General features: G+C 50.6%; 1 protein-coding gene across 8 annotated transcripts; it reads right to left on the reverse strand.

Annotated features, from left to right (window-relative positions):
- Positions 1-11,521: 11,521 nt before the first annotated feature.
- STARD8 (StAR related lipid transfer domain containing 8) lies at positions 11,522-75,219 on the reverse strand. Of its 8 annotated transcripts, none has more exons than XM_081041924.1 (15): positions 75,087-75,219; positions 67,193-67,226; positions 23,915-23,986; positions 21,818-21,899; positions 20,776-20,839; positions 18,283-19,664; positions 17,453-17,626; positions 16,476-16,635; positions 15,822-16,020; positions 15,207-15,417; positions 14,781-14,895; positions 14,295-14,519; positions 13,274-13,491; positions 12,996-13,172; positions 11,522-12,881 (listed from the first exon to the last, which is right to left on the reverse strand). In XM_081041924.1, exons 1-15 carry the CDS (start codon positions 75,120-75,122, stop codon positions 12,764-12,766), a joined length of 3,267 nt encoding a protein of 1,088 aa, XP_080898050.1. In that variant the 5' UTR covers positions 75,123-75,219; the 3' UTR covers positions 11,522-12,763. The 8 variants fall into 8 exon arrangements, with proteins under 8 accessions (XP_080898050.1, XP_080898048.1, XP_080898049.1 ...); XM_081041922.1 differs by having other exon boundaries at positions 17,453-17,707; XM_081041923.1 differs by lacking the exons at positions 67,193-67,226; positions 75,087-75,219 and adding an exon at positions 49,083-49,285.
- Positions 75,220-104,787: the final 29,568 nt, after the last annotated feature.

Raw genomic sequence — 104,787 nt, forward strand, 5'->3', positions numbered from 1 at the left:
TCAGTAGCTGGGCCCAAGCCCGGGTAGCTGATGCTCCTTCAGCTCCTCCAGTTCCTGGACAAGCGGTTCATCCAGTGCCCACATTTTGAAGGGCTGGAAGTGCCTGCGTGTCTCTGCCCTGACCCTGTGTCTGTGAGCCTGTGGTGTGACCACCACACAGCCCGGTGCCAGCAGAAGCTGGGTCACCTGGACACCCCATGCACAACCAATTAATGAGAAGGGGCCAGGATATGTGTAGACACTCCTGTGTGTCTTTGTGCCTGGCTTGTCTGTACCACAGTGTGGGCATGTGCCCTGCGTCTCCATGCACGAGCATAATCAGCACATGTTACCAGAACATTCTGAGGACACTGTGCTGAAGCCATTGCACATGCTATACCCAGATGGCTGTGTCACCACACCACGGCAGCACATTTTTATTGTTAGGTAATGAACGGGCTCCTCCGACCTCCCTCACTCCTTCACCAGTCAGGTCAAGTGGTGAGGTGAACATGTCCTTTCCAGACAACACTTCATAATAGTCTTTTTATTTTTAAGCTGAAAGGTTAATGGCTTAATTTCAGGCCTTGTAAACTTTCCTTTGTGTCCAACCCACCCCATTAAAGCATCAGAACAAAATGTTCCCGGTGTCCAAATTGATGCATCAAAGCTCCCGTAGCAAAATGTCATGCAGCCGTGTGTGTGTGTGGGTGTGCGTCTGTGAGTACACAAGGGTCACCCACTATGTGTTTCCTTTTATGAACATTTGGACCAGCCCAGGAAGCTGTTCCTGGGCCAGGAACAGGCCCAGCTACCTGTAGGCCCAGGGGCCTTGTTCTGTATCCATGTGGGAAAGGTGCCCATCAGCATTGCCCACAGAAATAGCCTGTCAGGCTGTTTCCACCTGTGCCCTTGACGCCACACTTGGCCAGGATGAGGAGGTGAGGCTGGTGCATGGGGAGAAGAGCTCCTATTTGCATCTCCCTTCTCTCTCTGTGCGCTCTCTGGGACTTTGTCCCCACAGGTGTCCTTATTGCTAACATGCAGCTCCTTTACCCCATCTTTCTCATGGGACATAATGTTCAGCAGAACCCAGTTTGGGAAACACTGGCCCGATGTGGCATGTGTGACTCTCTGAAACTGGGCAGCTAAATGCACGTCCTGCACCCCTCTCTTTCCTCATGCTCTTCGCTTTCTTGGCCCTTCCCATTGCCTGTATAATTCCTACTTACCTTTCAAGACTTTTAGACTGTGCCTCCTCCAGGAAGCCTACCCTGGCTTCTCCCACCCGCTGCCCATCATCCGTCACTCTCCAGGCTGTGCCTATCTCTGACTTGGCAGTTAGCATGTATTGAAACGATTTTCATATTTGCAGCCCACATGAGATTTTGAGCTCCTTATAGGCAAGGCCTGGGCCTTATTCAACTCTGGGTGCAGAGCCCAGCACGGGGCATGTCAGTTCTCAGTGACTGCTGGTTGGAGAGAAGGGACACAAAGACCAGCAAAGAAAGAAATGGAGAGAGTTTAACAAAGAGAGGGATAGAAAGAAAGAGGGAATGAGAGAGCAAACGCAAGTATATGGACGCTTTTGTCAAGAAGCCCTCAGAATGCCCCAAGTTCTGTGTCAAGCTAATGGACTTGAAATTGAACAGCTGCACATTATATAAGCTACTCTATGCCGCTTCCGTACAAACGGCAAATCGTTCTTGGCTTATTGGCATCCAGTGAGGCTGCAACCCACACACAGCAGCACGTTGGGCCAGTCCAGCCTACTAATTCAGCAGGACTCACTAATTTGAATTAAAAATGTCTGCTAAAAAGCTCAGGTGGGCCGTCCCCAGGTCAGCTGGACCCCATTTGGTCCTCAGGCAGCATGAGTCAGTGTCAGGTTCTGCCTCCATGGAGGTGAACTGAGGAAAGGCCTGAGAATTCACCCAGGTCCACAGGGGGGCGCTGGTGTGCCCTGGCACCTGTCTACCTGCAGCCAGATGATGGATGATGTACCTCTCCTCTCTGGGTCTGTTTCCCTCTCCTTCCCTCTGACGCTCAGACTTAGGAAGTGGACAAAAGAAAGAAGCCTGGAAGGAAGGCCCACATTAGGGATTGGATGGGCTTCCTTGAGGGCGGAACCCTGGTATTCTGCCCAGAACCTGGCATAAAATACTTGTTGAATACATGAGCTTGGGGGCTGGAGTGCAACTGAAGGGGTGCTCCCAGCCCCACTTGTTCCAAAAGAGTGGCTCTTTGGACCAGCCTCAGACCTGGCGTTTCCACCACTGCAGGGTCATCCTTGGGGTTACCAGGGGACCCCTTTGAAATATCAACATTTTACCAGGGAGGAGAAACCAGTATTTGATCACCTCATATGTGCCTACCAATTTGCCCTAGTGTCTGTTCATTGAACAAACACTGGGCATCCAGGAAGTGCCAGACCCTGTATCAGGTGGGCACAGACCCTGCCCTGTTGGACTCACAGCCCCATGTTGAAGATGCTCTCACCTGGGCACCAGCCAGAATGAAGAGGGCCACGACAGCGTGGGACACACTGAGGCACCCCAGCCCCTTTCTCTGCTCACAGCTTCCTTTTCACACCTCACTTCACTCCATCACTCCCAAGGCTTTCAAAGGCTGTCTCAAATGAGAAAGTGGTGCGTGCCAGGTTTCCTGGATGGAACCTGGGATGGGTGGTTAGGGACAAAGGATGGCGCTGAGGCCTTGAGGGCTAAAGAAAGTTGGGAGTGCTCAGCTTTTCAACTGGGGAGGACATACATATCGGGCCATTTACCAAAGAACCAACAGATGTTGGTAGAAGAGGCAGCCAACTCAGAGAAAACTTGGGTTTTAGGTGACCTTGGTATTTTCTTTGGAGCCCATGCCTGCTGGTCACTGGCCATCAGCCTGGCTGGGGCGAGAAGGGGGCATATTCAGCCCCGAGTTGTAAATGACCCTGTGTCCTAGAGTTACACTTGTCTCTGATCCCAGGGATCACTGGTCAGGCCTGGAGAGACATCTGTCACCTCTCCCTGCCCCAGATCTTACCAAGTCCTTCCTTAACAAAGATCACCAAGACTTTAGTCTCCCCTTTTGATCGAAGGACCAGGACCATGAGTTGTGTGTCCAGCAAGTGTTTGTGCTGCACAGAACCATCACCACTCTGTCACCTGCTCCCATGGCAACCCTGGGCCTTGGTGAGCTGGCTGGCCACTTTGGAGAAGCTGTTCTTATAAGGAGGGGATAGGACAAGGCAAAAGGAACCTTTAGAAACATGAATCTTCTACAGAAGAAGTCACCAGAGAAAGAGGTCTGTGCCTTTCACAGCTAACTAGGAGTTTACCATATATTTCACTTTTAAATCAGAGTCACTCTTCAGGGCTTGCTTTCCCACTCAAGCCAGCCCTCCTGGGCCCTTTAGCACACCCACTGTCCAGGTAAGCCCCTGCTCAGCCCTGCCCAGCCCTGCCCTTGCCCCCGACTCTGCTCTGTCATTTGAGGGGTCTCTCCCCAGCTCTTTCAGGACTTTTCGCCAGAATATCTGAGTGGTTTCTTTCCTTTTGGGGATGGGAGGAAGATGGAGGGCAGTCAGGAAAAGCTCTGTGAGTGATGGGAAGGGCACTGTCCTGCAGTCTTCCCCCTCCCACTCTTCCCCCACCCCCGCAGGGTCATGGACTTGGGACTTGTGCTGGCCTTATGGCCTTGTGAGGGACTGTCTCTCCCTGTTCTTTGACTTCATGCGTGCTTTGTTCTGCTTAAGCTTGTATATCAATGGCCCTCAGGAATGCCTCCAGCTTTCTGTATTTCAGACCCTACGGGGGAGGGGGTGGGGTCCTTCTACTGCAGCACCGAGTAGGGAGCCTGCAGTCATGCGGGGAGCTGACTGTGGAATACATGTGCTGGCCATGGGGGACTGACACACCGTAGGGGCCGGAGATGGTTATCGTCTTTGTCCTGTCTTGCTATAAGTAAGCACTGTAGCTCTTGAATGTGGCATGCGTGTTCTTTGTCCTCAGTAACCTGGAATCCTACACTGGTCCCTTTCCTGAGTGGCACTCTCTACCTTTTCACCTAGGCCACACAGCTTGACTACCCTTGTGAGCAGTGAAACAGGGAACCGGTTCAGTCAGCGGTGGCTGTGTCTCCCCTTGTGTTTGCACAAACAGGGACAATGTGAGGCTGAGGGCCTGGCAAGACCCACCCTCAGAAGGAGGGTTCACCTCAACTGTTCACCAATGTCTTGGCCCCATTGTGGGGGCAACTCTGAGAAACTTTCCTGGAGGCTGGCCACAATGAGGTAAATAGGGGTGGGGGATAGGCAAAGTGGAAACCCCGCCTCTGGCCTCCTGCCTGGGCAGCAGCCATGTGCTGCAGCCCCTTGCTGAGGTTCCCCCCCTGTCCGGATGCTGGACAACAATAACCTCATCCCGCTGCTCCTGGGCACCTTCCTGGGACCGAGATCCTTGTATTTTCTAAAAGTTCTTGATTCTGTCCTCCCTGCTCCCCACATTTGCTCCAGCCAGGGAGCAAAGAATCTTGTGTGTGTGTGTGTGTGTGTGTGTGTGTGTGTGTGAGAGAGAGAGAGAGAGAGAGAGAGAGAGAGAGAGAGAGAGAGAGAGGGAGAGAGATGTTGCATGTGCAACAGGGGCTTTTTCCTAGAGAACAGGGGCCCGGAAGACCCCAAGTCCATCCCCTGGGACTGGTGGTGGATGTGGAGCACTGAGCCTGATTCGGCTCCCTAGACCATGCCTCCCCTTTACGTGGTGGTCTTGGAGGAAGAGCTGGGTTTAGAGGTCTTGCTCAGGGTCACATAATTGAGAAGCAGCAGAGCTGAGAAGAGACCCCACACACCTGATTCTCAGAGCAGTGTGTTTTCTACTGCCCAGAGCAGAGAGAAGAATTTTCGTTCTGCCAATCCCGTGCAGCATTTGTGGGGCCCACAGGAGCCAAAGGACAGAGCACTGCTGACGGACTGTGACAGGTGACTCTTAAGCATTGTGTCCCCCTGGAGTGTCTGGTAGAGTACAGAGCCCCTGAAGGACACTCAGTCCTGTGCACTTGCATGCCACCTAGGCACCTGCTGAAGAATTCTGTCAGCTACATGCCCACCCATCTATCTGTGACCCAGACACCTATGCTGAGCTCCTTCAGAGCTCATGGAATCGGTTCCCTATAGCCTTCCTTGTCTTCTGCCAAGTGCATTTTATTGGAGGCAGTGCAGAGACTGACTGGCTCCCCAGACAAGGGAAACCACAAGAAAAGGCTCTCGTGCCTTACTCACCCACTACCTCTCCGCTGCCACCTGACTGACTTACACCCCACCCACCCAACACTGAGTCACATCGATCCAATTTGTTCCAATCTAGCTGTCTAGCTGAGTATAGTTGGGCAAGTACCTTCCTTCACCTTTCTGAGCCTCAGTTTCTGCACCTCTAAAATGGGGCTAACAGTTGTACCTACTGTTAGGGTTTTCTGAGTATCTAATGAGAAACCAGGTGGGTGAGATGTGTCAACCACGTTGGGAAGGGGTTGGTTTTTCATTTTCGTGGGTCCTCTTCCTTTCTCTGGGCCCTGGGCACTGCTTCCCTTGTTAGTACCCTGCCCCCTCACCCCTCCATCTCACTTTCCCCCATGTCCTCGACTTTACCTCCTCATAAAGCTGTCACAGGCCAGGACATGGCCATTTCCTTGGCCTACACAAGCAGTATACTTGTTTATGTTGGCCTTTTTCGGTGACCTGGACAACATGTCCCAGTTCATGCACAAGCTGGAGCCACTGATTCAGCTGCCCCCTCAGGCCGGGCCCAGCTCTTCCCCGCCCCTCAGAGGAAAGGAGGCTGGCAACAAGCAAGGAGCTTGTCCATAAGAGGCCATAAGAGCCAAGGGGAGGCCTTGAGAGGAACCTGCTTACCTCTCTGCCCTAGGAGGCATAGCTGGACTGAGCTAGGTGCAGAGAAGATGTGTGTGCACCCCAACAAGGGTACACCCGAAGTGTACAGACAGGCGTCCAACTGCCCAGGCCTCAGTCGGTACCTCTCCCCCCGGGCCAGCAATGTTTTCACTGTTTTCTAGACTCTGTGCTGCCCTCTGCCAGGGCCAACTCACTGTTAGGCACAGTAGGCCCAGCACTGAGGGTCCATGAAAATATTTTTATTTTAATTTATTCTAACATCAGAAGACGAAAATGCACATAATAGCAATGAGTATAAAGTTATTAGTCCAGCCTGGATAATAGTTGTCTTTATACCAATGCATTCATAAAAATATATATTTTAATATTGTTTATGAAGGAAGTGTTCACGAAGGTGAAAGGAGCCCATCAAAGCCCAGATGTGGCCCTGCTCTCTGCTCAATCCTAGGCCCTCTCCCTCAGCTTGAGGCACCATCTGCCTGTCTTAGAGACCGCGGCATCCCAGGGCCACCCGAGGGCCCTTCCTTACCACAGCCAGAATCCTGGAGGCAGGCCAACTCCCAGCAAGCTGTGGGGGTGCGCTGGAAGCAGAGGAGGGCAGCGTCTACACCACTATGAATGCCTGTATCCCTGCCCCTCTTTCCTCCCTCCTGGTGTCACTTCTCTTCAGCCAGCTTTCCTCAAACGCATTTCCTGCTTTGTTCAAATAGGTCTTACACCTACCACTTCCGATTTCCTCCCCACTGTCCCCCTCCTCCCCACACACACTGAAGCCACCAGTGGGAGGTAGGAGTGTCCTCTTCCTTTGCACAGGGCTATAGTGGAAAGAAGGCAGGCTTGGGAGTCTGGGCGGGAAGTCCCAGTTCAGCTGCTTACTTGCTCTGTACACCAGGGCAAGTCTTATTGCCTCTCAGACTCTCAGATCTCCATCCCACAAAAAGGGATGCTAGCACGTCACAGAGGACTTTGGAGGTTGAAAGAATATCCGTGTGGGAAAATGCATGGCATGGTGCCTCATATACAGTAGGAGCTCATTACCCATGAGTTCCCTCCTGGGCAGTGGAACAGTTTGATGCTGTCGTCACCTACCCTTCCCCTGGTTCCTTCAAGCTCCAGTGTCTCCTCCCATCGCACATTCCCTCCTGCCTCCCTGCTTTCACACACAAATATTTAACTGCATTCAACACACACTCCCTGAGCTCCCTGCACACTGGCTCTTCTAGACCAAACCCTGTGCTGGACATAAGGCCACAGAGGTGACTCTCACCTGGTCCCTGTCCTTGATGTGCTGGCCTAGGCAAGGAGACTGGTTTGCCCATTTGAGCTTAGTTTTATGTGACAAAAGTCCACTCAAAAAGGGGTGGGTTGGTTAGGAAAGGCTGGCTGAGTCTGGAAGGCCGTGAACAGCTAGAGAGGATAAAGGGGGGGGGGCGAGGCCAGTGGAGAGGGACCTTGTAGAGCAATGGCTTGGCATGAACAATACAGGGACACCTTGGAAATATTGTAGATTTGGTACTAAACCACTGTAATAAAGCAAATATCACAAGTTAGTCACACGAAATTTTTGGTTTCCCAATGCATATAAAAGTTATGTCTACACTACACTGTACTCTATAAAGTGTGCAATGGCATTATGTCTCGAAAAAAGCAATATATAGACCTCACTTAAAAATACTTTATTGGTAAAATATCCTAACCATTATCTGAGCCTTCAGTGAGTCATAATCTTTTTGGTGGTAGATGGTCTGGTCTGGATGTTGATGAAAATACAGCATCTGTATCACACCTGGAAACACTGATGAATCACTCCCTTTGTGCCCATGACTCTATTGGGCACTGTGCTTGGTACAAGGGCTCCTCTCAACACCCTAGCAAGATAGGCATTCTTGTACCCATTTTACAGATGACAGAACTGAGGCTCAGATAGCAAAGTGGTTTGCTCAAGGTCACACTGCTAAGAAGTGGCAGAGCCAGGACTTGAATCCTCCTCTGTGTGTCTCCAGATGTCTTTCACTGGGCCTCCCTACCTACCTACCAGAGCAGGGCACTGTGAAGCACTCAGAGTTGAACCCCACGGGATGCTCCCAGGCTAATAGGGAGACTGATAATATGACTGGTGCCCAAACAACCCTAGAAGGAGGGCAGATGCAAATGGCAACGATGACTCAGAGGGGGGAAGAGCAAACCTTGCTGGAAACTTCGTAGACATATTAGAGTTGCAAGACTGGTGAGGTTTCAGGGTGATAGCATTTTGTGATAATCAACCTACATTACTAAGAAATCCACACATCTCTCTGAGCGTCATTTTATGAATGGGAAAACTGGGACCCCAAAGGGTTAAATAACTTGCCCATAGCCCCACACCTAAGAACTGGCAGAGGTGACACTTGAAGCTGGGTCCTTTGTGTCCAGTACAGTCCTATATCCACTCCTGGTAGAGGCAACTAAAGGAGCGTGCCCGGGACATGGCTGGAGAAGGGAGCTAAAAGAGAAGAGAAACTTGGGGGACAGGATGAGGCTGCATTGTGGGGTCCTGACTGCCAGTTTGGAAGTCAACTGTAGAGGAGGTGGAGGAATTAACTGTTTTTGAGCCAGAAAAACATAGGATGATACTTGGCTTTAGAAAGATTCACCTGGTACCAGGCATAGGTGGAAATGGGCAGGAGGAGAGAAAGGACGTGAGAGACCGTTCCCTAACATACAGGTGGAAAGGAATGCAATATGACCTGGGGTGCCCTGGACACTGGGGCGGGATACAGGAGACGTTGTGGAGGTAGGCTAGACAGGACACAGTTAGTTCCCTTTCAGGCCCACGTGACCTAGCCCCTATGACCCAATCTCTTCCCACTATCACTTGGCTTCCTACACCCCAGCAACTCTGACCAGCTGCTCACCCTGGAAAACACCAACTTTGTCCACACACCAGGGCTGTTGTACTTGCTAGTTCCTCTGCTGAGAACTCTTCACCCTAGATCTCTGCGTGGTTCATTCCTTCTCCTCCCTCAGGTCTTGGCTTCAATGTCACCTCCCCAGAGACACTCTCCCTGAGCACCCTATCGAAGTAACTGCCCAATCACTACCACCTCATCCTGCTTTATTGCCTGCATCACCCTCATCATAGCTGGTTAGCTTGTGTATTTGTCTACCGCCTACCTCCTTCCACTCACCCACCTATCAGAATGTGTGCTGAAGGCAGGTGGGAACCTTGGTGGTTTTGTTCATGCTGTATTCTTTGTGCCTCAACAGTCTGGCATGTAGTAGAGTCTACAACTACTTATTGAATGGCAGAATGAATGAGTGGATGGGTGGATGAATGGATGGATGGAAGGATGGATGGATGGAAGGATGGATGGATGAATGGATGGATGATGGATGGATGGATGGATGCATGGGTTATGGAGGAAGGTCAGGTGAAGGGAGGGGTTATGCTTGATTTGGGGAACTGAGCTGGGCAGCCAAGATGATAAGAGTGCCACCAATAGAGACAGAACAGGCAGCAGGAAACTGTGTGTATGGGAAGATGATGAGTGTGACTATGGCCTGTTGAGTTTGATATGCACGTGAGGCCTCTAGGTAAGAAAGTCCACTCATGAAGTAGGAAATAATGGCCTGAGTTCAAGGATGGGGGCCCTGGGTAATGATGAGGGTATAAACTGAAATAATGGATGTCAACGTGGTCCCTAAAGAGCAAGGTGAGGCAAGGAAGAGAAGGATAAGGAAGAACTTGGAGGAATGCTTGAGGTTGGGTGGGGAAGACAGAGGAGAGAGTGGGAGGGGTAAGGAAAGGCCAGGAGCTGTGGTCAAAGAAGTGGGAAGACATCTCCTTGCCTAGAGGAAGGAGGGCTCAAGAAGGAAGATATGGCCATGGAGCCACATTTTCAAGGAGGAGTGGAATGAAAGCCAATCAATCAGTAGTTAAGATGCAAAGAGCTCACTGGGATGTTTTGAGTCTGATAAGGAGGTAGGTGTGCCCAGAATGGTGGGAGCTGAGGCTGCGGGGATCTGGGAACCAAGCAGAAAATAATACGCATGCACCCAACCACTCACCCTAGCCCTTCCCACAGAGCCTGACTGGTAGGAAGGAGGAGACTACCATTTACTCATGTCCGCTATCTGCTAGCCACTTCAGAGCCACATTCACATTCACTGGCTCATTTAACCTTGATGACAACCTTGCAAGATACAAAGACTTATTATCTTCGTGAGAAAAAAGGAATCAGAAAGGTCACACAGCCAGGCAATGATGCAGCTATATCTGAACCTGGCTCTGTCTACCAACTACCCTCAAGCCACTCCAGCAACAGGGCACTGGAGACTAGAAAATAACAGATCAAAACTTGCAGATAGATTGTTCAGTTCCAATGTGGGATTCACCACAGCACAATTTCTTTGAGGTACCAGGTCAGTGGGAGCACAAGAGGAGAAAAAAGAGGTGACGGGCTTGGGAATTTGAGGATGAGAGTTCTCCCACACCAGGGAAAGGAAAAGGCCAACTCAGGGTGGGTGGAGGTATGACTGGGGCTAGAAGTGGCCGTGGGCCCTGCCCACTATGTTTGTGGGAGTGAGGGCTGGGCCTCTCTCCCATGTCCACTGGCCATGGCGGTGCATTCATGGAATGCACGGTGGGCAAAGCAGAGAGGCAGGCTTTATGGGAGCCACTGTTTTACACAGGGGCCTGACACTAAGGCTTGCAGAAGCTCCCCTGCTTGGACCACCTCTCCCAGAATGCCAGATACAGGGGAGCCACACAGGGCAGCTGGCGTGGAGCAGCCGAGTCCAGAGCCGAAAGGCTGAAGGGATCCTCTGGCCCTTCCAAGAGTCCCCCTCATACGTCTCCTAGCGACCGTCACCTGGGTGGTCATTTTCATACCACCCATTAACAGCTCGCTCAACCCCATCCTCTGTGCTATCAGGCAGAAGGCCCCGTGGCTGCTTGCCTCAAAAACTGCTGGCCCAAGCTTCACGCTGCCATCCCTAACACCAGTGCTATTTGAGCTATCTCCAGCCTACTCGACAGCACTGAAAAAAATGCAAACACAGACTCGATCGCAAAGCCTGTACTCTCTCTAGCTGCCCCTCAGAGGTTGGGAATTTTCTGACTATAGTAACAGGGAGAGGCAACCCCCTTCCACCAGGAAGTCAAAATGAGGGGGCCCCTTGAGTCGCCTGGGCTTTGCTGGCCACAGGAGCTGCCATAAGGCACGCAGACCTTTCATAAGCTGACTTATGGGTGCAACAGCTTCTGCAAGCCTCTTGGGGCTGGGTCTCCATTGTTTGTCCTTCAGCTTGGGCTATGTGTATTGTAGCAGGGGAAGAAACGGCAGCGTAGCCAGGGGCACCTCCCCTAAGGCTGTGGTCAGGATGCCTGAGGTCATGCTTGTGGGCCACTCAGATGGGGGACCCTGGCCAAGTCAGGCGATGGGGTCTGCAGCTTCTGCCCAAGCCCTGGCTTCTTGGAATCCCACCTTCCCCATCACCAGATCACCTCCCAAAGAGCTGAGGCCTTGCCCCATTCCTCCTGTGACTTCCAAGTGCTGGGCCAGTAATGCTCACAACCTCTGATCCCAACACCGAGCCTATGTCGTAACCTACACCCAGTCCCTAGCCCATTACCTCAGCAAAGACAGCCACACAGCATCTCTAGCAATGAACGCTTTATTGTTCTGCCGATGGGGTCACGTGGCTCCTGCTCACCACCTCCCCCATCTCATGTTCAGTGCCCTGCCCACCACCCCACTCCCACCCACAGATTACAGTACACTCATGATAGGACATATCTGTGTGTATATAGATGTGTGTACGTATATATATCTATATATACACAAATACATATACATATTTGGACTGTACAGTATTTATAGGTACAAACAAAATAGGCTTAAAAATTACAATGTTGACTAGGACCCATCCCACGGTCCAGTTTATTTGGCCAACAGAAAGAAGCATGAATTGGCATTTGAATGGAATGGGAACTTCCATAGGACCCAAGATGGCCGACGGATGGGGTAGAGCACGTTTGGATCCACACCCTGGCCGGCTGGCCGTCGGAGGCGGGCTCTCTGCTTGAGGAAGGGGCTGTGGTGCCGGCCTGCTACAGCAGGTATGGAAAGTAGGAGAAGGGACACGGACACAGACACGTGTCTCCTCATCACCATCTGCTTCTGCTTGGCCTGTGTGGTGGAAGCAAGCCTGTTTACTCTCCAGACGTGGCAGTGTATGGCCAAAAGCTGCAAAGGACCCCAGGGAGTGGCAGATCAAGTGTGGGGCCAAAGCCAGGGGAGACTGGTTCATTGGTCTCTTGAGACCTGAGAAAGAAAGGTTCCCCCCACTCTCATGTCTCAAGCTATCCCAAATCGTCATGTCACCGACTAGGGGCTCGTCAGTGCCCAGTCTTTAAATCAGCCTTATAAAAAGCAGCATCATATTTACACAAATAAAACAGCTCATGGTGGTTGGGACTGCCCTGGTCTCTGCCCCTGTGTCCATCTACTCCAGTCCAATTTATCCGGAAAAGCCAGTGTAGGGCCAATGTTGGGCCCAAAGGCAGGACCAGAACCTCCTGTCCAACCTCAGAGGGACCCTAGCAGCAAACAGGATGGCTTGGAGTCTGAGAAGGGCACTGAGCTGGGAGCACACACTGCTCTCTCTCCTTCCCCCACAGGTTGGGGGGCCTGGAGGGTAGCAGTGATCTTGCTCCTAAAATGGGGGTGAGGGAAGGGGTGTAGTGGAGACGGGACACCGAAATTCTCTTTTCCTCCCGTGCATGTGTAGAGGAGGTGCAGGTGGTAAGAGGGACAGGCAGGGGCTGCTCCGCTCTCATTCTCCCTTATTCCTTTGGTGCCAAGGGGGCTGGGTGGTGCCACCCTGGAACCAGACTGAGGTTCACAACTTTGTCTCAGGACCAGCTGCCCACAGGGTGGGGAAAGAGTCCCGGATCTTTGCCACTTCCATGGCACACAGGTGCCCGAAGACTTTGTTGTACCAGTCAGGAGAACGGCCCCTGGGGAGGAGAAGAAGGCTGGCATGAGCTGTGGCTTTTTCCCAGGAGCCCTTCCTAGGGAAAGGAAGAAAGGACTTGCCCCCACGGAGGGTGCCAGGGTGCAGGGGCTGGTACCTTAGGTCAGCACGGCAGATGTGGGTGAGCCGGGATCGGCCCAGGCCGCAAGGCTCCATGAGGTACTGGGAAGTGAGCATCAGGGCCCGTACCCCCGACTCTGGAACGGGCTGCTCAGGGTCCAGGGACTGGGACACAAGCAGGCAACCCCCGCGGGGCAGGTCAGAGCGCCACATCCTGTGTGGAGGGGACACACACCACATTCAGGTTTCTGATGCTACTTCCCACCCCCTCCCCAGTGCCCTAGGCACAGCAGGGTGACAGCTGGAGCCCCTCACCGAAGTACCACGAAGTCACGGCAGGGATGGGGTGCCATGCTGTCGGTGACATAGTGGTACAGCTCCACACCCGGCATCAGGGCCTCCAGCACCTGGGCCCGCAGCAGGTCCTCATCCCAGAGGGCCCTCTCCCGCAGAATACGGTGTAGCACCACAGCTGGGGGGGCTGCCACCTCCGTGGATGCCTTCCACACACGCAGGGGGTGCCCATCTGGTGCCTGCAAACCATGGCAGTGGGGACAGGAGGCAGCTGTCAGGGCTGGAGAACGCCCACTCACCCTCCACCCTGTGTCCCCTGGACGCTCTCTCCTTGCAGATGTCTGCTTCTGCACCTGCTCAGGAGCACAAGATGACAGACACATATTATCTGGGGCCTCCTATGCTCTACCAGGAAATCGGCACAGTGCTTGGAATTTCTGGAAGTGAACGGGAAGACAAGATGGTGATGGTCCTTTTGTACTTCCCAGGCGCTGTGCCGGCTTCTCACCCCGACCCTATAAGGGAGGTTTCGCTGTGACCGGTTTATACATGGCAAACCTCAGGGGGTACAGTCTTACTCATAATAAGAATCCAAGGAAGGACATGCCTAGTGCCAAGACAAGGACAGAAAGAAGTCACCTCCAGCCTGCAGCATGACAGCAGGCTCTGAATGGAGGACGGGCATATCCAGTTAGGGCTTACAGTGGCCTGGGCAATGTAGTGCTTGGGGCAGGTCAGTCAGGTAGCGGGACAGCAGGGGCGGAAACACAGCATGACCGTGTTGCAGGGAGAGATGGGATGTGAGGCTCTAAAAGCAGTGACATGTCTGGAGTCGGGCTCTGAGAAGGTAATTCTGGCAGATGATGCCCAGGAGAGATCCTTGGTCTCATGTGGCTGTTCTGTGCTGGCTGACATTCTCCAAGTATCAGGCTGACACAAAGCGACACTGGATGTGCAGCTCCTTCCTTTGGGATCCCTGAGCCCCTGCCTGTACTATGCCCTCTCCCAGACCCGTGGCAAGCATGGGCAGTGCAGTAGTCACCTTCCTGCATGCCAGCTCCGTGTGCTGGGGCCCCGGCACAGTCATCCAGCCCTTGAAGCGCTCAGCAGCATCGCGCAGCAGCTCCTGCACGCTCTCCTCCATGTAGAGACTCAGGCTCACTCCAGCAGCTCGGGCCTGCCGCAACTCAGCCAGGGCTGGGCCAGGAGGGCTGAGCTCAGCGGCACTGTAGGAGCCACACAGTTGCACCACCATGTCCTGGGGCACCTGGGACGGCACACATACACACCTGGCTGGGGCAGACCCTCAGTCCCAGAGCCCACGGGGTGTGTCAAGTTCACGTTAAGCAGGTACAGATGCCTGGCTACTGGGGTGGGGTACAGGAGAAAACTTGCCGGGAACAGTTGGAAGTAGGAAGTTGACACATATGCATCAAGTTGGGTCCTATTCCTGACTTGGGGTACAAAGGTCAGGCCTGATGGTTCCCTGAGGTCTGCGAAGTGGGCACCATGGCCTGGAGTTACTCACCTGGAAAAGTTTCTTGCAGTCACTGATCATATGTGATAAGCCCTGGGTAGCGGCCATGTTGTCACTCAGGTCCCTAGGGCCTGGCCGGCCAACCAGGCTGCGTTTGCTCTTGATCCTGGAGGGAGGGGCCAAGAGGAGAGGATGGCACAAGGGCATGAGACAAGATGGCTGACAGGCTCCCTAGAAGTCAGCTTGCCAGTCCTGAACACAAAACAACCTGCTGTCCTTCAAAAGGCTGGGCTTCACAGCATCCAACCACTCCCCTGGCCCCTGAGGACTCAGGCTGACCCCTTGTGGTGATACCTGGGAACTGCAGGGCCAGCCATCAAGGGCCAAAAGTTCATGGGGGGGGCTGGGGGGGGAGGGGGGGAGGCCAAACCTTCCCTGCCTGGCCCAGCCACACGCTACCCTGTTACCCTGTTTCACCTGGGTGAGGAGCTATCCTTCTTGGAGACGTTGAGGTGGAAGATGGAGGGCGCCAGGCACACTGCCAGGTTGCCAGCTGTCATCTGGTTTTCCTCGGCAGAGGCAATGTCACTTAAGAAATAGAGGAGGGTCTGCAGCACCTCTCGGTTCTCATCAGGGAGCAGCAAGGTGGCAGCTTGTGCTGCTGCCAACCACTGATCCTTGGGGAGGACTGTGGGGAAGGAATGGCAGAAGGGCTTCCTTATTCCCCTAGAGCCTCCGGCAGCAAGCCTCCTGCTTGCAGGAACACAGAAGAAATGGGTCCCAAAAAAAGCCAGGGAGATAGAAGGGCAAAAGTGGGCTGAGGGAGGTCTCTGAGTGCTAGATCAAGCTGTGCTCACATGCGCAGTGGAACCTTAGGTAAGGGCCTGGCTTTCCTCGGAGCCTGAGTACATCCTTCCATAGAGTGGGTTTGGGGGACTCAGACATGGTTTCTCCCAACTCTACATAGTAACTCTTCTAATGAACACTTGGGTGTGGCTCCATTTGCCCGCACTATGTTTAGCATTCACAAGCCCTAGGACCTGGGGTGGTGGAGAACGGGGCGGTTGTGAGGAGCAGGTAAAGGCAACTCACGCTGGTAGATCTGCAGGAAAGTGGTGGTGAGCTTGCTGGTGAAGATTGGCTCAGGCAGGTCTCGGAAGTACTGCTTCAGCAGGTCAGCCACATCGTAGGCTGACTGGCCCTCATAGCAGACATTGTCAGGGGAGGTCTCGTTCATTTGGCGCAGGTTCTGGATCCTAGACTTCACCCCAGACTTGCGGAAGATGCCCACCTGGTCAGGTCAGGGAGGGACGGAGACATGGAGGGAAGAAACCGTGAGGCCAGGCCTGGGCTGGGAGTCATGAGTGTAGGCCACCCCAGGGACTTCCCAGCCTGGCAGGATTCTTGCTGGGCAGGATTGGAGAGAAATGGCAAAAACGAAAGGAAAGGGATTTTACAGCCTCAGGCAAAGGAGGAAGATGGCTTTACTGGAAATGAGTAGCAAAAGGGGGATCTAGGCTAAGAGAGGCTTCTGGAAAATGGGGACTATCGCACCTCAGCCAGAAAGAAGCAGAAGGGAGCTTCGAGCCCATCCTTGCCGGGCCTTCCTGAGGCTAGGGAAGGTCTCTGGTGGGTCAGCCTGACCCAAGGGGAAGGAGCAGAGCAGAGCGGCTCCCCATCCCAGTTTCTCAGCGTTGGAGTTCCTCCCCAGGGCCATCTCTCCGCAGGCACCCCGGGAGGGCTCACCTGGTCCAGGCATTGGCTACGTAAGTAACGCATGGCTTGCTGAATGCTCTGGGGCAGTGGCTGGCCTGTGCGCTGCACGTGGATGAGGGGCGGCACCCCAAACACGTGCTGGCCCCGGTAGTCTGGGGTCTTGTTCCTTTTCATGAACTTGGGCACTGACCTGTTCAGAGGAGTGATAAGGAATCAGGAAGGGGTGCGGGGTAGGTCAGGACACAGCTTGAAGACTCTGTCAGCAGTCTTGGGGGCTCAGGCAGGGGTGAGCAGGGGTACGAAACACACCATATCCTCAAAGCCAACATTCACTAAAAACCTGCTCTGGCCAGGGAGTCACAGGAACACAGGGAGCTCTCCGTCTGGTTAAGGAGATAATTGTGTCAAGAGGCAGTGACAATACATGTGACCAGGAGTGGGCCAAGAACTTAGGGGAAGACCCATGAGGGAGGGGAGATCTACCCAGGAGCTCAGGAAAGGCTTCAGACAGGAGGTGAAAATTCAGCAGGCTCTTGAAGGATAAGTAGGCATTGTCCCAGCAGAGAAGTGGGGAAAGGCCTTCCAGGACAAAAGAACAGCATGGACAAAGGCAAAGAAGCAGGAAAAAGAGCATGGCACATTCAGGGAAGGGCACATTCAGGTCCACTGCCTGTACATGAAAGGATCATGATGCAAGAAAAGCGGACCTCGTACTTCAGCAATGGGGAGCCACGGAAGGCTGCTTATCAGGAGGGTGAGCACCGGAGGGTGAGCACCAGAGCTGCATTTTAGGACAGGCCTGCTGGTGTAGCACGGAGGTGAGGGTGGAAAAGGACCTTGGGTCCCCTCATCACACGCAGGATCCATACTCCCATGCATGCCATGTACAGCCCCTGCAGACATACGCAAGCCCCCCAGAGCCACGCTGGCCTCTCAGGCCACAGCCCACCAGCCTCCGGTCCGTCCCAGGTTCCGGAGCCCGCACGGGGAGGGGCCCAAGCACTCACCAAGCCCAGCCCTGTTTGTGCGGCACAGTATACTTCTCCATGAAGGCCGTGAGCCGCAGCAGGGAGCCCTTGTGCAGCAGGTGGATCTGGCTGGCAAACTGCCGGTTGATCTCCAGGGACTCGGAGTTGAGGCTGGGCCTGTGGGAATTCTGGAAACTGTGCCAACGAAGCTTCCTGACGAGGGGGGAGGGGTGGAGAAGGCCAGAGGAGCAGGTTTGGGTCAACGTTAGAAAGGGCCGTGTTCTCCTGGTCCCGCTTTTGTCCCAAAAGAAAGAAAATGCAGGGAGATAGGATCATTGTCCACATTACTGCTGGGCCCAAGGGGGAGAAAACAGCCTCTCAGCTTCCAGGGCTTTCCAGTGGCCCAGACGCTGTGAGGGAGGTAGGTGGCACAGACCTCAGGCCCATCTAGTGCCAGCAAGTAGCACCAGCCCCTACCCTTCCAGGCTGCAGTGGAAGGGCTCCTCTGAAAAACCCAGAATGGCAAAAGTGGGCTCAGAGACAATTTCCTCTAATGCCCTCAATTGACCCATGGGGAAAGTAAGGCCCAAAGAGGAGCTAGGACTTGCTCAAGGCCGTGGCACAGGCAGGTCCAGAAGCAAACATTCTGGATTGTTGAGTCCTACACTCGTGCTATTTCCCTCCTGTGATGGGCTGCCTAAAGTCAACCACCCAGTCCCCCGAGAACCTGCTCCTGGGCCTCATAACTAAGAAACTGGCTTGGGGTGGGGGCCGAAGATGGAGGGAGGACGGAGAGGGGAAGAAAGGGGGGAGGGGACACGACAGAGACAACAGAGCCCCCTGCCCCCACCCCTACCCTGAAGTCCCACCTGCAGGGTCTGGTAAGTGAGGCCCCAACGCCTGAATCTCGTCGTTCACGGGGTGCTGATGCCTGGAGAGCAGCCAGGGAGCCTGCCGCCTCAGCCTCGTTCATGGAGTTCCCGCTACTGTCCAGTTCGCTGGAGGACGCTACAGTGTCAGAAATGGACTGCCCTTCTTCCACAGACAGGCTGGACGCACAGGTGGGTGCGCCGCCTGAAGTCGCCTCCTGCTCGTCACCCTGGGCCGGGCCCGGGGCCGTGACCTCAGCTTGTCCCTGGGGCTCAGCTGTGGCCGGGGCCGGGCTCTCTGCCTGGACATGAGCCTGGCCCGGGACTGGGGACTCTCTGTGGGCCGGAGCCTCAGACTGACTTTCGACCTCAATTGTCGCTATTTCTACTGATGAAGCAGCTTCCTCCTCTTCTTCCTCATCTTCTTCCTCTTGCTTATCTCCAGGCCCCAGGTCTGGGTACATGGCCTGAGACCAAAGCTCTACCCTTTGCTGCAAGCCCCAGACGTGCTGCAGGATGTCGTCTAGGTGAGCATAGCTGCCCCCAGCCTCCTCCTCCTCTTCAGCCTCGGCCCGAGCCAGTACAGGCTCAGCTGAGTACAGCTCAGGCATGTTGTCATAGGTGCTGGCATGGCTGCCCGTGGAGCCACAGGAGCCCCGGCGCCCTTCGCAGCCCCAGCGCCTGCCTGGGTGCCAATCGGCCAGTCGGTGTCCATCCTGAGGACACAGGCTCTCAATGGACAGGGAGCGAGGGAATGTGCCTGGTTTGTGGTCCCTGGGCACATGCACCAGGCAGTCACCCCTGTGTGCCCGTGGAGGATGCCGGAATGTGGCCACAGGCCAGGCCTCCCAGGCCCGCCGAGTCTCAGTGCCACCACCACTGGCTGAGGTGTCTGCCCGGTTCTTGGCCCTGTAGAATCCAGCTGAGAAGAAGGGACGGCGGCTGCGGAAAGACGAGGCTTTGGTGGCCTTCTCCAAACTGGCTGAGCTATGCTCCGGCTCGGCTTGCCGGCTGCCACCCTTTTCCTTCCGCCTCAGAGACTCAAGGTGCTTGAGGAAACTACGGGAACGGTGCTTCTTGGCTTTGTCCTGGGGACCCTCTAGGCCCTGGGTGGGTCTGAGGAGGGACCGGTCACATGGGCTGGGAGTACGGCTTAGCAAGGGTAGGTCCGCTGGCTCGGGTGGTAGGCTCACTGTGATGGCTGGCAGGGAGGTGGCACTAAGCTCAGTTAGGACGCTCTCACAACTGGAGGTCACTGGCAGTCCAGGGGTCGGCGGAGCCAGCAGGTCAGAGGAGCCCACGCGAGACCAGTGCTGACTTTCTCGCTGCAAGGCCCAGGGGTTGCTGATGGTACACTGCTCCTCCTCGTCGGAGTCATCATTCTGGGAAGGAGGCCACACAGACGGGTCAGAGAAGTCCACCCACAGCCCTCGCTTGTGCTCCACTCTCTGCCTCCAAACTCTTGTGGGGCTTGGAGGCAAAGAACCCTGCTTTCTGGTTGAGGACATGTCCTAGAGGAGGGAGCTGGCTCTGGGAGTGTCGGAGGAAGAACCCCAGATGGATGGTAACGATCATCTGATTCATCTAATCCCTCCCCATTTACAGACAGGGAAACCCTGACCCACAAGTGAGAAGCTACTTGCCCAAGATCATACGATGTCACTCAGCAGCCTCTCAAGTCTAGACTACAGTCTTAGATCAGAATCACAGCATGCCAGAGCTGGCAGCAGGACATTTTAGATTTTCTCATTTTCTAATTGGCAAGGTGGGAAAACTGAGGTCTAGAGAGGGCAAGAGGCTTGCCCAAGGTCACTGAGCAGTCAGTGGCAGAGCTGTGACCAGGTCCCCATGGTCCTCTGCTTCTCAGGCCAGGTTTCTGGCAACTTGACTGATGCACCCAGCTGCAGGCCTCTGGGGGAGAAAGCCCCAGAGGAAACCCACAAAGCCTGACCCCGGGGAGGGATGGGCTAATCAGGTTCACATTCCAGGGCTACATGAAGACCGACAGTCCTCGTGGCTTCTGCAATCCCAGATTGGGAGAGGCAGAAAGAACTTTGGAGGCTTTTAATGCCCCCTCGCCCCCGCCGCACCATTCATTGTAGAAATGAGGATAATGAGGCTCAGAGGGAAAGGACTTTATGTGGTTGGGGTTCTTCTGTCTCTACCCCCTACTCAAGGAATTTTTGCCATCACAGAGCAGGGAGGAGAGGCAGATGGATTTCCCTGAGGAGGGGCCATCTCTAGGTCAAGTTGTTAGCAAACTCAGGAGGGAGATGTGGGCTGAGGCGGGTGTGTGAGGCCACGGGCCAGGGTACTTATCACACTTCAGCAACTAGATCAGGCCAAAACCCAGAGGCATCATACAGCCCCCTACACCCAATTCCCAGGCTGGAACAAGGCACTGCTCTGGATGCCGCAGACTCCCAGGACACTGGAGCTACTTTCCAAGTGGTTTGTGCATGTCTTGGGTTCCCCACTGTTGCCATGCCTCACCTGCTTGCATTGAAAATGAACCTCCAGTTTCATCGAGGCACAATTGTTCAAGGTCATGAGCCTCCTGCAAGAAAATGAGGCAGTGTTCACCCAAGCATCCTACCCCCCAAAGCCTGCAGGGCATAGCCTACCAAGACACTCCAAAGGTGTCATCCACTACTTCGCACGCGCAGCCATCGAAACTTTTCCCAAGCCCCAGTGTTCATGAAGGTTTCAGTGCCAGACATGATATCGGGGAGACTGTGGCCACTGGACTCTGCGAGCTTTTACATGTGGAAAGCAACCACTCCAGAGATGGGCCAGGAAGCAAGCCACCACACAGCAGGCACACAGAGGGTGGGACAAGGCGGTTCCATGACCAGAGGGGGGTGTGGTCAGAGAAGGCTTCCTGGAAGACAGAAATGGGATGCTGAGGGAGACACACACAGGGACTCAGATGCCAGGCTTCAAGAGGAGCCTGGGACAAGGTAGAGAGGGAAACAGCCAATAAACAGACCGGTGTGAGTATGAGACCGCGGACTGAGGCAGATAAGGTCAGTCCAAACAAGACTGCAAAGGGCCTCAGCTGTCACGCTAAAAACACTTTGCATTTTGCCCTTCAGGCACTAACACAGTTTAAGCGGAGGCGTGCCCGCCTGGAAACTGACTCTAGTGGCCGTTGGGAGGCTGGCCCAGCACAAGGTGGAGGATGCAGAGATGGAAGGCAGGAAGGCTAGTTAGGAGGCAGGAATGGATCCAAGAAGTCGTGATTAGGCCTCCAACAAGGGCTGAGCTGGTGTACGCACAGAGGGAACAGATCAGAGGATGGTCTGGGGGATGTAACTGAAGGGAGAAAAGAACCAAGGCCAGATCCAGCTCGAGTGCCTGGGGGGGTGAGGGCGTCACAGACCCAGAAGACACAGTGAGTGGGGTGACTGCCGTAGATGAGCTTTGTTAATAGGCGGGGCCTCTCCTCTGTTAGGGTGAACGGGATTGCTTGTTTTCCACGAGGAAGCCCCAAGCCAGGCCCCGACCTCCCAGACCTGGCCCTCAGCCCCCCTACCTGCAAAGGGCCCCCAAAGAGTCCTCGTCCAGAAAACCGTGGTCCTTCTTCACAGAGCCAAGATCCAGGGGAAACGAACCTTCTGTATGGCAGAGAAGGCAAGATGAGTTGAGGGCGGTAGGTCAGAATCTCTGCCAGCGGCCCTTGGGCTGGAAGGGGGAGGCTGGGGAAGCAGGGAGGCAGGCCAGGACAAACAGAGCAGAGGAGGCCTGGAGGAAAGAAGGGCTCAGGGAGCTCCAGTAGGCCGTCAGGGGAAAGGTGGATGAGAGGCCCCATAAGTCACTAAAGCAGGTCCATGGGCAACTGCAGACCTGAGGCCCTCGGTGGCTGCAGAGCCAACATACCCCCATCCCCGTCCCTTTTGAAACCTGGGCTGCTCAGACAGGGAACTTCCTCTCTGGTGCAAAGTGAGCTGGGGGAGCAGAGAAAGAGTGAGGACAGAAGAAACACTTCCCATTGCTACCCAGAGCAGGGGGGCCCAGTCCCTGGGATTTAGGGAGGGGAGGGGAGAGAGGAAGGAGCAGGGGAGGAGAAGAGAGCAGCCAGGAAGTCCCACATCTCTCTGCCTTATTGGTAAAAAGAGCCTATTTATTTGTTTGCTAATGTTCATTGAGCACCTCCTTTGTGCCAGACATGGCACACAACAGTGAATGAAACAGAAATGGTCCCAGCCTTCTGGACTTTTCAGTCTCCTGGAGATAACAAACAATAAACAATATGTGACACAAACAAGAGAATGCAGGAATTATCACCCCAATAAATTTAGTAAAAAATAAATAAATAAATAAATAAAGAGAATGCAGGAATAAATGCTCCAAAAGACATCAGCCGAGGTGATGGGGTAAAGAGAGGCTGGGCGGGGGCTACTCTTAGGGAGGTGGTCAGCAGAGGCCTTTGGGGGCCGTGACCTCTGCGCTGACTCCTGAAGAATGAAAAGGGGCCCGCTGTGCAAAGAACCTGGAAAGAGCTCGTGGCAGCAGTCACATGAAGTGTCTGAAGATGGAAAGGGTCGGGGCTGGGGCATGGTGAGCACAGGGGAGAGGAGTAAAGGGGCATCTTTCTAAGTGTGATGGAAGCCAGCGAAGTGCCACAGTCAGAGCACAGGAGGGACACAGTGAGGTGCTCCAGCTTCTGTGCATTCACACCAAGGAGGTGGTGCTCTAGGCCAGGCGACGGGTGACGCACGTCACACTGATGTGGCAGTGAAGGTGGTAGGAGGGAGAAGGAACCTGCTGAAAGGTTAGCTACGGGGGCAAAGGAAAAGAGGAATTGTGGATGATTTCCGGATGTGGGGCTTGCGTGGATGGTGATGCCACCAGGGGTTCAGGTTTAGAGCCATCTGACATCCGAGTCGAGATACTTAATTGGCAGTTGAATAGATAAACCTGGACAAACAGACATTTGGGAGTCACCAGAATATAGATGGGGCCTGGACAAGGATCTCCTGGGAAAGAAATGTTGAGAGAGCAGAGGGGCCAGGATGTAGCCCTGGGACACCTCAACGTTTAGCTATCATTTAGAGGAATGGCAGTCAACTAAGGAGACTGAGAGCAGCGCCCAGAGAGACACACGGAAGGTTTCTAGAAGCGGAAGTGAGCGGCCAAGTACACTGAACGCTTTTGAGAGATGAAGTAAGGACTGGGAAGTGACCATTGAATTTTATGACATGGAGGTCACCGGTGAGCTGGAAGAGGACTGTGTGGCTGGCAAGGTGGGGGTGAAGCCAGCGTGCAGTGGGGATGTGGGAAGAAGAGGGCAAGTGGAGACAGCAAGTATGCACGATGCTAAAGCAAAACAGGAAGATGAAGAAGGCCTGCGGAGAAATGAGGCCATGGGGAAGGTGAGGTGAGGGCAGGGCCACATCCATGCAACTGGCACCTGCAGAACCAGTACCAAGCAGTGGCCGTGGTCAAGACCAGGCGTTTTAACACCTGGGCGACGCGAGAGCTTGTGAGAGCGGATGAGAGCCAGCTGGTAGGCACGGTGATGTAGGTGGAACTACAAGCAGGGCAGTCAGAGAATGTGATGTGCCCCATCGCACAGGTGGGAAAAAGGAGGGACGAGGAAAGTTTGGGGCTGGGGGAAGAGAAGCCTTACCCTCAAAAAGCTGAGCATACTGAGAGAATCCTGTTGCTCGAAGCCACTCGCATGCTTTTTTGGCCTCAGCTTCTAAAACAGAACAGGGGGGAGAATGAGGTGGAGAAGTGGGGTTAGCGGGGTGATGGGTGCATGTGGTGTCACCTCCAACAGGCAGGCACCTCTAGTTCTCATGATCCGGAAATGACAAGAGAAGCTCAGAAGGGCTGGTGTATTGCCTTCATGCTCCAGCCAGGCAGGATTTACCCTCAGCTCCCCAAGACCCACTTTCCGTCCGTGCTGAGCGCCCTTTCTTGAGCCTCAGTCCTTGCTATCCCAAGCCTCTCCCACTCTTCCACCCCTGCCCAAGAACTGAACGCACCAACAGCAGCAACTGCCAGGACCCTCTGGGGTCAAGGAGTGCTGCTGGGGAAGAAACACACAACTGTGTCTTCATCCCTCTTCCTCGGGGAGCCATCGCCTTCTGTGATCTGCATAGACTGACTAGTCCAGCTAGGGACACAAAATGTTCACCAGTTATGGCTCTCTTTCACCCTCATCATACCTAACATTCTCCAGCACTTTGACAACCAAATCGCATTTAATGCACACAACAAGCTCTGAAGAAGGCTTTACTTTCCCCGTTTCACGGATCTCCAAACTGGCTCAAAAAGGAAGGGCTGTTCTATGGTGTCACAGTTGACAGGGTAGCAGTGCTGGGGCCAGTCTGACTCCCGCTCAGAGTTCCTACCCTTCTGACATGGTGGCTGCCCCAGGGCTCTTCCTCCCCTCCCAGTCATCAAGTTCCAAGCTTCCTTGCCCTGGGAAGCTCCCAGGATGGCCTCAGCTCTCCTCAGTGGCTGGCCTATTTGCAGCATTACCCAGTGCTGCCTGTCATGCCGACACACTGCTGACCTGTGGGCGTCTTGGAGGGTGATGGCTGGGTAGGCCTCCCGCCTCTGCTCTGGGAGTGCCTGCCAGCGGGACATCCCTGCCAGCCTCAGTGGAGACACGTAGCTGGGCTGAAGCACAGAGGAGGCCCTCCTGGCCCAGCGTAAGCTGAGTACCAGCAGCGAAGCCCTGAGACTGCCCAGGCAGCTATTTGTTCCCTACCCAGGTGGTGCCTGGGAGCAGTGGGGCTGGGACCCTGAGGCCTGGCATGGGGGCGGGGCAGCTGCTGGCTCAGCAGAGCTGCTTTGGTCACACAGTCTGGGCCCCATTTCCTTCATTTTCTCAGCACATGTGACCAGGCCACTCCAAGGAGACTGGTGGGGTTTTTCCAAGACAGGAAGTGCTGTCTCTTCCCAGTGCTCTCCCACAGAGAAATTCAGGATGAGATCCTGGCAGCCGGAACTGATAACTTAAAGGACAAATCAGTATTTCAGACATGCTGCGTGGGTAGAGCAGGAAGAAAAGCATGTGGGAACGTGGAAGTTGGTCAGAAAAAGTAATAGGCTCGCTCGCTCCTTAAGGGTCACACACTAATGAGGATTTGACAGGGACAAGGGAAGGCTCTGCAGCCGCGGGAGCTCATGAGGGATTTGGGGGCAAACAGGAATGGGGCGGGGATGAACACCCGTTATGTCCACGATCCACATGGATTGGCATGGGCTCATACACTTGCCTCTCGTCTGTGCATGCACCTGCATCTGTGTGTGTGCGTGTTTTTTGTTACTGCAACCCTCTAACCTATGATCGAGATTTAGGACTTATTAGGACCTCCAAGAGATCCCAGAAAGCGTTTGTTCTCACAGGGCCCAGCTAGCACTACCTCCGCCCCTCTGGCAGGGGGCAATGCAGGCCTGGGAAAGGATCCAGGTCTCTAGGCAGGTTGTGGCCTGGCAGATGCGATAAGAGCAGTGTGAAGGGACTTCACGCCCACCCAGGGAGCATTTGAGGGACATGGTTTCGCTGGCAGGGCAACTGAGCCGGCTGCTACGACCATACCCCAGTCTCCTACTCCTGCCACACACCTGGGAGAAGGCCCTTCCCCATCCTCAGAGCTCTTCCCAACAGTCAGCTCTGCTTTCCTATCATTAGGGCAACATGGAGCTGCCAAAGGAGGGGCCAGATCGAACCTGCCAAAAAGAGGGCACAGAAGGGAACAGTGACAGCTAAAGAGACGTGAGCCTGGTATGGCCACCCCAGGCAGGGGAGCCCCAGGACGAACAAAGAGAAGAAGGAAGGTGAGAGGAGGCACCTGCCTGTCCATCACTCCCAAGCTCCTTCCTAAGCCTGAAAGGGCTGGGAGAGCACCGTGATGAAGTCCTGTATCTTGCACCATGTGCCCAAGCCACGTAGCCCATGGGAGAGAGGCGGGCTGCCTGCTCCCCTAATGCTAGGCGTGAAGGAGACTAGCTCACTCAGGTGGGTGCCACTTTGTTTCATTCCTACCTACCTACTTGGAATAGCAGGGGCTTGTAGGGCCCTAGGTAGGAATGCAACAAAGACCACCTACCTACCCTGGACCAGCAGCAGCAGCGTCACCTGGGAGCTTGTTAGACACACAGAGGCCCAGGCCTACTGATCTGAACCACCATTGAACCTGATATGCAGGCGATTTGCATGCGAATGAAAGTTTGAGGAGCGCTGGCCTAAATCACTCAGCTCAGGGATTCTCACCAGTGGAAGCCCGTTACAATCAGCTAAGAACTTTGTACACCACCAATTCCCCAGGGCCCCATCCCCAGAGGCTGGTTTAGTTGGTCTGTGGTGGGACACTCCAAATGAGTATTTTTAAAACGCTACAGTAGGGGCATACTGAGGCCCAGGGGACTTTTCCAAGCCACAAATTAAGTTTCACAACTGAGACTGAGACCCTGATCTCAAAATTCCATGTCCAGCACTCTTTTCCATCACATTATGCCCACCCACCCTCAGATGCCAGGTACACAAGGCCTTAGACTCAAAGGAATCAACTGCAGGTCCCCATACATTTCTTTCTGCCCTTCTGGTCTAGTGGAGTGACAAGCCTGGGTTCAAATCCTGAGGCCAGCACTCACTCACTCTCTGACTTTGGGCAAGTTGTTTGAGCTCTCTAAGACTCAGTTTCCTTCTCTGTAAAATGAGGGTGACGGAATCCACTTCTAATGGCTACTGAGAGCATTCAGTAAAAAACTGGAGAGACAGAAAGACCCTGACACATACTACCAAGCACTCACCAGACGAGGCCCCTGCCCCCTCTGCCCAAAGCCTCCCAAAAGAAAAAGAGGAAATGGGAGAAAGAAGCCCAGCTAGCGTCCCCTTCTTGGTCTGGTAAGTGGCCACATCCAAATTCCTGTCACAATTGGAGCCAAATGGCTCAGGGAAGTGGGTTAGGAGGCAGAAGTCTTGGAGGCCACAACAGCTCCAAAAGACAAAGGAGCGGAGGAGCTTACGGCAGGGCTCCAGACTGAATCCCCAGCAGCCCTCGTGGCAGGAATCTGGAGAATGTAATAGGTTATTGCCCAACAGGATGTCAGGGACATTGGCTCCGGACAACACACCACCCCATGGAGAGCTGGGAGGCCCCGAGGCTACCTCCCAGATGAAGCAGTCCGGGACATATGTCTTAGTGATTAAGGGCTAAGCTACGGCAAAATGGCATTTTGCCTTCGTCCCTCCCACCCGTCCCAGCCTGCCCAGGCTGGGGCCAGGAGTGACCACCCACCCCCAGAAGAATCAACTCCCCTGGGGCTGGGGCCCAGGCGGCCTGATGAGAATTGCCTTATGTGCCTGGCGGGGAGAGTGACACCGGGCAGGCTGAGGCGAGTGATGTAGGAATGTCTGTGGCCCCTGGTCCTGCCTCTGTCCAGATGTGCAGATTCCAACGGTTTCAACTGCCATATTACACAAGCTGTGCTCTGGCCAAGGATAGGGTGATATGCCAGGACAGGTCAGAGATAGCACTCAGTTGGCATAAGCTGGATTCCACTGAGATTTAAGCCCAGACTCTAGCCCTCGGGAGGGACCCAGCAGATCTGAGCCATAGATTTGGGGGAGAGAGCATACTAGACAGCTCTGGAGTCAAATCAGGTCCCAGGGCCACACTCACAGGTCTCCTGGAGGGAGCATCAAAGGACTGGCTGAGCGGTGGACAGTTTCCGAGACTAGAGATGGTGTCCGCACCTACAGTTACACAGGCCATGGCACAGGGGTCTCTTAGCATGGAGCACTTTGCTACTCAGAGAAGGATGGCATGAGGACAAAAGCACAGCTTCTGTGCTTGAGCTGCTCTATGTACGTGAGGATAGAGTTCATGTACCCAGGAGAAATGCAGCAACATTCCCCACGGAAGAAATGCAGTAATGGCCAACCGTGATAACTGAGCTGGAGAAAAAAAGCTTTTTCCAATCACACCGCTCCCTACTTGCTGCCTAAGTCATCTTAGGCAACTTGCTTCATCTGCCGAGCTGTGCTTTCCAAATCTACAGTGAGGACTAACAAAGTTCCAGCCAACCTTCCTTCTTACTGTCTGCTTTTGCAAATGTCTGTCGGAAAGTTGTCATTACAGAGGGCTGCTTTTGTGAGCACTAATTGAACTGTGCTTGCATCGTCTTTTAGGCTCAGTTCCAATACCGTGTCCTAGTTGTGAAGAAGTGAGAAAGAAAGCTAGGAGGAAAAGACAAGGCAGTAGACAACTAAGCTTTGGGAAACCAGGACACCCCTGCCATTGTCACCAAACCCACTCTTTGCTAGGGCCGGAGTGGTAACCTCTTGACTCAGGCTGCACATTACAATCCGGGGAGCTTTTAAAAATGCCAGTGCCAGCATCCCAGTCGTGATCGATTAAATTAGAATCTCTCGGGAGAGGATTGCTCCTGTTTGTTTTTGAGAACAAACTATTCTTGGCTATTCTAAAATATAGCCAAGATAGAGAACCACTGAGCTAAACAGATGTGGCCTGCTAAAAAGCCACAGCATAGGTCTCTGGAAAGAGTCTAGCCAGAGACAAAGTCAGGCTATTCTAATCACTAGCCCACGTTCCCTCTAGGTCCGAGAGCAGAAGCAGGAGCGGGCGATTAGCACAAATATGAATCCATGTGGTAGGACCAGAGGGCAGGTCTATGGGTGTTTCTGGGGGTAATTGACTCAAACAGCTGACCTGCTCCTTAAGGCAGCTCCCAACCATTCTTTACCATATTTAGCACCTTATCTGAAAAGGCATCTCATCCGTGGCCCTCACAGCAGGATGACCATCTCTGAAACAGATCTGGTATCAGCATGGACTCTCCCACCTTCTGTGAGCACAGGTGGAAAGCATTCCAAGGCGGTGGACAAAGACCTGCAATACTGCTGTCTATGTGCCAACCCAAGTTCCCAAGGTGGGTTCAGCTGGTACCCAAGACAGGCAGAGGGGCCACCTACCACTCTAGGCCCCGCTGCTGCCCCTGAGAAATGCTAGGTCCTGACAGATAGCTCCTCTGACCATTTCTCTTGGTTGATGCAAGGCCTGTTTCCTTTGCCCGTCCCCACTCCCAGAGATGGACCTCCTTGAGGAGGAGATGCTGGCCTTTTGGGAGAGGGCTTATACCTCACTTGGCTGCAAGTGCTTATGAGCAGCCCGTCTCACCCTCCCATAAATGACCTACAGCCAAAGAAGTGGGCCCGTCCGGCCTCAAGTCTTGATCCGTCAGCGGAGGAGCTTCCTTTGAACTTGCACAAAGGGGCCCTCTGGGTTGGCAATGAGCCTGGTAGAGATGCTGCAACAGGTGATTGCCTGGCTCTGCCACATCTCTCTCTGGGGGACCAAGAGACAGGGGCCTTCACAAGGGCCCGTACTAAGAGCTGTCATGGGATTCCAGGACAGCCAGGACTTCCCCTCCCAACCCTGGACTGGACATTCGGGGGGGGTCTGCAATATCTTAGACTGCTTTCTACCTGCACCGGGAGGTCAGGTACACTCGTGTCCCTGCTCTGGCTGCTCTTGGCTGGAATCACAACTCTGACTAGATGCTTACAGGGGAGGGAAGCAGAGGGAGGGAGACAAGCCCAAAATAGCTCTCACCCCACATTCCAAGCCTCACAGGAGGCACACCACAGCAAGGGCCGCTGGGCTTCCAGCAGCCTGGCTTGGCAGTACTAGACACTGGCTGGCCTTTGGCTTGTTAGGTCAGCGGGCAGAACGCGGGGCCCCTATTACACCTGTTCGGAAGCCAAGCTCCTGGGTCCATGTGAGCAACACTTTTGGAGTTTCCCTGTCACAACTGAGGCACAAAGGCAAATGGCCCAGGAGGGTACAATGCGATGGGACTGGGTGACAATTAATGAAGCCACTGAATCTTCTTGCTGGCCAGTGGCAGGTTCGCATGTGTGGCTCTCCACTCTAAAATCCCTCTCTCTTTAACATCTGCATCGAAGGCCACAGGGACACAGGGATTCTTCAGCCAGGGGCAATTTATGCCCCTCTCCCCTCGGGGACCTTTGGCAATGTCTGGAGACATTTTTGGTTGTCACAACGGGGGAAGGACGCGACTAGCATCTACTGAGTAGACGCCAGGGATGCTGCTAAACATCCTACAACGAGCAGGACGGTCCCCCACAACCAAAGGAAGTTTCATTCCAGACCTGACGTGTGAGACCTTACCTGGGGGCCTCAGGCACTTCCAGGTAGCTCCACCTCACCTTGGGGATGTCCTGGGGGGTGAGGCGAAGAATGGACACAATAATCAATGGAGATCCCTTGTCTTTGGACACTGCAGACCCCTTGCAGAGTCAGCTAAGGAGAGCTGGCAGTTCTAGTTTGGAGTTTTTATAAATATGGAAGTTACACAAGGAACCACCAACCGTGCCGCGCGCGCCCCATGAAGCTGTGGCCTGAGCTCCAGTACACAGCTGTAAGTGAGGGAGGGTCATAAGGGTGTGGTGGCTGAACAGATATATGGCCTCCTGGGGCTGCTTGAGAATCTGGGTCCAGGGTTGGCCAGGCCTGTGGTCACCTAGGCTCGCACTAGATACAGCAGGGCCAAAGCAGGCAGCTGACATTCCTGCTTGGCCCAGGGCTTCCCTGTGACAGCGAAGGTCAAAGCTGCCACCTGTTCTGCTGCACGCTTTCCATTAGCTTTCTTGCCCCCAGAGGATCCTGCCCCCAGCCCAGTCCCAGGTGCTCGGACAAGGTCATAGTGACAAGGAAAGACAGGTGTTTTCATAAGCCACGTGCCACTCCATCCCCTCCAGTTCCCAGTCTGGAGGCAAGAGATGACAGCCTAACCAGTCTGGGGCAGATGTTAAACCAGTGGGAACTGGTCTCCACTGTGGTATGGAAGAGTAGTAGACGGAAGGTCAGGAGAACCACATTCTGGCCTTAGCTCCACTAGGAACTTGTCAGGTGACCTTGGACAAGCTCGTACCTCTACCTGAGCCTCAGTTTCCCTGTCTTCTAATGGCCATTCACCAAAATGTAGATCCGGAGCAGAGGTAGGTGTGACTGGTAGTGGCTACACATTCTCTTCTGGGAGACTGAAGTTAGGGTCCTCAGTGAGGATCAAAACCAAAGCCGTCTTCCCCTCCCAAGCTGGCTCTCCTGATTTCCTGCCTCCACTCATGTATTTAGTCATCAAGTTCTATCAACTTTTCCACTGAATGGTCATGGTTTCCCACACACAGCCGTGCTCCAGGTTCTCATGCCTGGATTATTTCAGTCCTCCAAGTTCCCAGCCTCAAGTCTCTCCTTTCAACAGGTCGTCCTGCCAGCTTCTCCTTCCAAGAGCCCAGCGCTGACCTGGCCACTCTCCTAGTCTGCGACCTAACAGGCTCCCCACTGCCCACAGCCCATGACAGATATCTTAGATTGCTTTCTACCTGGCACTTGACCCAGCCTGACTTGAAGCTACCAACTCCTATTATGCCTCAGGATGGAGGCCAAACATCCCCTCCCATGAAGACTTCCTTCCCTGACCTCTCACCACCCCCTACCACCCAATGGCTGAGTTAAATTAAATGGCCCCCTACACATTTCCACTACCTTCTCAGAAGCACTGGAGTCTGTCTCCCCCATTCAATCAGAGCTTCACTGCATTGGGTCCCACTGGTCTCAGCATCCTCAGTGCAGTGTGGTAAGCGCTACTGAATGTTCTGGCAACACCTACACAGGAAGTCCTGCTTCCCAACTAAACAGTGTGTGGGCCTCTGACCCCACGCCCTCCTTTGGTATCCCCACAGCAAGGATGCAGACGTGAGCACACACCTTAGCGCACGGCCAGAACACCTTGTTCCAGGGCACAAAGCACTGCCAGGAACTAAGACCCACAGGTGTGAGAAGGGAAGATAAACTCGCCCTGAGGGAGGAGGCACTCTGGCCTCAATAGCACTTTGCTTTCCTATCCCAAGCTCCTGCAAGGACATCCCAGCTGACTGGAGAGAAAGGACATGCGCCATCTCCTGCTTCCCTCTCTTGGCGCTTGCCCTGACCCGGTGCCACCACTTCTACATCCCCCCTCCCTTGACTGCTTCCTTTTCCTTTTTCTGAGGCCAAATATAAACTCCGGGACAGGAAATGCCTTCAAGGAGCCTGTCCCCACCCTGAGATCCAGAGAAAACTGTCTCTGACACAAAGGAAATGCGCTTGAGAGAAGTAGCCTGCTCAGCTGGCGCCTCTTCTCCCTCTGGAAGCCAGTGGACACAAGCTGTCCCCTGAGCCCTGTGGCTGGCCAGGCAGCCAACCAGACCCTGTGACCTGAGCACAAATGAGAGGGCAGGAGGTGACAACATGCATGCTCAGGCCATGGTGGGGCAAAGGGGAAACAGAACTCAAAATGTTGGCCTAACGGCTGTGTAAGACCTAAGAGCATAGAGGTTTGGGGGTACAGTGGGAAGAGTAACAGGCTAGCCATCCATGGGTTTTAGTCCTGGCTCTACTACTTAGCTGTAGCTGTGCTCATTGCTGATAACCTTTATGATAATGAAAGTAATTATTAATATCAATTAATACTAGACGCTAAGGTTTACTGAGTACTTATTACATGGCAGGCCTAACGACTTTACACATATTGTCCTGGCCAAGATTTAACCTCTCCATGCCTCAGTGTCATCTGTAAATTGCGGTTATAGTAACGACAACAGGAGCTTTTTGCAAGTATAAAATGAGATCACAGTAACAGCCAAAGTGGCCTGAGTCATTGGTATGTCCCAGGCATTCCTTGAGGCACTTTTTATGTGGCTTCTGTCATGGACTTCACAACCACCCTGTAAGGCAAGTGCTCTGATAACCTCTCTATTTGGCAGATGAGAAAACTGAGGCCCAGCGACAGCAAGGAACTTGCCCAAGGTTAGCAGCTAAGAAGTGGTGGACCAAGTGCAAAGCCAGGCAGTCTGGCTCCAGACTCAGAACCACCAAGTCAGAACCCTCCTCATTAACTACAAGACATTGCCTAGGCCATAGACACAAAAAACATATGCCGGGCTTTTCCTAGTATGAGCCCTTAGTCTGAAGTAAATTCCCATAGTGGAGAAAGCACCTGATCATCCACATATCATTTGGTCCCCACAATAGCCCTGTCCAAAGCAGGCCTACTGCACAAGGCGGGGGACCTGAGCCTATGGAAGGGTCACGTGGCTTCTATTGGACACGGATGGGCCCAGGAGCCCGCCTAAATGTTCACCGCCCTCCTGTTGATCTGTTACCATGTCAGCCTCCCTACGGTGTTCCCTCCATATCCAGTCCCCGTTGGCTATGCGCTTTACTCAACTAATAGGATTGAGCACCTACTCGGTGGCAGGCCCCACGATGACACCAAGGTCTGAAAACTGAACAAAAGGTGAACTCTCCTGGAATACTTGGCCAGAGCTGCTACCAGGCCCATCCTTGTCAGGAAGGAAGAGGCTAAGATGGACTCTCCTTTGTAGCACCCTCTGGGGCTTGTTTGTAGACAAGATAAAAGCTAATGAGCTCAAAAGCAATGGAGTTGGCAGATAGTACAGCCCCATAGAGAGAAGCTTGCAGCCTCCAAGGGCACTGAGGCTAGAGCTTCTGGAAAAAAGGCCCCCTCCCCACATGCCCAAATCCAGCATGGGCCACAGCTGGAGGAATCACAGAGTGGATGCGGCAGCCTCCTGCCTACCTCTAACCACCCACACCTTCTAAAAACTGCAGCCTGCTTGTCAAGACAGCTCATTAAAGTGTCTCTATTCCCCAATGCCACTCGCACCCTCGTCTGCACCCCGCAGCGCTGGAAGGTGCTAATCACATGGGCCTGCTGTCAGAACCACCCCCCAACTACCTCCTGCAACCCTCCCCCGCACCTCAATGCAGCTCTGCTTTAGAGCATCAATACCCAGTCCTTTGAGTTTTCTTTCCTGTCCCTCTGTCCACCTGGGGGTGCGGGGTGGGCAGGCAAGGATGTGGGGGCTGTGTGCCCAGGAGTGACTGACCGCTGGTGGGTGCAATGGGCATTCAGGGGCAGAAGGGAAACCCAAGCCTCAGCTCTTCCCTCCCGGCCGGGCACAACACAGTCGCTAAGAGTGTGGGTGGTAGTGTCAGTGTGTCTGGGTGCTGATCCCAGCTCCATCACTCCCTAGCTGTGTGACCTTGGGTAAGCCCTTCATTTAATGTCTCCTTGCCTCGCTTTCTTCATGTGTAAAATGGGGATGGTAAGAGCTGTGCCTACCATACAGAACTGTCATGGGAGCGGTCATGTGTCAAATGTGTTGACCACCTACAAGAGCTCACTATTCTCATTGGTGTTCTCGTCGTTCCTACAGCCTGGTGCAGTGTCACAAAGTCCAGTAAAGGAGGCTAGAGGACAGGAGCTCTGGAGGTGGGCATAGCCAGGGACAGCTTTTCTAGAGGAGGCGGAAGCTGAAGTGACAGAAAAGTGCACACTTAATGCCCAGGAGTTGGCTTGGGCACTGCACATCCCCAGGTCAGTGAAAAAGAGCAAAGTGACAAGGTGGCAGAAAGCACTACTAAACAATAAGAATTCTGTTTGTACTATTGGCTCTAAAACTCAACAACCCCATGAGGTAGGCACATATCTCCAAGTTATAGCTGACAAATGGAGGTTCACAGGGGTTAAGTAACTTGCCCCAACTCACCCAGCACTGTGTATACCAGACTCCCCTGCTCTTCACCTGACACTCTCTTGCCCCAGGCACCGTGTGTACAATTCAGCCCCTTCCCACATGCCCCTCTTTGTACTTCTCATCTCGAAGGCTCTGCTCAGGTGGGGGCCACTCAGGCCAGATGTCTGGGGCCAAGGGCTTCCCAAGCTCCCTGACCCTACCCCAGCCTGACCTGACCGCAGCCTGGAGCAGAAAAGCTGGCTGCAAGCACCTATTTCACACCTCAGACAGGCCAGCCTTTGGCCAGCCCAGATAAAGGACAGGAAATCCTCAGCCACCTCCCCAGGAGGTCGTTCCCTCAACCATGGGAACTGAGTTGCAGCCTGGGCAGAGGTTGCTCTGTGGTAGGGAAGCTGCCGAGTCAGCCCCAGCTGCCTGAGCTGCCAGCTGTGGTTTGGGGGAAACAGGGAGGGCCGAGCATCAGGAGACCTGGGTTCCGAATCGTCCTGCCCTTCTCCTCCCCGGGCCTCAGGTGGAGGTCCCCAAGGACCACAGTGGAGGCAGCACACTATCTATCTTACCCGGCAGCTCTGAGAACAGAGTGGCATCATGGAAGCGAAAGTGTCTTGGAAACTTGAAAGCAATAGGAGGACTCATGGTTGTCATCGTCACTGATTGCTGGAAGAGGAACGGCTGAATTGCTGTTCCTCCCTGTCTGATTCACCCTTCTAAGCTCCACTGTGGGCATGGCTCATATTCATTTCCGGCTTCAGTGCTCCTTAAAATATCCCCTCCCCCACCCCCACCAACTCAAGAGAGGAAACCAAGCGGTAGGAAAGCAGAATACATGGCAGCCTCCACATACTACACTGCCGCCAACTCATCAAGGTGAGCACCTCCTCTCACCACAATTGCCCTCTGCTGTGGGGGCACAAGAAGGTGGCCCTACCCTCTAAGGACTCCCCAGTCATGGGAGCTGGCTGGATCTGAATGCCGAACAAATCAGAGAGAGCTGCATGAGGTCCTTTGACCCAGGATTCTGGGGTTCAGAATCTACCTGCTGGAATCACCAGAAAAAGATATGGGGGGGGGGCTCTTCTGGAAAAGCTCAGAACAGAAGTAAACTGGAGAGTGAGGACCTTCTACAGAGCCATTTCCCACCCCAAGTGCTGCAAGCAGTAGCATGTGTAGAGGACAGTAATGAGGCTGGGAAGGGAACTGGTCCCAGGTCCCGGGAGGAACACCTGGAGAAGCTGAGGCTATTCGGCCAGGAGAAGACACCGAGGGACTCAGGTTTTCTCCTCAGACCCCAGAAGGTCAGAGAGAACAGACTGGGTCCAGATGGTCCCCGGAAACAAGAGCTGGGGCCCAGAGGTAGAAGTCACAGGGAGACAGAGTCCAGCTCGACGTAGAAAGAAAACTTTGGGGCATTCCATGGATGAAAGCAACTGCCTTGCAACACTGCTCCAGGTACTGAAGATGGGTGCACAGGAATTGCATGAGTAATTGGCTGGAAGACCCATGCCTCAGGAGCATTGGACCGCCAAGCATCGTCTGCTTCCTACCTCCGGGGTATCATGGGAGAAAGCGTAAAGGTGACTGGAGCTGGCTATGCTCTTGGCTGGTTCTCACAGAGATCTGGGATCCCAGCAGCACCTTGGGCTGGTACTACCCAGGGGGAGTGGGTCACTCATTAACTTGTGGCTGAATGTGTCAGATGGTGGCCAGCTAGGACACATGCAAACATGGGGAGGGGCTAAACAGCAAACTGCACAAAAGCCCATGCTCAATGGAAAACCCAAGCTCTGGCAGTGCAGGACGCAGCCAGCCCAAACTGACGAGCCAGCTCTCAACTTAGTGAGTGGGCCTGGCAGAATTTGGTGGCAGCTCAGTTTCGCCTTGTGGATAAGAAAGAGGCCTTGACTGGGAATGCATACGTTTACAGCTGGAAGGAAACCTGAGAGACCACTGAGTCTGTGACACCTGCCCTGCCCCTTTTAAAGATGTGAAAACTGAGGCCCAGAGAAAGCAAATGTCTTCTCTAAAGTCACTCATGGAGAGGTGGCTATGGAGAGGCCACCTAGAAGCCAGGTTTCCTGACTATAGTAGGGCCCACAGCGTTCACGAAATGTTGGTTCCTTCTCGTCTCAACAAAACTGCAGAAAACTGCTTGTGGTCTAGAGCTTTCTAAATTGGACCTGGGTCTTAGCCTGACCCTTCCCAAGTCACACAGCTTGTTAAGATACAGGCTCTCTGAGGAAGGCCTCCTCTTTCAGCCATACACACAGGCAGTGTAATTGGCAGTCACATCCTGGCCTGGGGTGGACGGATCCACGGCTGTGCTGAAAAGACACACACAGCTCCATCCCACCCCAAGGAATGGCACACCCTTTGGGTGGGCCTTTCTTGGTGTTTTAGACTTTCAGATTGAGATCATGGGGTCAACTGCTCCTGGAAACACCCCTATCCCATCTGGCTCTGATGCATACAAAGACCCTTACCCCACTGGCCATCTAAATCCGTTACCTCAGTCCCCTCACCCTCTAAGTTCAACGTGTGCCCTTGAAGTAATGTGAAAAACTACTTCTGTTTGCCTAAGTGAAGACAGAGGGGCAGGAGTTTAATTGGCCCCAGAAGTTCCCATGACTGAATGTTTGTTAATGTCCCCTTAGGGGAAGATGAAGGTTCAGGATGGGGTCCCTTTAAGGCCTGAGGTGGACAGGGAGTTAGTTAATGGCCAAGAGGTGACTTTCCAAGGTGGTTATTATGTGGCTCAATCATTAACCAAGCAGTGGCAGGACCCCAGGCTTGTTGGAAAGGAGCCACTTCTTTCCCAAGGACAGCCCAAGGGTAGGAGGCTGCAGGCAGGGCGATCACTTGTGGGGTCTTTCCCTCCCTCTCACAGCCTGATCTGGAGCGGTGGGAAGAAGCCTGGGTGAGGGTGGGAGGGCTGGCCCGGATATGGAGGAAGTCAGCACAGCCTCACTGGAGCTGGAGAGAAAAGTGAGACAGTGAGGGTTTCTATCGTGAATGAGAGAGGAAGCTCCAAGCGGGGCCCTGGCAATTGGATGACAAGTTGGGAAAGACGCTCGTCCTGAATGCATCCTGTTTGGCTCCAAACTGGCCTCAGGGGCCAGGGCCAGGGCCAGGGGAGGGGCAGGAGGATAGCAGCCTCCCAGGAACTCTCCCAGGCCTGCCCACCCAGGCTCCTGGGTGGGCCTAGAACTGGGGAGGCCAGTGGGAGAGTTAGAACTCCCATTTACCTCTAGAGAACCAGGGCATAGGGTTTCCACAAGTGGCCTCCAGCTTCGGCTGGGACCTTCCCTGAGCCTTTCTTCCAAGGTTCAGCTCACTGCCTCTGTCATTCATCTTCCCCTTAATCAAAAGCACTTGCTCCCTGGTCAGGCCTCTCAGGGCAAAATGTCCTCTTTAAACACTGGAAATCTGAACAGCGCCAGGATATCTGGTGATATTAAGGGATTATTTTAGGTGTGATAGTAGTACCGTGACTATTTTTTATGAGTCCCTATTATTTAGAGCTATATATTGAATTATTTCTAGATAAATTGAGGTCTCTGGGACTCATTTCAAAATAACAAGATGAAGGTGTAACTAGGGTAGGATTGAGTAGCCATTGCCTACTGGCTATTGGAGTTGGGTGAGGAGCACATGGGGACTTATTACACTAACCATCTCTACTTTTGTGTGTTGGAAATTCTTCAAAGTAATTCATTTTTAAAAGCCCTCGCCAAGGTAAAGACTTGCTGTGTCATGTATTATTTACACCACTAACTTCCAAACTAGAGATGGTAGAGTCTCTGAAGGTGGGGTCTCACACTGTGTTGGCCACAAGACCCAGCACTGAACATGCACTTAACCATCTGTGTGGCAATTGGTAGTTTACAAAGCACTTGGCCAGGGATCCCCTTGTTTAATCCAGGGAAGCGAAAACCGTGGGGGGACACGGAGAGTCTGAGGGGCCAAGAACACAGGAGCGGCAAAGCCTGCATTTAAACTTCCCTGTGTCCGGCTCCCTCCCAACCCCCGGTTCTTTGCAGAATGCCACCCTGAGCCCCCGAGGAACTTAACATCCAATTCTACAGTCCCCGCCAGTTGCGGAAACAGGTACAGCAACCACCAGCATACCAGTTCTCAAGATGGAGGGTTGGGCAAGAAGAGACTCAACACACACACAGCACTTCAGCCTCTAGTCCACTAATTCAAGTTCACCAGGACCAACACACACACACCTCACTCTCCCACACAAACCAAGACCCCGAGTCACAGATGAATAGAGCCTTAAACACTTCCCACTGACAACTGTGTACCCAGCCCTATGTTCAAGTACTCTGTTTAGGGCTGTGGGGTTGAGTAGCTCACGCCTCTTATCCTACAGGCCTCATAGATTTCAGATCCCCTAGCTGTATTTTACCTGACAACAGCGTCCCAAAGGCTCAGGGCTATGACACTTGCTCCTATCCAAACTGAGAACCCAAGGAAAAAGTTCTCCCTATTCTATTCAAGCCAGAGGCAACTCTTTCTTCTAGCCAGAGGCTCCTCACCCCACCTTCTGCTCAAAGGTGGGGGCACAGCCTGCCTTTGGTAAGCTTGCCAGCACTGAACCTGAACTTTCTGTGGCTGCAACAGGGAGCTCCAGGAGTCTCCTGGCAGAAGAGCATTGACAGCTGCGACAGTGTCCCGATCAGAGACTCTATCCTCTCTTCCCTTTGGGACCTTCTTGTTTTTGTGTCACTGCTGTTATGCCTGGCTCCAAGGGTCCTCTGCTCCCTCTGGAATCCGTAGCCCAAAGAATGGAATTTTAAAACTATAAGAAGACAGAAAGTGTCAAAGTTCAGGGCTCTATGTGCCACTTTCTTTGCTCCTCTGCTCAGACTCAGAAGGTGTTTTAATAAGGAAGCTGCGCCCCAACACTCACACAGGGTACACAGCCCCTCTGCAAACCTTCGACCCCTCTTCTTGCTCTAAACACCTCCAGATGTCACTTCCCAACAGCTGCTTCTCTCCAGGTGCTTCTCTCCATGTCGGGGACTGGACGGGAGCTGCAGATGGTCAGAGAGGTTTTGCATACTTTTCTAAGAGTTGCGTGAGGGGAAGAGAGCAGGCAAGCCAACGGCGGAGACTTAGTGAACTCCATCCACGTGGCACTTTCTAGCCCTACCTACAGAGGTCCAGGGAACAGAAATCCGAAACCCCAAATCCAGAATATAGTTGCACAAAAGCTAAAGCCCAGAAATGAGGGCCAGCCCAGGATGACCAGTGCTATGGTAGCTGTAGCTTTAGAGTAAGAGGCCCCCGCCCCCATCCTCCTCCCTGCCACATTCTTCCCACTTGCTCCATCAACCAGTCAGAAACCACCTGCAACCCCCACCTTCTTTGCGCCCTTGGGCTGCCTGCCCTCTTATCCTCAGACAAGAACTGCCTCTCCTCCATTCCAGGAGGATGAAAGTGAAGGGAAAATTCAGAGAGCAGTAAGACAGATGGTGGGTGGGGACAGCAACCCCTAAAGTGGGGGTGGGAACAGGTCCCACAGTAGGAGTCAGGGTTTGAAAATAGCCCTGGGTGTGATTCATCACCCTCTCCTCTGGATGGAGACAAGCCAGGGCCCTCCAGCCCAACCTCTGGGGCCCAGGGTTCTGCATTGGCCCCAGCCCTCCACACCACCACTACTTTTCCAGCTGGCTTAGCGGCTGTGTAATCACCACAATGCTGTCCATCTGTGTAGCTCCTCTGGCCCCCCACATGTCTCAGAGAAAACCCTTTACCTGCCAGCCAGGAGCAGGGATCCGTGCACCAGGTCACCAAATGTCAGGGCGGGAGACTGGCCCTTTAGATACTGAAATCTAGCCCACCAGCTGAATTGCAGTTGGAAAACACTGGTTCACAGAAGTCGCATGCCTCTCCTAAGGTCACATGAATTAGTGGCTGAACCTCGGTTTCCTGAGTCATAATTCAGAGTCTTGGGAGAAGAGAAATGGAGAGAACTCCAGACTACTTAATTTGGAAATCCCAAAAATCTCCACTAAAAGCCTCAGAAGTTCTCCATCCAAAACCATTTTGGACTTCATGGGGAAACTGAGCCCTAAAAGACGCAACTTATGCAAAGGTTTTCGCTTGATCCCCACAGGTACCCTAACACCAGGAACGTCCGGGGCGTTTCTCAGAAGGGAAGGCAGTGGCTGAGGGAAAGCCCACACGGCCCGACCAGGGGCTTCCTGGAAATACCCTCAAAAACAGAGAAAGGAGAAGGCAGGAGAAGCGGCGTGACCCGGCCACAGAGCCCAGAACCACACCGCCCCCGCCCAGCTCAGGCCCCCCTCCTAAGCCCCAGAGCGAAGGCTCCCGACTCCAGACAGGCCCGGGGATAACGGGCGGGCAGCCGCCTTCCACCACCTCACTCGCCGGGCTTTCCTGGGAGAAGCGCGGCCCCCCGGCGAGCTCACGGGTGCCCCTAGTTTAGGCGACTCCGACCCCAAATCAGGGTAGCTAAAGTGGCTTCGCTCGCTCCCGCCGCGTGGGTCCGGGTGTCCCCCTGCTGTCGCCCCAACTCCTACCTGGAGGCCGCGTTCACCGCATGGGGTTCGAGACCCCGACACAACTGCCAGCGGGCAAGAGGCGAGCGCAGGCGCGACTGCTCCGTCCGGGGCACGCGCAGAGCCCGGGGTCGGGTGGGGGTAACGGTGCCAGCCAGAGCAACAGCTGCCGCGGCTGTTGTCAACCGGAGGCCACTCTTGGCGCAGGTGGGGAGGGAGAGGCGGCGAGCTGGCGGTAGGGACACTCCGCCCACCTATAGGGTCCCTCGACCAATGAGGAAGCAGTCCGGCCCACCGGACTCCCCAGAAAGTCGCACAAATTGTGATGGGCGGGGCTCTTGCCTTCTAGTTCCTCCAATCGCTGTGCCGCTGCCTCTCCCCTCAGGTCACACTCCTGGGGGTGGGGGAAGAGAAGGCGAAAGCCAAGAGCCAGGGACCCAGAGCGAAGGAGCGAGTTGGCCAGGGACACAGACTAATATTTATTGAGCGCTGAATGTGTCTGGCACCGTGTGGCGGTTTTAAGTACACGTGCCACGTGCACGGGAAGGTTCAGTGGCTTCCTGAGGATAATTTACCGGGAGATACAACTTTGGTGAGATCTCAGGTTAGTAGAGGCAACCATGAGAGAATCGAAACATTAGATATTTGAGCAGGAGGTTGCCATTCCCACCTTGATCAAGCCCTAGCATTCTGCAACTTCCCCACTACTCCCAACTCTGCCTCAAGTCCAAATTCTTCTGCAGCGAAATGCATGGAAAACTTGGGGGCACCTGCATTAATCATGGCAGAAGAGCTCCCAAGAGTTGTGACATCATGCACCACCAGAAAGCCCATTTAAATTCAGTAAGAAACAGTGTTAAGATTTTATTTCTCTCATGCCTTTCCTCACAAGGATTCAACACAAGTTCACAATCTTGATTTCTCTGTTGCACTGGGGACTCTATTAGCCTGGGATGGCAGTACCCATGAGCCCATGCGTCCAGTCACCCATCCTCCACATTTACAAGTACAGAAACCGAGAAGAGATGACTCACTCAAGTTTACCCAGGAAATCCACAGCAGGGACAATATCTGCACATGAGTTACTTTCTCCCTACCTAATAGAAGAGAAGCTGAGGTTCCTAGAAAGCAGGGATTGCTTTCATCTAACTTGTTTGCTAGAGTATCCAACACAGATGAGAGCAAAAATGAGTGATTCTTAGAACAGCAACTTTCTTAAGGTCACCAGAGGCAATGGAAGTGGCAGAACCAGAAATGTAGCACTAGGTGCCCCCTTCCTGTCTGGCCTTCAACCCACTAGACCAAACTGGAATTCTCCCACCTTCCTTCCCTGCTAGCCCTGCTGAGTATCAGAGGAGAAAAGATGAAACAAGGTTACCCCCAGTGTGCACCGCTCATTCCTCTCAATGGCAAGACTGCAGGTGGCACTTGGTTCAATGTGAGCCATGTCCCTGTGGGTCTTGGATGTGGATGACGCCTGTACACCGGAACTCACACCTGGGTACAAAATCCCACCCAGTGTCAGGAACCCTTCTGATGGGTGGGGAGGGAGGTGACCTCCTTCCTGAGGCTGGGCTTACATCGGTAAGCATCCCTAAGGCTCTCAGTTGGAGCCAAACTTATCTTGCTTCTGGAAAATGCTAGAAGGACATAAAAGTGTGGGTCCTGCAGTGATCCTAGAGCTTCCCTAAGGGCAGGAAACCATGTCAGAGCTGATTCCTTCCACCCCATGGCACCAAGCACATTTCCTACAGCAATTTCTCAAGTGATGTTTGCTGATGGGTGAATGAACGTCAAATGATTTTTAAGGCAAAACCGTGAAGAAATTACAATCATATGAATAATAAGCAAACCCAACTTGTCTTTTTGTAGATACCTTTAACTGAATTAGATATGATGGGCTCTGAGATACTCAGCTCTTAAAACAAAACAAGACAAACCAGAAAACTACAACAACAGGGAAAACTGCAGAAAGAACAAACACTACAAAAAGAGTACAAAAACTGAAAAAAAAGAGCAATTACCATAAATAACTAGAACGAGAGCTCCACAGTGCCTGGCATGGAGTAAGGTACTCAATAAAAACATCTGTTGAATGACTGAGTGAACACAATAGTCAGGGAAAACTATAATCCTAATATTTGCCATGTGCATTGTGACATTTGAAATGGCCCAAGCGATGTCTGGGCTATTTCTTTGTGTCTTGTTTGATCTCCTTCCCTTACCCCATGAGCTTCAGAAAGGCAAGAAGAGCTCAGCCTCTTCAGGACAAAGATACCGTAGCTCATCTTTTCAATCACACAACTCTCTCTTGCTCCCCAAGCCACCCCCAGCCCTCATGTAAGCTGACGTCTTGCATAGAACAGATATTCAGTGATGGTGCCTGGATCGGATGAGGAGATGGTACCTTTTCACAGGCTCCTTTCTGGGCTGCCTCTTGAGTGCCTCTGGAGATAACTGGAACCATCAGGTCCTTGGCGTCACTTTTTCCACAAGCCCCAGTCTTACATGTGTCCTATAGTGCTGCTGTCCTGGCTGCCTACTCAGCCAGCAGGCAGGAAAATGTAAGTGCATGAGGGCTGCCTGAGGGCAGGTGAAAAGGCCTTGTGGTGCGGGCATGCACCCAGGCTCAGGCTTCCCTCACTCTACCATGACCACAGCACAGCTGCATTGTGCAAAAGGCAGGACCGTCGCTTCTAGAGTCAGACGGCCTGGGTACAAAGTCCAACTCTACCACTAACTAGCTGTGTGACCTTGGGCAAATTACTCTCCAACTTTCTGTGCCTCAGTTTCCTCATCTGTCAAGTATGGATGATGATCACAGCCCTGACCTTGGATGGCTGTTGAGCAAATCCACTGGGCCAAGTCACACTTAGAATGATGGCTGGCACACAGAAAGTGCTTCTAACCATTACACATGGTGACAGAGGCCCCAAGCAATGGTGGAATGAGCCTTGGATCGGGAAGTGGGGCAGCTGGGCGCTAGTCTCAGCTCTACCACGTTATGGCTGTATTTCCCAGGGCAAGTCACTGTGTGAGCCAATCATCGGTTTCTTCACCTGTCAAATGAGGTTAGAGCACAATCCGTGGCAGGCGGAGTAGAGACAACGGATGTGAGGGTAGATTGTAGAGGGCGGTGACAGGAGCAGGACGGCACTAACCACGTTGCAGAGCTAGCTTTTTTCCAGGGCAGAGAGAAACTCCATACGTACGCTGTTACCCTGAGCCTCACTCCACAACACCTGGGTCCCAATAAGTGCCTATCTGAGGACTTACAACAGTCCCTACACCTCCCTCCCCCACTGCCTAGGAATGGGGGTTCCTCAGGCTGTTGTAAGCAGACCCATAAGCCCACACTGGAATGGCTGCGGGTAACGCCAGGAAGGAACCAGACAGACTCGTCTATGACCCTTTTCCATGTAGCTAAAGGAGCAGCAGCAAATAATTCCAGGAAACTCAGCTGGGGAGAAAGAAAGGGGAGTAGGAGCGTGAGGGGAAAATGAATTACACCCGGACAGGCGGGTCCAGCACATGACCGTGGGTGCCCTCACATACATTCCTGCATGCCTCATCCAAAGCCCACCAGCCAGGCCTGTGAGGGTAAGCGCCTGCTCCCTGGTGCTTTGGGGCCCCCCACCCAGCCTCATGAAAGGGGGCTATTGAGCAGGCTCCCACAACGTGGGATACTTAGTTACAGCTCATAAAACAATCCTGAGGAGCTGTGGCCATGGCAGGGGTTTGCACTAAGAGGGGTAGCCAGAGGAGGGCCAGACGTGGGGAGGTGAAGAAGCGGTGGTGAGAGGGGCTTGCAAAGGTGAGGGGCACACAGGCACCTCACTGAGCATTGCTGAGTGGGGGTGGGGCACAGACAGCTAGGTCCTGGGAGGAGTTCAGCTCACAGCCCAGGGGACCACTGTGGCTGTGCTCACCCCATATGCCAGACACCCTGGAACGGGGAGCCCTGTGCTGGGCTGGGAGTCCTGGGCTGCCTGTGAGGGGGAGCCAGGCCCAGGCCAGGGGAGTTTCAGGGGTCACCTACCTCTCTGGGCTCCCCCTCAAGCTACAACACACAGACCTTCATTCCCTCCCACCTGCCTCCTGGAGCCATGGAGAAGAAAGTGCTGGGGTGGTTCATGAGGCCTCCAGGCACATGGACTCAACAGCTGAAGGCAAAGAACCCAGGGCCACCCTGTTCCTATCCCCGGCTCTTCCCCAGACACCCAAAAGCCTGTCCCCTTTTCCCCAACAAACATCAAAGTGTCAGCCTGATGAAGGGCTGGCCCGCTCACATCCACATAATAGACCCACCAGGCCATGACAATGAGGTGGGCCCCTGGCCGGGCTTTACTGGCCCATCTCAAAGGGCCAAGAGGTTTTCTGCTGTAGGCAGGTGAGCCCCCAACCCCTGCTCCCTCAGGGAGGTCTCCCTGCCTTTGGCCCAAATGAATAGGTGAGGTCACCCTGGGCAGAGCACTTGGTGACTGCAGCACAGACACCCGGAGCAGGATGTCCCCCGTCCGCACCCCACCCATTCCTGTCCTTCATAGGAAGGTCACAGAGTGCTGAGGGCAGATGAGTAAAGGCAAACCCACCTCTAACACAAGCCCCCTTGCAACCTCCCCATGCACACATACAAGCAGCTGAGCCTGGAGGGACCCTCCCTCCTCCCCCTCCCCCAATGTCCCCTGTGCCTGATTTACTTTCAACCCTTACGCTTGTTTCTCCCTGGCTAGGCTGTTTCCTCATCTGGAAAAGCAGGGCTGAGCCCTAGTTTCTCGAGTCCCTTCTTTCCAGTGTATTCTCTGCTTCCGTGAGCTTCTCTGTGTGTTCCCATGTGGGTGGGGCTCCCAGAAAGCCAACATTCATGGGGCTTCTGCGGGGGTGGGGGGGTGAGGGACTTCTGAGGATGGGGAGTAGCTGGGCTCCAGGCCAGAAAGAGCAGAGGAAAGAGAAAAAGGAAGGGGGTTGCTGAGGCCCAGCCAGCCTAGAAGGCTGGAAACCTGGCCTCTGCCTCCAGCACTGCCCCCAGCTCACCCCACAACAGTGGGCACCCAGAGCCCTTGAGCAGAGCTCAGAATCCTGCCCTCTTGCCTGGGAACCTTCCACATGGCCCTCCCTCTGGGTAAGGAGCTCCCAAGGCAAAACCTGGGAGGGTAAGAAGGAGATAGAAAAGGAGGAAAGAGGGGGCTCTTCCTTCCCACCCACAGGCCCCACCATCAATCAGCCTGACCGCACGTGCAACCAGATTCTGTGCCCATGAAGTTGGAGGGCTGCTCGGGCAGGGGTGGAGGGAGTAGCTTTTACAGGCTCTGCGCAGAGCCTAGCACAATCCAACCCTGTGATTATGGGTCTCTAGAGCTTGGCAAACTCAATTCAAGCAGACAGAGCGGTCCCCTGGACACCTACCCACGCTGGCTCCTTTCCCCGAAGGATAGCCCTCAGAGGCCCCAGGATGACATCAGGGAGAGCCTAGGAATTGTTGTGAGGCTCGAGGGCTACTCAACAAAGGGTCTGGGCTCTTCCTGGCCCTGGAGTCCCTGTCCTTTCTCAACGGGCTCTTCTCCAAGTAGAGGTCTCCTCCACCACCACCTCCCAATTTTCCCTCTCTCTCACTCTCTCGCTCTCTTTCTCTCTAAATAAAAGCTCTGATCTGACCTTCACCCAGGCTGGGGCTTCCCTATGCATATGAGGTGAGACAATTAAGTTCACGAACTCGTCCTAGAAAAAGTGCTACATACCTCATTGTTGAATATCACTACGGTCACCTTCGAAGGACTCCCCTGGGGAAGCTATGCACCGACGTCAGTGCCTAGTCCACCCTTCAAAGCAATTTTGGAACTTTTTTTCTGGAATGGCCATCAGAGTTGTCGTCATATTACCCTTGATGTCCTGAATGCCATCAAAATGTCTTCCTTTCAATATTTCCTTTATCTTCGGGTAAAGAAAGAAGTCATTGGGGGCCAGAGCAGGTGAATAGGGAGGGTGTTCCAATCCAGTTATTTGTTTACTGGCTAAAATCTCCCTCACAGACAGAGACCTGAGAGCTGGTGCATTGTCTTTATGCAAGAACCATGAATTGTTGGCGAAAAATTCAGGTTGTTTTCATCTAATTTTTTCACACAGCATTTTCAGCACGTCTAAATAGTAAACTTGGTTAACTGTACAGTTGGTACAAATTCATAATGAATAATCCCTCTGATATCAAATAAGGTTAGTGACATCGGTGCAACAAGTTCGCGAACTTAATTGTCACACCTCGTATGTATCAACCTGTCAGTCAACATGGGCACCCGGGCACCGGCAAGTGGCTGGGGCAGAGAACACGGCAGATGGGCCTGACAGCTGGGGTCCTTATCTTTGTGGAGCTCCTGTGCCAGTGGGGGAGGCAACAGCAACCCCAGAGGGAGAATGCCCAACTCAGACAGATGAGCAGCCAGGAGAGGTCCCGAGGACTGGGAGAGAGGTGGGGCAGCAAGGCTCCCAGGTTGGACACCTGATGTCTCTGAATCAACAGACCCCCAGGAAACACCAGGGAAGTGAATCCTGGGTCCCACTGCCACCAAGACTCCTGGATCAGGGGCAGGACACTGCAACTCTGGCTTCTACCCTGCTTCTAACACAGATGCTGTGCGACCTTGCTGAGAGTCTTGCCCTCTCTGAGCCTCGATGTCCACATATGTACAACCAGAGGGTCTGATCTGAGCATCTCTGCAGGCCCTGTCCTTCAGTGTGTTCATGTTCCATGACAATCTATGTCGAGAAACCCAACCCAGTTTGCTATTTCCTCCGTGCCATTTGGGCAGGAGCAAGGGAGAATTTACTGGGGAAAAGAAATGGGCAGAGCCTGGAAAATTTTTTAAGTGCTCAAAGAAATATATATTTTTTTCAATTTTTCAAAAGACAAAGTGCCAGGAACTCTGAGACCCGCTGGAGTGAAAACAGGCCTCGGGATGGAGCTTTTAGTCATTTCGATCTGACTAAAAATGTGCTTGGGGCAGGGGTGGGGGGGCTTGGCTGTGTCATGCAACTGGGGAATAGAGTTAGGCAGTAAGGGGCCCTTGGACGGATGGTGGAGGGGGGTGTAGGGAGCTACTGAATAGGTAGTGAGACCTAAGGATACGGAGACAAAAAGAGAGCTAGAAGGACAGACAATGGAATAAATAGTAAAAATACAGGCCGAGGGTCAGACGTACAGTGGGACAGGAAGACAGACAGGAGGGTGGAAGTGCGATACCAGAGGCAGAGAGACAATGAATAGGAATAAAGGGAAAAGAGCATACTGTTTATTAAGTGCCTACTGTGTGTTGGTAACTAAAATAACGTTCTTTTTGAGCGGAGGCTGAAGGCAGAGAGAGAGAGGTGGGGAGGGACGAAGCCAGACGGACAGTTGGGATAAAAGGACGGGGCACCTTGAGACAGAGCAAGAGTGGGTGAAGAATTAGAAGAAAGCAGGCGCGCTGGGGTGGAAGGTCTGAAAAGGGGGACTGCCAGCCAGGGGTGGGGTTTAGACAAACGGACGTAGGACTAATAGATGAAAACGGGACTGGAAGCAAAGACGAGAGGCCCGGAGCTTGGCGGAGCGTCCGGGAAGGCAGCGCCGAGGCTCTCGGCCAACTGCAGCCGAGCCCTGACCTTCCGCAGGTCCACCCAGCTCTGTTCACCTGGTTTCCAGCGCAGCGGGTCGCCCCGGGTGCCCTTCACACCCCACAGCGTCCTCGGCGTCCACGTCCGAGGCTTCGGAAGCCGCTGGGCCGGCCCCCAGCCCCGCGCCTGGGCCATGCGTTGGCCGCGGCTCCGGAGCGCACAGGCAGGCAGCGAGCCGGCTCGCAGGATCGCTGGCGCCTCGGGTGGTTGCACCCGGACTGAGCCCGCAGCCCGGGAAACATCGAGGGAGGGAGGGGCTGAGAGAGCCACTGTCGGCTGGCCCCGCCCCTCATAGCGACTAGAAAGTTCCACGCCCCCACCTAGGGCAGGAACACCCCCCGCCTTCTCTATCCTATTCTGGCCTCAAGTCATCTAGCTGCGATAGCCCGATAGCCCGATTCCCCGATAGCCCGATTCCCCGTTGCCATCGGGCCCCCTCTCCGGTTGGAGTCACCTTCCGACCCTTTCCACCCCGACCCCTATTTGAGAGGTGTCTTACTACCAATCCCACTCCTTCCTGCTCTCCCACCTCAGTGCGAGAGTGAGGGTCTTCTTAGTCCCCAGGGCAGCCTCTCCGCCGCCTGTCTACCCCAAATCTCACCAAGCACGTGAAATGGCAGAAGATCTTGTGCATAGGTCAGATGCGGAGGAGAACCGTGGCTCCCACCATCTTGGCAGGCTGACACTCACTCCTCACCACCCCCTCCCACCTCACCCCCACCCCCACCCCCACCCCGTTTTCCATCTGACCAGAGCAACGGGAGCCCGACTTCCAACAAGAACACCTGGAAAGGCTTCTAATACCAAGAATCCCTGGATCTTATGAGCAGAAGCGTGTCTTACAGACTCTTACGTTATAGACGCAACAGTGAGGCCCAAGAATGCAAAGACGTGGCGACCATCTAAACGGGGGGGAGGGGCATTAATTATGTCCACGTTGCAGGACTGTTGTGAGGACCCAAAGGGGCTGGGCGTGGTGCCCCGCTCAGAGTACAGTCTCTGCAAAGAAAGATTCACTTTTGTTCTCAGAGATCGGCCCTGGGGGTCTACAAAAAAAGCCTGGATCCAAGACACTAAGTTATATAACTTAAATTCCCTTACCCCTAACCTCCACCCACAGCAAGCAAACTTGCCTTACCTGATCTGCCTTTGTTTACAATGGAAGGAGCACAGAAAGCTGCTGACTCTCAGACCTGTTCATTTGCACCCCACCTCTAGTGGTGGCCAGTAAAGGAGGGCAAGATTCTAACAGCGGCTCTGCACTAACTGGGCACAGCCTGGGCCATATTTCCTCTCTGAGCCTGTTTTCTCATCTGTAATGTGCGGGTAATAATCCCATAGCACAATGGGAATCATGATGAGGGAACACGCAGGTGAAGTTCACAGCCCTTCCCTCCACCATCTCCGTACCTTGTGCCACAAGACCGGCTAAAGCAACCTCATTTGGGAGGGACAGGCTAGGAAAAGGAACAGGAGTTCGTGAATGGAGGTGGGTTTATCTATAGATTGGCACCCACTTTTCATGGACCCAATGTCAGGGCTGGTAGGGAATGAGAGATTAACATGGTGATTGCCGTGCCATTTATTCTTTTCCACAGGGCAGTCCTGGCACACAGTAGGTGTTCAGGAAATATTTATTGAATGCATTCTTCACATGGGGTAGAGGACTTGCCCAAGGTCACATAGTGAGTCCATTTCAGAATCAAGACAGACCTCCTGTGTACTCCTCCTTCTACTAGGCCAGGCTGCTTCATGGAATTCTTTTTGGCTTTCCTCATATGATCATAAATCAGCCCTCTGACCTCTCAGCAATCCCCATTCCGGACCAGCTCAGCCGGGATGAACAGCCATTGGGAGGCTCCTCTCTGTGCCCAGCTTGGTGCTGCCAAGCCTTTGACTTCTGTTTCCAACAGCCCCTGCACTGCTCCTGCCACAAGGGCAAGTTACCTAACCTCTGAGGAAAAGGAGGCCACAGTCAGCTTCCTCCAAACACAGGAGTTTCCCTTTTGCTCTCTGGTGGGGCTGGAGTGTGGGACAGCCCTGGGCGGCAGCAGCCTAGAAGGAAGGGCGGCAGCAGCCATTTCCTACCCTGCTAAGGCATCTCCCTCCCTGGCCAGTCCCTCCCCTATTTCCTGAGTTCTGCTGCGTAGGCCCCAGCCAGAACGGTGATGTGAAAGCCCTCCAAAGCTGAACTTGAATCACAGAACCTGGGAACTGGAAAGGACCCCACAGGGCATTTATTCCTACCCCGTCCCCATTGCAGGAGTGCCCTCTGTTAGAAAATCCGATCTAACCTTTTACAGCTTCAATTTCCTTCTTCATAAAAGGACAGGATGACACCCATGTGACAATGTTGTTGTAGGAGGAAATGTGAGAAGGGATTTAATAAAAGCTAATGTGTATTGAGTGCTAACTCTATGCCCAGCGTGGTTCTTACCACAACCCTCTAAAGCAGGTACTGTCATCATCACCATCATTATCATCACCCCCATTTTACAGATGGAGAAACTGAGGGATGACAAATCTAGTGTAACTTGCTAAGTTCACACAGCTAGTAAATAGCGATGGCAGAATTTGAACCTTGAGGCTCTCCTTTCACCCATATCATGGCAGTCATCATCCTTACGCCACCGTCAAGTCCCATGAGCTCACATGTGTCTGTGTGCCAAGTATCCTGAAGGGGCAAGGGGGACAAATGTGGAGAAATCCTGGAGACTGAAGATGAACCCTGAAGCTTCGGCTCCAAGCAGGAAATGTCTTTGAAGTCGCTACCTTTATCTTAAACATCTACTCTAGGATACACCCATGTTGTTTTCATATAAAAATGAGTGTTTTTTTCTCCTTTAGGCCTCTGCCTTTTACCCCAGGGGTACCAGACACGTGGCACATGGCAGACCCTTAGTCCCTGAGAAGAGCTAACATTTCTGAAGCCCTTGTTGCATGAGGCAGCATTCTAAGCACTTTCCATGTGTGACTTAATCATCGTGACAACTCTATGAGGAGGCCTAATTATTACCATCGTTCTCATTTTTAGTGGGAAAACTGTAGCAGAGGAGTTAAGCGATTCGCCCATGGTCGAAGGTTTGGAAGTGACACTAGGATGGAAACCCAGACAGCCTGTCGGCCTTGGCTAGTGACCATTATACATACTGCCTCTCAGAAAGCAACAGAACCTCTTACCCACACATCCCCACCACTTTGCACCAAGATGATTGAGTAGGTTCTTCGCAGAAGCAAGCCTTATTCTAATGAGGTGAGCGGCAACTTGAGGGCTGAGATGTAGCGCCTGTCCCCCAACTCTCCCTTCCCCAGATCGATGCATAGGGCTGGTGACCTCCATTCAAATGTGGTGACTGACTGCTTCTGGCTTGTGGCAATCTCTTGGACCCAGCACTTCACACAGGGGTCCTCTGCCACCCTCCATGGACAAGACCTAGCTTCAGAAATGGCTGTCCGTCCATGTACAGAGACAAGTCCACACTTCTAAGGTTGACATTCAAAGTGCTGCACAGGGTCACCCAACCAAATCAGCCGGCATTCCTGAGACTTCATTAACTTAACGTCATTACCTTCCGAGTGTGTTACATATGTTCTTCTCTCTCACAGAAATGCTCATCCTTATTTTGTCAGACCTATTTCACAAACACTTACATGGTGCCTTCAGTGTGTCTGGCAATGTTCTAAGCTCTTTGCACGTTTGAACTTATACACTTCTTCCAGAAACCCTGGAGGTACTATTACTCTCCCATTTTACAGATGAGGAAACTGAGGCACAAAGAGGCTAAGTTATTCACCCAATCTCTTGCACCTGGCAAAGTCCTACATACCCTTGTAGGCCTTCCTCTGAACAGCATAAGCCACTCCCTTTCTGGGGGCTCCCACAGCTGTTACGTCAGCAATGATTCCATGTTGAGTTTAGTTATCTATATGTCTTCCTACCCAACAAGAGTTTGAATTCTTTCAGGGCGGGGACTGTTTTATTACTGATGGCGTATCCATTGTTCAGGAAGCAGTTTGACACAGAGTTGCACTTAGGGAATATCTGTTAAAGGACTGAGTGAAGAGTGAGTGAGTGGCCCAGAAGCAGCCTTGACCAAACCAAGCGGTGGTTGAGAGATTTAGGGTTTTCTTTCCCTAATGTCACTGGAGTGGAGGAATGTAAAGATGACTCAATGACCCAGAATGACACGCAACCACAGGCAGTGAGGGAGAGAGAGAGAAGGCCCCGCCCACCCCATCCAGACTTTCATGTGGCTGGGCCTAACTTGGCACCCCCTGACCACTAAGCCATTTGGGTTGATGGGGCATCCAGAAAGCCACAAAAGTCACGGGCTCTGGGGTCCACTCTGGGGTCCGTTCTGGAGAACTGAGCTAACTGGCTTGTCTTGTTCTCTCAAAGGCCCCAATGAGTGTATCTGCAATGCAGGGGGTTGTATGGAAAAGAGCGAAGGGCTTAAATGTCACCCTAGGGAACTGGGGTTGCTTCTTTTGGCCTTGAACGTTCTGCTTCAGTATACTTGCTCTGTCCTTCCCTTGCTGGCCAAGTGCTCTTGGTGAAAAAGTAGAGGGGATTTGGGCTCAGTTCTGGTCTCGAGTTCTGGTTCCACCACTCAGTAAAAGAGAGAGAGAGGGAGGGAGGGAGGGAGGGAGGAAGAAAAGAAAGGAAGGAAGGAAGGAAGGAAGGAAGGAAGGAAGGAAGGAAGGAAGGAAGGAAGGAAGGAAGGAAGGAAGGAAGGAAGAAAGAAAGAAAGAAAGAAAGAAAGAAAGAAAGAAAGAAAGAAAGAAAGAAAGAAAGAAAGAAAAGCTGTGCAACCTTTGGAAAGTTACTGACCCTCAGTTTCTTCACTTAGAAAATGGAAATCTTTTTTCTGCCCTGCAAATCTTGAGATGACGGATGTGAGAACACGTTGTAAGTGGGAATGACCAGCTGCAGACAGAACAGCTGTGGGGTCTACCCCTTTCCAACTGAAGGCAGAAAGCTCTGAAAGCCGAGCATCAGCCTTCCCCGTCACCACCTGCGGTGTATGGCTATATACCCTCTTCTGGGCCTTGGGAAAATAGGAAGTCCTAGGCCCTCGCAGCCACGCCTTCAGAGGGCTGCCGTGTGTACAATAACAATGTACGTGCGTGTGGATTCTATGAGCTCCAGAGAAGGAGCTCCTAACTGTCGAAGCAGCCTTGGCTTTGAGCACCCATTTCCACACTTACTAGAGGCCAAACAGCACTTCTCTGGGCTTCCGTTTCCTCAATTCTTACATGGAGACCATAACACCTACCTCCCTAAGCCATTATGTACCTAGATAGATGACAAAAGCTTGGAAAAGACGCGCTTGTCATGGCCAATTTGCCCACCTTAGCCCTTCGTCCTGCCTGACCGCTTTCTTCTTGTCCTTACATCATGTTCTTGCATCTTGTCCCTGCTCAGTTCTGATTGCCACTGATTCTGCCTTTATCTGGGAAGCAGTTACAGCAGCGACCCCCAGCCGCTGGCCCCTCACCCCCAGCCCCTGGCCTCAGTACACACACCTGCACCCCAGTCAGAACTGGCAGAAGCCTCTCCTCCTCCTGCCATCACCTGTGTGGTGTAGCATGTACCCTGCAGTCTGGCCCAGGGGTCCAGGGCTCTGTCCATTTGAGCAGCTGGCCTTGCCATGAATAAAAGCTGCTTTTGTGTCAGAGGAGCAGTTTGCAGCTTGGGGGGGGCAGTAATCTGCCCCTTGTATCTCCACCGACTGGTGACTAGCAAGGAGGGCCAGCAAGATATGTATGTCAGTGGGCAGGCTTTCTTTGCATCAGTCACTTGGTATGTTCCCCTGGGATTCCAGGCCAGTCCCAGGAGAGCCCCCAGTGGCCCGGCCTCCAGGGCAGCCCAGCCTGCAGATGGAGGGTTCTCAGGGGACATCTGCTCCATCCCCCCGTGGTACAGTCGGAGGTCTGAGGCCCATCCAGGCACCTGGACGTTGCCCTCCACTATTTGTCCCTGCCTTGCCCTGCCCTGGAGAGTCTGTCTCACAGAGTTCTCTCTCATGGGGCCTGAATGGCTCAAGTGATCAGGTTTGAACAAGGGCTTCTAGAGAAGTCCCAAAGTTCTCTGGGGGAAAACTCCTGTCATTTCTCCTCCAAGGGGTGTCCTTAGGTAACCCAGGCCAAAGTCAGTCTGGAAACAAAAGGTGGCGAGGCACAGATTCTAAGATAAACAGCAGCATGCCTTGAGCACGTAGGGGCACCGACCGGAGCTGTGAAAGGGGCAGAGCACCAGGCCAGGGCCCTGCACTTCCTCGGCAACAATGGCTTGGAAGCCAGACTACCGTCCAGGAACCTGGAGAAGGAAAAGCCCTGTGGAAATGCTCACTGGGGCCCATCTCAAAGCGGATTTAACCCAGGTCAGCTGCATCCCCCCAAACGGAGACCTCAGAGACAGGGGGCTACATTCCTTGTCAAAAGATAATCCCAAACCCTGTGCAGAGAGAGGTGACATGAGGACAGGCCTTGTCTTATTGTCTGGAAGTTTGAGCTGGTCCCAGCAGGACAGAAGCATCCAAAGGGGCTGGTGACACTCAGGGCCCGTGGGCAGGGCCTCTGGGTAAGCTGTCCCTTCCTGCTGTTCACCCTCCTTTCCTAGCTGTTCTCTTCCCAAGCCTGGGTGCTGTGTGTTCCAGTTTAACCAAGGACCAGTTATTGTCCTCCGCCTGGTGGTGCCACCTGGACCCCACTCTGCCTTTGACCTGCTCGGTAACCTTGGGCATGTTACTTGCCCTTCCAGAGTCAATTCCTTCACCTGAGCATAAAAACGTTAGACACACTGTGAGGATAGCCTTGCAGACTGGGGGGGGGGGCAGCCTCAAGGCCCACCTTGGGGATGTTGGGGGAGGGGAGAATAAAGGAAGGCTGAGCCTGGTGGCTCCAGACCCCATCCCCACCCAACTTTGCTGAAATCAAAGCCATGCTCCTTTTTTTTTGTTTTATCTATTGAGGTTCCACATTGGATTCAGTTTTTGGGGGGAAATATTCACCTAAGACGAATTTAAAAGCCAATGGACTAGATATGTTCCCTTTACATCTAGGCCTCAGTTACCTTCTGAATGACCTACACGAGTAAAATGTTGAGAACAGTGCCCAGCACATAGCGATGGTGAGAGTAATAGCTGTCATTTATTAAGATCAACTATGTGCCAGGCCTTGTTCAAAGGCTGTCCCTGAGTCAACTTATTTGATCCTTCCAACTCTTTTGAAGAAGACACTGTTATTATCCTCATTTTACAGATAAGGACACTGAGGCCCAGAGAAGTTAAGCAAGTTGTCCAAGATCACACAGCACATGAAGAGTGCAACTGGGATTTGAATGCAGACACTGTGGCTCTAGGACCCTTCATCAGTACAACTATTGGCTCTCAGTACATATTTACTTATTTCTATTATTCCTGTGTTAGTTGTTATTTTCATTGGCACATGATGTCACTGTCACCTGTAAAATGGGCTGAGCTCACCTTGCACTGTGACTGTATACCTAAAATCAGATTACAGCTGTAGCACGGGTGCGCTGCTGCTCTAGCAGCCAGCCAAAGCTACACAGTGCTGTTGGGAACTTACAAGGTGACTGCATGTCCCGCGTGAGACAAGACTACTAATATGCTACATCCAGCACTTACTGACTATAAATGTCACCCTAGCGCTATAAATATCCTCCTTTCACCTGGCTTAGCCTGCCTTCTTCCCTTTTTTCTGCTTTTCTGGCCCCCTCGATTTCTCTCTTCCTCTCTCCCCTCTCCCCTTGCTCAGCAAGACTCGTTACAACTTGCTAAACCACAACCCTGGATTTCTTCTATTTCCACTTTCCAAGGGAATTTTGCAGCTGGTCCCAACAGCTTCTCCAGATTGCCCACCCCCTCTGGTCATGTTCATCTCATCCAGGACCCCACCCCCTTCCCAGGCTACTTCCCTGAACTTGAACCTTCTCAGCGCAGAGGCTTGCCGCTCCCTCCCTTTACTTGGCTGGTAGAGCCAGTCAATCCCTGGGCAAGTACCTTCCCTTCTCTGGATCTCAGTTTCTCTCAGTTTTCCCGTCTGTTAAAGGTTGAAGAGGAGTCACTGGACTAAACGATAGTTGAGGAGTCCCAGCTGTAAGTTCCCACCAGTTTACACCTGGTCTGTTGAGAAAATGAATTTTATTGGGCAGTTCCTCCTCTCTCTCTCTCTCTCTCTCTCCCCCCCCACATACACACACACACACGTGCACACATGCACACACACACACACAAGTATGCACAGGGAACTGTGAAAGTATTAGTTGGGGCCAGAATCTGAGGAAACGGAGCTGAGGGGGGTAGAGGGTGGGAGCAGTAGTTGCAGAATTTTCAAAGTGGAGCAGCATTTTGAAAGCCAAGTAACTTTTGTAAAGGAAGGTCAGAGAACTGTGTGCCCAGAACCAGGGCAGCAACAAAGCATGCCCCTCCACGTGTGGCACACCCCTGGGAATCAGCTGCACGTTCCCCAGCCAGCATTCACTTCCCCCCACTTGACTGTTCTGGACTAGGGTCAGGACTAGGGGCAATGGGGACGACCCAGGTGTGCCACGTTTCTGTTCTCCAGGTGCTTCCAGTCAAGTCACAGAGAGGAGCATGGAAATAAATAGGGCACCCAGTGTGGTTTCCAACCTGCTTTCGTTTCTTTCTTTGGTCCTTACAACAACCCTGTGAGATGGCAGGAGCGGAACTGTTATCCCATTGTACAGAACACAGGACTGACAGTCACAGAGGAGATAATTCACCCAAGCTGATCTGAGCAGTAAATGGCTGAGACACAGACCCAAGCGTTTAGCTTCCGGAGCCAGAGCTCTGTCCAAAGCATCTCTCTTTCCTGCATTTTCAACAGCTTGGACAACACAAGCCTTCTGGGAAGCTACAAAAAGTCCTCCTAACAGTGGCTCATTCAGGACAGTGGGAGTGAGGGGTTGTGGGACTTGGGCTCCTACAACCTGATGTTTTTGCTTAGAGAATGCGTGTTATTTTTCATCTATATGTGAAAGGAAAAAGCTCCAACACAAGGCAGAATGTGATCCATGCTATAAGACAGACACACAGTATCTTGGGGACTGGAAGAGGGGAGGAGATGGTATTTGAACTGAGCTTCGAAGAATGGGAAAGGTCCAAACAGCCTGCGATGGGGGCAGGGGCCTCCCAGCCTCCCAGAGCCTGCAGCAGTCAGCTTTGCAACTCAGCAGCTGTTGCTGACTTCTGAGGCCTGCCTAGAAGGAATTCTTCCTGAACAATTAGGTGCATGGAGTGGGCAGGATTTCCTGTTTTCTTTCCTTTCCTCTTTTATATTGTGAGCTACCTGGGCCAGAGCCCGGGGCTTGGGAAACACCTGCTCATTCACCCGCCCCTCACCTGGACTGTGAGCATGGATTGCTCTGGAGATGTCCAGCTGGGCCAGTCCAGCCAGACACGGGCAGTAGAAGCCATAGGAACGAGCAGACTTACCTAGAAGGGGGCCCCAGCCAGGCCCTCCCCACACCGCTTTCCACTGTTTCACTAAGGTCTAGGATTCAGTATCAGACAATCAGAGGACCAGATTGACCACATTTTTGAAACACCACATTTTTGGAAAATCAGTGTCAAACTCCTTTCCAGTTAAGAGTCACGTTACCATCCTGTGTAGGAGCTGGAAGGGCCATAGAGACCACCGTATGCAATCCCTTCGTGTTAATGATGGGGAAGTCAGGGCCCAGAAGGAGAAGACACTTGCTCAAGGTCACAGAGTGCGTTCCCATCCATATAAGTCATCATGCCTGGTTGTACTTTGGCCTCTGCTGACAAATGACCCTTGCTGAGAGCCAGGTTTCCAAGGGGCTTGTGGCAGACATGAGAAAGCAAGTACATCTGACCCTTCCATAACTCCTCCAGAATTTGCCCTCTGGCCGCACGTTGCCTCCCTGGAGTGCGGGTGGGGCTCCAGAAGCACAATTCAACATGGGCCCTCCCTATCCCAGAGGCCCAGGGGCTCATTCCTGAAGCCTCAGCTCCGGCCTTAATCTCAAATCAGTTTTTGGGACTGGAGAAAACATGTCCCCCTGGGCTAGGCATGGTGGTCATTTTATACTCATTTAATAACTATAATTTGTGTATTACCTGGGATCTTATAGAGCACTGTCCCTCCCCGTCGCACTTAGTCCCCGCAACAAGCCAGGAGTTGGGTATTTGGGTCCTCATCTGAAAATTGAGACCACTGAATCTCATAGAGGTGATCACACAGCTAATAAGGGACAGAGTCAGAATTCAGACCCAGGGCTGTCTGCCTTGTCCAGAAACTGAGCTCTTTCCACCAATTTAAAGCCACCTTTTTTGCTTCTTTCTTGGTAATGGATGGGTGGATGCGTGGAGGGAAGGATGAACCAGTTCCTGAGCATGCTCTCTGTGGCTGGCTCTGTGACAATACAGAGAGGAATGAGACACAGTTTGCACCTCAGGGAGCTCAATGTGTCAGTGGGTGCCTCTGAAACTTCTGCAGCAATGTACTCCCGCATGGCCCCATATCCCCCCTGCCACAGCCTTGAGGGGCTGGAGAAGCCCATGCAGCCGGCCACAGTGAGAAATTTCTTTGAAGTCTCCACTTTTACCTTACAATTCATGTGAATTTAGCATGCTCTTCCATAGCTATCTATGCTTGCTGTAATGTAAAAATGATGTTTTGCCCGCAGATCCTTCAGGGGAAACGGGCCATTGCAAGCAGATTCCTTTGAAAGCATCTTCCAGGAAGAAGTTGTGCTTACCTCTGGCCCAGGGGGGACACATAGCCCCCTTTGAGAAGGAAGAGGCAGTGGTAAGTTTTTGTGTGGTGCAAGTGTGGTTATTCTGCAAAACTAACAGTTTGGTAAAGAGGCTATGAGCATGTGTGCCTATAGAAGCGTCAGGGGTGGCCAGAGCTGTTTCCTTCAAGACCATGTTCCTTTGGCACCCTAATGATCCACATCTCTGCCCTGCCAACTAGCTGTGAATTGGCCCTGTTCTGCTGCCCAGAAACCAGAGCTGGAAAGGACCGATGGAGTTCTGGAACACGTTTTTTCTAAAAGGCCTTTGGCATTGGCCCTTTGGGTAACTGTGGTTGGGAAACAAGATGGCATCCACCTCCTAATGACAGAGAGCTGAGAGGAGAGAAAGCCAAGAAATCTCATAGCAGCTCATGCGGTGCGATGGAGTAATTACCCCGAGAGATATTTGGGGACTGAGAAAGCGCTGTCCTGCTTTTGCTGGCTTTCTTCAGACAAGAAGCATGTACTCTATGAAGCCTGAATGTTGTTCTGACATTTGCATGTCCTGTAATTAATTTATGTCTGTGTTTTTCCCTGATTTGAAAAGAAGGTTCTGAGTGCCAGCCTACTTAGATGATCCTCACGGAGACAAGAAAAGCGGCTTAGCCCTCCTCTTGGGCCATAGGTTAAAGGGAGCAGGGCATCTCTGGGGACCAGATGTGGTGATAATAGCCTGAGATCAAGGGGTGGCAGCCACAAATGGACAAGTGGCGCACGGGGGGGAGAGGGTTGGAGATTCTCAAAGGACTGCCCGTCCATCCTTAAGAGTCTCCTTTTGGCCTTTTTCTCTTTCCAAACCTTAGAGGGCTTTGTGTTTTGTTTTTCATAATGAGGCCATTCCCTTCCCCTGTGGAATGTACTCCCTGAAACCTCCTGCTCCAGGGGCATGTGGACACAGAATTGGAAGCCTCTGTTCTCAGGAGCTCCACTTCCTATGTTTTCATTTTCCTTCTCAAAACGCAAACCAAACCAACTCTTCCTGTTTCTGGGTTTGGGATGTGGAAGGTCACACAGCAGGGCCTCTCTAGCAAATAGGTCAGAAGGGGCCTTTGAAAGCTGCCCCTTGGCTGCCCTGCATGGGAGGAAGGCTGTCTGAATGGAACTTAGTTCTATGGAAAGAGGAGGAGGACACGGAGAAAGGCTGTGGGGAGGGAGCAGCTCCGCTCCTAACACCAGTTTGCCCCCCTTGACCTTTGCCCTTACCCCCGGCTGACCAAAGCCAGGCACCATGGAGCTTCCAGCAGCTGAGCTACTGATATTCAGCCACTCGTGACTTCCAGTTGGGAGTATGTTTAGGGAAGAGCCATGAGGACTGTAAAAAATCATTTTAGGAACTGAGGCTGTTCTGCACTGTAGGGAAGGACAAATTCTGGGGAGTACATTATACATTACTGGGGACTTGGGTTCTAGTCTCTGTGTCGCCACCAACGAGCTGTCTGCTCTTGTGCAGATAGTTCATCTACCTTCTCTGGGCTTCAGGTTCCCCAACTGCAATGAGCTACCAGGTCCCTTCCATCTCAGACTCTGGAAAATTCTAAATGCCAACAGATTAGTTCTAGGGAAGAAGGAACATGTGACTTCCATGAGACACCAAGGGGTAAAAATGGGGCCGTTGGGTGGAAGTTGTGAGGCAAATTCTGGCTCAACATAAAGAAGAACTTCCGACTCAGTATAGAATGAAAAGGGATGCTTGACCACACTTGGAGGGTTTGAGCCGAGCCTGAGTGGGCACAGATCAAAACCTCAGTACCAGGTTTGAAAACCACTGACCAACATCATCCTTAGGTGCCCTCCTGCCTTGAGAAATAGGGCAACCTCCACGTTCCAAACATTTGGTGGAATTGCACCATTGGCTGGACCTACCCGACCCTCCAGTTTCTGTCTCAAAACAGTTTGCCATCTGGAATGAGTAGGGGCTCTGTGGCAATCTGTAATCGCTAGTTCAGAGCTGGCATGATAGGGAAGAAAGTCTACTGAGAGGAAGAAGTTGCTAATGTGATTACCAGAATCTCTTTTGCTATGCCATCAAACCTAAAAGACAATCCTTGGCAAATTCATTGTTTATGTGAGGCCCCGTGCTTACTGTCTATGGCAGATACAGGAAAGAAAAAGGCAAATTCACAAGAGTGCGATGTGTTATAGTAGAAATATGGATAAGATGGGAAGGAAGGCCAGAGGACAGCTTGACAGGCCAAGCAGAAGGCTAGCAGAAACACACCCAGTGGAGAGCCCAATATGAGAGTTCATTATACATATAAAAAATAGTCAGTTGTCCCATGAGACTCAGAAATGTGGGGATGTACTGGGAGATGAAGCAAGGAAAAGATAGGTTGTTTAAGTTGTGAAGGACCTGACATGCCATTGCAAAGAAGTTATACTTTTACCAAAGGTAAGGAACAATCAAAGGTTTTGGATCATGGTCAGATTTTTTTCTCTTAAAGAGAGAACTCTGGCAGCAGCATGGGAGGTAGACTGGAAGGGAAAGCTTGGTGGCCGGAAGACGAGTTTGGAAGCCATAGCAGACATCCGTGCCAGAGCGGCTAAGGGCCAAGATGGAGGGCAGATTTAGGAAACATTACAGAGACGTTTCATGGGATGGCAGCAAATGAGAGACATGGAGGAATCCAGGTGATTCCCACAATTCTTGCTTGAGTGATTAGGTGGCTGATGGTACATCAACCAAGAAATAGAGTCCTGGAGAAGGGGAAGGTTTCCAAGAGCATGATGAAGAATGACGATCTGTAATGTCGAGTTGGAAGTATTCATGGGACGTCCTGGTGCAAGTGTCTTACAGCACTTCCCAGGTCTTTTCCAGGCCTGTCACTCCACCTGCAATTCCCATTCCCTCCCCTGTCCCTGGGTCACTGTCCCGTTCAAGCCAGGTCTTGCTCTGGTCTTCTGGATTGGCCCATGCTATGAAAATGGCCCACCAGGCTGTGCCTCAGAACACTTACCTGCTGTGCATCTACAGGTCTGGAAATCTTTTTCCCATCCCAGAGAACATCTTGAAATTGCCCTTTGCAATGACCGTATCCCCGCCTCTCCCTGCTTTCAATTCGACTCTGGCACAGGTGGGGGTGCAGGATGACACAGAGTCAGAGTACAGAGGACCTTGGTACCTTCTAGTTCAACCATCTCATTTTTCAGACAAGGAAACTGAGGCCCAGGGAGGGGAGACAACTAACTCAAGGTCACAGAAGGAGTTAATGTCAGAGCTGGGACTAGGTCTTGGAGTTCTCAACTCACAGTTCAGCGCGTTTTTGTCTTGTTGGAATTCATGGTAGATTATGGTTGAAAGATTTCCTGTCTCAAATGATAATCAATTCCAGATACCCACTAACTAAGTAGATCTTTCTACCATTCCAAGTTTGCCGGGTAAAATATCTGTCAAATGCTAGATAAGCTGGGCCCTGCAAATGTTCTTCATACAATAGCAAATGCTAACTGACCAGATCTGTCAAGAATCAGTTACAAGAATTATTTCAGCACTTTTGAAACAAAGGAAGTAAACTCAATTATTATCCTGATGATTTTCATAGCTCAGTATTTCAGTCTACTGCCCTCCTAAGCATTCAAAGTGATGCCCAGTAGCAACTGAAATAAATGCATTTAAATAAATGTATTTGTTTCTACTTTCTCCCTTTTAAACTGGTCTCCCTGCCCATCAGAGCTGGAGGGAGGGGTCTGGGGCAGCTGATAGACGAGACTGGTGCTGAGGCCAAGCGTGCAGCCAGGCTGGAGCCAGTTGGGTTGGGGAGCCGGGGCTCTTGTTACAGACCAACTACTACCCCCCAGGTTGCCTCAGCCACTTCAGCAGGAGCCCGGAGAGAAGCCGTGACCGGCTCCAGGCAACAAAAGGAGCTTTGTGAACTGGGAGCAAGGGGCCTCGGTAGGATTTGGTGCAAGGGAGGTGGGAGGGAAGGTCCGCAGTTTCCTCATCTCTGTGGTCTGCTGGGAAGGGGAGCTTCAGTAGAAGTGTGGGGTTTGGAAATCAGGGAACCATTGAATTCCAGAACAGCAACATACCTTAGGGGTCATGGAGACCAAACCATTCATTTTATAGCTGGGGACACTAAGGCCCAGAGAGGGGAAGGGATAGGGTGAAGGCCATACAGCTGGCAAAGGCAGGGCCAGAACTGAAAGCTAGAGCCTCTGGTTTCCCAGTCAATGTTCTCACTTCACTACCTGCACTTAAGCAATATGGTGTGAGGACTTGGAAAAAGTATAAAGTGATGTGGGGTGCCCGAGAGCAACTAGTGAGTGTTGGAATGAGCCCCGAATGCCTGAACCTCCTTCTGACCTGCTGGTGTGTGTTTTCCAGTGCTTGGTATTATTATATGCACGATATATGGAGCGATACACTGACATTTCAAATTGTGATAGACATATATTGGATTCAGTATGTATTGGGAAAGATGTAACTAGTATCACAAAGCTGGTTTCATAGGTATTACGGCTTAGAGGGAGGTTATTGTTCAAAATCAGGTTGACTTAAAGAAAAATAGTAAGCATATAATGGCATCGGATGAAGCGATGGCAAAAATTGTGAAATTGGTTCACAAATAAGGGAAATTTGGAAAACACTGTGCCAGCAGATTCTTGCGTCATGACAGCAAGACCGTCAAAGGTCATTCAGGTCATCCCTTGGGCCTAGGTGGACACTGCTCATGTTCTCCTCTGAAAACAGTGCTAAAGATTTGCTCTGTCAGTGAGACCAGTTAGGACGAAAGCAGCAGGGTGTCAGAGAAACCTTTGATTGACTGATCTTAATAGGAAGAAGATCACATATACAAATCACATGTCAGCTTTGAGTCAGTGTCACAGCTTTCTCTTCTCTAAGAAGTCCCTTCTTGGCCCTTTCCTCCACCATGTCTGTTCTACTATTCTGGAACTTGTAAAAACAGCACATACGAAAGCAACAGGCTCAAGGGGCACGCGAAACATTGAGGGTCACAGGTGCAGTTTCTTAAGATCATTCAACCATGAGTGGCACAGTCAAAATTGCATCCCAGGCCTCTTGACCCCTCAACTAATGCTTCTTCCACCACCGCCCCACAGTAACTTCTCCGTTGCCCTTTCTGCATGTTCCCCTCAACGCTGTCCCCACCCCAAATCAGGCAGCTCCAGCCTCCACTGAAGTGCTGTCTGGCACAGCTCACTTTCTTTAGACCTTCTGAACTCTCAAGGACCTAAGAAGCTGGTAACCTCAGTCACCTGCAAGAGGATGGCTGGGTGGGTGAGAGACGGGAGTGACACTTTATTTTTGTACTTTTTGAATTTTGAAATACGCGAACGCCTTTCCTAGTCCACAAAGAAATAACAAAACAAATCCAGAGTTCTGTTCCCTCCCTGAGCTAAATCTCAGAACTAATCACAGTTGTTCAGCACTTTGTTTTCAATGTATTGCCTCTTATGATTGAATTCCAGAGCAGCAACGTACCTTAGAGGTCACGTAGACCAAACCATTCATTTTATAATTGGGGACACTAAGGCCCAGAGAGGGGAAGGGACAGGGTGAAGGCCATACAGGGTGAATGCAATAAATTGCTCCATTTGATAAATGTGGACACTGATCCAGAGAGAGGACGTTCCTTGCCTGGACTCACACTGTGAATCATCATTAATAAAATTTGGGCTAAAATCCAAGCCCCCTGATCCCCAGTGCCTTGCTTCTTCCATTGCCACATCCACAAAACTCCTAATTTGTGCCTGATGGTCCTTGGGTTGGCCTGAAACAAAATGTTCATATTTGCCCTTAAATAGACATTTTCAAATTTTAACCTAAAGAATTAGCACAAAAACCTGTCCCAACTCAGCCCTGTAGGTGGCAACATCTTCTGCCTGGCCCCAGCCCCTAAAAGACATTCCTCTCCCCACTGGAAACCACAGACCACTCAGCCACCTGGTGCCCACCCTCCCAGGATTGAGCTCTGGCGAGTCAGCCTGGCACAGATAGTTTAATGAGGCAACTTAGCAGCTGCAAATGCATTCGTCTGGTGGGGGTTGGGGGGTCACTATTTCAGGGCCTTCAGGGGTTTCTCTTTAGCCTTTGCAGCTGGTGTCTCTGAAATGGAGAAGTTTGTCCTTCCCCCAGGATGGGCAGCCCACAGATCTTGTGCCCCCAGAAGTCTCTGTTGCAAAGCAGGAACTGTGCTCAGCAAGAAGCCCTGGAATGGTGGTAGGGGGAGGAGGCGGGGGGTGGAGAAGCAGATGTATGCTGTGTGCTGATCAAAGCAGTGTTCCTGCTTCAAAATAGGCCCCCTCTCATCTGCTGCCATGGCAATGCAAATAAACGCCTCGCCCCGCTGGCGCTTCTTCTTTTTTAGCAGCCACCACCCAAGAACTCAGGGGCCTTTGGTGGAAAAGTCCTTAGGAGGTCACCAGATCCCCTCTCTGCCTCCTGGTATGAAGGCCCAAACCAGCTCCAACTAGTTGGGGACCTTGCATAGGTCCTTAGCATGCCACTTGTCAATTGGTGCCTTTCTGTTTCCACATGACCCCCAACCTTAACTACCACCTAGGAATCATGCTCATTCAAGTCATGAGCTCATCCTGATGAAAAACTAGAGCCAATGGGAATGGCGGAGGTCAGGCTGGAGCCAGGAGGATGGCCTAGATGACCTCAGCCAAGCCCGGCGATGCCCGGAGTCAGGCTCTGGCAGTAAATTCGTTCCTGGCCAGTATCCTTTTCTCTCCCTCCCCAATGCAGTCATCTTCCTCTAGACAACTGGGTCCTCCTGGACAGAAGGGAGCTGCTCCCAGAATGCCATCCACTGGGCAGAAAGCAGACAAGCTCAAAGAAACTTGTCAGAGACAAAAAAGAGGACATTTTTTCCCCTCAAGGCTACATATATCCCCTCAATCCTAACTAAGCCTCTTGGAAGCCTTCCAGATAAAGCAAATGGTGGGAATACCACTGGTCCCGACTGTCAAATGTCAAGTCTCTTTTCATCCACTTACCTGTCCCATTTCCCAGCATACCTCCCACCCCTGGTATACTTCCCAGTGGAAAAAAAGACCTCTGAGAACAACGGAAGCATATGGATAGCTGCCACTTGCTGATAGCTCTTCAGGGACATCCTCCCCTGGCTCCCTGAGCAGAGAAAACCCTCCCTGCGAGAAATAAACCAGCTGTGCATGCTCACTCACTTCCAAAAGGCAAAGACCTAGGAGTCCACTAGAGGGAGACAGAGAGTGTCTTCAGATTCTGCATCTAGGCCATTGGCTGTACCGCCCAGGAATCAAATGAGCCACCCAACAGGAGCACGGAGAAACTGGTCCCATTGCATGCCACCAGTGTGCCCCACTTCACCCACTTACCGGCATTCTTCCTCCCCCGCCGCAACGGGAAGCACTGCAAAGGAAACAGAGGAGAAATCAGACATTGCAGAGACCCATACAAAGTCGAAACTGGAAGGAATCTTTGAAGTCAGCATGTTCAATCAATCCATTTTACAGAAAGACACACTGAGGCCCACAGCAAAGGAAAATAAAATACAAGTAGGGAGCAAGTGGGATCTAGAAGCCCAGACTCCTGACTGCCCGCTCCATAATACTTTCTTCCACTTCATTGGCAGATTCCTCTGGTTTACTTCACTCTCACTGAAAAGGGAGCACCCCCAAGTCAGGGGATTGAAGAGTCTGCACAGTTCACAAAACTGTTCCAAGACCTGCCAGTAAGGATTATCAAAACATCGGTCAGCATTGGCTTGGCCCATACCACCCTTGGTATAGCATCAACCAGGTTAGAAGCACGGTGTGTTGGTGGAATGAGCAGTATTTAGAATTGGAAAAGTCAAGTTCAGGGTCACCTTCTTCTACTTACTGATTATACGATATTGGACATAACCTCTTGAGCCTCAGTTTCTGCATCCATAAGACTAAGATAGTAATAATCCCAACCTCACAAGCTTTGTGAGAAATTAATGCACCTGAAAGTACTTTTCAAAATGCTAAAGCACATTGTAAATTCAGTCATTCAACAAATATTTATAGAGCACCAACGGTCTTCCAAGCACTATGCTACACACTAAGGATATAGCAGTGATCAAGATAAGGTCCCTGTCCTCATGGAGCAGGGACAAACAATAAACAGCTATACAAATAACTAAGGACATTTCAGACATCACTAAGAACCAAAAGGAGAAACTTTGTTTCACTTATGTAGATCTTTCCTTCTTTCCTTACTTTTTTTTTTAGTTTTTAACATATAGATTCTATATATGCTTTGTAATATTTCTAAGTATTTCAATTCTTGAAGGTTGTTCTTTTTATGGTATTTTCTTCAAAATCATTTGTATATTCCAAGTTTACATAGCTAGTACATAGAAATAAGATTCATTCTCCACGTGTTGATATTGACCTTGTAACTTAGGACCTTGCTAAACTCATTCGTTCTAAAAATTGCTTTACAGACTCTTTGGGATTTTGTACATAGATTATCATGTCTGTGAATTGGGGCAGTTTTATTTCTTCTTCCCTCCCCCATCAAAATGCTTTTTATTTCTCTTTTTGGCTATTGCCCTAGCTAAGGCAAGGAATACATTTTATAAAACAATGTATTTGAACTTCCATTTCCAGAACAACATTGAGTGGAAATACTTTTCCCTATGCTTCCCACTAAGTACAACTAAAATCTAAGAACAATGTAAATGTAAAACAAACATAATAAGACTCTGAAGGGGCAGCCGGTTAGCTCAGTTGGTTAGAGCGCGGTGCTCTTAACAACAAGGTTACGGGTTCGATCCCCACATGAGCCACTGTGAGCTGCGTGCTCCACAACTAGACTGAAACAATTACTTGACTTGGAGCTGATGGGTCCTGGAAAAACACACTTAAATAAATAAAATGTTAAAAGGAGAAGGATAAGAAGAAGAAGAAGACTCTGAAAAGTAGAGAGAAAGTAGTTCAGGACCTTGAACCTGCAGAATGACCTGGAAGTGGATTTCCTGGGCTTTTTGTCTAAGACATCCCAGACTATACGCTGGAAAAACTGGAAACACAAATAGGCACAAAGCTTCAGGGAGAGCCTGCTCTCTCTAGCCAAAGGGCCAGGAAAGGGGAAAGCCTAACAAGACAGAAGACTTGTAGACCATAGCTGACCTACAACTGTCAATTCTCACCCCCATCAGAAAAGGCCAGTTAGGGAGCACATTTCTCTCCTTCCTTCAGGGTCATTGTAAAAGGCCCAGTGGAGAGGCAAGACTTTCATCCCAGTCTGGAGGTCCAAACCCCACCTCTCATACACACACACCATGGTGTCAGTGGAGATGGCGTGAGAAGCAGTAATGAGGCGTCCTTTCCAGCTAGGTGGTGTAGGCAGAGGCCTCGTGCAAAGCCTGGATTTCCACCTCTGCACGTTTGTCCATAGGAGACTAACTCAAAAGAGGCAAGTCAGTAACTGTACATCCGCCTCACCTGGGAGGAAGGCTGTCACACCACCTCGTTTGCTCAGGCTGGAATGTCACAAGGTGTCTGGAGACAGTCTGAGGTTTTGTATTTGGTTCTCTCTTTTGTAACATATTCTTTTGTCTCTTCATTTTGCTTGACTCTCTGCCTTGGTTTCTGTGCATTAGATGCTACTAGCTCTCCCAGTCTTGTGAAGAAGGGGCCTCATGTAGGAGGTGAACCTTGTCATTCAACTGTGCCCTAGCTCTTGGTTGTCCCTCAATCCTCTGTGATTGTCCTAGCAGCTTATTGTATTTTCAATAGCTCCCAGAAGAACGAGAAGGGTCTCAGTCAGCACCTAGATGCAGGCTGATTGGAGGCCAGACCCTTGGGCAGCAGCTTTTAAAATATGCAGATACCTACAGTCCTGTGGGCCCAACCTTGGGTAAACCAGATGGTCTGGAGGTGTCCCCTGGGTACCTGAGGCAGTTGAAAAAAATCATGGCTCCAGACCAGTGTACAAAGATGCCATCCCCAAAAGGGACAACTCGATAAAAACAGGATGAGGTAGAGTGTTAGGGTAGGAGGAACAGGGGGATTGCTTTAGAAAGAGTGGTCAGAAGAAATCTCTCAGAGGAGCGGAACGTTGAGCAGAGGCCTGAATGACAAGAAGGGACAGCAATGTGACGATAGGGATATAGAACCTTCCAGTCAGAGGTTGAAGAGAAAGGCAGGGGCCAAATTCTGCAGGGCTTTGAAGGCCAGGGTGAGGGTTTTGGCTTTGATTCAAGTGACAGTAAGTTGCCAGTGGAGGGTGCAGTGCAGGAGAATGACAAGATCTGATTTCCACCTTAGAAAGCTCATTCTGGCTGCTGTGTGGGGGATGGGTTGTGGAGCTGGAGTAGAAGCAGGGGTCTCTTAGGAGGCTTTTGCAGTAGTTCAGATAAGCAAAGACAGTGGCTTAGTCTAAAGCAGTAGTGGTAGAAATGTTAATTCAACAGTTAAGAAGGAAAGAAAGGGTTCTTCTTAGAGATAGAAGGGTCTTCACGCCTATTCTCCTGCCTTTATGAGGCCAGCTTCTAAACCAACAGAAAAGTTATCAGGAAAAGAGTTTGCCACAGTTTTTCTAATTAATCTCTCTTACCCCATGAACAATGATTGCCACACCAGGTGCAGACAACAATGATTTTTAATCCTAGGAGATTAGGTTCAGTCCTAGATCACCCTAAAATGACTAAAGGTCAGAGCCACCCTTGTAGACCACAAGACGACATGGTGAATGTTCAACCTACAATCGGCTCCAGGAGAGAGGAGGGGTAGGATGTGATCCCCGGCTGTTCATTGACAAGGCCCTTGAGGGATGTTAGTGTGGGGGAAATGGAAAATTCTGGAATGAGATAGGTGTGAAAATAGGAGAAAGACCAATCGAGAGAGACAGCTGTGAAATTACAGCTGTCTACAGAGTTACAAAGTGGACCTATTTTGAATTAAGCAAGTCAATATAATTCTCAGTGGTCAACAAAAGGGGAGTAAAAAGAAAGGATGAGGTAGTGGGAGAGAAGAAGGAAGCAGGCCCCTGTGTGGTTGTAGAAATTAGGAGATGAACTGACCAGTGGGACAGACTGCCACTCTGCAGTCCTCTTCTATTGATATTAAATTCCCTCCTCTCCCACCCTACCCCCCAACCCATCATAGGTATAACAGAATTAAAGATAGTTCAGGAGCTAGTTAGGGTTTAAATTGACACAGGGATTTACAGGTTACAAATAAGTGACTTTGTTTGACTGTCACAAACAGTCTGCGTGATAGGTTTTATTATCATCATGTGACACATGGAGGAAATGAAGCCTGGAGAAGTGAAAAGACTTATCCAAGGTCACACAGTTAGTAAATTTCAGAACCAAGTTTACACTTTAGGCCTATGAGGCTCCCGTTTTTATGGCTTCCTGTTCTTTTCTCTCTGTGGTCCAGGATAACCTTTGGACCCTGCTCCTGGCAGTCTTTCGGTAACTGAGAGGGTCACAGGGAAAAATGAAGCATGAGCTTTTGCATCAGACAGTTCTGCTACCAAGTAAGGGCTCTTTGTGTTTCCTGATTGCAGAACATATTCTTGTCACTTGGGGGTTCTGAACCCAGGAGCCAGGAGTCCAACACTTACAGAGACAGCCATTCTGGAAGAAGACCAGAATTAGTGGTGACAGTCTTCCCATCAAGTGGGTCATTCATTCACTCACTATGACCTTCCTCAGGGTCATTCCCTGTGTTGGGTACTCAGGGGTTCCGCGAAATTAGGCATGTTCCCTGCCCTGAAGGAACTCACAACTGAGTTGGAGGTAGGGGTAGGCCACATGCAGAAAGCATCACAATTGCATGTAGGTGCTATGGGAAAGCATAAAGCCTTGTGGAACTGAGCAGGGGGAGGAAGTAGTTACTGGGCATGCAGGTGTATTGTCACGAGGGCATTCGTGAAGGAAGCAGCATTTGGAACAGGCCTTGAAGGATAAGTAGCTTGGCTGGCAGAAGGAAGAGCACAGAAAAGGGCAAGGAGGTGTGGAGATGTGTGCTTTGAGGAACTGTGCATAGTCTGGCTACAGACAGAACACCAGACAGACAGGAAGAAATGAGTCTGGAGCAGCAGGTAGGGCCCAGATCACGAAGGACCCTGTTGGTCACATGAAGGAACTCGAACCTTATCCAGAGCTCAGTGGGGAGCCACTGAAGAGGCCTAAACAGTGGAGTAACAGAGTCGGATTTATATTTCAGACTGTTTCTGTGTGTGTTGAGTAAAGAACAGATTGGGAATGGGGGTTGGAGAGGTTAGGCAAAACTAGAGAAGAGGAGGCCAGAGCAGATTGGGGCAGTGGTCTTTGGGATAGAGAGGAGGGGACCAAAATATGAACTATTCACATAGTAAAACCCAAGTCAGTGACGGGATGTGGGCGGACGAGAGAGGAGTCAAGGATGAGTTCAAGGTTTCTGTCCTGGGCAACTGGGTGTTACCTGAAGTCAGGAACAGAGGGAAAGGTGTGATGGAGGAGGCAGGGACCCCGGGAGGTCTTCCTTTTGTAAGGAATCTCATTTGGACCTGTTGGGCTTGAGGGATTTGTGGAGCACCCGCCCAGAGCAGTGGAGTAGGTGCTATGGTAGACCCGCACGAGCAGAGCTGCACAGAAGCGCATCCCTGCCCTTTAGGAGCCTGGAGTCTAGGGGCAGATAGAGTGGTCAGATAGTAAAAGACAGATCAGGAATTTCTGAGAGAAAAAGGGAATCATCTTGAAAGAGTGCAAAAGAGAGAGCCAGAGCCAAAAGGGGGGTGGCGACAGAAAGCTGCTTGCTGCGTGAGAAGTTGGGAGGTCTAAGAGGGGTGTCTCAGAGAGAAGCTGCAAATGCTACTGACAGGTTTTGTCCAGGCCTGAGGAGTCCCCAGCCATGGTGGCTGGACGGAGCTCGTTCTCCCCAGCATCCTCTCTGCTCAGCCTGCAGCCTCTCCGAGCAGCCCTTGGCCCTGCCATCTGTGGGCAAGCCTACAGAGATTCTCTTCCCTTCCTTGCCTACTTTCTCTGCTTTCCCCTTAGCTCCTGGCCAGCGCATGGCCACAGGCCCAAGCCTGGGGCCAGTCACGAGAGCACGTTCTTCACATTCCTGCCTCCCCCAGCCCTCTCAGTTGAGCTACACACAGCCCTATTCAGTGCCTGACCCTCCCTTCCTCCAGAGTGGGCTCTCACCGCCCCCAGGCCGAGCCCATGTTTTGCCAACACAGACTATGGCCACTGTGGGAAACGGGCTCCTGGGCCCCTCAAAAGCTGGCTCTTCTGTCTCTTGGGGTCTCTCTGCTGGGTGGGGGTGCAGTGGGTGTGGCCACTTGTGTGCGAAGGAGTATGTGTGTGTGTTCTATGCACTCAGCCAACCCCTCTGGGCTAGGCCTAGAATAGGGGCTGTGTTAGGCTGAACACACGGGTACATGAGACACAGGTCGGGTCTTTAGAGGAGCTCACAGCCCAGGGTAGAGACAGCCAGGTACGTGGAGGCCAGTTTGTGGATTGAAGGCCCATGCAGTGGCTTGCTGATAGTAGCATGCTGCAGCCCAGAGGGACACCAATCTGTTCCCTGGAAAGGGCAGAGGACACCTGGTTTAGAGTAGGACCGGGTACACCACAGCCTGGGGCCTCACCATGTACCTTTGACCAGCTCTTTGCTGGGCTTCACACTTGTTCCTATAATCATAGGTGGGTCCCTGGCAATTCTCAACCTTCCATCACAAGGAAAAGGGGGAGGGACAGCCCCAGCCAGGAAAGGGTCATGGAAGAAAGGCCTTCCATAAGGTCTTTATAGAATGCAGAGTCTCGGAGCGCCTTTTCAGGAATCCCCAGAGGGTCTATCTCCTTTTTTTTTTTCAATTTAATGGGGTGACAATCGTTAGTGAAATTACATAGATTTCAGGTGTACAATTCTGTATTACATCGTCTATGAATCCCATTGTGTGTTCACCACCCAGAGTCAGTTCTCCTTCCATCACCATATATTTGATCCCCCTTACCCTCATCTCCCACCCCCCACCCCCCTTACCCTCTGGTAACCACTAAACTATTGTCTGTATCTATGAGTTGTTGTTTCTCATTTGTTTGTCTTGTTCTTTTGTTGTTTTTGGTTTATATACCACATATCAGTGAAATCATAGGGTTCTCTGCTTTTTCTGTCTGACTTATTTCGCTTAGCATTATACTCTCAAGATCCATCCATGTCGTCACAAATGTTCCTATATCATCTTTTCTTACCGCCGAATAGTATTCCATTGTGTATATATACCACAACTTCTTTATCCATTCATCTATCGAAGGACATTTTGGTTGTTTCCATGTCTTGGCTACCGTAAACAAAGCTGCAATGCACATTGGAGGACACGTGTCTTTATGGATAAATATTTTCAAATTTTTTGGGTAGATACGCAGGAGAGGGATTGCTGGGTCAGGGTCTATGTCCTTTGTCCCCTCTCTGAGGGTACGAGCTGTCCCTACTGTCTTGGAGTGTGGGGCCTCTCAGACGGCAAGACCTCCTGTCTACCCACCAGGACTAACATGGTCTAATACCCACTACCCCACCCCCAAAGACTATGTGACTTGCAGCCTCAGGAATGCTGATCTGCATATCACTTTATAACTCACCTCAGGACAGAAAGTCCTCCTGCCTTGGACCCTTGGCACCTTAATTCCCTCCTGCCAGCCCTGGCATAGCCTCCTTTCCACCTCCCCCACTCCTCACTCCTCACCAGGCCCACAGGGCTGCTCCAGGCCCTGCTCCTTGCCTTTGGGCCCACTGTCCTCCCCGCCTCCACAGCAGGGCCTCGGAGGAGAGCCAGGGAGCAGCTGCAAGCCCCAGGGGTTCTCCGGATAATCTCAGGAATGTCCTATCCCAAAGACTTGACTTTCCCACTGGCCCACAGGGACCCTCCTTCCTGCCCAGAGCTTGGGAGTCCTTCCAGGAGAGGGGCCTTGGACGGGTGAGAGCAGGAAGGGACTGGAGGGGAGGGAGACAGTGGTTCCAGGGTAGAATGGCACTCTTCTCCAGACTCTGAGCTGGTTTGACCAGGGGAGAAGAGAGCAGGATAGGAGGAATCACAACCCACTCCCTGAGCCTCTGGGTCGTGACATCCGTGTTTCCTACCGTCTTTTTACTTCCACAGGATGTCCCCAATTCTAGGCGCTCAAAGGCAGGTAAAATTTCTCTTTATGTTGGATGAGGAAACTGAGGGCACAAGCCATGGGCCCAGACTCATGCAGAGCAAGCCATCAGCCTCCTCAAATGTAACTCACATGTACCGAGCACCTACTGTGTGGCAGGTCCTTTCACACGTCATCGTTTCCATCAATTATGAAGTAGGGAATACTGTCGCTGTGTTCTGGATGAGGAAACTGAGGCCCAGAGAGGGAAAGAAGAGGCATTCTTCTTTCAAGCTCCCAGGGTGACCCAGGCTGGGGAGAGAGGAAGGGCCAGGGAAAGTCAGCTCACACCCATTTCCAGGGCCTCAATCCCCATTCCCCAAGTGCAGGACTTCCTTTTCTCTGCCCCTTGGCAGACCCAGCCTTGGAACAACTGGTCCAACTGGACTCCAAGGTCCCTGGCCACAGCAGCAGCTCAGAGGTGGGCCAGAGGGATGGGCTCAAGGAGTTCCACTGCCCCACGCCACTGTGAAACCTCTGACCCCACATGCCAGCCCAGGCCACCTGGCCTGCTGCTCCCTGTGATTGTTTCTAGTGACTTGGCAGTGCAGCCCAGGGCCTGGCTTGCAGAACTTCCCAAGCGTCCGGCAATTCTCAGGCCCTAGGGGCCGCTGGGAGGACTGGCCTCCAGCACACTTGTTTCCCTGAGCCTAGGCTCCCCTTCCCTCCCCAAGGACCTTGAGTGGAAATCACTGACATTTTGGGAGCAGTTTTTTTTCTCACTTGGCCTGAAAGTTCAAAGAAGTATATATGAAATATGATAAGAGAAAAATCAGTCTAGCCCCCTCATTTTATAGGTGAAGAAACTGAGGCACAGATCACACAAACACAGTGATTAAAGCATGGATTTTAGACCTAGATGACCTCAGTTTAAAAACCCAGGTTCATCACTTAAGAGCTGTGTGACCTTGGATAAGTTTCCAAACCTTTCTGTGCTTTAGTAAAATGAGGATGATGAGAATAGTAGTACTTGCCTTGCAGAGTTATTACATGGGAAGGGCTTGGAGCAGTGTCTACCACATAGTCTGTGCTCTATGAATGCTAGCTAATATTAGTTCTAACTTTCTCTAGTGCTTTGGGGGGAAAACAAACCTGGTATTTCCCATCTGCAGTCTTTCCCACCAGCCATATTGTCAGGTACGTCCTCTGCCCTCCAGAAGTCCCCACTCACATTGCTTTTGGCACCAAAGAAGCTAAAGGCAAAGTCACAATGTGTGTTCAAGACATAACTCAGAGTCAAAGCTTGCTTCCCGCTCCCATGTCACCTTCACAGTGCCCATCCCCAGCTCTCCCAGTCCCCACACCAATAGTGTCCACACTCACAGGATTCGAGCATGCTGTACCTGTTTTGCCAAGATGCACAACAGGGGGAGAGGGGCAAGCAAGCGTTAGGAGGAAACTCAGATCAGGCGAATTCTGGAGGTCCCCATGCCCATCCCCAGGCTTGGCCTTTTCAAGAGTGATGTAGCTGTGCTCCTACAGGAAGTACCCCGGAGCCCAGTTTAGCCATCCTTTACGTGTAGGTACTAGTTAGAGTAAAATTGTTAACCTATCGAACAGTTCCACACGCTGACACTTTCTGGACTGGATCAGTCATACCCACGAACAGAGCATTGGGGGTTGTGAGTGTGAAAACTTCACGTTCTATCCACTAGATAGAAAGCTCCATGAGGGTAGGGACCCACAGCCATTTGCTAGCCGTTATTGACCCCAGGGCCTAACGCAGTGCCGCTCCTTCAGTAGGCCCTGAATGCATACGGCTTGCTTGAATGAGTGAAGGGAGACACTCCTGAAGGCTGTTCTCAGCCTAAGGAAACTCGCCATCGCCACTGCACTCAAGGTCAAAACGAATGAACATCTCAACAGGCCTTCCATCATTACCTCAGCCTCATGAGGTAGGAATTATAACTTTCCCCCGTGTACAAGTAATAACAATGGTTAATGCTTGCTAACTACGTACCAGGTACTTTTCTAAGCGTTTATACACATTAACTCCTTTAAGCCTCGTCACAACTTTAGCTCCATTGTACAGAGCAGGAAACTAAAGCTGAGAGGGGTGAAGGAACTTTCTGGGAAACACACAGCTAGCATGTTGTGGCTCAGATAGTAAAGGGCTTGATGTCATGTCTTTACGCTGCATGAGGAGCTCCAAGGTTGAATGAACTCCCACACAAAAATTCACAAGTCTCTCATTTCGGCCCTCCTCGAAGAAGCCTCCCTTCTCTTTCCCTCCATGGATAGTCTGTTCCGATTTGGATCCAACTGTCTATCTGCCGTGTCAGACTAGTACATACAGCATTTCATTGCCAACTCCACCAATTCTTATCCATCAGGTGAGGTGGCTTGCTCCAGACCACTCAGCCTAGATGTGGCAGAGCGGGATATTGTGTCCAGGTCAGTCTGATTCCATGTTCAGTGCTCTTTCTGCCACACCAAGCTGCCCTCTGTTCTGAGCTGGAAAGTCCTCTCAGAAACCTCCCTGGATCCCCCAGAAACTGACCGACAACTCTCCTTAAGTCCATCTGTGCCAATAACCTTATCACCATATGTTCTTACCCCTCAGCCCACGGACTGTGCTTCACAGAGACGTGGCCCATGTCAGCATCTAGGTGATTTACAATCAGCCACACAGGGACAATCTATAGTGTGGATTCTTCATTCCTGTCTGGAACTAGTAACCACCACTCAACTGACATGTGACTGGGCTGTGGAACTGCAGAGAGGGGCCCTGGGGCGAAACCTCCTTCCATGGGGTATAGCGCCCTTCCTTGCCCTTGCTAAGTGGTTTTGTCATGACACGGGAGTGTATTTCATAATGCCTTGCTTTGGACCCAGTAATTGAGCGATGGCTGTACGTACAAGTCTCACACATACACACACAAGCTCAGGCTGGTTAAGGCACCCGTGGCAGTGTCCTAAGATGAAACAGGGAGGTGTGCAACAATGTCTGGCCATCGTCTTGGTAGACAGGACTTGTACATGGAATATGGGAAGGGTATGCAGAGTATCTGAGGGTTTCTGTGCATTCACACACTGCCCTGAATTCTCCGTGTTCCCTCCTGCCTCTCCCACGGCAAACACACATTGCTGGGCAACAAGGGCAGAGGTCTGGAAAAGTGGAGATGTCCTGGGGGCTGGGAGTGGAACTGCGGAATCACCGGTCATTGTCACACTCTCACCCCATATCCTGCCAGGTTGATTCCTGGCAAAGACTGGGAAGCTGCAAGCTGGCCTGGGGGCACAGAGGGCCCAGGGTGTGAACAAACAGACATGAGGCCATGTGTGGAGCGCATGCATGCACATGAGTGAGCCTGTGGAGGGGATGCCAAAGCATGTGCCTGTGTGCCCAGGTACCCAGGCAGCCACCTGAAAGTCCAATGCACGCTGTGGAAGCTCATGAACAGGAGAAGGTGCTGAGAATGTGTCCTTGGGTGAATGCAGGACAGCCCGCTTGCACATACCTACTCTCTTGCGTGACTAAGTTTGTGAGGACAGTGACTCGGGACAAGCGTGGTGTCCCTGTGGGACCTCTAAAAGGCCAACCTTTCAGTTTATGAGGAACTTTTCTGTCCATAATTTCATGATCACGTGCGTGGATATGTGCACATGTGTGTGGCGTGTGTCTACATACCCTACCTGAGTTTGCTTTTAGATTCTACCAGAGACAAGTGTGTACAGATTTTACCACAGAACAAGCAGGCAGATTATGGTCCATTACCCAGACTGTGTGCAGATCCGGTTGTGTCCTGACTCCCTGTGTGACCTTGGGCACATCTTTTCCCCTCTTTGGGTCTCAGTTTCCTCATCGATAGTTCGGAGGGAGGAACACATGGCCTTTCCACCTCTGGTATTGTATGATTATCTACCTGTTATAAGAGGAAAGAACTGAGGGAGTCATCTAGAGGTCATGGCTGAGATGGCGCTCCAGCCGGATTCTCCATCTCCCAGGCCAGTGCCCTCCAAGAACTTGTATATGGAAATAATCCTGTGTGTGTGTGTGTGCGCGTGTGTGTGTGCGTGTGTGTGTATGTGTAAGGGTGAGGCTGGGGGCTGGGGACTCATCCATGTGTGTGGTTATATTGAGACACTATGGATACCTTCCCGGCCTGCTGGCCTCCAGAAGATACATCAGACACGTATGGAACTGTTTACACTGGCTTCATCTCACATCCAAGCATCCTGTCCCTTGGCTGCCCCTAACCCCCACTGCAGCTCAAAGCAGTCCTGGCCCCTGGCCTGGCCCCTTGCCACCTTCCCAGTATCCATGGCTTCTGAGGAGTCACTCTTCAGCTCCCAAATGGGTCGCTCTGGTCCTAGACTCAGGCAGGGCCAGAGTAGAGGACTGTGACAAAAGAGCAGACATGACCTGAGATCTTAACCCTGGAGTAGCCAAACACTGCATAACCCTTATTATTTGCTTTGGTGCCTTTGGTATACAATGAGGAAATCTGCTCCCAGCGAGTCATGTGTGTTGACCACCTACTCCATTGCATGCCCTTTAAAGACAAAGCCTCCCCAGATCCTCATGGCATCTCTGTGAGGCAGGCACTGATTTGGCAGACAAGGAAACTGAGGCTCAGAGAGGACTCGCTCAAAACACACAGCTAGTGTGCGTGCATGTGTGTTGGGAGGGCATGAGGTGGGATTCAGACCAAAGTTTCTCTGCTTCCTGCTCCATATGCTGTGGGAGGGTAGGGGCTCAGTTTCCTATCAGGACCCCAGGAAGGTTGAATGAGGTGAAGTCAAAAGGCCCTTTCAGCCATGGCAGGCTCTGCCACAGCCATGCAACTGCTCACAAGAGATGACCTGGCTCAGAGGAGACAGGCAGCTCAGAGCAGCCCATGCCTTTGACAGAGCTTGCAAGCACAGAAGGCCTGCCTGTCTGACGGGCCTCCTTGGAAAAGGAGACATGAAACCCAAGTGTGTGCGTGGGTCTGGCAGGCTGCCTCTTAGCCCCGAGATCTAGCCACGTGTTGATTCGCATCCACCACAGCCCTGTGTCCACAGGCATGCTTCTGGATGAGTACATAACTTTGTGTATGTGTCTGGGTCTGTGTACACCTGCTTGCTTGTGCGTCGGAGGGTATGCATTTGTGTGCGTGTGTGCCTAGTTCTCTATGCGCATCCAGGTATATGTGAGGCTGTATGCTTGTGGCTGTACACTGTCTGCGTGTGCATGTGCATTTGCATGTGTGTGTGTGTGTGTAGGTGAGCATGTGCACAAACATGTGTACATTCTGTGTTTTTGGACACATACATGAGTGAATGTGTGTGTATGTGTGCTGGTGTCTGGGACCTGGGATAGATGTCTCTGGCCTTTCTTGTGGCTTTTCTACCCCAACAAGTTCTAAAGTGTTGGCATGGGCTGGGAGTGTTTGCTGGCAGTCTGAAAGATTAGGGTAATTCTCACAGAGGGATTTAAATCCATGCCAGGCTCCCAGAGTGCTTCGCCACATAGTGGACAGGAGTGCTAAGTAGGTGTCAAACCTCTCAGGCACTTTCATGTCCCCCTTTCCCTGTCCTCACCCTTAGCTCCATCTCTCATCATCTCCCCCCCACCGTGCTGGCCCCCACCTCACCATGTGGGCCCTTCCCCACTGTCCCCACCCGATCCATTTCATTACATCTTTCCTTTACTAAAATCCCCCCACCCCCTAATACAACAGCCTCCAGACTTTGGAATTTCATGGATGATGAAGACAATATTTAAATAAATAAAGGACCAGTCAGAGTGTTTATTTCCCTGAGGACAGATATTTTTTTTAAATCTCTCACTCTTATTTCATAAAAGAAAGAGTACTTGAACCCCACTCCCTCACAAAGGACATAATACTCTCTAAATAAAGAATAGTCTTTTGAGTTGAATTAACGTAGCTTTCTGAAAACCGCACTCTATTATCCCCACTTTCCTCTCATTTCACTGCAGATGAGTGAAAATCTCTTCTGGGACCCCCTCCACGTGAGGACCACGAACCCGCAGATCAATTCCAAAGCCTATGGGAGGCAGCCCCTGGTTCTTCTCTCTCCTTGAACCCTGCACTTGGTGCTGTCATGAAACCAGCCCTCTCCCCAACTCACCACCACTTAGAAAAACAATGGCTTATGAGATTACCACCGGAGTTAATGAAAGTGCCTACGTCTGGTACACAGAGGATATTAAATAAATATCATTTCCTTGATTCTTGAGAGCAGAGGTCATGCCCTACACAGACTGTGGGTCCTGCTGTACCCCTATACTCATGTCCGTGACATAGTAGGCATGCAACAAATATTTATTAAGCAACCAACTATCTAGCATGGTGTCTGCCATATACATGTAGTAGGTGATTGATAAAGATTTGCCACTCTTCTTACTTCCTCTTTGAAGACAGAAATCACGTCCCTTTTTGCCTTTGTGTAACTCCTATGGTGCCTAGCACAGAGTAGGTACTCGTATGTTGCTGGAAATTAGCAATAATAATCACAGTAATAGTTACCATCACTCATACGAATGCTACACGTACATGCTGGGAATTGGACACACACTATCTCTTATATTTGCAAACATTGAATATACAAATAAATAACACCAACACCATTACCCTATGAAGTTAGTGTCACTATGGTTTTCATTGTAAAGCTGAGGAAACTGGGTCTTTAAGAACTTTGCCTTGGTGGCAAGGCCGTGGAAGTAACAGAGGCAAGATTTATGAAAAGGAGCCAGTTAGCCTACTTAATTTCGTGGGAAAGCAGAGGAAAGTCACAGAGCTGGTTAAATGACAAAGGTGGGACTCAAACCCAAGCCTAGCTAGTGCCAAGGCGGTCTCAGAAGACCATCTGCATTGCAGCTAGCAAGCAGTGGTCCCCAGCTGCCTCCCTTCCCCCTGAGCAGTGGGGTGGGCTGAGTCTGGACAGCCACTTACCTTCACTTTCCTGAAGCAAGCCCAGAAAACATCCAGCAGAGGCATGGTGGGGCACGGGGAGCTGGCAGGGCCCTGCACAGCTCTGCTGGGCACAGGACTCTCCCTGTCTAGGGACTAGGATAGAGGGCACCGGGCAGCCCCGGTCCTGCACTCCATCAGCCGGCACTGCACTGAGAGGGGAGAGGCAGAAAGCAGTGGCTGTCCCAGGCTCCGCTCTCTCCACTCCAGGCGCCTCCTGGAGGGCTGGCCAAGGGAGGGAAAAAGGGAGGGAGGGAGAGAGGGAGAGGCTAGCTAAGGAGGAGGGACAGGAGGCGGGTCACTGATTCAAACTCAGCACCGTTAACCAGTTGGCTGGGGCTGGACAGCGGTGCCAATTGAAATTCTCTGAACATTACAGTTCCAAAGCTTCAAGTGTCCGGCCTGCCTGCTTGCTCACCCGCCAGTCCTGCCACCTGCGTGCTGGCAAGCCTCCTGCTGAATGACACACCAGCTCTCCCTGGGGGCCTCTGGGTACAACGAAGACCACACAGAGGCTGTGGAAAGAGTGCCAAGAAAAAACGCCCGGAGAGGAGAGTCCTCAACCCAGGCAAGCCTAGGTGTGAAGGCAGTCAGCAGACGGGAAAGCCGTGGCCTGAGGAAACCTTCTCAGATCGGAAGCTCTGGTCCCTGGGTCATGGGGCCATTTCTCAACCCTGCTCTAAAGTCAGGGATCGTGACTCACTCTGGCACCTTGGGGAGTCCCCTTCCTTTCTGGGGCTCACTTTTCCTGGCTGTATAGAGAGAGGCAGGGTTACAGGGCTCTAAGTCTCAAGTCTATTGTATGACTCCTGTTCGGGGTTAAGGACATGGCAAGTCTGGAGAATTCCCCTCTCTGGACAACAATCAGAACTCCTCTCAGAACTCCTGGGCTGCTCTGGAAATCCACAGAAGTGTGAGCCATCGAAGACCATTCTATCCATTCCTGTCTCAGGGCATCACAGCTCTCTCCCAGCTCACATAATGTATGTCCATTTCTGAACACCTTCTGAGGAGATGATGTGGGCTCTCATTTATCCACTCCCATACTCAGACCCTCCATATCCAGAAGTTTCGCCTAGTATCCGAAGCTGGACCTTCTGAGTGCACTGAAGCCAGGTCTTCCAGTGGAAACAGAGCTAGCACTAGGCAGTTCTGGAGACTTTCTGGGCAGGAAGCCATTAAGAAGCAGTGACACAAGAAGCAGCCATTAAGAAGCTCCTGTCCCAAGCCTCAGCAGGCAGGGTGCCATGGCTGGAAGCCAGAAGGCTCCCAGAGACCCCATGGCAAAAGGCCAGGCTTGGGTCTCTGGGGACATATGTCATCACAAGGCCCAGAATAACTTACTGCCCCTGGCCTCACTTCCCTTTCAGAGACCCAAGTTGGTTGGCAAAGGGCCAAATCCTGGGACCCTGGAAACTCCTAAGCCTGCTTTGAGCAAGCTTCTGCCTGTCTCTCAGGACTTTCCTCACCAGTGGTTTGGTCCAGTGGTTTGTCCTGAAGTTCTGTAGGGATATCTCCAGCTTGGCTTACAACTTTCTCTGTGGCCCTCAGTTTCCCCATTTGGATCCTGGGAGGTTGCGACAACTGATCTCTCCCCCTCTCCCTAGCCATTTTGTTGGGCTTTGTCAGGATGGCAGTCAGCCCGAGGCAAGACAATGTCTCCTTCGCACCCACCTCCAACTGCACACAGGTTTATAAGGGGAAACCCCCTGCATGCAGCAGGGGACTAATACAAAGACCCAGAACCAAGCAGTGTTCCCTCCTTTGAGCATACGAACGCCCTCTTCCCCCACAGCTAGAGGCCTGGGGATGGAGAACAGCGGAGGAGAGGCTGCAGGGCAGGAGCACAGGCCTCTGAGCATGGCCACGCAGCCCACTGCTCCCTGGAATCACCCCCTTCTTTCGATCCAGACCCCCAGGAGGAGGTACACTAGCTATGGCTTTGGGCATCCAATCGGAGAGACCAGGTGACTTCCATTTCAGTTCTGGGCCTCTCGGGCCACTTTAGCCCTGAGGACATTATAGTGCAGGAGATAAGCCAATGAACTTTGCACATAGACTGCCTGGATTCAAATCCCAGTTCTTGTACATTCTAACTGGGTGACCTTGGCCCTGTTACTGCCTTAGTTTCCCCATCTGTTTCCTCATTATTTTTTATTATTGAAGAAGCTTTGGGACCAGACAGACTTAGATTTGAATGTTGATTCTGCTACCTCCTAGCTGTGTGCCCTTACAAAAGCCACTTCACTTCTCGAACCCTGTTTCTTCATCTGTAAACTCTGGGCTCACTACTTACATAAGGGGACTACTTTAAGAGATGCCTGATCACTGCCCTGTACACCTGAAGCTGAAGCTGAACAATAATGAATGTCAACTACAATTATATATATATATATATATGGTTACAAGAAGCGGAGTACAGCATTAGGAATAGAGACAGTGGAAATGTAACGGCTGTGTGTGATGTCAGAGGGGTAGTGGATGGGGGAGGGGGGTTCACACAGTGTGAGGGATACAAATGATAAACGTCTAAGTATTACTTTGTCTTGTGCACCTGAAACTAATAATAAAAAAAAGTTTAAAAAAAAGTCAATGAGATAACATTCATTTGCACTTATCGTGCTTGGCACACACCATGTTTCCCCAAAAATAAGACCTAGATGGACCATCAGCTCTAATGCGTCGTTTGGAGCAAAAATTAATATAAGATCCGGTCTTATATTATATTATATTGTATTATATTATGAGATGATATGATATGATGATAAGTTATGATATGATATGATATGATATGATATGATATGATATGATATGATACGATATGATACTCCCAGTCTTATACCATAGTAAAATAAGACTGGGTTTTATATTAATTTTTGCTCCAAAAGACACATTAGAGCTGATGGTCCAGCTAGGTCTTATTTTTGGAAAAACACGGTAGTTAAGTGTTCAATACATGTTAGTCCCCTGCTCCCTCTTACTGTCCTGGGTACCCATGACTCTCCCTGCTTCTGATAAAGCAGGAGGAGGATTGATTTGGCATCATCTAGACCTGAGTTCAAATCCAAGGTGAGCTACTTTTGGGCAGTGTACCCACTTTAGGCAAGACTCTATCTCTGGCACCCTCGTTTCCCTGGCTGTAATGTGTGCATGAAGATAAAGTGACGGGTAGTGGGTCCTCTCAGTTAACATGAGTCCTCCTCCTCTCTTTCCTCCTTGTGTTCCCCACACCCCATGGGGGCTCTGAATCTGGGAGGGCCTCCCTTGCCTCATACCCAAGGCCTCCCACAATCGGCATAGCAGGCATGGAGCCTGCTTTCTCCAGTGGCGGCAGTCGGGGAGAGGCTGGGGGGCTGGGGTGTCGGGGATATGGAGAGTGTAACGATTAGGGCAGGTGGAACCAGAAGGGACTGGAAACCTGCGGGTAGACGAGCAAGGAGGCTATGACATTGACCCTCAGCAGACCAGCTGCTTTATTTCCCCACCCAGGAGCTGGCACTGTCTGAGATGGGCTGTCCTGTCTAAAGTACCAGCCACCGTCTATACCAAGGAACCCAGGGGAAGGAGGAGAGAAGCCTGGTATGGCTGAGACCCGCGAGTTAGGAAGAACGGCTGCCCTCCCAAGGTCATTGCGTCCATCCGTGTGCCACACATTGAACAGATCACATTTGGGACCACAGGAGGGATAAGGTGGTACAGAATGAGACAGGAAGTCAGAGACCTCCGAGAACAGCAGTTCTCAAAATTTTTGCTCTCAGGACCCCTTTACACTATTAAAAGTTGTTAAAGGCCAAAGAGTTTTTATTTATGTGGGTTACATCTATGGACATTTACTGTATTAGAAATGAAGACCAAGACATTTAAAGAGTATTGATTGATTCGTTCATTCGTTTAAAAAGCGCATGCTTAAAAATTAGACATATTAACATAAATGACATATAGAGAGCATATTTTAAATACATTTTATAAAGAATAACAATATTTTCTATAACAAAAATAAATTTACTGAGAAGAGTGGCATGCTTTTACATTGTTTGCAATTCTCTTTAATGGTGGATTTAACAGAAGCTGGATTCTCGTAGCCACTCCTGCACTGTTGTGACACGCAGTTTTGGTTGAAGTACTATGTGAAGAAAATACTGCCTCCCACAGGTGTGTAGTGTGAAAAGGGTCTAAGGAGCCCTAGGGATTCTTGGGCCAAACTTTGAGAACCACTGTATTTCAAAATCTTAATTAGACCTCACTAGAAAATTCTAGAACACATGAGCTGGAAGAATCTTGCAAAGCATCCAGTTTGAAACCCCTCATTGTGCAAAAAGGGAAACATAAGGAAAGGGATAACCCAATTGCACACAGCAAGTCAACGGCAGAGTTCAGACTTGGACCCAGGTCTACTGCTTCCTAGGAAAGCTCTTTCCCCAACACCTTTGAATAAGTACAGCTTTATACTTCCAAGGGTAGTCCAGCGAGCACTACCCTTGTCTGGGTGATAGAGAGGTTTGGGTTCTAGTATCAGATCTGTCATTGACGCAACCCAGATTTTTAGAGCATTCAAAAGATCACAGCACAGATTAAGAGCATCGCAAAGATTATAAAGTAGTGAGCTCCCTGTCACTAGGTGTATGCAAGGAGAAAGTTGTTTCAACTAACCTCTCATGTCCTTATGAACCTCAAGAGCCCAACAGAGGTGATTGATGAGTGGTACTTGCACCAAGGTTCAGGCAGGGTTCCTGTGGCACAGCCTACCTAATCAGCCACTTTTCCAGATTGAACCAGGAACCTGGTAGGCAAAAAGGGGTATTGAAGAAAAACAATTTATATGTGTATTTTTATATACTGTACCTTTCCTTCAACAATGTCCAGTTACTCAACAAATATTGATTTGACACCTACTATATGACAGGCATTATGCTGGGTGCCTTGTTCCAACAAAAGCTGTGACTTCAGATGAGAATAATACATCCCATGACACTAGAAAACTGCCTGTCTCTCTTTTATTTCAATCTCTACCTGTTCACTTTATGCTCATTTTAATGAATGTCATGGACCCCACAAACCCTGGACTACTACGTTGGTTGGGCAGAAAGGGGGAACGGAGGCAACAGTGAGGAATCAGAAAAGTAAACTGGAATAGAACTTGGCATTTGTAATTCGCTTTTTCTTTTCTTTTGATTGAGGTAACATTGGTTTACAATATTACGTAAGTGTGAAGTGTAGAAAATAATTTGTATCTATATACACTACAGCATGGTCACCGCCAAAAATCGTTTCCATCAGTCACCATATATTTCACTCCCTTTACTCATTTTGCCCTCACGCCACCTCATCCCCTCTGGTAACCACCAATCTGTTGTCTGTCATCTTTTTTTTTCCTATTTTTCTTGGTCTCCAAGTATTTACTTTCAATCAACTCCACTGTAACAGAGGGAGAGAGCAAAGCCCAGTGGAAATCAAGTTTCTTAGCAGTCACAGGAGGGCAGGGGCAGAGTGAAAGGCACAAGTCTACATTTCCTTTTCCAAAAATGACTGTCGAGAATAAAAGCACAGAAGTGCTTCTCTAAGACAAACATTTGTATAGCAATTGCCGAACAGCAACTTAGTCCCCTAGAGAGGAATAATATACTATACACAGCTCCTTGAGGGCAGAAACTCTCTCCCCATGGAGCATGTAGTTTTCAATGCAAAGTCGCTCATATGGGCATCTACCGCTTTCTGTCAATAGGGCACAGGGTCTTACATCTAGGCCTTTTACTTTCAGTCACGTATTCATCCATGTATTCATACAGCCAGCCATCCCCCACCCACCCACCCACCCATCCCTCCATCCATCCACCCACCCACCCATCCAGCCACCCATCCATCCATCCATCCATCCATCCATCCATCCATCCATCCATCCATCCATCCACTCATTCACTGAAAAGACTACTGATCAGTATACTCTGCTTGGCCCTGAGGATACAGAGATGATGATTTATAACAATAGCAAACATTTACTGAGTACTTTATGTATACTTATTCTATTCTAAACACTCTTAAAGCTTTATCTCATTTACTTTTCACCACAAATCTATGCAGAAAATACTCTTATAATCCCCATTTTACAGACGAGGAAACTCGAGTCCCAAGGAAGTGGAAAATCTTGCCCAAAGTCACATAGCTGGCTCAGTAGAAGAGATGAAATCAAGCAAAACTCATGTGACTCCAGAGCCTAAGCTTTTTACACATTACTTTCTACTCAAACAGGGTCCCCACCTTGCTCACCGGGAGAGTTAAGCCAAATAGATAAAGAACTCTGATCCCAGATAGAGCACGAGGAAGTGGAAGTACAGAGACAAAGAAAGTGTTATCAGAGGCTTCAGTAAGGTCAGCTCAAAGGATAAGAAAGCTTAAGAAGAGAGATGGCATTCAGGTTGAAGAATGGGCAGGATTTGGGGAAATAATGGGATGATTATTTCAGACAGAGGGAACAGCATAAGTAAAGGCCTAAAAGTAGGAATTGCGATATTACATGTGACAAAGTTCATTCAGGTGGTCTGAAGTGTATGGTGCATGGAGTTGCCAGATTGAGCAAATATAAGTATAGGACGCTCAGTTAAATTTGAATTTCAGACAAACAATGAATCTTTTTTTCAGCATACATATGACTAAAATTCAAATTTAGCTGGTATCCTGTGTTTTATATAGCAACCGTAAGGGTGCATAAATGAGATGTTAGAATGGGAAAACAAATGTAGACTAGATCCAGACCATGTCAAGTTAGGTCGTTGCCATATGGCCTTGCAAACTTGCCTCTCTGAGTCTTAGTTGCTCCCATCTATAACGTGAGGGCATTGGACTAGACGAGCAGTTCCTACCTGGCTGTACATCTATATTTAAAAATATAGATTGCCAGCCCCCTCCCCAGATATCCTGAATCAGAACCTTTCAGGGTAGGGTCTGGTTCTCTGGAGTTTCTGATGAACAGCTGGGTTTCAAAACCAATGGGCCAGGTGGGTCCTTTAGCTCCCATGTTCTTTGTGACCAATCCAAAAATTGATTATGCTTGAGAGGCAGGATATACCTTTATACCTTCAAATCCCCAAGCCCCTTCTGTGCCCCGAGTTTCCTCAACAGGGAAGCCCAACACAAAAGACTTTGGAATTCCCCTTCCATTCCTCTCCCAGCGATAGAAGACTACTGTTTAAAAGGCCACACTATGGAGAGTTCTGGCAGATGGGAGACAGCTAATCATTTCTTTGCTGTAAAATGCCCCCTACCTTGGCAGGAATTTCTTCCTGCCCAAGGGAGGGGCCCAGGGATGGCTGGGAGATGGGACTGAGACTGGGCTTCTGTGTGTCACAGGACCACAAAAGCAAGCAGCCCGAGGCTGATGTAGGCCTGAATGTGAGCTCTAGGAAGGACATTAGATGCGTAGCAGAAAGTGAAATTCCTGCTGTTGGAAAGCCTGGTCTCCCAGCAGGAACAAAGAGTCTCTGCCCATAAGTAGGTCAGCTCAGCAGCTCCTAACTCCCGGGCACCTACCCCCCACCAGCTTGGTGCACTGAGAGTTAGAGGCAATGCAGGGGACATGGCACCCCCAAAGGCCAAGCTCCACTATGTCTCCTAGCCAGGCCCAGCAGCCCCCACCTTGCACCAACCTATTCCACCTCTCCTGGGAGGCTTCAGGCTCCAGTCTTAAGTGTGAGGGCCTCTCATGGCCCGAGCTGACTTGATAGGAAGTGGTGACAACTGAGGCTGAATCTCATGAGCATCTAATTATCAGCAGGATTGGCGGTTATTATCAGTCCAGCACATGAGCAATTTTCTGCAGAAAGTGGTAGCTCCCTATGGTCTGGAAGCAGGGCTACTGTCTTGGCTCACAGGTCAGATGGAACTTGGCAGGGCTGAGCATGGGGGCGGGGGGATGCCGGCCAGTGAGGGAGGAGAGGGAAAGGGAGAAGGTGCCAGAGTTAGGGGCAGGGAAGCTGAGAAACAGCGCAAAAAAGGGAAGAAACTGGCTTAGAACAAGGTCTGGGCCAATGACACAGTGGGGACCTCATCCCAGGGCCTCAGGATAGCCTGTGGCCATGTCTCAGAGCCTAACAGAGCTCAGGGAGCCCCTGGGTTAGTGGTGGCAAAGGGTGGGAAACTTCCTCGCCAGGGTTGGTGGGTGAGGCCAGATTCCGTTTCATGGGATCATGGCCACAGTTTGCCAAAGCCGACCTGGGTGGCCCGAGAGATGACCGGACCTGGGCAGGAACTATGGGATAGGCCTGGCTACGCCTGCAGTGAGGCAGGCAGAAGAGGCTCTCTGGAGAGATGAGATGACAGCCAGAAGTGGGGCCAGCTGGGGAGCAGTGGAGGTCTTCAGTCTCACAAAATGTCTTGGGGGAGGGCATGGCAACTGACAAAAAGTACCGGGGCAGGTGACACCAAGCACTCCAGGGGGCAGCTGGGTACATGGCAACAGGAGGGCGTCTGTCTGCAGGCAGCAGGATTCCGGCTGCTGCCTGGAAAGGACTCGACTCTAGTCTGTGAAGTAACAACTGAAGGTAAAGCAGGGCTCAGCTCGCAGGTCGCCATGGATAGAACTGGGACCAGAGCTGGGTGGGCGAAGTGGACACTTGGTCAGTTACCAGTCGAAGCCCGATGACTTGAACCAGGGCACAGGCCCAGGGCCAGGCCACAGCAAGGGCGTGATGATGACACCAGCAGGTGGGTCTGGGCCTCCCAGTATCAGCACGGATGCCAGGCATGGGGCTGGGACCGCGAGTGGGATCAGAAGATCTCAGTTATGGGGCGGGGGTCTCGGGCAACTTTAGATAACAGACTTATCACCGTGCTAAGCCCAGAAGTGTCTGCCCCCCTGCACTTGACACAGCTCAGCTCTCGCAGCGTGACTCAGACCCTGCCATAGTGGCAAGAAGGCTTCCCAATGGGTCCAGGCTTGCAAACGCAAGCCGTGAACCGGGGCGCTGTGGCCTCACGGTGACTTGGTGAACTATGAGACCTGGGACAAGCCGTCGTTGGCTTCTGTGCCTCCATTTCCGCACCTACCATCAATCCGTAGGGCAGGTGGGAAAAATGCAAAGATTGTATGGAAGAAGAAAGCAAACTAAGAGTCATAGTAACAGTGATGAGGATGGTGAAATAAAATAAACAACAGAGCAATGAGAAGAAAGTCTAATAATGAGTTCTGACAGAATAACCACAATCACGGCTCACATGCATTAAGCACTTACTTTGGGCCAGACACCCCTCTAACGCTTTTCATGGGTTGTCTCTTTTAACTCTCCCAGTAGCCTGTGGTAGGCAGACATGAGGAAATGGAGGCAGTTTAGAGATGTCTGCCTGAGGTCATCCAGTTGCTAAGTAGTAGAGCTGGCTTTCTGATCCTGGCTGATTGGCTCCTGCGCCTGAATCAGCAACTCTCATGCTCTACAGTCTCCCATGAGGATACTCATGGGGAGAATCATAAAAAACAAGCCCCAGCTATTCCTACCCAATCCCCTGGCCCCATGGGAGGTGCTGTCTGGCCAAGCCAGGGGCTGGGTTTATGGCTAAAGCCAGAGCTTTCCTCTGTATAAGGCAAACCGGCCATCCTGCTTTCCCCACCTATAGATTCCATTTACTCATTCAACAAACATTGACTGAGCTCTCATCATATGCCAGACACTCTTCTAACCATGGGGGTTCAATAGTGAATGAGATGGCCACAGTCCCTGCTCTCCTGAAGCTTACATCCTAGTGGGGAAGACAAACAATAAACGAATAATTAAGTAAATATGCAATAAAAATAAAACACCAAGCAAGTGATAAAAGCTATAAAAGCATAGCAGGGGAAGATAGTGGGGGGCGTATTTTAGTTAGGGTAGTCAGGAAGGCAGGGCCTGGAGACCCGGGACAACGGTCTCTAACTCCAAGGGCTGCTGTTGCAGCTCAGAATATAAAGTGGTTAATGCCTGTGGAAGCACTTTGCAAATCGTACAAGTGCCCCAATGGGCAGTGGTCCCTACCCCTATCCTTAGTGTGGGGGTGTCTATCTGCTCTTTGCCTTTCAGTTTTGTGTCAGCAGACCCGTTTCTCCCAGCTCCTGGCTCATGGACATTCCATTTCCCCTGCTGGTTCCTTCCAGAGGCCCTGAAGCTCCGTTTAATATAAAGGACAGTTCCCTTCCCTTGAGAAGACCCCATGGCAGAGCCACCTCCTGAAGATTCGGCCTCGGTCCTGTGGTAAGTCTGCAGTGGGGACATTTTGAAATAAGCTCCTCAGATTCTGCTGATAAGCAGGTCTGCTTAGGAACCGACACTAACCTCTCATGTAACAGGTAGGGAAACTGAGGAGACGTAAAAGTGTCTGCCTGCAGTCACACGGCAGGTCAAAGCACCAGGGCTGGAACTGGCACTGTGCTCTCTCTGCGCCAGCCAGCCCAGGGGCTTCCTTCCAACTGCCCTACAGTGTCGCCTCACCCTCTAGCACACATCTAACCAAACCCTGGGTTCTGGCACTAGCCATTAGGAACAGAAACAAGTTTGCTTTTCTGTTTCCTCCCTGCTCCCCACTGCCCTTCCCGTTGTGCTCATGGGCGTTGGGCTGACCCCTGGTGGCAGACGGAAGGGGGTGTTTATCATGCTCTGAGCAGCTAAGCTGGCTACGGCGCACATTGAGACAAGGAGTGTTCTACTTTTTATCTCATTTATGAAAGTAGCCTGGCTTTAACATCAACCTCTGCTAAGTTAAACACTGAAATCAAATGCAAAACTCCCACATGACTTTTAAATACACAAACGTTTAGATACAATTGCATGGTTTTCTTAGTGGACTTCAGCTGTTCTTAATTGTGAGGGTTAAAGAAGTTACTGTGTGTGGAATGTGCTCTGTAAACCGGAAAACACTATGGAAATGTGTTTTTACTATCAAATATAGACCCTATTACATTTCCTTCGAGAACCCTCTAACCTGGAATTAGGAGTTCCAATAACTTCTAATTGTATAGAGGTCAGGCCACTTTAGCATGAAACGTGAGTGCATCTTGTCACATTGTTGAGGTGGATGGCTTCCTTGGGCCCATATGAGGCCCACAGAGAAGGAGACCAAGCTGGGCCCTAGTGAGGACGGGGACAGAGAGAGGACCTCAGCAGGAGAGGGACTTCATCTGGCAGCATAAATAGAAGTCATTCAGTCCCCCTCCTTGGCATTTGGAGTATAGACACTGAAGGGTAGGTACAGGGGTGAAGGCCAGACAAGCAGGTCATAGAAGACACCACATGGGGTCCTGTGTCCATGTCTGTGTGCAGATGTGTCACCATTGGGAAAAGGATGGGGGAGAAGCAGAAGGAGACAGGTGAAAGCTCAGGAGCTCAGAGACTCCAGGAACTGCCCATAATCTCCCATGCTCAGTGCTTTGCCTTCTCAGCAACTGTCATGCGGGGTCTCTGGTCTCACTCCCCGCATAAGAACACAGGATATGGTGAGTCCAAAAAGGAACACCCACGGAGCTGTAGGTAGGGAAGTCATATCCACTGTATTCTCACTGGCGGCGGGGTTGGAGACACAGGAAGCAGGAGCCACAGTATCTGCAATCCATCATCTGCTTCTCTGCCAACCAACTCCACTTGCTAGCTGCAATCTGCGCTTCTCTGCCAACCAACAACCCCCTAGCATAACCATGGCAGTTATATCAGTGGCTAATGGCTAACCGGTAACAGCTGATGGCCATCTGATTACAGCTGATGGCCATCAAATAACTGAGCCAGCACCTTTCCACGTTAGGCCAAGAGGCTAGAAACTGCTCTCTGGGGCTCTGTCCCCACAGCAACTCTCCCCCCTTCTTCTGAGAAACGCTCCACCCTCCATCTTTAAATGAAACCTGTCATATTCCTACACACCCAGTACTACCACTGCCTCCCAAAACACACTTCCTGACCACAGCTCATCTACCCAGAGATGAGTCCAAGGCTGGCTGGCTGACCTAAGCCTGGACCATGGAGTTCTACCCTTTGACTTTTCTAACTGCAGCTTAGCAAAGGGATTCAGTCACTGGTTATAGAGGCAAGAGGCCCTGCTATCATGTGAAGAGGGCCAGTCTGCAGTAGGAGACACTGAAGGTGACATGCAGAGACAAGCTGATTAGTGATGCAGTTTGGTTGTTCAAGTCTACCTATTTGCCTAAGCTACTTTTAATTGAATTGGGGTTGTTTTTGGTGGTTATTTTGGTCAATTTCTAACAAAGAGAGTCCTGAAGACTCTATCCTTGGGTTTTCATCAGCACATCTTATATAGACAGCACTGTCAATGGGCCCGAGGGAGAAACCAAGGCAACTCACTTTTTTGTCATTTTCTTATTTGAATTCGCCACTGCATTTGACTATTGACTTGCTCTTTCTTGAAACAATTCTCTTACATTGAAGACTTGTCATTGTCCTTATTCTCCTCTTCTGGCTCTGGTTGATCCCCTCCCCAGGGAGACACCTCCTATAGGCAGACGTCTTTCTCATTCCCTAACTATTGCTTTTCTCTAAAGTTCTGTCCTAGGCAAACTCTACTCTCCCTGGATGAAATCACTCATCTCCAAGGCTTCAAGCGCTATTTATGCGATGATGACACCCAACATGTTTTTCAGGCCAGACCTCTCCGAACGTCAGACCCATGCATCCAGTTGCTAGTTCAACATCTCTGCCTAAATGGGTCAGAGGCACCTCAAATGCAACACATGCAACATTGAACTTATTTTTCCTTTTCCTGCATGCCTCACCTTAATGAATAGCACCCCCCCACACACACCCCACAGTAACCTAAGCCAGAATGCTGATCAACCTCCAAGGTTTCCCTTTCTCTCTCTCTGTCTCTCTCTCTCTCTCATTCTAATATCCAATCACCATGTTCCATCAGTTCCACCTGCTGCTCTCTCTTGGTTTGTCAATTTTCTTCCTTTATATGGTATCAATGGTAAGGGAGTTATCTGTTGTACATTACATATTCGAAATGGTTCCCAAATGCCCCTTCTTACACACAAAATTGTAGCAGTTTGTAATTGTCTCTCTGAGTTATTACCATGACTGGTCAAGCAAACATACTACGCTCACCTAACTCTTGAATAATCTCAGCCTCTCCACCCCTTCCATCTTCACCCTGGCCAGGCCCTAGCTTCTACCTGGGGGGAAAGGATCCAAAGTGCTCCAAGAGGGGAGAGGGATAGCGTCAAAAGCTAGGGCTCTTGGCCCCTTGCCTGCTTCAACCAGAGCAGTACTGAGTGATTCCTTGATTTATATACTGGGATCCAGGAAAATGTCAGTGGAATAGAAAGCTCCTACTGCTCAAAAAATAGACAGAAAGAAGGGAGGAGGTAAGGAAGGGAGGGAAAGAAAGAAAACGGAAAACCACTGAATTAAATGTTGCAACAGCTTCCTAACTCTTCTCCCTGCCTCTAGTCTCCATCTTCCCAGTTAGCTTTTCGATGTTGTTTATGAATTTTGATTTATGCAAAAATGTTTTTTAAAACACAAATACATGAATATGGTTTTGCGGTAAACAGCCCAAACAATAAAGAAGTCTGCAACTATGGTCTGTCAGCCTCAGCACTAGTGACATTTTCCATCAAATTCTTCTGAGTTGGAGGAGCTGTCCCAGCCCTTGTACCGTGTTTAGCAATATCCCTGGCCTCTGTCCACTAACTGTCATCAGCACTCTCCCAGTTGTGACAACTAAAAAACATCTGCAGACACTGGCAAATATCCATGGGGGGTAAAACCCTCCCCGTGTTGAGAGCCACTTCTAAAGGCTAAAAAGTGATACCCCCTTCACCTGCCTCACCCCAACTCCCCTCCTCAGACATGACTGGTAGTTATCAATTGACAACTCTCATTGCAGACCTTCTGGGTAGTGACATACACATGTATGTACATGGCAAGGCGGTCTTTCCAAAATGCAGATTTTACCATATCACCCCTCTGATCCAATTTCTCCCAGTAGGAGGTGCAAAATTCTTGGCTAGGCTATAAGGCTGTGCCTGCATGTGACACAATAACCATCTTGCAATCTAGGAAATGCTGTTGACAAACCCGGGATGATAGAGCAGAAGGATAAGAAAGCCTCTGGGTCCCTGATGGTAACATTGAACCACTGAACCTAGCTGGGAACCATGTTCCTTTGAGCTTTTGTCATGTGAGATAATAAACCAATCAATCTTCATGTGCTCATGATCCTTACTTGGCTATCCACTCACTTGCAATGGAAAGCATCCTAACTAATAGACACCATTTGCAGGAACACACTAGTACATACATACATGCCTTGCGCCTGCCGGATCCTCTGCCTGGAATGCATTGTCTACCATATCTGCATGACAAATGCCTATACAAGTCCCATCTCGAGTGTCACCTTCCCCATGAAGCCTTTCTAACCATCAAACTACACCCAGAAATGGCAAGCACCCTTCCATCATGAATCAATTTCTCTTGCTCATATTTGATTATAATTGCAGTTTATTTGGGTGTATCTCTCCCATTAGACTGTGAGCCCCTGGAGGGATGAGGCCATATGATTCATTTCTGAATGAACACGCACATCGGGAAGCTGGACACAAAGCGCAGATTTGGTAAATGTTTACTGAGCGGATGGATAATTAGGCGGGTTAGTAAATAGAATGCCAAAGTAAATGAACTAACCAGATAGCCGGGGTAGGAGATGGTAACTACCCATTTCTCTGAATGCGCTGCTTCCGTCTATGGTGGGTGGGAACCTCAAAACTCAGGAAAGGGGAGTGTTCTACAGACAGCAGAGGTGCGTACAGGACCTCAGTGCATTTATGCCGTAGCCCTGCCACAACTGACCTGGCCAGACTCGGCTCCTACACCCTTTTTCCTGACTACGAGGCTCTGACTTTGAAGTGAAGAAACAAAGTATAGCACGCAGTCTTTTGTTCCAGAGAGAAGAAATCACTTCTGGGTGCAGGATCCCAATGAGGTCATCTGGCGACTTGTTCCTGGAAGTGCGTAAGAGCTTCTTAGAAATGCAGAATCTCAGGCCCCACCTCAGACTTTTGAATCAGAACCTGCATTTTAGCGAGGTCCCCAGGTGATTCCTATGCACATCAGTGTGAGGAACACGGCAGTCTAGCTCTCTAGGGAAAAGCACGGCCCTTGCTCAAGTACAAACAAGTGGGACTTCTGTTGACCGAGACCTCTATAGAAAGCCATTCCATTCCGTAACTTGTCCTCAGCACCACCTCAGATGTCTTTTTGAACTTGTCTGTTCCAGGTGTTTTACATAGCTCACCTATGGCCATGTTTGCCATGCTGCAACCTAGCTGTTAGGAAGCGCCTGGTAATGGCAGAGCCCAAAGGAGTGCTCACGGACAGCAGTCTCTCTCCCTGTGTCTGAACAAGTGCCTTGGGAAGGAGCAAAGACTGGCTGGGCCTAGGAAGGAGAGGCTAAGGACTGGCCTCCTAGAAACCCTGGGGAATAATAATACCACAAGGGAGTGTTACTCAAAGTATTTCACAACAGCTGTGGCACAGGGTTCGACCAATCAGAATGGACCACATACCAGTGTGAAGCCACTGAATATCAGACTTCACCATGAGTGCTATTTGCACAGCAATGACCACCATCCTCAGCCTGTTCACGTATCTTTTTTCACTGGGTCTTTACAACATCCCACGAGGTAGAAGAGACAATGTTTTGACACTAAGCAGAGTCAGAAAGGTTATGTGACTTGCTTAAAATCACCACCTGGGAAGTGGTAGAGCTGGGATTTGAATCCATCTGTCTGCCTCTCAATTCTGCATTTCCTGTACCATGCCATAATTCCTCTTCCCTTCCTTGCTTGGACATGCACACATCCCATTCTCCTAGGATATGCTCTCAGCTTTCAGGGCAGGGTATCCAGCATGGTGACGAATTTGGGGAGCTGGAGAAGGGGCCAGGTGAGCCAGAAGTGTCTCCTCATCTCAGATACCAAATGGAAGAACTGGAAGAGACCTGTAAGGTAATGGAGCCGATTGTTCCTATTTTGTAACAAGGAGACTACTCCTGGGAGGAGAGAGACAGGCTGGGCATCATCTACAGAACCAAAAAGGCCTTTAAAAATCATTTAGTGTAACATCTTCCTCTGTAACATCTAGGTCTTCAGATGGACTCGGATTGGTCTCATTCTAAAGTTCCATCTTTTACACATTCCTTCTGTATAACAAAACAGGCGACTCCATCTATACTCTAAGAAGCACCTTTAAAAGTATTTTCTCCTTTCTCAGCATTAATTGGAAGGGAAGACTGCTGAAAAGATCTTCATAGGAGGAGAAAAAGAAAAAGAAACATACTTTGCAGAGCCTTCTACTTTCTAGTGTTTTGGGATTTTGAATCCACTCAACCCTGCCTCATTTTTATTCCTCATCTGGAATTTAACGAAGGGCACTTCACCTCGCAGTCAATGACTTCATTTGATGCCACCTTGTGTACCAATCAGACTGTTCCATTTTGCTTTCCCATGGAGGAACGCTGGCTTTTGGACAATTTGCAGCTTTTTTCCATGATCAGTTTCCCATTCCACCTTTTCCATTGTGCTTTCATCCTCAGAGTGTAAGACCCAGACCCAGGGCTGACCAACGGGAAAGGGAGGAGAGTAGGAGGGATACAGATGCAAAACCTCAGCCAGGAGCCATCTCCACAGACCCCAATCTACACCATAGAAGGAGAATTCTCATACGGAGGGGGTGGCAGAAGCTCACAGTCAACTCCAGACAACTGTACAGTATGAATCTCCCTCTGGCTCTGGAGCCTGGAATCAAGTTCTTGTGGCCTTGGAAGTAACACCTCAGTTCTGCCACTCACATCACCTAATGCATAAAGTAAGAGTAAAAATACACATCGCATAGCCATGTTGGGACATGGAGATAGTGTAAGTGAAAAGACCGTGGTGAGTAGTGTAAACGAGTCATCCTTCTGTGGATGTACCTCCTGGCGTATGCGCGCAGCTGCTGGCAGGGTGGTGGGATGGGATGGGGGCGAGGGCCAGTGAATCTCAGCTCTGCTCCGGGCTGACATAGTCGATGAGCAGTACCCGAAACACTCACCTTCTTGGCCCTGCTGCTGCCGTCAGGGAACCACTCCTAGTCCTCTGAACCAGTCCTGCAGGGGCTGCATTTCTAGCATTCGGAAACAAACCCATACTGGGGACATGGAAGGGGCCTTTCCCTTGAACAGGTTGAGAGGGCAAGTGACTTGCCTGAGCTTTTCCAGATCTCTCTGCAGGCTTCTTGTTCCAGGAATTCTCTACCACCACTCTCCCTTCCCCCAGTTAGGCAGGAAGGAAATAGCACAGGAGACAAGTGTTGATACAGAACAAAGTAGAAATGCTATAAATATTATCAACGTATCAATGTAAAAGTTGAAGTATACCTGACAAAAGCTGGGAGCAAACCTGAAGACTAGAGTAAGGGAGGATCATTTTCTAACACCCCTTCCCTCTAGATGAAAATTTATTTTCATTCATAATAATGGCCAGAAAGGAAACACAAAGTGAAAATTTTCCTTTACTGAACTACTAATAATCCCAGTGCTGAAGCTGCATGTTATTGGGGGCCTCTATGTAAATGGGGATTTCCCAAATTAACTTCCACGTACAACACAATGTCTATTAAAACATAGGTAGCAAGAGGATGCTAATTTGAAAAAGCTGAAAAGAAATAAACTTTTTACATCGTTTCTTTGGAAATACTGATCACTGAAGAGCCAAGTATGTACTACAATACATTCTTCTTGTGTAACTTTTTGTTTTCTCCCGGTGTTTATAATTGCCTTTATCTTCCCCTCATTTTTAAAACTTATGTTCATCCTATTCCCCCAAATTTCAAACTCTCTAGCATGTTAGGTATTTTAGCCAGTCCTGCTTTATTCCGAGGCCTCCCGTGACCCCCTACCCCAGAATCAGAGGTCATCCTCCTGCTTCTATCTCAATTGGTTGATCAATAGGCCACATGCACAGTTTTCATCGTTGTACAACTTTAAGGTTTTCCTGGGTATGATCTGTTTACACTTTCTTGTTGTGGTCCCACATTTGGTGGAACACATCCTCAAGGAATTTCCCAATAAAGAGGTGTGTGAGAGCTCAATTTTATGAATTCTTGAGTCTGACTATGTTTTTTATTCCACTACCTCGTAGTTTTGTTTGGCATTGAATTATTGGTTTAAAGCATCATTTCATAATTATTTCAAGGTATTGCTTTATTGTCTTCTACAATGCAAAGCTTTTTGATAAAAAGTCTAAGTGATGAGCTGTAACTTAAAATTAACGAGGAAAATAAAGCTAAAATTCCACGCATACATTTATATTTGCCATCTGGAGAAAACCATGGGACTGCTAAAACATGAAACTTCAAATACCTTTCTTATTATGTTAGAATGCAAAATCAAATGGGGATTTTTTTTTTTTTTTTACAATAGGAACATTAAAAAAAATAATAAGAAAAAAAAGTCTAAATCTTATTCCTTTGTCTGTGACCCGATTTTTACTCTCTGAAAGAGTTTAGGATCTCCTCTTTCTCCATAATGTTCTGAAATGGGCTTCTTTTCATTCCTTGGGAGGAGATACATTTTACCCTTTCAATTTAGAGACATGTCCTTTGGCTCTGGGAAAAATCTTTTGAATTATGTTTCATAATTTTCTGTCTCTACATCCTCTCCTTTTGTTATGCTAACCCTATTATTTGGATGACGCGTCTCCTGGATTGATTCTCTTATGTCCCTTTTTGTGTTTATCTGTTTTCTATCTTAGTGTTAGAGATATTCATCATGTGTTTGGGGTCCTTGATTTTCCATTCACATTTTAGTATGAAGCATTAACAATCTGGTTAGAAATAAAATCAACAAGGGTGGAGAAAGCCAAAAATGAATATAAACAGAAATGGAAAAACCTAACTATATTTCAGATGAATAATATAACCTCACTGAAGAGGGAAAAGAAGAACTAACCTAAGCAAAGTTTCACTATAGATCCTCAAGCTAAAGACAAGACAAGACAAGACAAGAGAAAGGAAAGAGAAAGAAAGAAAGAAATCTAAGCAAATATCAAACTAGTTATTTTTTTACAGTGGTATGATTTATTTCCAAAACTATTTTATGTGTTCTAAGACTGAGCACATAGTAAATATATTGTGGAAAATGGGAGCCACGATATTTATTGCTAAAGAAGGGAGTTGCAAGTATGGAAAGATGGTTACAATGAAACATGTGGCATTGGATTGGAATTGAAGGTATCAGTAGGGTTTTTAATACATGTCTGTATCTGTGTTTATTCTAGCGCCATCCTCTGAGAATTCCATCTATATTGGTTTCATACCATTGTTCATTAAAAATGGAGGAATGGCTAATTTCAGGATTGGAGCAAAGAAAATACAAATGAGCCTTAAATATCTTGGTGCACCAAAAAGTAAGGACATGCTCAAAGAATGGTGGGGACATAGCAAAAGGACACAGGAGCCAGTTTGAAGGGGCTTCTACTAGTCAAATCTGGGACAATTAGAGTATCAAAATAAATGATGAAAGTAACATAATATAGCCCACAGAATAAATAAGGATTCATGAATCCATGGGGACACAAATAAACAAATAAATGTATAAATGGAAATGGAAATGCTATTCCTTAGAGAATGCCAACTGATAAATGAGGAAGTAACACTGGAATTAGAAAATTGTCACTTGGCAACCAACATAGTAATGAGTGCTTCAAGCAAGAATCAATGGATGCTGAAACCAGTAGGTAAAAAGTCTGATGAGAAATAGGATATTTACCTGGTCTCAAAGTAGCTCCCCACAAGCTAGTTATTAATTACAAAGGAAAATGTTGTACCTTTATAGTGGACAGACTTCACAAACACCTTAATCAGGTAATCAAACATTACCAGCAATGGGACAAATAGACATCATGTACCTGACGATAGGTTGCATTGAGAAGGATAAAACATCAGCTCTATAGTACGCTTGATAAAAATGCAGAACCCAAATATAATCCTGAGGGAACATCACACAAGCTCAAAGTGAGGGATATTCATTCTACAAAATAGCCTGCATGCTCCAAAAATGTCAAGGTCATGTCAAGAAAGAGAAAGAAAGACAGGGGAACTGATCCAAATTAAAAGACTGGGTTGGATTCTGGACCAGAAAAAGAATTTATTTCTATTTTGCTATGAATATATTAGTCAATTGGTAAAATCTGAATAAGGTTTACATATTAGATAATAGTATTATGTCAATGTTAATTTCATGATTTTGATAATTATACTGTGCTTATATAAAAGAATGTCTTCATTCTCAGGAAACTGACACTGAGGCATTTAAGAATAAAGGGGCTTCATGCCTGCAACTTCTTCAAATGGTTTAAAAATCACACACACACACACACACACACACACACACACACACACACACAAGACAGATAATAGATGTTAGATAGGATGAGCCAAAGCAAATACGGTGAAATGTTAACAGTTTTGGAAATGTGAGTGAAGACTAACAGGAATTCTTTTAGTATTTTTGCAACTTTTCTGTAAATCTGATATCACTTTAAAGTAAACATTTAAAAATCTGGTTGGGAAATCGTAGGAGGGGCTTGTTGACTGGCAGGCTTCATTTTGGGATGATTGGGTGATGAGCTGGTCAATATACTGGGAAACGCCAAAAAGTCAGAACATGGGGGTATTTTTTCTGCAGTTTGTCAATTTCTTTAGAGAAAAGTCCTTCAAGTTTTTGGTCAAAGGGTAGATACCTGACTGCTGAGAATGAGTGAAGAAGTTGTTGGAGTGTCACAGAGTGATAGGCTTCAAATACTAGTACCTGTCTTTCCTGCCTAAGTTCTAAGCCAATTGAGAAATGAAACGAAGGAGAAAAGCATATGCACAGCAGAATGCCATCTTTCCAGTCATCAAGTTGGAATTACAATATGACATACATCGAGGCCAAATTAGCTTCCTAATACTGAAGGCCAGAATTAGAGAGGATTACCCCTTGTCTATAGATGCTGGATCATCCCAGGCCTCCTCATAAGAGCAGGGCCTGGTCTGCTGAGGTGGCTGCTATGATTCATTGAGTAGCGTTCTCTGTGAGTAGATCCCTCCCAAGAAGGACGGGAGTGGAAGGGGCCAGACTAACCCACCTTGTTTCTCCTTCTAAACTCAACAATTAGGGTTGTGGGAAGAGGATGAAGTATTTAGGAAATTCCTTCTCCTGGAAAGCAGGAATGGAGAGTTACTTCTTATAGTGAGAGTTGAGCTCTTCTGTGTACAGGCTTTCAACATCCCATCTTCAGCCTCACTTTCCACATCTGCCTAGCACCAAAACTGGCATTTTTAACACCAACACTGAAGGACAGGAAGAGAAGACCCCAAGTATAGAGAATGCCTGGGCAGAGAAGTGGGAGGAAGGCTTATTAACATGAAGCTGTGCCAATGTGACGGACAGAGGCGTCAAGTGCCAAGAAAGAAGGGGTTGTCAACAATGTTATGTAACTGAGAGGCAGCAGGAAACTCAATACTGGAGGAAAGCCTTTGGATTGCCAGTCTAAACTGGGTGTCAGTGATGTCTGGAGAGAGGTGAAGGCAGACACCCCAGTGCAAGGGGTCAACAGGGATGGAACGTTCCCTTCTTTGTGTCGTCTTCCTTCTTTACCCTCAAAATCATCCTAGGGCCGGCCCAGTGGCTCAGGCTGTTGGAGCTCCATGCTTCTAACTCCAAAGGCTGCCGGTTCAATTCCCACATGGGCTAGTGGGCTCTCAACCACAAGGTTGCCAGTTCAATTCCTCGAGTCCCAAAAGGGATGGTGGGCTGTGCCCCCTGCAACTAAGATTGAATACGGCACCTTGAGCTGAGGTGCCGTTGAGCTGCCGAATGTCTCAGTTGGTTGGAGTGCATCCTCTCAACCACAAGGTTGCTGGTTCAACTCCCACAAGGGATGGTGGGCAGCGCCCCTTGCAACTAGCAACGGCAACTGGACCTGGAACTGAGCTGCGCCCTCCACAACTAAGACTGAAAGGACAACAACTTCACTTGGAAAAAAAGTCCTCGAAGTACACACTGTTCCCAATAAAGTCTTATTCCCCTTCTCCCCCCCCCCCCAAAAAAAAGCGCATCCTAGACATGCCCTGCCTTCTCCCAGCAAAGGTAAAGACTTTTTTTTATCCTGGCCACCTCACACTATTTGAGCTTTCCTCCCGTGTCTGGCTCTGTTCATGTGATGACACAGAGGAAGGATGTGGTAAGAGGCTGGCTCTTAGGTCAGTGCTGATCACATGCCAGTGGTGCCCAGGCAAAACTTTTTCCGTCCTGGTTGTTGACAAAAATTGACAACTGCTTCACCCAGGCCAGGCCAGGGTTTCCCCGCTCCCAGAGAGTTGGGTTTGAGTTCATAAAGACCTGCGGTCCACCCACCTGACAGAAGCCATGGAGAAGCAGCATCATGGATGGGAAAGGGCACTGGCTCTGAAATCAGATAGGGGTTCGAAACAGACCTCTGCTATTTACCACACGAATGGCACTGGGCAACATACTTAATTTCTCTGAGCTTTAATTTCCTCAGCTCATCAGTGGAAATAACATCTATCAATTCACAAATATTTACAAAGTGACTAGAATTGTGACCAACACAGGCACGTCCTTCCTGAGCTGACATTCTAATAGGAAAGCAGACATTGCCAAAATGATCACAACGAATGTTAACTGCTAAGGGGATACACAGAGAGGGGACTTACTAAGATACCTGGAGCTAACCAGGTAAAAATGGAGGGAAAGGGGGAGAGCATCCCAGGTGGGGAAAATCAGTGTGCAAAGACTCAGAAATAAGAGGGAGTATGATGTTTTGAAGGTGAAAACATTTAAGCATCATTGGAGGAGAGAGTGCAAAGGGGAGTGAGATGAAAGT

Source organism: Rhinolophus hipposideros (genome assembly GCF_964194185.1).
Source record: "Rhinolophus hipposideros genome assembly, chromosome: X".
In the NCBI taxonomy this organism is placed as follows: Eukaryota; Metazoa; Chordata; class Mammalia; order Chiroptera; family Rhinolophidae; genus Rhinolophus; species Rhinolophus hipposideros.

What these genes read in the sequence shown, in the direction of transcription:
- STARD8 (XM_081041921.1), bottom strand. Translation starts at nt 49,200, where the DNA reads ATGGCCCAGGCGCGGGGCTGGGGGCCGGCCCAGCGGCTTCCGAAGCCT. An exon ending in CCCGCTGCGCTGGAAACCAG is followed by an intron (nt 23,987 to 49,082) that starts GTGAACAGAGCT and finishes GTTCTGTTTTAG; the next exon opens with AAGCTGAGGCCAAAAAAGCA. An exon ending in CGGAGCTGGCATGCAGGAAG is followed by an intron (nt 13,492 to 14,294) that starts GTGACTACTGCA and finishes CATGGTTTGCAG; the next exon opens with GCACCAGATGGGCACCCCCT.